We start from the raw sequence: 144179 nt of genomic DNA, 5'->3' as shown, positions 1-144179 counted from the left end.
CATTTAGACTTTGAGCAATTTCCATTCCTTCCTCCGATTGTTGCTCTTTTAACTTTAAGTCCCCGGTCTCTCCAATTTCAACTATACCCATAATTTCTTTGTTCACCTCGACGACCGTTGGCTTTAATAAAACACCCTCTACCTCATCGGTCGCCGGCTTTTCCAAACCCCGTGTCGCGATTTCTACCCCCGTCATTGTACCCGTGCTTTCCTCCGCTTCGCTCAACCAGCGCTTTTCGACCCGCTTTACCTCCTCGTGCACCCCTGGGACCCTTTCGCCCAACCTGCGGTCTCTGTCCCTCTGCTCCATTCTCTCCATATCGGCCTTCACTCCGTTCGTTATTTCTTCAATTTGGTTTCCCAATCGCTCACTGTTCCGGTTCAAAAGGGCTTCCATTTCAGCCATAAATAATTGCATGTCTTCCACCGTTGGTACAAAGGGCGCGGCAAAATTTGGTGCCGCTGTAACCACGTGCGCGAGAGCGCCATTTTGTGCACCTGATACCTCCTCAACCACACCTTCTTTACTCTCCTCCACCATTTTTCCCACTTCTTCCCTGGGGTCTTGGGTCGATTCTACCCCGTCTATCTCTCCCACCGGCATCCCGTCGCCTTGAACAGCCATGGCGCGATTTCAAAATTCGGGTTTTGCTTTAAAAAAACAAATTTCGGCAGCTCGTAATTTTGACCAAAAATTTTTTTCTAGATGTTTTAAAAATTTGGTTCGGGCCCCGAATCCCACTCCCAGACACCAATTGTTACAGATCGCGGTTTGATGTTATAGACCGAGCGGTTGGTGACCGCGACCTAACAAACTTACCCGATTCCACCCGAACTTTGGCCGTATCGCACCGTAGCTGCCCAATGAGGGGAAAAGACAAAAACGACGAATGCAAAGAGGAAAACGAAGGCAAAGAAAGGTTTGGAAATACTACTGAATTTATTGACTATTTACACACAAGCAAAAAGAAAGCAGTCACGTTTATTTACAGGCACATGAGACGCAGGTGACACAGTGAAAATTATTAGCTTACCTACAGACTTAATTTATTCCCAGGACAGAACAAACAAAAGACACTGACTCACGCGGGGAATTGCAGGAATGGCAGGAGGTGGATGGCTGGAGGTGAACGCTTGGTGGAGCCAACGCGGAGATTGGCGGAGCTTTGGTGGAGCTGAACGCTTGGTGGAGCCAACGCGGAGCTTGGTGGAGCTGAACGCTTGGTGGAGCCAACGTGGAGCTTGGTGGAGCTGAACGCTTGGTGGAGCCAATGCGGAGCTTGGGGGATTGGTGTGACGGGTTCTCTCTCCTTCCTTAGTCCCACCCAGTCCAACAACTTCCTCTCTTGCTTAGTCCCACCCAGTTCAACAACTTCCTCTCTTGCTTCAGGACTCTTTCTCTCTCTTTCTTGGTCCCTCACTCTTTACCACCGACTCCTCACCGCAACCAACGCAACCACCTGACCACCACCTCTACTGACTGACTCTTCACCACTCTGCACTTGACAACCGACTCCCAACCAACTCAGACCAACTCAAAGTGCATCTCCTTTTGGACACGCCCTGCCTTGGGTTATATAGGCCCCCGCCCCTCAACCTTTTCGAACCTCCCCGATCGCTCTTCCTCCGCCCTCTCTAGCCAAACCCCTGGCTCATGGTTGGTCGAGTGGGGCTGGCTCACTCCTCCCCTCTATGACGAGGTGGAGACACGCCTTTCTTCCCCGACTCGAGCCTCGTGGTCAATGGCGGTTATTGGAGGGGAGGTAATATGGGCAATCGAGGCTCGGCAATGATGAGAGGGGATGTAATATGAAATGGAGATTTTGGGGATGGGAAGGAAAGGGGGTCTATTCTCTTTCACTGGTGCAATGGAGTATTTCAATTAATGGAAGACACAGCCTTACGCTAATACACATAATAAGGATATAACTGTCAAAAAAGATATATCGTGTCCTGCATGTATGTTTTATGGACTAACTACGGGAACGCCCTTTGACCTTTATACAACCACAAACGGAGGGAGGAGGGGTGATATTTTTCAACAACCTTTTACAACAACATTTTACCACAACAATAAAATAAAATAAACATTAGTGGTTAACAGATGAGAAAGGATAGTAAATAAATTATTCGATGCTGGGCAAATTAAGTACGATATTACTAAGACTTATGAGAGCTATTGTTCTTCCTCACAGCAGTGGAAAATTATTGGAAAAAAAATTAGATCCAACATAATGAATCTATAAAAGAATGTGATAGGGATAATATCCTCAATTTGTACTAATTATTTGATTGTGGGTAAAGGAATTAATTTATCGTAGTGGATTGTTAACAGCAGCCTGAAAATGTCCTGAGAGTGTGCATCCATGTAATCAGAAATCCCAGATTTGTTTTTACAAACAACATTTTGGTAGAGGTCTTGTGTGGACGAGCACTTCCTTGGTAGATAAAGAACGGTACTGCATGCTGGCAGCCACTTTTGCGGCCAGTTAGGCCAAACAAATTGAGAGGAAATTGTAGTTAAATACGTAAGTTACACATGGCTATTTGTAAAAAAGGAAATTTGTTGAGATGGGAAACATTTTTCGAAGGTTTATTAAAGTGTTATAATATGACATGTGGCAAGGCAAACTATTGGATGGGAAAATTAGATCTGGTTATAGAATAAATTTATTGACCCCTTGAAGTTAATTCCTCGAATCATTGTTTCACTGGCATTTTTTGTTCACATTGGAAATAGTTTGGTAGGGCTTTGGTTAAAACCTTTGGTTGCGGTATCTTGGAACGAATTGATAAACCATAGGAGATTGATAAGAATAGAAACAAATATGGACCCAAAATAGAAACTTGGATTCATGCCTCTCATTGCAAGCAAGCACATGGGGCTAAGGTGGACGATCCCACAGAAAATGAGGCTGCACCTAGCAGCCCAGCAGAACATTCAGTGGCGGATAAATGATAGTCGTGATATACATTCATTTGAATTACATTTTAACACCCCTTGCATTGATAAACATTACAATTTCAACATTTAATATTCCTACTTGAATTAGGGAAGATAGTGACATTTATTTGCCTACATGACATACCATTATCTACTGATATTAGCGCAACATGAGGGATAATGTATCACAACTACACTCATGATTAGGGGGTTTAGTTCGACCCCGGGAGATAGGGGGATCAGGGTAAGACAAATAATCTGATTTATGTTACATATTAAGGGATTTTCTTTATTTACCTTTTAGGAAGCTTGTTAGTTTGGTATACAATGTTGAATGTCATTGACATATAATTATGTTATAGGTATGAACATATACAAGGGGTAGCTCACATGTTTTACAGATGGCTACAGGTGGGACAAGAGGGAGCAAGATACCACGATTATATAAAAGGGGGTGCCTTTGCATGGTTGGGAAACACATTTGGAGGGGTGGTAGCTAAGATACTCCAATATTTGTTTGTTGGTTTAGTAGTTATATTGGCAATTGTTTTAGTGGTGGCTTGCTTGAAAGCCTTAGTGACGGTGTGTTTGAATAAGGTAACCAACAACACGATGATAACGCATGAAGTGACAAATGAGGAAAGAAATGTGGAACCAGAAAAGGAAGACTTTTATGGTGACATAAATACTGAGATTAAAAGATTAAATCAAGTGATGTTGCAAATGAATACAGTAGAATTAAGATAATGGCATAACGACAATGTTATGAGTTGTGTCAATTACAATATCAGTGAACTCATATCACCACGAGTGACACACTGTTAGAAAAAAAAAAAAAAAAAGGGAAAAGAAAAAGTGGAGAGGAATTATGGTAATAATACATTATGCTTAATTTGTTGGTTTGGGAAAATTGTTGTTGGGAATTAGATATTCCCGTTTGTGATTGTAATCATATACAATTTATTTTCTTAGAGTAGTGCTAAAATACCTGCATGAGTTAATTTTTGAACTATATTAACCTGAAAGCAATTGTGGATGCTATTCTTAGTTTAGTAATAAAATACATACCTGATTGAATATTATTTGTGTGACGCATATAAATGAATATAACTTTTTTTGTGTTAAGGAAAAACAACAAATTGTTGAATGTGAAACTGTCGGAAGATATACATGATTATGCTGATTTCATGGTAAGATGTACCCTATCTGATTCAGTGTGTGTGGAAAGCAGATTCAGATGTGACTGAGCATAAGGATAAGACGAGATCACATTTGAAAGGGGTGCTAACGGAATTGGGAAGAAGTTCGAGAAAGAAAATTTTTGGCTAAAAAATGAAGTTAAACGTGGCATACACCCTCTTTCTCAAAGAATGATGAAGACATTCTCCCGTGTAACTTGGAGATGGATGCTTACCTTCAACAAGGAAATTTATGTGACCATTTGCCTGGATCACACTGCAACATATGAAAGAAAGGCGATCACTTACTCTTGTTCGAAGGCTTGGAACATTCATCACATCAGAAGTTGCAGGACAACGACACCTTACCTGCAACCTCTGTGAAATGCGGGGACATATGTTATTACTTCACCAACTTCCAGGGAGCCAGCATGGAGCTGCAAACCAATGGCTGTGCCTTTTCACAACAGCTGTGCACGATTCTGCGGGCCACTCCTGGTATGGACCATGGATGACCTGAACACCATGGTCCCAACATCATTGTGGATGCATCCGGCATCCCTGTTCCACATCTTGCTGGCCAATCAACGTCACACCAATACTTGCTGCCCACTCACAATGAGGGAGGAGGCAAGTCGACTACAACTGGGTGAAGGCCTTGTTCAGGAATTACTATGGTTTACAGCAAAAAGTGGCAAGAATGCTACATGGAGAGCAGGGTCAGTCTATGACTCCGCAATGTTACCACAACAGCGAAATCCTACACGAAGTAGTGCAGGTGCTATGAAGACATTAGGAGAAAATGTTTCATACCTGGATTCAAACACAAGTGATCAGCCCTTCCTTTCAAACAAAGTCAACATTTGTGTGGAGGCAAACGTTTTTTGCCAGATGGTGCAGATGCTTTACAAAACTTGAAAATGAAGTGAAATTGTTGTATCTTGGTGATGGTGAAGTGTTGTTTTGAAAAGATATTTGTGATGCAAATGCAATAGATTGAACAATATGGAAGGAGTCAATGACCAACGAAATGTTTTGTGATTCTTGCAGGATGACGGTGTATGCCTAAGGGAATTTGATTACCAAAGTTATGGTTTGAATACTTGTATTGATATTTACTTGTAGATATTGATTATTTACTTATACTTGTAATGATGTTTACTTGCAGTGATTGATTATTTACTTATACTTGTATTGATGTTTAGATTAATGGTTAATATAAACAAAAACAAAAAAGATGAGGGAATTGTGGAAATGTAACTCATTGATTGGGACTGGTAACTCATTGATTGGGACTGGTAACGAAGCAGATAGACGATTTCGTAAATGAATGTCAGGAATGTGCACGAACATGGTAATCTCTTGTCCACCTGGTCACAGCCCCAGGCTGGAGCACCCCCCTATTGTTTGGTAAATGGAACTCGCAGCAGGAGGGGAGCGAGCTGGTGCCAGTGAGGCGACCGAGTAACGTTTGCGGAGAACGGATTAGGATTAGCGGAGGAAGGATTAATACTGCGGTGCCCATAAAAGAGTGAACATCTCCTTGACTCGGGAGCACTCATCCTCAGAAGCCCTGCCCGACGGAATGAACGCGTACCACGAGTACGGCGCTGCAGAGAAGACATCAGCCACGAAAGAGGGACTATGCGGATAGAGTTACCTGGTCCATTGAGTTAAACGGTAGTTATTTGGTATTGGAATGAAGTGAACAACCAGTTAATAAAGTTGTGATCTTTTGTAAACCTGTGACATCATTGGAGTCTTGAGTCTCACAACACTTCCTCGACAGAGGCAAGGGGAGAAGAGAAGGGTTGGGAGGCATGGGGAGAAGAGAAGGGTCGGGATGCAGGGGGAGAAGACAAGGATCAGGATGCAGGGGGAGAAGAGAAGGGTTGGGAGGCAAGGGGAGAAGAGAAGGATTGGGATGCAGGGGGAGAAGAGAAGGGTCGGGATGCAGGGGAGAAGAGAACGATCGGGATGCATGGGGAGAAGAGAAGGGTCGGGATGCAGGGGGAGAAGAGAAGGATCGGGATGCAGGGGGAGAAGAGAAGGATCAGGATGCAGGGGGAGAAGAGAAGGATCGGGATGCAGGGGGAGAAGAGAAGGATCGGGATGCAGGGGGAGAAGAGAAGGATCGGGATGCAGGGGGAGAAGAGAAGGATCAGGATGCAGGGGGAGAAGAGAAGGGTTGCGAGGCAAGGGGAGAAGAGAAGGATTGGGATGCAGGGGGAGAAGAGAAGGGTTGGGAGGCAAGGGGAGAAGAGAAGGGTCGGGATGCAGGGGGAGAAGACAAGGATCAGGATGCAGGGGGAGAAGAGAAGGGTCGGGATGCAGGGGGAGAAGAGAAGGGTCGGGATGCAGGGGGAGAAGAGAAGGGTTGGGAGGCAAGGGGAGAAGAGAAGGATTGGGATGCAGGGGGAGAAGAGAAGGGTTGGGAGGCAAGGGGAGAAGAGAAGGGTCGGGATGCAGGGGGAGAAGACAAGGATCAGGATGCAGGGGGAGAAGAGAAGGGTCGGGATGCAGGGGGAGAAGAGAAGGGTCGGGATGCAGGGGGAGAAGAGAAGGGTTGGGAGGCAAGGGGAGAAGAGAAGGATTGGGATGCAGGGGGAGAAGAGAAGGGTCGGGATGCAGGGGAGAAGAGAAGGATCGGGATGCAGGGGGAGACGAGAAGGGTCGGGATGCAGGGGGAGAAGAGAAGGATCGGGATGCAGGGGGAGAAGAGAAGGATCAGGATGCAGGGGGAGAAGAGAAGGGTTGGGAGGCAAGGGGAGAAGAGAAGGATTGGGATGCAGGGGGAGAAGAGAAGGGTCGGGATGCAGGGGGAGAAGAGAAGGGTCGGGAGGCAAGGGGAGAAGAGAAGGATCGGGATGCAGGGGGAGAAGAGAAGGGTCGGGATGCAGGGGGAGAAGAGAAGGATCGGGATGCAGGGGGAGAAGAGAAGGATCAGGATGCAGGGGGAGAAGAGAAGGGTTGGGAGGCAAGGGGAGAAGAGAAGGATTGGGATGCAGGGGGAGAAGAGAAGGGTCGGGATGGTGGGGGAGAAGAGAAGGATTGGAATGCAGGGGGAGAAGAGAAGGATTGGAATGCAGGGGGAGAAGAGAAGGATTGGGATGCATGGGGAGAAGAGAAGGGTCAGGATGATGGGGGAGAAGAAGGATCGGGATGCAGGGGGAGAAGAGAAGGATCGGGATGCAGTGGGAGAAGAAGGATCGGGATGCAGTGGGAGAACAAGGATCGGGATGATGGGGGAGAAGAGAAGGATCGGGTTGATGGGGGAGAAGAGAAGGATCGGATTGATGGGGGAGAAGAGAAGGATCGGGTTGATGGGGGAGAAGAGAAGGGTCGGGATTGCAGGGGGAGAAGAGAAGGATCGGGATTGCAGGGGGAGAAGAGAAGGGTCGGGATGATGGGATGAATAGTAGGATTTCCAAACTTGAAGATGACACAAAGCTTGGAGGAAAGGTGCATCGTGGAGAGGGGGGTAATCAGATTCAGGAAAGTTTCGATACTTTCATAGATTGGAAGATGTGAGGGGATGGGGAAGAAAAATGAAAATAGGGATGACATGATTTAAGGCACAATGTGGTAATAGGTACGACAGTAACCACACAGGATAATGCCAGGTAACTACAGGTAAAGGTAACAAGGTTTTAGGTTGTATTGTTTGGGGGATCAATTATAAATGAAGAGGTAGTTTTAACATTTTGTGGGAATTTAGTGAGGGCCTCATCTTGAATATTGTGCACAGCTTTTGTCACCACATCTGAGGGAGGGCTGTGATTTTAGTAGATGTGGGTGTGATTCATTCACTGTGATTCATTCATTCATCGCAGAGTGACTAGGATTGGTTCTGGACGTGGCTAGAACAGGGTGACTAGGATTGATTCTGGGCCTAGCTAAACCAGGTGACTAGGATTGGTTCTGGACGTGGCTAGAACAGGGTGACTGGGGTTAATTCTGGGCCTAGCTAAACCAGGTGACTAGGATTGCTTCTGGACGTGGCTAGAACAGGGTGACCAGGGTGACTGGGGTTAATTCTGGGCCTAGCTAGACCAGGGTGACTAGGATTGATTCTAGGTCTTTTGGGGTCTTAGTGGTCTTTGAAGGTCTTCGTAGTCTTCAAGGTCTTGGGGGTCTAAAAGGTCTAAGAAGTCTCATCAGTCTAAAGAGTCGAAATGTACATGCTAATGGTACGTAACTAATGGACATACGTAATTAATCTACACAATGCCACCGAGTCCAAACAGTACGTAATTACTCGGCATATCGTCACACAGCAGGAGAACATAAAATTGTAAAGTTTCTTCTTTTTCAAAAACATATTCTGTCTGCCAGATCATGCGAGAGATCACGGTTTGGGGAACATGTGTGTGAAGTTTGCACTCAATCTGTCCAGCCCGTCTGGAGAAGAAGGTTTAGTCTTAAATATACTATATATGGCTGCCAGACCATGTGACCTATTAAGTTAAAATTTAACACCCTATATTCCCAAAGTCCAGTAGATCATGCACATGAACTTTCGCATCAATGTGGTCAGCCCTTCTGGAGAAGAAGATTTTAAAAATTCAATCCAATATGGCTGCCGAACCATGTGACCGATGATGTCATAGATGTAATTTCCCCATACAATTTTTGTGGAGATCGCGCACAAGCAATTTCAAAATGATCGGATAAAGCGTTGTAATGATGTCATAATGAAGGCACCGATGACGTCATAGTTAACAACACTTATTCCCCATGCGCAGTACTTCATAATGAGCCATGTTTCAATTTTTTCCATGGAGCGGTTTTTGTGATATCGAGGTCCAAAGATTTTTGTTTTTTCCCCAAGATCCCTTACCAAGTGACCTATTATGTCATAATTATCACCAAAAAAACATATATCACTAAAAAGAAAATAATGAGAAGGCGCATACCATGGTGACAATTGTGTGTGAATTGGAACAAAGGGTGCAGAAAAGATGAATTTAAAAGGGAATTAACCCACGAAAAGCATACGGGAGAATAATAAACGAGAACGGCACTCAGTAGAGAGCATACCTAAGTCAGGTGAACAGTTTCAGTTTTGTAGCCCAGAGTAGACCAGAAAATCATAATACAGAATCACATTTAATCAAAATCATCCGTCCACAACATTTTGAGATATCCTGCTATGTATCGTGTATGGCCCTAACTCCCAATGGTGAAGAATCGTTTAAAAATTCTCGGAGCCGGATCCGGATCTTCACCAAAATCTAATAATTTCGTCCTTGTCACTCACAACCTGTCCACCAACTTTCGTCCAAATCCGTCCATAACATTTTGAGATATCCAGCTATATGTTAGTTTTAGCCCAATCACTCAATTGTGAAGAATCACTTAAAAAATTTAATAATTCTCATATCCGAATCCATATTCAGATCTTCACCAAAATGGAATCTGTTTGTCCTTGTCACACACACAACCTGTCCACCAAGTTTCATCCAAATCCGTCCATAACCTTTTGAGATATCCTGCTATGTATCCTTTTGTCCCCATCTCCCAATGGTGAAGAAACACTTTAAAACTTCTCGTAGCCGGATCCGAATCCGGATCTTCACCAAAATCTAATAATTTCGTCCTTGTCACATACGTTACATCTCTGCCAAATTTTGTCCGAATACGTTCACAACGTTTTGAGATATTTTGTTCACAAACAGACAGACAGACAAGAGTGAAAATATTAGCTCCATCCACCTGTGGTGGCAGAGGTGATTATTAAATTTAGATAGAACTAGGGCATGCCCGTACTATATCTATATCTAAAATTATATCCCCCCCCCGCCCCCTCTATTTACATGAAATGATTTGGTCCAAAGCGAACGGCTTGCGAGTGGTGACAATCCCCCCCCTCTATTTACATGCAATGGTTTGGTCCAAAGCGAACGGCTTCCGGAGTTTGGTAAAGAAATCGCCATCGCGTGCACAAACGCGCAGGAAAGCGAATGAATCGCAAATTCGTTTTTATTAGTTGTAAAACATAGTTTAACGCCAACATAGTTTGCAAACGTGAAATAAATGAATACGCTCTCAAATGTGCCATCCGAGGCAGAGTGTGCCCGCCACGTTCGGCACACGCGATCGTTCGCTGCTCTCTGATTGGTTGAATCGTTTTTTGGACATAGCTCGGTAAGTAATTGTCCGATTAATATGAAACCTTGAAAAGGCACATCCTCGGGTCCCCAGCAATATACCTGGCAAGTTAAAAGTATATCGGACCCGTGGTTGTCGAGAAACAGCGGTCACAGACAAACGTACAGACAGAGATTACTGGAATTATAGATAGATGAATGATTGTTTTAGGGCCATTAAATGTAGATAGAATAAGGTTACATTTTAACGTCTCATTAAAAATTATTACATTTAGATAGAATAGGGTTAAATTTTAACATCTCGTTAAAAATTATCAAATTTAGATAAAATAAGATTAAATTTTAACGTCTCATTAAAAATTATTAAATTTAGATAGAATAGGGTTAAATTTTAACGTCCCGTTAAAAATTATTAAATTTAGATAGAATAAGGTTACATTTTAACGTCTCATTAAAAATTATTAAATTTAGATAGAATAGGGTTAAATTTTAACATCTCGTTAAAAATTATTAAATTTAGATAGAATGCATGATTGTTTTAGGGCCATTAAATTTAGATAGAATAAGGTTACATTTTAACGTCTCATTAAAAATTATTACATTTAGATAGAATAGGGTTAAATTTTAACGTCTCGTTAAAAATTATCAAATTTAGATAGAATAGGGTTAAATTTTAACATCTCGTTAAAAATTATCAAATTTAGATAGAATAAGGTTACATTTTAACGTCTCATTAAAAATTATTAAATGTAGATAGAATAGGGTAAAATTTTAACGTCTCGTTAAAAATTATCAAATTTAGATACAATAGGGTTACATTTTAACGTCTTGTTAAAAATTATCAAATTTAGATAGAATAAGGTTACATTTTAACGTCTCATTAAAAATTATTAAATTTAGATAGAATAAGGTTAAATTTTAACATCTCGTTAAAAATTATTAAATTTAGATAGAATAAGGTTACATTTTAACGTCTCATTAAAAATTATTAAATTTAGATAGAATAAGGTTAAATTTTAACATCTCGTTAAAAATTATCAAATTTAGATAGAATAAGGTTACATTTTAACGTCTCATTAAAAAATTTTTAATTTAGATAGAATAAGGTTAAATTTTAACATCTCGTTAAAAATTATTAAATTTAGATAGAATAAGGTTACATTTTAACGTCTCATTAAAAATTATTAAATTTAGATAGAATGCATGATTGTTTTAGGGCCATTAAATTTAGATAGAATAAGGTTACATTTTAACGTCTCATTAAAAATTATTAAATTTAGATAGAATGCATGATTGTTTTAGGGCCATTAAATTTAGATAGAATAAGGTTACATTTTAACGTCTCATTAAAAATTATTAAATTTAGATAGAATGCATGATTGTTTTAGGGCCATTAAATTTAGATAGAATAAGGTTACATTTTAACGTCTCATTAAAAATTATTAAATTTAGATAGAATGCATGATTGTTTTAGGGCCATTAAATTTAGATAGAATAAGGTTACATTTTAACGTCTCATTAAAAATTATTACATTTAGATAGAATATGGTTAAATTTTAACATCTCGTTAAAAATTATTAAATTTAGATAGAATAAGGTTACATTTTAACGTCTCATTAAAAATTATCAAATTTAGATAGAATAGGGTTAAATTTTAACATCTCGTTAAAAATTATTAAATTTAGATAGAATGCATGATTGTTTTAGGGCCATTAAATTTAGATAGAATAAGGTTACATTTTAACGTCTCATTAAAAATTATTACATTTAGATAGAATATGGTTAAATTTTAACGTCTCGTTAAAAATTATCAAATTTAGATAAAATAAGATTAAATTTTAACGTCTCATTAAAAATTATTACATTTAGATAGAATATGGTTAAATTTTAACGTCTCGTTAAAAATTATCAAATTTAGATAAAATAAGATTAAATTTTAACGTCTCATTAAAAATTATCAAATTTAGATAGAATAGGGTTAAATTTTAACGTCTCGTAAAAAATTATCAAATTTAGATAGAATAGGGTTAAATTTTAACATCTCGTTAAAAATTATCAAATTTAGATAGAATAAGGTTACATTTTAACGTCTCATTAAAAATTATCAAATTTAGATAGAATAAGGTTACATTTTAACGTCTCATTAAAAATTATCAAATTTAGATAGAATAGGGTTAAATTTTAACGTCTCGTTAAAAATTATCAAATTTAGATACAATAGGGTTATATTTTAACGTCTTGTTAAAAATTATCAAATTTGGATAAAATAAGATTAAATTTTTACGTCTCATTAAAAATTATTACATTTAGATAGAACAAGTCAGGACACGACGATGGTTCAGGAGCGAGCGGCATTTAATGACAAAGGACGGACTATAACCGAAACAGGCCCACACTGGGGGATCGGGGGCGCACGTGGCAGGTTTCGGCCCCCGACATGCGGTGTACATGCCGATTTACAAAGGGCCCCAATGCGCTGCGTGCGCAGGCCTTTAAGAGCCAGATGTACGTAATTGTGTGTGGTGCTGGCCTTTAAATGATCGACACACAACATTATGGTATAGAATAACTTTAATTTAATAATCGCCCTGTTCGCAACTTCAGACTTCAGTTTAACTTCTATAAATTTTAAATTCGCATTAGAATTAGCATTAGCTGCACAATACCGAAAATTCGGTTTGATTCCGAAAACTTTGAAAATTTGACCTTTGTGACCTCTTTTTTTTTTCTTTTCTTTTTTTTTTTGTATACAAGATCGAGGCTCGTGAAAGAGCGAACATTAATCACACAGAAAGACAAACAGACACATAAAACAAATAACATCGGGAGCGGTAGACAAGATGGGGAGAGAGGGGGCAGGACACAAACACAACATTTGAGAGCAGGGACCGAGAGACATGGAGACATCGAGAGATCTGTGGGAGGGAGAGGGCTTTGGGGGGGAGGCATGTGAAGGGGGGGGGGGGGGGTGGGAGAGGTATAAACATATGGACACTGCCAGGACTTCCAGGAAAGAAGTTGGAATTTCAAATAAGGTGGATCTGGGATGAATTAGTGGGGGTAGAAAAGATCAAGGTTTTGGATGGGGGAAGATAAGAGATGGTGGTGAACAGCTGTTTTAAAGACCTGGAGGGAGGAGTGGGATTGAAGGGAGTGTGGGAGTTTGTTCCAGGGGCGGGAGAAAAGAGGAATGAAAGAGTGAAGGTGAGCAGAAAGCCGAGATTTCGGCAGTTTAACCATCAGAGGGTTGCTGGCATATCTTGTGCGACCTGTAGGAATATTTGGGGGACAGAGCACAGAGAGAGAGCTGGGGGAGCAAGGCCGGAGAGGAGTCGGTAGAAGACAGAAAGACCACCTACCTGCCTGCGGTGAGTGAGTGAAAGGCCCTCAGAGGTAGCTTCATCGCGGGAGATTCCAATGATTTTGAAAGCTTTGGATTCAACAGCGTGAAGCCGAGCCAGGTGTGAGGCAGGAGCACCAGCCCATAGGGGAGAACAGTATTCCATTGAGCTGCGGATGAAAGCCTTGTATGTGGTGAGGAGCTCAGGTGTGCCGAGGAAGGACTTTGCACGACGGAGGATGCCCAGTCGGCGACTGGCTTTGGAGGCCAGCTTGGAAATGTGGTTTTCCCAGGAAAGATCATGGCAGATAGTGAGACCCAAAAGCTTGAGCGACAGAACTTCTTGGAGAGGATTGTTGAGAAAGTAGATGGGAGGGTTGTCCAGTCGATCTTTTCGGAGAGACATAGTAAGAGAGTGAGATTTGTCAGGATTGAAAGACATGTTCCACTTGTTTGACCAGTCTGTGATTTTGTCCAGGTCTTGAAATGTCAAAACGAAGGTTACTGACCTTGAAATGAGATATGAAATAATGTATACAGTAATCAGTTATGAGGTTAGTTAGCTACACAATACCGAAAATTCGGTTGGATTCCGACAACTTTGAAAATTTGACCTTTGTGACCTTCAAAGGTCAAAGGTCGAAGATTCTGAAATTTGTTGGAAAACTTGTATTTCATGATGTATGTGATAATATAAGATCATGTATGACATTTCACCCCATCAGGAAGTGAACAATGTAATAAAACCATCAAAAATCGACTTTTCTAAATTTCGTGACCTTGTGACCTTGACCTTGGGGCGAAAATGAAAAATCGAGCTCCGTGGGGCTAGACACATGACATTGGCCTAACCAAATACCGAAACCCATGTCAGATTCCACCAACTCCCTCAGAGAAAATGTAGCTTGAACTCAATTACCCCCTAAAAAGACATCTTTTTCGGGCGTGGCTCCGCCCACAATGGGCACAATACGCCCACTCGAGGCAGGACACGACTAGGTCATGATATCAACCTCCCACCCAAGTTTCATCAATAGTGTTGGAGCATTTGTTTTCCTGTGGGCATTTCGTGAACATTTTATTTTCTTGGGTGGAAATTGTAGTTTAGGATGTTAGTAAACAAATTAAATATGGCGCCAATTTTTTTCAGCGAGTTTTAGTGTGTTTTTATGCAAATGAATTATGACGTCATTTCTCACAAAGTAAACAAGTATCCGAATCGTATAGCGCTGAATAATTAACTACGTAAATAAGGGTAGCGTTGCACACGTATAAGTCTATGGGAGGAGCGCGGTGCAACTCACCACCATGCTCTGGTCATACAAATTCTTGGTTCTTGTTCATCATTTGAACAGCTGATACTTGTGCATTGTTCTGCTTATTGTAGGTCTATAAGGGTACTGTGCCTGAAAAAATACTGTGCCCTGGCATGCCCCCAAAATTTGACAATGGTATGTATTCAGTTATTTCGCTCCTAATACGAGTGAAAATGTATCAAACTTGCCTCAGATTTTTATTTTGTACTGTTATTACTATTATATAATTATAAGTGAATTGGTCTTTCGTCACAACAATTAACAAATCTGAATAGCCCTTTATTATTGTTAGATCACTACAAAAACAACTCATGTTTCTTATGTTGTAACTGTCTATGACTCAAATGCAATACCTAAAATGTGATGTCAATCTTTATGCTTTCTTTCAGGTATCTCAAGACTATTGAACAATTAAGAAATAAAAGGCACGCCCAAGCAAACCATTACTACTGTGAGATTCAACCATGGAGAGTCCTCCTGTGAAACGGCCACGGATAGAACTTTTAAACGGCTACGGTATGTGTATAATATGTCAGAAAATATCTAGTGAGCGGCTTGTGAAGGAACCTGATAAAGGAACTTTAAAGAACATTCTTCACTATGTGACAGACCTAGCAAAATATGGTGAAATTGTCTTCCATGAAGCAAGTAAACGGTTGGAAAATGCCACTGAGGATACGCGAAAACGTGACGGTGCAACTGATCATGTCAGTTGTAGAAAAGATCTTGTGAATTTACAGAAACTTTCCAGGGCCAAAAGAAGATATCAAGAAGCACTCACTTCCAAGAACGTCAACGTACTATTGCGGACATCAGGGCGGCCATCGACTTCGTCATCCCCTCAAGAATTTGAGCCTGCAGGATCTTCATATAAACAGCGCCCTTCCCATTCATTCACTGCTAGATATGACAAGATTCTATGCTTTTTTGTCAAACGCATAAAGAGAAAGAACCTGTCCATGCTATACAGAGTGCAAGCCGTGGAAAGCAGCTTCATGATTACGTGAAAAATTGTGACAAAGATATCTACAAAGTGTACGTACCTAAGTAGTGCTATTCATTCCGAAGATGCACTCTCCATAGATGTGAAATATCATCGAATTTTCTGGCAAAGTCACGTTGCTCGCGGTTCTGGATGTTCAAGTTCTGGTACCGCCTCTAAGAAACAGTCGATAAATGAGAAAGAGGTTGCTGCCAAGGTGGAATATCTTGATATCATACGAGATTTGCTTGAAAAGAGTAAGATACTGTCGATGGATGCTGCGCATACAGCTTACCTGACGATCTCAGAAGAACATAACTGCGAGATTACGCCTAGTCGTAAAAGCACGCGACGTTTGCTCACAGAAAATATTGAGCGCATTGACTTTATCCCTGCCACGCGTCGAAATGAGTCAGATCGGTTCTGTTTCAGTGCAGCTAAGATAGCCGCAATTGAAGCAGCTCTCTGTGAATCCAATATCAACGATGACATGAAAATGATCTTCAACTGTGCCAAAGTTCTGCGAAAGGACATTCTTGACGCCCCACATTGGTCTTTTGATGGCACACTAGGGTCAGATTTAAGTGCAAACATTCCTACAAGGCTTCTTACATTTCTCCAATGGATTATGAGAGGCGTGGCAACTGAGCTCCCAACTGAAAAGCGCAGAAATTACGCAAATCAGAAAGCATCAACGATAGCACATTTCTTATGTATGAAGCAAAATCTGACAGACAGGTGCGCTACCGGCCAGAATCAACAGGAGAGGAAGCTTCATTTCGCCATCGGCGGGAGTACCCTGTCCAAGTTGGAACTGGCATCTTTGTTCACCAAAGAACTAGAAGCAAAACATTAATAGACTATCTTCACCATCTCGACTTGTCTGTAGACTATGACCGTATATTGCGCATTGAAACGCAACTAGCACAGGCTGTTCTGAACCGTTCTGCTGAATATGATGTATATGTGCCACCAAGTCTTGTTAGAAATGAATTCATCTTCTTTGCTGCTGACAATTCAGACTTTTCAGAAGATACCCCAGAGGGAAAAGGCACCCTGCATGCTACAGCAATGGTGGTGTACCAACGAACTACTGAAGCTACCAGTGCTGTAACAGTTGACGTGAATGAGACTCCCACAGCCAGATCACTTCCGCTTGGTCCAGGCCTTACTACAGAGTTGTTGCCTTGTCACGTTCCTGCTAATACACATCCTCCGTGTCCCAAGTATGATCCTATAAATATAAATCCATCACTTGATGTAACAGAAGCTTCACAGAAAGATGATTTCGCATGGGCGATAGGACAGTCGTTGGTACGATTGGGCACAGGAAAGCAACACTTACCTACATGGAGTGCTTTTAATTCAGCAAAAGGTTCACCACCATTTAAACTGACAAGGGTAGCTATAATGCCACTGCTTGCTGCTCCTGCACATGAATGGAGCACAATGCTTACAATACTCAAACAAGCGCAGAAGATCACATCGATTGTCATGGGAGAAGGCCGGAAGACGGTTATTACCTTTGATCTTCAACTCTATGAGAAGGCTGTGAAATTGCAAATGCACTTGGCACCAGCACTGGATCATCTAGTTTTTCGCATTGGTGAGATGCACACTGTATTGACGTCACTGCGTGCACTTGGGTCATTCATAGAGGATAGTGGCATTGATGATGCATGGATGGAAGCGGACTTGTATGGATCAGCAACCACCCGCCAGATTCTTGAAGGCCGCCACATGAAACGTGCTTTAACGGCACACAGCATCACCTTATCAGCACTGTGTGACTTGCATCTAAGTGTTTTTCTGACAACGGAAGTGGATGAGCCAGGGACTGGTCATGCAATTCTTCGTGATGCTGCTTCATTGGCAAATACATGCTGCCAGGAACACCGATACGATGAGCTTGACGGTCACCACAAGCACCTTATGAATACAATAGTGGCTGAAGGCTTAGTTGATAAGCTTGACAGTTTTGATACTCAAATGGAATCTTGTCGCCTTACATTCAAGTTTGCAAGAGATTACATGAAATTTGTGGCTTGGATTTTCATGTTCATTCGCGCTACTCGTGAATCCAACTGGAAGTTGCATCTGGAATCACTAAAAGCCCTGTTCAAGTACTTCTTCGCACACGATAGACTGAATTATGCTCGTATGGTTCCACTTTATTTGGTGCAGATGGAAAAACTTGAGACAAGTGATCCTGACATCTACGAAGAGTTCATGGCTGGCAATTTTTGCGTCTACAAGAGCGAAATCCCGTTTTGTGCAATTGGCCCTAACCATGCTATTGAACAGGTTAACAGGCTCATGAAGGTATTTGGTGGGCTCAAAGGACTAACTCAGAAACCATCTGCCATGGCAAGATGGTTCTTAATCGCCCATGAGCTAAGTCGTCTGGCCAATGAAGCTGGGAATCTGGTTGGAGTCAGTGGACAAAGTTCAACTCACCACCGTGATTTATCAGATGCTTCGTTAGAACACTATGAGCACAACATTGAGAAGCTAAGAGAGGTAATGATGGTCAATAACCCTTTCCTGGTAGCAGAAGAGGAGCTTGTAAACATCATCACCAAAGCAATCATGCCAGATTCGCGAGTCAAAGAAGCGTTGACGCGAGCAGATATCATCGGGCAAGAGTTATTTCTGAAGTTCGTTAGAGAGCGGCTTGTTGACAGAACGATCAATATTTGGAGCCCAATGAAGAAAGTAAACCTACAGACGTGGACAGTTGCTAGAAAGGCCAAGAAGAGTAGTGCAACTGCCAGTGTCTCAGCCATGAAGGATGACAGAGCACTTTTTGCACGTTTCCTGGTGGTGATATTGTCCCGACCTGAAATTGACCTGAGTCAGAGCATAGGTGAATTTGAGTTTGCCGTGTCTCCTCGCTCACTCTTCACACTAGACGGAAACCTGCGATCATGTAATGCCAAAAGCAAGCTTATGACAATTTTGGAAGGTCTACCTCCAAACCAACAACCTGAAATCCAGGCCTACGAGCAGCACACGTCTAATCGAGTTACAATCATCGATGCCATGGCTATAGTTCAATCTATGGGAAAGCCCACTTGGGTGAGAACAGCCCTTGATCTTGCTGAACATTTTTTGCATGTCCTGGAACATAAGAGCAATGACGTTGATGAGGTTCATATTGTGTTTGACCGCTATGACGTGGAAAATTCGCTCAAGAAAGGACACGCAAGGCTCGTCAAGGAAACCGCAGAAGTATTGCTTACAACATATCCGACGACGCTGTTATTGAAAAGGTCACACTGCAGCAGCTTCTCAGCAACCAGGACAGCAAACAGAACCTGGCTCATTACTTGGCATCTCACATCCTCAAGCGTCATCAACAATCTGACATGATATATGTTACAACCCTGAAAGATGAATGCAGGTCCAATAAGCTCCAGTGGATAACCTACACAGCACTCAAGAGGAGGCAGATACGCGGATGCTGCTCCATGCACTTGATGCAACCCAGAGAGGTGCCACGTCGATTTGCATCCAAAGTCCAGACACGGACGTGTTCGTTCTAGCCTTATGGTGCTACCCAGACTTATGTGATGACACAACGATGATTGTTGGAACCGGTAGTAAGCGACGAGTCATCAATCTAGGACTAATATACAATGCTCTAGGAGAAATGCAGGCTTCAGCACTTCCGGGATTCCATGCCCTTAGTGGGTGCGATCAAACAGGAACATTCTGCGGGAGATCCAAAATATCATGGTGGAATGCACTGCAGAAGGCCGATGATAGTATAGTACAGGCACTGGGTAATCTCGGAAATGCGCAGAATCTCCAGGAAGATGACATCAGCCCACTCGAACGTTACATATGTCAACTCTATGTGGCTGGAACACCAATTTCTTAAGTGAAAGACATGCGCTGGTATCTCTGCAGCAAGAGACAGTATACTGATGAAAAACTACCCCCAACAAAGGCGGCTCTAATAGAAACGATTAACAGAGCTAACTATGTTGCATTGGTGTGGAAACAATGTCGTAACCCACGTCCAAGTCTTCCTGACCCAACCTCTCAAGGATGGTGCCTAGATGGTGATAGACTTCTACCAGTTCCAACGAAACTTTTGCCAGCGCCTAAGGCAGTGTTAAGGCCTAAGTTAGCCCAGCGGCTAAGTCGAAAAATATGGCAGTATATTTCACTTTGTGGAGAAATTATGAAACTTTGCACACAGGTCGGGGACCCCAGTAGGAACATTTTTCGATTAGGACCCAACTCAGCATAGGCCAAAGGTCAACAACTTTGTCAAATTTCTTAAATCCTCAATTTTAATCTGATTGACTTGAACTTTGAAGAGCATTTACATATCAGGTCACTGAATACAACCACCAATTATTTTTGAGGTCAACATTGGCCAAAAGGTCAACATAGGCCAAATTTCTAAAATCCTCAATTTTCATCCGATTGACTTGAAAAGGAACGATCTTGAATGACCTGGACATGGTTTATGATTTTCCACCTGTAAAAGAAAACATGCGTTAATACAATAATGATAACGAACTTTGATGTCTGCAAAGAACTTTATTGCATAAAAAAGGAAATCTTCTGTCTTAACCTAAACGAATGCAAAAAGATGGTAGCACTGAAATAATATGGGGTGCTAAGTAAAATCATATGGGGGTGCTAACAGATCACCTGTTCACCCAAATTGTCATGGGGGGGGGGGGAGGGGGGTTAGCCACTGCAATCGTATTTCTATCGGCCACCAGGGGGCGTTTCAGAGTTGGGTCCTAATCGAAAAATGTTCCTACTGGGGTCCTCCACCTGTCTGCAAAGTTTCATAATTTCTCCACAAAGTGAAATATTTTTCGACTTAGCCGCTGGGCTATGTTGGAGCTTGTGAGATGCGGATGCAAAGGAAACTGCGTCACCTTGAGTTGTTCTTGCAAGAAACACAATCTGAAATGTACAGATACCTGCATCGCTTGTGAAAAAAACTGTGAGAACAGAAACGAACTATTGAGGAATGCTGGCGATGAAGACGAGAGCAACGATGGAGATCTCCACATTTAACTTATAAACGCAGGTTTGGGTACAAACTAGTAGATTGTTCAAATGTACATTCCTATCCCAAACGTAATTTGCATAATCAAAGTATTTGTTCGATCTTCGATAGAAGCAAGATGTACTCTTTAAACCCAAAAAATTATTGAAACGTTTAAATACTCAAAGAACAATTGACGCTAATGTATGAACTTGTCCAATGGGTTTTATTACATCAAATGCAATTTGCATACAAAGGGTTAAAATTAGGCAATTTGCTTTCAATTACTATTTTTTAGTGGCTAAACGTATTCTAAATAACAACTACCAAAAGGAAACATTAAAATGTTTAAAACTATGAAGTGTTCAAGAACAATAACAGGAGCATATGGTCCTATACAATAGGTATTATGACGTAATCTTTAATTTGCATAACAATGGTCGAAAATATGCATAAAAAAATTGGCGCCCTATTGTAAATTATTCAGCTAGGTCTAAATAACAAATCCCAACAAAGAAAACAAAATGTTCACAAAATGCCCACGGGCCCCAATATAGTGACATACGCTCCAACACTACAAGGTCGGATGATATCATCGGGTAGTTATGCTGCGAACAGGCAGACACACCCACAGACAAACGCACACACATGACGAATATAGTGGTCACTTGATAACTCGTGAACCAACACTTGATAACTCGTGAACCAATAAGGTTAAATATAAACGTCTCGTAAAAAAATATTAAATTTAGATGGAACAAGTGAGGAGACGACGATGGTTCACGAGCGAGCGGTATTCAATGACAAAGGACGGACGATAACCGAAACAGGCCCGGACAGGCCAGACCTGGAAATGTCAAAACAAAGGTTGCTGACCTTGAAATGAGATAGAAAATAATGTATAATCAGTTATGAGGTTAGTTAGCGACACAATACCGAAAATTCGGTGAAAAATGAAATGAAAATAAATAAATAAATAAATAATAATTTAAAAAATGAAAGGAAAAAAAACGAAAAATCGAGCTCCATGGGGCTAGATACATGACATTGGCCTAACCAAATATCGAAACCCCTGTCAGATTCCACCAAACCCCTCGGAGAAGACGTAGCTTGAACTCGATTACCCCCTGAAAAGACATCTTTTTCGGGCGTGGCTCCGCCCACAATGGGCGCAATACGCCCACTCTAGGCAGGACACAACTAGATCATGAATCAACCTCCCACCCAAGTTTCATCAAGATCAGATGATAGTGCTGCGGTTTTGAGATTGGCACATTGAAGTCATTAAAGGTTAAAGGGTTGCCCCCCATAGTTAGTCACACGAGCAACATAAAGGCCCATTTGTAGTATAGTTATGTCTTAGTATGTGTAAGAATAGGCCATTTCCCCTCTTAGTACCTGCGTTGTGTAAAGACAGGAGAGTAGGCCCCATTCATTTTGCGTCCCGCCTCCAATTCTACCTCTATGGGCGTAATCCAGCCTGCGCCCCATTCGGCTGACCACTAGTCGAGTAACACGAGGTAGGCCTAAAAGGGTGGGGGCGTCGTTGAGGTCGTGAGCGGCGAGGCGATGACGGTAAGAGCCACCAGCCAATCAGAGCTCGAGCGGCATGGCGTGAGAGGGCGTGGTGAAGCGCGTCTGGTGAGTTCCAGAGGGTTCGCCGGGCGGGTCTATATAAGCCCATACAAAAAGCCCTCGAAAGGAGTTACCAGCAGGACGAGCGTGGGAACACTTGATTGAGAAGGACTTGTTGGGAGGGACCTGCTCGTGAAGGACTTGCAGAGGATACGCGCATTGTTTGAGGACTTGCAGAGGATACGCGCGTTGTTTGAGGACTTGCGCAGAGAGAGAGAAGAAGAGGCGTTGAACTGCACAAGTACGTGGGCGCAGCCAGACGCGCCGGTAACGCATATGGCGCATTTCCAGCCACGCGAGTAAGCGCGGCCATAGCTGCAAGTGAATAACCGCCAGCCGCGCCAAAGTCCGCTCCCTACCAATTCGTCCCGTGATAACTCGCTCCGTTCAGACGACACGCGGAGAGCTCCTGCTTTCACCGACTTCCATCTCTGAGGGACGTGCCGGGGGCCGGAGAGAGCTGCACAGGAGCCATCCCTGGACGTGCTGGTGAACATCAACCTGCCCATCAGCAATCCTCGTGTGAGTGTGTGTGTGTGAGACGGGCCCGTTTGTCCTGGGTATTAAGTAAGACTGTATAAGGCTGCTCTGTCTCCCCCTTTTTCTTCTACCATTGTATAGTGTAAATAAATTCTGTTCTTTCTTTCCTGATGAGATCGTACCTGTGATTTCTCCATTGACTAAGCGTGGTACAAATAAGAACCGCTTGAATCGGGGTCTAGTAATTAATAGTAGCGCGAATCACGTGTACGCAACCGCTCGGCGTATCACCAACACACGTGGTTCGTGCGGGGCTTATTTCCTCGCTTCCAAGGCAGCGCGAGTACTTAGGTAACAGCGAATTTGGTCCTGAAACCCTATTTCGCGCTGTCGGAAGGGACGTAATAGGTCCCGGGTCACGCCAGGTCAGTCAAAGACAAGGGGACTAATCCCCCCTTGGTAAGGGGAGAAGCCCGGCGGCAGATCCGCAACAATTTGTGTCAGGAGTTGGGATAGGACCTGAAGTGCTCTTCACGCACTCCAAATTATGAGCGACCGAAATTTAATTATTAAAATCCAAATTAAATTCGTGCCATGGCTCGTCAAGACGGTCGAATGTATGAGATTCGGAGCTCTGGAGTTTGATTGATAAAGCCGTCACAGAGGGAGAGGCTATGAAGATACCTGTTGGTTACTTCATGAAAGGGGAAATACTCATGAGAAAATGGAGACCACCGGAGGTGCCAGCAAACGATGAGTGGAAAGTTCATCACCAAATTGTGGTGCCACCGCCGTACCGGAAGGAGATATTGAGTTTGGCGCATGAGACACCTTTGGCCGGGCACCTTGGAGTGAACAAGACATGTGACAGAATATTGGCACATTTTTTCTGGCCAGGATTGCGACGTGATGTGGCGGAGTTGTCTAAATCTTGCCATTCTTGCCAGCTGGTGGGAAAACCTAATCAGAAAGTCCCATCCGCACCTTTAAAACCAATTCCAGCTTTTGAAGAGCCATTCAGCCGAGTCATTGTTGACTGTGTAGGCCCTTTACCTAAAACTAAGGCTGGACATCAGTATTTTCTGACCATCATGTGCGCTTCCACTAGGTTCCCAGAGGCAGTGCCTCTTAGAAAAATTACTGCGGCAGTTATTGCCAAGGCCTTGATTAAATTTTTCACTTTGGTTGGCCTACCTAAGGTCATCCAGTCTGATCAGGGTTCCAATTTCATGTCAACGCTTTTTCAGCAAGTGGTACACCTGTTGGGAGTGGAGCAAGTAAGATCGAGTACTTACCATCCCGAGAGCCAAGGGGCCTTGGAAAGGTTTCACCAGACATTGAAGAATATGATCAGAACGTACTGTTTTGAATGTGACAAGGATTGGGATGAAGGAAAACCCTTATTGTTGTTTGCTACGAGGGAATCTGTTCAGGAGTCATTGGGATTCAGTTCTTTTGAACTTGTGTTTGGACACGCAGTGCGAGGACCATTGAAATTGGTGAAAGAACAGTGGCTGCAGGAGGAGTCACAGTCAACAGTGCTGGAGTATGTGTCAACGGTTAGGCACAGATTGGCAAAGACTTGTGAAGTTGCAAGAAGAAACTTGAAAGTGACACAGGACAAAATGAAAGTGAGACATGACAATAAATCTCAGATAAGAAATTTCAGTCCTGAGGACCGAGTGTTCGTGTTGCTTCCTGTTCCAGGTCAGCCACTACAGGCTCGATATTTTGGTCCCTATGCAATCGAAAGGAGGGTTAATGAAACAGATTACGTGGTGACAACTCCCGACCGACGGAAAAAGCGGCAGCTGTGTCATGTCAACCGACTGAAGAAATATTATGAGAGGAGGCCTGTGGGGAAAATGGTTCCTGTCTCACCTGTCGTGCCTGTAGTCGGGGTGCAAGAGAATCCAGAGGTTGAGGCCGGTGTGAAGTTTGATAACTTTGATGACCAGGCTTGTCCCAGATTGACGAACACGGAAGTGTTGAGTCATTTAGATGAGAAATTAGGTCATTTGACGAGGGAACAAGGACAACTATCCAGCCTAATTTTTGAGTTTGCACATTTGTTCACAGATGTACCTGGTCGTACTGACTTGGTATATCATGATATTGAGGTGGGGGAGCCACTCCTGTGAAGCAACTCCCCTATCGGATGAACCCTGTGAAGATGGAGTATCTTCGGAAGGAGGTTCAGTATATGTTGGAGAATGACGTCATCGAACCAAGCAGCAGTGAATGGAGCTCACCATGTGTGTTGGTTCCAAAACCCGATGGCAGTTTTCGCTGTTGTACGGATTCAAAACGGGTTAATGCAGTGACCAAGACCGACTCATATCCCATCCCGGGGATTGATGACTGTATTGATAGAATAGGCCCAGCTAAATTTGTAACTAAATATGACTTGCTGAAAGGGTATTGGCAGATTCCTCTTACTGATAGAGCCAAGGAAATCTCGGCTTTAGTCACACCAAATGGGTTGTATCAGTACAACGTTCTTCCCTTTGGATTGAAAAACGGGCCTGCTAAATTTCAACAGCTGATTAATAAGCTTATTGCAGACCTTGAGGTGGAGGCTTATCTGGATGATGTCATCATCCACACCATGACCATGGAAGATCATATTCAACAAATTCATGCATTTTTCAAGAATCTGACCGAGGCAGGGTTGACCATCAACTTATCGAAGAGCGAGTTTGTAAAAGCACAGATGGTGTTCCTAGGCATGTAGTAGGTCAGGGTCAGGTGCAAACGGTGACAGCCAAGATGGAGCCATTGATCGCTTCCAAGTTCCAAAAGGGAAGAAGGAGCTTATGAGATTCTTGGGTATGGCTGGTTGGTACCAGCGGTTCTGCAAGAATTTTTCTGATGTGGTAGCACCTTTAACGAATTTGCTGAGGAAAGAGACCAAGTTTGCTTGGGATGACAAATGTCAAGCTGCCTTTGCCCACGTCAAAGCGATATTAATGAGCTCTCCTGTCCTAGCAGCTCCGGATTTTCAAGAACCATTCAAGTTGGCCATTGATGCAAGTGATGTGGGGGCTGGGGCAGTTCTATTACAGGAAGATGGTGATGGCGTGGATCACCCGGTGTGCTGCTATTCCAAAAAGTTTAACAAACACCAGGCAAATTATGCCACCGTTAAAAAAGAGACCCTTGCTCTCCTGCTAGCGCTTCAGCATTATGAGATGTATCTGGGAACTACTACCTTTCCTATAAAAGTCTTCACTGATCACAACCCCTTAACCTTCATTCAAAAAATGAAAAATAAAAAAAGAGGTTGATGAGATGGAGTTTGCCTTTGCAGGAGTTCAACTTGGAAATTGAGCATGTAAAGGGCAGGGACAATGTCGTTGCTGATGCTTTATCCAGAGTGAACTAACTTTGGAAATTCTTGCAGGTTGGTTGGAAGTTTTGTTGCTTTATTTTGGGGAATATTAATTATTGTTGCTCACGTGAATTGATCATTTGGGTGTGAGTTTTACTTTTGTTTGTTAAAAGGGTTTTTGCAGGAAAAGAAAGTTTTCACTATGTTCAAACTTTCTTTCTTGAGGGGGGGGAAGTGTTACGGATTCGTCACTTCTGTTGTTGTGGTTCTCATCCACTGTAAACATTTTGGTTCCATGTACTATTATTGTTATCGTTTAAGTGAAATAGAGATAACTGTTTTCAAAAGGTGAAAAAGTTAGTGTTTTAAAAGAAACCGGAAACCGGATCGGGAACCGGACGGTGAAGAAGAGGAAGAAGAGGAAAAGGAGGCGGAGCGAGTGAGGTCGAGAAGGAGCCGAGCTGCTTTGAGGTCATGAGCAAACGCTGGCGAACGGGGGTCACGAGTGAACTTTGGGTTTCCAGGGAAAGGGATTCCTGCGACAGAGTTGTTCTCGCTGTGACAGATAAACCTGCGTGTCAGGTTTTGCGGTTGATTCCGAAGAGAATCGTTGGAGTGCCGTTACGCCTCGAGTATGGGCCGGTTGGCCATTTTGCCTCGTGCCCGATTTCACATCGCTCTCGGCTCTTCACCTCACTTCATCCATTTCACCGCATCCAGACGTTAACCTGGTTTGTGTGTGTAACGTGGATTTTGAGTGGGCATTTGCGGTTCGCCGTTAGGGAGCCGTTGAACGTCCATACCCGAAGGTGTGATTTCCCAGTCGCCTCTTGAGGGTGCCTTTGCCCATCTTTGGCAGTGTGACTGTCAACCGAACGTGATTCTGGTCTCGATACAACATTGTTCTGACGAACACTGGAGCGTGGATCGACTTTGGTTTGAAGCTGGGACAGAGACATTGGGAATGTTCTTTTCGCTCACTTGTAGCACAGTGAGTTATATTGTACGAAACTGATGGTACCATCATAGGAATGATATATTGGTTGTACAATTGATTAATATTGTTATTGTACTCTTATTCTTGTGTGACCTTAATACAACACTTGTTTGTTGGTAACAATTGGTGTGGTTTCACCATTGATCTTTGACACACAGAATAACACATCTTTCTGCCGTGACTCCTCTCGGGGCTCGGAGGTACACCGTGACCGGGGTTTGGGGAGGAGCATGTAACACGTCTAAATTTAATAATTTTAAATGAGACGTTAAAATTTAACCTTATTCGTTCTAAATTTAATAATTTTTAACAAGACGTTAAAATTTAACCTTAGTCTATCTAAATTTTCGAATTTTTAATGAGACGTAAAAATGTAACCTTAGTGTATCTAAATTTTATAATTTTTAATGAAACGTTAAAATTTAGTCTTATTTTATCTAAATTTAATAATTTTTAACGAGACGTTAAAATTTAATCTTATTTTATCTAAATTTAATCATTTTTAACGAGACATTAAAATTTAACCCTATTGGTTGACGAGTTATCAAGTGACCACTATATTCGTCATGCGTGTGTGTCTGTCTGTCCGCAGCATAACTACCCGATGATATTGTTGTGGATCTGCCGCCGGCCTTCTCCCCTTACCAAGGTGGGATTAGTCCCCTTGTCTTTGACTGACCTGGCGCGACCCGGGACCTATTACATCCCTTCCGGACAGCGCGAAATAGGGTTTCAGGACCAAATTCGCTGTTACCTAAGTATTCGCGCTGCCTTGGAAGCAAGGAAATAAGCCCCGCACGAACCACGTGTGATGGTGATATGCCGAGCGGTTGCGTACACGTGATTCGCGCTATTATTAATTACTAGACCCCGATTCAAGCGGTTCTTATTCGTACTACGCTTAGTCAATGGAGAAATCACAGGTACGATCGAATCAGGAAAGAAAGAACAGAATTTATTTACACTATACAATGGTAGAAGAAAAAGGGGAGACAGAGCAGCCTTATACAGTCTTACTTAATACCCAGGACAAACGGGCCCGTCTCACACACACACACTCACACGGGGATTGCTGATGGGCAGGTTGATGTTCACCAGCGCGTCCAGGGATGGCTCCTGTGCAGCTCTCTCCGGCCCCCGGCACGTCCCTTAGAGATGGAAGTAGGTGAAAACAGGAGCTCTCCGCGTGTCGTCTGAACGGAGCAGGTTAACACGGGGCAAATTGGTAGGGAGCGGACTTTGGCGCGGCTGGCGGTTATTCACTTGCGGCTATGGCCACGCTTACTCACGTGCCTGGAAATGCGCTATATGCGTTACCGGCGTGTCTGCCTTGGCCCGCGTTCTTGTACGGTTCAACGCCTCTTCTTTTCTCTCTCTGCGCAAGTCCTCAAACAACGCGCGTATACTCTGCAAGTCCTCAAACAGCACGCGTATCCTCTGCAAGGCCTTTACGAGCAGGTCCCTCCCAACAAGTCCTTCTCAATCAAGTGTTCCCGCGCTCGTCCTGCTGGTAAGTCCTTTCGAGGGCTTTTCGTATGGGCTTATATCGACCCACCCCACGAACCCTCTGGAACTCACCAGACGCGCTTCACCATGGCCTCTCATGCCATTCCGCTCGAGCTCTGATTGGCTGGTGGCTCTTACCGTCATCGCCTCGCCGCTCCCGACCTCAACGCGGCCCCAACCTTTTTAGGCCTACCTCGTGTTACTCGACTAGTGGTCAGCCGAATGGGGCGCAGGATGGATTACGCCCATAGAGGTAGAATTGGAGGGTGGACGCAAAATGAATGGGGCCTACTCTCCTGTCTTTACACAACGCAGGTACTAAGAGGGGAAATGGCCTTTTCTTACACATACTAAGACATAACTATACTACAAATGGGCCTTGATGTTGCTCGTGTGACTAACTATGGGGGGCAACCCTTTAACCTTTAATGACTTCAATGTGCCAATCTCAAAACCGCAGCACTGCCCCCCTCCCATGCCAGACTCGTCCCCGAGTCAAACCCACACAAGTGAGAACGACCGGTTTTGAGAAAGGTTTGGGACTAGTTTTTAAATTACGTGTCACTTAGATGTGGTTCCCCTCTAACATTTAATCTAACCCCTGTATGTGACAGTTTTACAACACTAGATATATCCCACCTACTGCGTTGTGTAAATAACTCTAACCGACTCACACCCACAGCTAACCGAATTGTGGAATTGTTTTGAAACTAAACATAAAGCCGGTGGGTAGCATCTTATTTACAACACTAAACCTAATTATTTACATTTCTATAACCCAGGACCTGTTCTTTTTTTGTGGAAAGAAGTTTGGAGGGGAGAAAACACAGCAATGCACCAATGCATCAATACACATTTCACAAAAAGTTCACATTTCAAATGTCATATTTGCTGCTTGGCTGCATCTTCTTGCTTCCTGCTTCATCTTCGGTGTGCAATAAAAAAAAAATTTTTAAAGGTCTTTCCTGGCACACCAGAATACAATGAACAAACCGTGTCCGTTTTTATTGCCAGCAGGGCCAATCTCATGTGGTCCGACTGCGTGACATCGACGCCACTTAAAACCAGTGGTCCGCAGGTGCAAGGTAAGTTTGCAACAAATGACTGCTCAGCAAAAAGGCAAGGCCACAGAACGTGTGGTCCATAAGGTGTATTGTGGTGCAGCAAAATGCAGCAGGGGTGCTGCGCAGGTGTAGCAAGGTGCAGCTGCACAGTTCAGTGTTCCTGCACATGTCCCCCTCCAAAATGGGTCCATGGGTGGGGAGGAGAGACAAAGCACAGTTAGCAAAGGAAAGGGCGCAAGGGTACACCAACACAAGGTAATGCAACATGAGGGGCACGGGAGAGCGAGCAGAGCAAGCTCGTCCCTAACCGTTCGTACCCCCCCCCCCCCCCATGTCAGCCTACACTACCCTTGTCCTTCCCTGTATTTACAATTTACAAATTCGTCACTACATCTTGTCTCCCATATCCCCCTTTTAACCAAATCCGTCTTCCAATCCCTCCCAAGAAGGAAGAGATGGAATTAACACATTGTCAAATCACGTCGAGATGCGTCTCACCCACTCAAATCGTTCACAAAACCTGGTGTGGAGTTCCGTCTCCCTTGGTGAGTGGATGTGGATGGGGCGAATAGACTTCCTCATCCTAACTACACTAGTTACATTAACTCAGTTAAACTACCCGGGGTCATGCCCTGCCAATTGGCATCTTTAAACTATGTGGTTCTAAAAACCAATTCCCATTGACCCACCCTGTGGTGCCTTCCAAATTTGGGTCTCACTCCCCAATTTTTCTTACTGTGCCTTTGCACAATTTCGGGGCTGGGTCGAGTGGCTCCACTAGCAGGTCCAACTACCTGCACACCTCCGCCACTGAAGTCGCCACCCGAGCTTACCTTGCTCCTTGCGACTACCCTAAATCGGGAAAGGCCCCTCCTGGCTCTCTCACCCCTCTGATGCCCTCTCTGGCATTGGGCTACCCGGGTCCTTTCCTGGGATCCTCGGGCCCCACTGAACACTCCTCTGAACTCTAACTGACTGGCTCCCAGAGCCTACCTGCGGCCTCACCTGGCCGACAAACTACCAGTGGCGGAGTGCCCCAATAACCATACACACCAACAAAGCCCACACGCCCAGCCATTCCACAGCCTCATGCACCCATCCAAGCACTTCTTTGCCACTACCTGCACCACAGATGTCAATATCCAAACAATTTACCTGAGCCCTCTACCTGACTTTAAACTACCCTCCCCGGGTATCCGTGAAGGGGTCCATCTTCCCCCATTCACTCCTTCGCACCATGCATTCCACACCTTCTATCCCGCACCAAGCATTCCACACCACTCATTCCACACCATTTATTCCACACACCAAGCTCTCTTGCACACCTCTTGTGCTCTCATTCCTTTTTCCACTTGCACACCATGCAAGTCAATTCACTCAACACAATTCCACTTGTCCTCAATACACCACTCATACACCACCTCTGGTTATCCCCAACCAATGCCTCATTTGCTCAAGCTCATCCACACGCAGTGATTCCCATTCAATTCCTCATTTGCTCAAGCTCATCCACACACACAATTTCTCCACTCTACTACACACACACAGCATCATCTAACTAACTACTTCTCCCCCTAAAACTCGTGCTTTCCCATCTTCCCTTACACTAAGCACTCCCTCGTCATTATCATCCTTCTAACCTCTCTACGTCCCCTCTACCTGTACAAAGGTCACTACTTAAATCTTGTCCCTATACTGTCATTTACTAAATCCCGAACAATATCCTAGCCCGCCCTCGGCTAGTTTACACTGCCACCCCATTATCTATTGCTCATGTGCCCCAATGAGGGATGGTAAAACTGCCATTCCTTCACGCCGGGTACCATTCGCCAACACTATTTCTATTAGTCCACCCCACTCGAGCCTCTCGGTGCGGAAATACATTTTCACAGCTCGGCTTTGCAAAGCTGAGCAATGCATGCGGGTGGTTGGTCTCCTGTTGGTTGGGTCCGTCCGTCATTTTCGATTTAGGGGAGGAGGTTTGGCTGGGCCAAGGTTCCAGGCGCCATCCCTACGCGGAGCCTTTCGGTCCCCGGCACGATGGCCCAGCCGCCCACGGTCGGAGCACCGCACCCACCAGGGGGCACGGTTCCGAACTCTCCAACCCCCCCTTGAACTGTGCCGATCGCCTTTCCCGCCAAGGCACGGCACCGACCATACAAGGCGGGGCCTGGCACAAATCGTGCACGCCGCCGCGGCAACGATCCCCGCCGGTCCCCGCAGCACACAAAGCGCACCACGCACCGAGGGCTCGCGTCGGCTATCCGTCGCACTACGCGCTAACCCCCCAGTCTGGGTCGATGCCCGAGTCGCATTCTCACACCCACACACGACCTGTTCCACTCTCGCACATCGAGGCGCTCCAGCGCCTCCCATACATTCCCTGCACACCATTACCGCACGCTCTCGTGCATTCTCTTTTCTTGCACACTCAGGTGCACACCACACAGGCACACGCATGCCGCTCGCACACTCCCTTATCACACACTCCTCTGTTACACTCTCCGTAACAACCACGGGTGTGCACTCTCCCGGTACACACCCAATCAGCACACACTTACCCATGGGTGTGCACTCTCTTGTTGCACACCCAATCACGCGCTCTGGTGTGCACTCCCGCACACTCTCTTTGGCCATCGCACACTCTGTTTCACACTCCTCTTCAACACACTCTTCCCACATACACTCCGTCTTACACTCGCACTCTGGCGCACACTTTTTCCTCACTCGTGCGCCATTCGCTTTCACCCATCGCACCACGGACCTTCCACGAGCGCCCGGGTTGCGTCTCGATCCCAAGCGCGCCAAAAATCTTTTCTCGCCAAACATTTTCGTGCCATACACGCTCCTACTCACCCTCGGGATTCTATTCTCCGCCAACCGCACCTGCAAACCTTCATTGGGGTTAGCAAGCACGTCATCATTATGCGAACACGGACTTTGCACATAATCCATCTCAATCTCCGATTTAATTTCTGATTCTATCTCTGCCGTCTCTTCGGCCCCAATTTCAATTATAATCATTTCATTTTCTTTTTCCTCGACGACCGCCGGTGCACACAAAATTTTATTTTACAAATCGTCGGCCATCGACTTTTCCATTCCCCGAGTCGCGATCTCTATCCCCTCAGTCACTTTAGCCGCGCTCTGCTCTATCCCGCTCTCCACGCGTTCCTCACATAGCGTTACCCCGTCGCGTACCTTTGCGACCTCTTCGCTCAACATGTGATCAATGTCCTCCCCCATTTCTTTTATTCCCCGGATGTATTCGTCCCCCACTTCTTTTAATTGGTCACCTTGAGCATCCATCTTTTCCTCTTGGATGTCCATTCTCCCATGTATTTTATTTATGTCATTATTTTGGGCGTCCATTTTCGCATTCATCTCTTTCTTGTTACTGCTTGCTTCATCCCTTATTTCTTTCATCCTATCCTCTTGGTTGTTCATTTTTGCCATTAGTTGAATTAGGTAGGATTCAATGTTGCTCCCGGGTCGCACAGCAGGCTCGGCTGCCGTGGCCACGTGCGAGGCGCCGCCATTTTCTTCACCCGCTACCTCTGCTGCCGCCCCCTCTTCAGCCTCCTCCATTACCAACTGTCCCTCTCGGTCCTGGGTTATTGATTCTACCTCCTCTACCTCATCTTCTACCCCCACCGGCATTCGACCGTCTTGACTAGCCATGGCAGGAATTTAATTGGGATTTTAATAATTAAATTTCGGTCGCTCGTAATTTGGAGTGCGTTAAGCGCACTTCGGGTCCTATCCCAACTCCTGACACCAATTGTTGTGGATCTGCCGCCGGCCTTCTCCCCTTACCAAGGGGGGATTAGTCCCCTTGTCTTTGACTGACCTGGCGCGACCCGGGACCTATTACGTCCCTTCCGGACAGCGCGAAATAGGGTTTCAGGACTAAATTCGCTGTTACCTAAGTACTCGCGCTGCCCTGGAAGCGAGGAAATAAGCCCCGCACGAACCACGTGTGTTGGTGATACGCCAAGCGGTTGCGTCCACGTGATTCGCGCTATTATTAATTACTAGACCCCGATTCAAGCGGTTCTTATTTGTACCACACTTAGTCAATGGAGAAATCACAGGTACGATCGAATCAGGAAAGAAAGAACAGAATTTATTTACACAATACAAAGGTAGAAGAAAAAGGGGAGACAGAGCAGCCTTATACGGTCTAACTTAATACCCAGGACAAACGGGCCCGTCTCACACACACACACTCACACGGGGATTGCTGATGGGCAGGTTGATGTTCACCAGCGCGTCCAGGGATGGCTCCTGTGCAGCTCTCTCCGGCCCCCGGCACGTCCCTCAGAGATGGAAGTAGGTGAAAGCAGCTCTCCGCGTGTCGTCTGAACGGAGCGAGTTATCACGGGACGAATTGGTAGGGAGCGGACTTTGGCGCGGCTGGCGGTTATTCACTTGCAGCTATGGCCGAGCTTACTCGCGTGGCTGGAAATGCGCCATATGCGTTACCGGCGCGTCTGGCTGCGCCTGCGTACTTGTACAGTTCAACGCCTCTTCTTCTCTCTCTCTGCGCAAGTCCTCAAACAATGCGCGTATCCTCTGCAAGTCCTCAAACAATGCGCGTATCCTCTGCAAGTCCATTACGAGCAGGTCCCTCCCAACAAGTCCTTCTCAATCAAGTGTTCCCGCGCTCGTCCTGCTGGTAAGTCCTTTCGAGGGCTTTTCGTATGGGCTTATATAGACCCGCCTCGCGAACCCTCTGGAACTCACCAGATGCGCTTCACCACGCCCTCTCACGCCATTCCGCTCGAGCTCTGATTGGCTGGTGGCTCTTACTGTCATCGCCTCGCCGAATCCTCTTTCCAACTTCATCATCCCACCACCATGTTTCCGAGTGCCTCGGTGGTCCTTTTGTCCATCCACGTACCTCACCAAAGGCTCCCAACAGACTAGCTTTCATTGACATCCAACCACTTTCAAGCTAAACCACATCATCCTCTACCCTACTCAGCCTCTCTTTTAATGCCCCCCTTACTGTCACCTCTTTCAACCTCCACACCTTCATTCTCGGTTGGTACTTCACCCGCCCAGCTCTCCTCGCACCTTTCACCCTTATGTCGCAGACAACCAAGTAGTGCTGTGAAACAGACTCCTCCCCCGGGATCACCTTTGTGTCCCGGAGGTGCCCCCTATCTCACCTACGCACCATCAGGTAGTCAACGGTTGTCGTCGACCCACATGACGTGTATGTAACAAGCTTATTATCCTCTTATTTCCATTATAGAGTATTTGCTCACTCTCTATGAACCTCGGCGACGGCTTCGTTCTTAACGACGACTCTATGACCTTAGAGCGGCCGCGCACCAGCACCAAGTCATCTGGCGAGAAATCCTTTTCCTTTGCTGCACCTCTGCTCTGGAATGACTTGCCTTCCTCTGTTCGACATGTTGACTCTCTTCCTGCCTTTAAAACCACCCTCAAAACCTATCTGTTTCACAAGTCTTTCAAAGTCTAAGTCCTGTTTTCCCTTTGGTTTGAGGTGGGACAGAGATCGAGAGTATGTCTGCGTACATGTGCGGGGGAGGGAGGGGAGGAGGAGGGGGAGTACACATCTGTGGATTTTGAATGGGGAGGGAGAGGAATCGGGCAAGAGTGAAGGTGTGTCTGTGTGTGTGTATGTTTGTGCATGTGTGTGCGGTGTGTGTGCGTTCGCATGATAATGTAAAGCGCCATGAGGGTCGTTTACTCTGCTTGATGGGGCTATATCTCCTTTATTATTAGTCCCCTACCGGTGCACACCGGAGGGGACTATAGGTTTGCACGCCATCCCTCCGTCCGTCAGTCCGTCATGCAAAGAACAGTTTTCCGGACTTTTTTTCTAAACTCTTAATGCTAATGATTTCAAACTTGGCACATGGTTTCCTCATGATAAGTTACAGATCAAATTCGAACTTCACGACGTTTCGATCATTTTTGACAAAGTTATGGCACTTTGAACTTTGGTAATTCTGATAATTCTGATGCTCCTTAACTCAGTGCCATTTTAAGTTTTAATTTCCTTTAAAAACCATTTTCTCTGCAATAATAGGACCGATTGAGATCAAATTTTCACCGAAGGGGGGAATCGGTCTGTAGAATATTTTAATGGTAATTATGACGTCACAGGTCACGTGGTTCGGTCGCCATATTGTTTTTCGTGAAAAACGAAAACCCCTTTTTCTCTGCAACGGCTGAACAGATCGAGGCCAAACTTTGCAGGCAGAATCGCATACCCATGACGAACAAAAAAGTCAGCGCGCATGACGTCATGCATCACATGGTTTTAGAGTTATGACGTTTTTAAGCATGAACCTTTAAAACCGAGCTCCTCACTCATTTTTGATCCAATCGAGGGGAAACTTCACAGATCTGTTCAGCATGTCAGTCTACTAAAATGTCCTTTTGGAATTTGCGATAGGTCACTTGGTTTGGCACATATCGTTAATTAAACGAAAATATTTTAACAAATGGATATCTCTTGAATCGCTAGTACCTCAGACCGTGAGTTGGTAATTATATAATTCACACAGTGAAATACGTGCAGGCCGCTCCGTGGGCTTATCAACGAGGCGAGGCGTGACACACATGTGTCCTAGCATACCTCAGATCAAGTTTGAAAACCAGCATCAATCATGCATAAATTTGCATATTCGATCATTTTTGACAAAGTTATGGCACTTTGAACTTTGGTAGGGGACATGTATTGCAGCGCAATACTCAGAATGCTTGTTATTATTATTATTATTTCTGGAACTGAGTATTACAAATCAACAAATCAGCTCCATCAGCAAACTCCAAAATCCTTTCACCTTCTCCATTTCTCACACCATATCCGTAACCCCCATGAACTCCCTCAAAACCATCCATACTCCTTCCCACATGTACATTCAGGTCTCCTCCCACCACAACAACTTCCTCATCTTTCACGTTTTCCATCAGCTTCTCTATCGCACACCAGAACTTGTCCTTCTCTTCATTGCTTCGACCAACCAGCGGAGCATATCCCGAGATGACGTTCACCAAGAGCTTTCCAATCATAATTTTCACCATCATCAACCTATCACTCACTTTTGTCACACTCACCACACTGTCTACAAACTCCTGAGAAAACAGGACACCAACACCATTCACGCCCTCCGGGCACCCTTGCCACACAAACTTGTATTGCTGTCCCTGCCTACCCTTCACCATTCTCACACCACTTCCCTTCCATCTCGTCTCTTGCACACAACATATGTCCACTCTTCTTCTGACCAATACTTCACCACTTCTCCTGATCTCCCTGTCATTGTCCCTACATTCCATGTCCCAAACCTCAGAAATCGATCTCCACTTCGGGCTGCACCCTGCCAATATGTAGTTGTAATTGTCATGGTTCTCTTTTTGAGGCAATGTTTTTATGGCCGGATGCCCTTCTGACGCCAACCCTCTTAGTCGTCTCTTACGACACGCAGGGATACGGTGTACCTATTCTGACCAGGGTACACACTGGGAAACGTTTAAAACATGGAAATTCTGGGGGGGGGGAGGGGGGGGGCTGCGGTTTAAACATATTCCAACAATATCCAAATATATATATATATATATTATAATATATATATATATACACACATATATATATATAGATATACAGTCACGTGAAAAAGTAAGTACACCCCATGTAAAGTTTTGACTTTTTCAACATATTTCAACATACAGCTATTTGATCTTCATTTCAACAATATGATAGATAAAGGTGATATTAAAGCGCGGTGTTACACGCGCTGCTTGTAAGCAAGGAGGAAGCGGCCACGCGGTAAGTAGTAAGGTATTTATTCAAGAGCTCCACTGTAACACTGGAGCGTTCCGGGCTGCGCGCCCGGTGTATATCCCGCGGCCACACGCTACCCCTCGGGTGTGGCCGCCGCCCACTTGGTGCGCGGAATGATGCCCTCGCGCCAGTGAGATTTCGTGTCCGCCACACGCGCCCCCCCAGAATTCCCGCGCACCTGGAGGGCCAGTTTGCGGGGCAAACGGATGACCCGGCCGAAGCGCCCTCTGGCGACTGGCGGCGTCCGGGGTGCAGGGATGCCAGCTGGGATGCCTCCGGCTGCACCCGGGATGGGTGCAGGCTCGCGGGGGGCGGCGTGCCGGCGGTGCTGGGGGTCCGCCCGCCGCGGGGCGGCCCCGACGCGGGGGCCGAGCCACCGGCGGTGGGTGGGTCCACGTCGAGGTGGGCCGGCTTGAGGCGGTCTATGGAGACCCGGTCCAGGAGTGCCGCCCGATGTCCAAGGTGAAATGTTTCACCCCGGTCTCCAGCACGCGGAAAGGCCCGTCGTACGGGGGCCGCAGTGGTGTCCGAGTGGGCGTCGTGCCGGACGAAGACGTACTCCGCGGTGCGAAGCTCCGGGGCGACGTGCGTAGGTGGGTGCCCGTGGTGCGCCGTGGGGAACCTCTGGGTGGTCTCCTGCAGCACGGCGCGCTCCTGCGCCGCGGACCATGGTGCCGTGGAGTCGGGGAGGAACTCGCCCGGCACCCGCAGCGGTTGCCCGAAGACCAACTCCGCCGCGGATGCGTGCAGGTCGTCCTTGGGCACCGTCCGGAGGCCCAGCAGCACCCAGGGGAGCCTGTCGACCCAGCCGCCGTCGCGGAGGGTCGCCCGGAGCGCGGCCTTCAACGAGCGGTGGAACCGCTCGCACAGGCCGTTAGCCTGGGGTGGTAGGCCGTGGTGCGGTGCAGCTGGACCCCGAGCCCCCGCCCCCCAGAGCTCCGAGGTGAACTGGGGGCCGCGGTCGACGAGCTGTCCGAGGGGGCGCCGAACCGGGCGACCCAGGTGGCGATGAACGCCTGCGCGACGTCCGCCGCCGTCGTCGACGCCAAAGGCACGGCCTCCGGCCACCGGGTGGTGCGGTCCATCATGGTCAGGACGTGGGTGAAACCCCGCGAGGGGGGCAGAGGTCCCACCAGGGCAGAGGTCCCCGTGGTCAAACCGACGTTCCGGCACCGCAAACGGGGCCAATGGGGGCCTGGGTGTGTCGGTGCACGTTCGCGTGCGAGGCACGTCCTGGCCCAGCCGCGGACGGCCTTCCGGAGGCCATGCCAGACAAACTTGTCGGCGATCAACCTCTGGAGGCCCTCGTGCCCGGGTGGGACAGGCCGTGGATGGAGTTGAAAATCCGGCGCTGCCAGCCCGCGGGCACGATGGGGCGAGGCCACCCGAGGGAGACGTCGCACCAGAGGGCCGTGCCCGCGCCGTTGAACGGCACCTCGGTGACGCGGAGGCCCGTAACGGCGGTCTGCAAGGCCTGGACATCGGGGTCCGGCGGCCTGGTCCGCCACCATCCGGGCATAGTCGATGCCGAGGTGGACCGCGTGGGCAAAGGACCGGGAAAGGCAATCCGCCACCGGGTTGTCCTTCCCCGCGACGTGCCGGATGTCCGTCATGTATTCGGACACGGCCGGGAGGTGACGCTGCTGCCGGGCCGACCACGGCTCGGCGACCTTGCCCATCGCGAACACCAGTGGCTTGTGGTCGACGAACGCCGTGAACGCACGGCCCTCGAGCAGATGGCGGAAGTGCCTGACAGCCAGGTGGAGCCCGAGCAACTCACGGTCGAAGGTACTGTACCGGCGTTCGGGCGGGCAAAGCTGCCGGCTGAAGAACGCCAGCGGTTGCCAAGCTCCACGCACCCATTGCTCGTGCACCGCGCCCACCGCGTAGTCTGAGACGTCGGTGTTGAGGGACGATCGGTGCATCGGGTGCGCGAGCATGGTGGCGTTAACCAAGGCGAGCTTCGCGCCCACGAACGCCCGCGTCCATCTGCTCGGTCCAGGTGACGTCACCTTTGCCCGGCGTCCCTCGGAGGGCCTCGTGCAAGGGGCGCAGGAGCTGGGCGATGCGGGGCAGGAAACGGTGGTTAAAAGTTTACCATGCCCAGGAACTCCTGGAGCCCCCTGATCGTGCGGGGGTGCGGAAAAACCCTTCACCGCCTCCACCTTGGCCGGTAGGGGGACGGCCCCGTGCCTGGTGACGCGGGTGCCCAAAAATTCGATTTCGGCGACACCGAACCGGCACTTGGCGGGGTTCACGATCAGGCCGTGCTGGCCCAGACGTCTTCGAAGAGCGTGCGGAGATGGTGTAGGTGCTCTTCGCGGGACGCGCTTGCGACGAGGACGTCATCCAGATAGACGTAGACGAAATCCAAGTCGCGCAAGACGCTGTCCATGAGGCGCTGGAACGCCTGAGCCGCATTCTTCAAACCGAAGGGCATCCGAAGAAATTCGAAAAGACCGAACGGCGTGATGACAGCCGTCTTCGGGATGTCCTCCGGCCTGACGAGGACCTAGTGGTAAACCGCGTATGAGGTCCACCTTCGAGAAGAAGGACATATTCGCCAAGCGGGCAGAAAAGTCCTGAATATGGGGGACGGGGTAGCGGTCGGGGGTGGTGGCGTCGTTGAGACGGTGGTAGTCCCCGCACGGTCGCCATCCCCCGCCGGGCTTGAGCACGATGTGGAGCGGCGACGCCCAAGCGCTCTCGGAGCGCCGCACGATGCCGAGCCGCTCCAGCGTAGCAAACTCCGCTTTAGCAACCGCGAGCTTCGTCGGCTCGAGGCGGCGTGCTCGGGCGTAGACCGGTGGCCCGGCGGTGGGGATGTGATGTTCCACCCCATGCTTGACGGTCCCCGCCGAGAAGGTGGGCCTCGTGAGGGCCGGGAAATGGGCGAGGAGGCGGGTGAATTCGTCCCGCTGCCGGAAGCGTGCAGATGAACCTGGCCGGAACCGAACCGCTCAGCAAGCCGCTCGGCGAGCCGCTCCGTGAGCTGCTCAACGAGGCGGGCAGCGCGCAAGCTGAACGTCTCAGCCTGGACAAGCCTTCTGTGCTTGACGTCGACCAACAGGCCATTGGCACAGAGGAAGTCCGCGCCGAGCAGTGCCATAGGTACGTCGGCAGTCACGAACGACCATCGGAAAACCTGCCCTCCGAACCGCAGAGAAAGGCAGCGTTTTCCGTACGTGCGAATGGGCGTACCGTTGGCAGCAAGCAGCGCGGGGCCCTGGCCCGCGGACTGCTTGTCGGACGTACCGGCGGGAACGACACTCACCTGCGCTCCCGTGTCGCACAGGTAACGGCGCCCGGATAAGGTGTCCGTTATGTACAGGAGGCTGTTTAATCGGCCGGCGCTCAGTGCCACTACCGAGGGCCGGCCCGGGCGTTTCCCGACCTGCCGAATGAGCACGGCGGGCGACATTACCGAGCCTCGTGGCCGAACCTAGCGTGGAAATGGCACCAGGTTTGCGGCGAAGCCGGAGGCCGCGGTTTCCGCGGTGGTGGTGGGCGGGGCAGCCGCCAAGAGGCGCCCCTCGGAGCAGGGGTGGGCACCCGCAGGAGGTTCAGCGGCTACGCGGTGCGTCGCGTAGTAGGGGTGGGCACCCGCAGCAGTTTCGGGCTCGGGAGCCGCTACGGCCGCACCGAAACCCGCCTGCGTGTCCAAAGCCGCGTAGAACTTGTCGGCCTCGGCCGCGAGCCCGCGGGGTTCCGTTGTCGCGGAACCGGCCAACACGAGGCGTACTCGTGCCGGCAGCTGGCGTCGAAATAACGCCCGGAATAGAGCGTTCGGGGTTTCGTCGCCTATGAGCGACAGCATATGGTCCATTCGGACCGACGGTCGCGTATCACCGAGCTCGGGGAGGTCCAAGAGGCGATCGGCCCGTGCGTCCACCGTGAGGCCGAACGTGGCGAGGAGGAGACGCTTGATCGCCTCGTACCTGTCGTCGGCCGGTGGGTTCCTCAGGACCGACACGACGCGGGCGGCCGCGCCGGCCCCGAGGGAGGCGACCACGTGGCAGTAGCGTGTCTCGTCCGCCGTGATGTGTCGAAGCCTGAACTGGGCTTCGGCCTGCAGGAACCAGATCTCCGCCTGAGCTTCCCAGAACTCGGGGAGCTTTATCGCTACCATGGCTGTGGCGGGTTCGGGTGGTCAGTGACGGCTGACCAGAACGTCGGAGGTCACCAATAAAGCGCGGTGTTACGCGCACTGCTTGTAAGCAAGGAGGAAGCGGACAACGCGGTAAGTTGTAAGAGTCTTTATTCAAGAGCTCCACTGTAACACTGGAGCATTCCGGGCTGCGCGCCCGGTGTATATCCCGCGGCCACGCCTACCCCTCGGGCGTGGCCGCCGCCCACTTGGTGCGCGGAATGATGCCCTCGCGCCAGTGAGCTTTCGTGTCCGCCACAATATAATATAACAAATATCATGAAACATTTCCATTTTGTTTTCCATTTTGTAGTCCATTGTGTAATTTAAATAAACATAAATGCAAATTTCGCATGTGGAAAAAGTAAGTACACCCTTGGCTCTAATAAGTGGTATTGCCCCCTTTGGCAGAAACAACCTCAAGTAGGCGTTTCTTATAACTGTCTACCAGTCTCTGACATCGACTGGGAGAAATTTTTGCCAACTCCTCCATGCAGAATTCTTTCAGCTGTGCGATGTTTGAGGGGTTTCTTGCATGCACAGCTCGTTTCAAATCCCCCCACAACATCTCGATGGGATTTAGATCCGGACTTTGACTTGGCCATTCCAGAACCCTCCATTTCTTTCTTTTCAGCCATTCCTTGGTGGATTTACTGGTATGTTTAGGGTCATTGTCATGTTACAAGGTCCACCTTCGGTTGAGCTTCAACTTTCCAACAGATGGCCTCACATTATCCTCAAGCACCCTCTGGTACAATGAAGAATTCATAGTGGATTCTATGATGGTGAGCTGCCCAGGCCCTGATGCAGCAAAGCTGCCCCAAACCACAATATTTCCACCACCATGCTTTACAGTTGGTATCAGGTTCTTGTAGTTAAATGCTGTCTTTGGCTTTCGCCAAACATGTCTTCTGGTACTGTGGCCAAATAGCTCTACCTTTGACTCATCTGTCCAGAGCACATTGTTCCAGAAGTGCTGGTCTTTGCCGAGGTGTTCATTGGCAAACTTTAGTCTTGCCCTGATGTTCTTTCTGGACAGCAAAGGTTTCCTCCTGGCACACCTCCCATGTAGATCAAATTTGTGCAGCCTCTTTCTAATGGTAGACTCGTGCACTTTGACATCAACAGTGGCAAGAGCTACCTGTAGGTCCCGTGATGATATTCTGGGGTTCTTCAAGACTTCTTTCAGCATCTTGCGGTCTGCTCTTGGGCTGAACTTGCTGGGGCGGCCTGGCCTGAACAAATTGGCAGTTGTTTGGAATCTTCTCCACTTGTAGATGATCTTCCGGACAGTCGAATGATTGATTTCAAATTGTTTGGAGATCTTTTTAAATCCCTTCCGAGACCCGTAGGCATCTATAACCTTCTTTCTGAAGGCCTCAGAGAGCTCTTTTGATCTTGGCATGGTGACGCCACACACTTCAACAACAAAGAGCAAACCAAACTGAATGTATGAGGTTTAAATAAGACTGGTTCCTCCAAGATCCTCTCTAACGATGTTCTCATCATTTGCACCTGAGCTGGTGCACCTGATTCTAATTTTATGTATTTGAAGTAGTGATAAATGTTGGGGTGTACTTACTTTTTCCACATTTGAAATTTGCATTTATGTTTATTTAAATTATACAATGGACTACAAAATGTAAATGTTTCATGATATTTGTTATATTATATCACCTTTATCTATCAATATTGTTGAAATGAAGATCAAATAGCTGTATGTTGAAATATGTTGAAAAACTCAAAACTTTACATGGGGTGTACTTAATTTTTCACGTGACTATATATATATATATGTATATGCACTAGTTTCATCCCAATTCATCCATAACCTTTTGAGATATCTTGCTCACAAGCAGACAAACAGGGAGTGAAAACATAACCTCCATCCACCTTTGCTGGTGAAGGTAACTGCACCACTTCTTGTAAACAACCATTGTTTTTCTCTGTGGCTTTCTGTCTGTCTATCTTTGTTCCTTAAATGCAGGGCCACATATTTTAAGTTACAAACTCCAAACTCAGGGCTCAAATGTTGTGTTTGTGTCCTTCCCCCTCTCTCCCCATCTTGTCTACCGCTCCCCTTATTTTGTGTTTTATGTGTCGGTTTGACTTTTTGTGTGATTAATGTTAGCTCTTTCACGAGCCTCAATCTTGTATACCAAAAAAAACAAAACCGGAAACAAAACAATAAAAAATTCTGGGAAGGAATCCAAGTTATACAACATGTCATTTCTCAAAAGTGAGGAGATTAATGAGAAAAGGTTCGAGTATGGTTAATGTCGTCCCTGTCTTTTTTTTTCTTTTCTTTCGATTACATAAATGACAGAACCAAGTATTAACCAGACTAAAGAGTGGAGGTGTAATCAACCTTGGTATATAAATGGAAAACATAATGAATGTGAAAAATATCAAATAGGCATAATTGAAAAGGTAACTGGTAAAAAAGTTCACAAAACAAATAAGATAATTAATTTAAATACCGGTGAGTTGGGTGAAAAAGATGGAAATATTTTTGAGTGGACGGAAAACTTGGTTGTCAGGAAAAGATATACTTCAATTTTAAAATGGTGTGTGGCACTGGAGGCACTCAAACAAGAACATTGAGGGAGGTTTACCATTTTATCTTAGCTCAGTTAAAATATCTTGATAAAGAACCAAACTCAAACATCTTCTTTGTTAATTTATTAGATGGTGATGGGAGTTGTAGGAGAATTAAATTATTTCCTACGCATAAACAAATATTTGTAGGATCGTTGTTTAAGTTTATTAATAGTTAAATGCTGGTTGGAGTAAGGAAGGTTATTATTATCTTTATTTAAGTCAAAAGATAAAGTTTTGGTAGAGAATTTAAAAGAAGATATTTCTTTTGCTATGGCTATACGGGTAATCGGGTATGCTAAAAAAGTTTAGCCAAAAGGTTAAAAGGCCATTAAATACCAAAAGGGTAGGAATCGAGGCTCGTTGAAATTTAGGATCGGGGGGGTTTTGGAATAAGTAGCGCCCGATTCTCCATTGACTTTAATGTTAAATGTGTGGTGGTCCAGGAACAACATTTTCCTTCTACTCATGGCTCTCTTCCCAAACCGAGAGTCCACAAATCACAGCGGATCATCTGTGGAAGACAACCCCTCACAAGGTATTTCATCCCCTCTACCCTCACAAAAGTAACAATATAATAGAGATATTTATTAACCTGTATATATTTTGGATTATTTTCTACAAAACTGAAATCAACATGTTAAAAACAACAGCTTCCTTTTTCTTCTGGGCAACGCCATATAATGGTGGACACTTGCTGGTGGAATTAAAGGTATCATTCGCTCTGAGTGAGCTACACTTTTGCTGAAACCAGTACAGACATGCTGCTTCTACTCTATATTCATAAAAATAGCATTTTGAGCAATTAAAAGTCAGCATTGGGTGGACTCAATGGAAAATGATCAGGATTCCACTGTACCATGCAGTACATTGTAAATGTTGATGATTAAAAACTACTGACCTTTAAATAAATGAAAATTTACAACAGAAAAGCAGTGTCTACAATGAACTATTAGACTTTCAATTGGTCAGTCTGTCACAGAAACTTTAAGTCAAAGGTCAGAAAGAAAAATCACTGCAACAAAGAAGCAAGGGGGAAAACCCATACATTTATTTGCTTCAAGTAGATGATAAAATGTCCATCAAAAGAAAAAGAACGAGGAATAAAACAAGAGCAGAAAATACAAAAAATGTGCACGCACGCAAACACATGTGTGAAGTGTGATGATGGAATTGGATAATGAAGGAGCAGCCAGGATCACATTATCCCTGTTGCTCCAACAGTCTTTGTCGGGTTTCCAGCAATATTTCTTCTGATATCTCTGGTTTGGTAATGTCCTTGATCTGTTGTGACAAAGTGAATTGTAAGCAATGAAACCACATTTATTTATTTTCAAATTAAAAACTCAGCCAAAGTAAAAAAATATATATATTTTTAAATAGTCAAAGGTTGTGTTACTCCTGCGTCATATAAAACCAGAACATTATTGAGCAAAGCTAACTGAGTGCTGTCTCAACATAAGTGAAGTCATAATAAAAAGTCTGTAGCCAGTATCAACCATGAGTGTTATCATTATCGCCATTTAAATGTGCAGGGCTCGAAAGTGAGAGCATTCATATTGCCAACATAAGGATTTCTTGAACAAGGTGAGATGCAGTATGACGTGACTTCGTGAGCTCACCTCATGCGCCATTGATGCCTCATAGCAGTACGTTACACTGGTGTCGGAGAGGGAAAGGCGGTGATGGGCTAAAATAATCACACAGTTTCGGAGTCGTGAGATGACTTCACGTTCAGAAATAGGCACGGGCTAGGAACAAAGCAGGTTGGGCCAATATCAGAACTTCAAACAACAACAAGTACAAAAAGTTTTAATGAAAACAAAAGCCGCGTCGATGTTACACAATGCCTAGATGCAGCTGTGCCTATAACGTCGATGTTATAGACACGGGACATTCCTATTGATTCGATTACTTGATGTTATTTTTGTGCAAAGTGAAAATATATCTCGGCAATTTCCCGTGTGTGGCGACACGTGAACGAAGCTATGCTCCTCTCTCCACATTATTGTGACGACGTATAAATTAAATATTTCATCGTGACGATTGTCATCAAATGGACGAATTTTTAATATATCTCGGCATTTTCCCGTCTGTTATTTCGGGCGGTGTATGACTGACCATGCCGCGATGTAAAAAAAAAAAAATCTCGGCAATTTCCCGTATGTGGCGACACGTGAACGAAGCTATAGCCGAGGTCACACATCGGCGGATATTTTGGCGACTACTGGCGACTGCCGGCGATCAAGATTTTTCGGCGACTACTGGCGATTTCGGGTGGTCAAATATGGTCAGGCGGCAGTATGGCGACTGCAGGCGGCCACATTGCGACGACGCCCCGAGTGGGATGGCGACTGTTGAAGATCGACGACGACTGCATTGCGGATGCACGGCGGCAGCGTGGCGACAGTCTGGCGGCTAGATTACGACCGATGGCGGATCGCGGCGACTGCATTGGGGCCGGGTGGCGGTTTACTCCGACATCCGCAAGACTGCAATAAGACCGCCGGCGATTGGAGACGATTCACACAACTTTTTAAATCTTTATTTCTCTATTTTACATTTCACTTTATTCATTTCAATGATGTATGACATGAAGCATAAAGATGTTTGATGTACAATAAGAAAGTTAATAAAGATGTATCATTGTAATGTAATAATCAAACTTTTCTGCAGGGAGAGAGAATGGAAATAAAGTCCAACAAATTATTTCCACTGGTCCCAAGTCCCATAAATAAAGTTTCCAAAGGACCAAAGTCCCAAAAATAAAGTTCCCAAAAGTCCCAAGTCCAAATGATAAAGCCATATCCTTGTCGGCACCACAGGACCTCACTCCACGGAGACCCTCACACCATCCTGTCTTGCCATGGAATCGTGGTATGTCGTAATGCAGTCGCCAGGCAGTCGTATCTCTGTCGCCAATGGCCGTAACTCGGCCGCCACTAGTCCTACTGCTGTCGTCGTCAGTCTCCCATAGCCGCAGGGGAGACGTGGCAGTTCTTCTGTACTCGATATGCAGCCGCAACAGTGTCGGCCCGTAGTCGGGAAGATGCCGCAGGAAGGCCGTATGGCATTCGCATCTCTGCCGTGCTAGCTGCTGGGGCGATTGCGGAAGACTATGAGCGACTGGGTTGCGGCCGCTTTACGCTCTTATTACGGATACCAAAGACAGCATGGCGGTTCCATCACGACAGCATGGCAGATTTTTTTCGATTGCGACTGAGCGCGCCGTTTTCAAACATTCAAAAAAATATTTGGCCCCTTTGCGGCTCTTGCCGACTGCAGCCGACCTGGGGAGGATAACCACGACTACAGGCGACCGTCCATTACGGTTTCATTACGATTGTCGGCAGGTGGTGGCGATTTTTTCAGTCGCCAGTAGTCGCCGACAAATCCACCTATGTGTGACCTAGGCTTATGCTCCTCTCTCCACATTATTGTGACGACGTATAAATTAAATATTTCATCGTGACGATTGTCATCAAATGGACGAATTTTTACTATATCTCGGCATTTTCCCGTCTGTTATTTCGGGCGGTGTATGACTGACCATGCCGCGATTTAAAAAAAAAAATCTCAATGGACTTGAAGTTACAGGCCTTTGAGAATTCATTTCGTTCTATAAAGGGCAACTTTCATCGGATTTTCTTCCCGTTTTTCTTCAACCGAGTCTAAAACTGTTAGCGACTGTGAAAAATGAAATGATATATCGAATTTGATTTGAAAGAAAACTGTGTGAGAGAGGAAGACACCACGGGCCTACAAAACAGGCCTCAAAGCTATGTGAGTTAATAAAATGTTGGATATTTGTTTATATGAAGCCTCTCCCACAATGGGTGGAGCTATGGTTCCCAGAATGGGTGGAGCTTTGAGGTTTTGTCTTCTCTGCAAGAACAAGAAGAAGAAGAAGAATAAGCAGAGGAAGAAGAACAAGAACAACAGCAGAGGGCACTCTATGACCAGCGTCTTGCGACGCGGCTAAAAAAGGCTTGCAAATACAGAAAATTACAACCTCATGGAATATATTATAAATAAACTAGAACGACACTCTTCGACGTCACGTCAACCGATATGCCTCCGCTCACATTATTACATCAGGATAATACTTGCACCAAGTTTGCTATAAAATATATTCAGATGTTCTCAAGTTATAGACGAACCAGCAATGACGGGGGTTCAAAGATGTCTCACCGAAAATGAGCAATTTCCTTTGGAGTGTGTATTGGTAGAAACGGGAATTCAGTGTACATATTCATTGAGCAGATGTCGCAATGGGTGCAGCTGGTAATCTCGACAACCTCATTCCATTCTATCAGCTAAGATTTCCAATCCATGCTTGTTGTACCTCCGAAGTACTGCTCAGGAGTGAGGGTGATTATATATATATTTTTTGTATCCAAGATCGAGGCTCGTGTAAGAGGTAACATCAATCACAAAAAAAAAAACGACACACAAAACATACAATAAAGGGAACGGGACACAAGATGGGGAGAGAGAGGGAAGCACACAAGTACAACATCAGAGAATAGGGACAACGGAAGATCCGTGGGAGGGAGTGGGCTTGGGGGGAGAAGGCATGGAAAGGCAGGTTGGGGGGGGGGGGGGGGGGGGGAGGTATAAAACACATGGACACTGCTAGAACTTCCAGGAAAGAAAGAAGTCGGGATTTCAAAAAAAGAAAGTGGGTCTGAGGTGAAATAATGGGGGTAGAAGAGATCAAGGTTTTTGGATGGGGGAAGACATGAGATGGTGGTGAACAGCTGTTTTGAAGATCTGGAGGGAGAAGTGGGATTGAAGAGAGTGAGAGAGTTTGTTCCAGAAGCGGGAGTAAAAAGGAATGAAGGAGTGAAGGTGAATAGAGAGTCTTGATTTTGGCAATTTCACCAGAAGAGTGTTACTGGCAGATCTTGTGCGACCTGTAGGTATATTTGGGGGACAGAGCACAGATAGAGCTGGGGGAGCTATGCCGGATAGGAGTCGGTAGAAGACAGAAAGACCACCTACCTGCCTGCGGTGAGTGAGTGAAAGGCCCTCAGAGTTAGCTTCATCGCGCAAGATTCCAATGATTCTGAAAGCTTTGGTTTCAACAGCGTGAAGCCGAGCTAGGTGTGAGGTAGGAGCACCAGCCCAGAGGGAGGGGAGCAGTATTCCATTGAGCTGCGGATGAAAGCCTTGTATGTGGTGAGGAGCTCAGGTGTGCCAAGGAAGGACTTCGCACGATGGAGGATGCCCAGTGGGCGACTGGCTTTGGAGGCCAGCTTGGAAATGTTGTTTTCCCAGGAAAGATCATGGCAGATAGTGAGACCCAAAAGCTTGAGTGACATAACTTCTTGGAGAGGATTGTTCAGAAAGTAGATGGGAGGGTTGTCCCATCGGTCTTTTTGGAGAGACATAGTAAGAGTTTGTGTGATGGTGGTGAACCATTTGTGTGATGGTGTGATGCTCTATATATATAAAACACAGTTTGTGTGTGTGTGTGTGTGTGTGTGTGTGTGTGTGTGTGTGTGTGTGTGTGTGTGTGTAATGTTACTGGTAGACTCCTAAACGGAGAGGCTCACGTACTTGATATTTGGCACAAACATGGCCATTGAGCCTGGGAAGAACATGGTCGACCTAAAAATTAATTTCATAATATTTTTAAACCATATTTTTACCTCAGCGCATTTCAGCGAGGCATATTATGACCGGAATGGCAGAGCAGCGCGCTGATTCGCTCAGAGCGATCACGTGATGTTCCTTGCCGCCATTAACTCAGTTACGCGTTCGCACGTATTTCAGAGCGAAAAGCGATTCCGTTTTTCACATTTCAGCGAGGAATATTGCCATTCACACCACATAGGTTTTTTTCCCTTTCATCTTTAGATCCATATTTTTTGCCATAACGTAGTGCATTATGGCTCTCTCGAGCTCGAGTTAGCCAATCACCTGGGTGCATGAGGCCACGTTGGCCACGCCCACGACACGATGCAGAGTTGCAATCGATCGCTCAGAGCGATCACGTGATGTTCCTTGCCGCGCGATTGCGTTTTTTCACATTTCAGCGAGGAACAACAGACAAACCTGCTAGCTAGGTAACATCACATAGGTTTTTTTTTTCTTTCATCTCTAGATCCATATTTTTTTTCAGCGAGGAATATTATACACGGAATCTGAATCGGTGGCAGAGCAGCGCGCTGATTCAACGATTCGCGCGCCCCTCCCCCCTCCCCCCCCCCCTCTTCTCCCTCACGTTTATACACGGAATGCCAGGTACTTCCCCCCCCTCTTCTCCCCTCCCCTCCTCCCCCCCCGCCCGGCAATGCCAGGTACCTCTTCTCCCCTCCCCCCTCCCCCTCCCCCTCCTCTTCTCTCCTCTCCCCGCTCTTCTCCCCTCCCCTCCCCCCCCTCTTCTCCTCTCCCTCCCCCCCTCCTCCCTCCCCCCGTTCCCCTCCCCTCCTTTGCCCTCCCCACCCCTCCCCCGCCCGGCAATGCCGGGTACTTCTGCTGGTATATATATATATTTTATATGTATATATATATATTTATTTATTTATATATATATAGATAGATAGATAGATAGATAACAGACTTTGACCTTTGACCTCAAATTATAATCAATTAATCTTTACATCATTATACATACCTGTACCAAGTTTGCATTAGATCACTTCAGCCCTTCTGAAGTTATAGACCTATTACGGACTTTGACCATTGACCCCCAATGTCTAATGAGTTAATCTTTACATCATTATACATTCCTGTACCAAATTTGCATTAGATCACTTCAGCCCTTCTCAGGTTATAGACATTACGGACTTTGTCCATTGACCTCCAAAGTATAATGAGTTTAATGAGTCTAATGAGTTAATCTTTACATCATTGTACATATCTGTACCAACTTTGAATTAGATCATTTCAGACCTTCTCAAGTTATAGACCTATTACAGACTTTGGCCTTTGACCACTTGAACCCAAAATCGAATCAGTTCATCTTTACCTCATTATGCATATCTGCACCAAGTTTGACTAAGATCCCTTCAGCCGTTCTCAAGTTATCACGGTAACGAAAACCTATGATGGACGGATGGACGGACGGACGGAAAACCTGAACACATAATGCCTCCGGCGACTTCGTCGGCGGAGGCATAACAATTTCGCAATGAGAAAAATATGGAATATTTCAATGGTTTCCGAAATACAAATCAAAAACTTGCAATTCTTTCTGGATCACAACAGTCTGTCTATCAGACGACGTCCATGAGATCCAATACCTCAAGGTCCGTCACAAAGCCTCCAGCTTCCACAGCAGAGTTCGCTGGCTGTATCCAAACTAGACCGTTATTGCCAAGGATGATAGAAGCTCCAGAAGCGAGGTGGTGGAAATGGGTCTTGCTGCGGCGGATCAGTGAGGGAGAGACCTTCACCAATACTCCCTGCCCTAACTGAAAGGTTGGGATGAGGGGAATATAACAAGGTGAGAATTGTAAAAATGGTATTATTCACTCACCTCCAATAGTATACAATGCAAGTATCAAACACCACTTATCACCTCAAATTGCCTCATTAATAAAGTACTTTTCTCTACTTCTCACCTTGCCATAACGCAAGCTCCTTGTGTGCAATGACAGTGCCCCATCAGAGAAGATGGACTGCACCTCGGCCTATACATATTCACGATCAAGGTCACATGTAGCCATTTGTGAAAACCCAAAAGGGAAAACGATTCAACTTCGTCTGGGTGTCTCACCAAAAAGAAAAAGATGGATTTTATCCATCACAAAGAGGTGCCGAAGGATATCGTGTTGGCCTTCAAGCTGCACTCATGCGACCACATCTTCTTTTAAGTTAAACAACACACAAAAAGTCAAGTCAATATACAGTAGTCCTCCAGTTGCATTCATTCTATTGACGTTTCTTCAACTTAACGACTGACCAATTTTCTATTTCCGCATCGCCATTTTCAAATCAACTTTTGGTCACCCAGAATTTTGTTTTTCACACGCAAAGGGAACGAAGGCATCACCTACAGTGTTTTCTGTACTCGTCAGAGGTATCGTCTGAACTTCATCGACAGTATTGTGCCAAACTTCCTCATCGTGAGCGATAACCGACGCCGAAGTTCTCCAGCTGAGACTCCCACCAAGAAGGCTCGTAAAGCTATTAGTTTGGACATTAAAATGGACGTGGTGATGCGATTTGAACAGCGGGAGCATTGGTGCGTATTTCCCACGCGCTCAGCCTTCCTCATTTAACGATGAGGACCATTACTAGTCACTCACCTTTCACGCCTTCGCTGTGGACACCACCCACAACCTTTACACCGCAAACATAGACTCTACGACACCAGCGACCACTGCCAGGCGACTCCACACACAATAAAACACATCACGGAAGACCGTGCGGTCTTGGCTTCACGTAAGCAAGAGCACATCTTGGATGTGAGGAATCTCTGGGTCGCTCCTGGAAGATCGATCAGCTATCCCCGTTCCAATGGTCTGTTCATCCAGAATTGACTGGGGCAACACAACAATAACAACGACCACAACTAGTAACTCCACCAAAATAAGGTCGAGTGCACCAAGATCGAGTACATCAGTAACCACTCCACCCAACCTCCCAGGCCTAGACACTCGCTGCGTGCCACAGATTTAGGAGAGCACTGTCCACATTTACTTAAAACCGTCCATAATTTATTCATTTAAACTTTGATTTACATCCTTTATTGATTTATTGTACACTGCAACTTGTGTGAGGAAGGGTCGTCATTAAGGTGCGGGTGGTTGGACGGTGGAGGGAATTGGCTGAGGACAGAAGGGAGTGGACGAGTATTGTGGTCAAGGCAGGGCAGGAGCTTGGTGCCATCTGACCTCACCCCTTATAAAAGGAAGAGAAGGAGAAGAAGATTCTGAGTGTAACAAGTGTACACGCTGCCTTTTCATAGATCAAACCCCTCAACTGGGACTTCCTTTCAAGTAGCAACTGGTAGTTTCTTTCACTAATCTCATTTGCCAGTTGCTCTCTAAACGGGAGGTTGAATAAATTGATGTGTTTTTCTTCCTGCCTTGATGAAGAGGGCCCGGCAAAAATGCGCGCCGAAAAGGAGTACTCAGTTTTCACTCAGGATTATTTCTTGTTGTACACCGCTCCTTTCCTATGCCATCTCCAGGCGCTGAATAACGTCATTGCCGGGCACCGAAGGGGGCTCGGCAGTGACGCACGCTGAAAGGGAGTCCTCAGTTTTCACTCAGGATTATTTCTTGTTGTACACCGCTCCTTTCCTATGCCATCTCCAGGCGCTGAATAACGTCATTGCCGGGCACCGAAGGGGGCTCGGCAGTGACGCACGCTGAAAGGGAGTCCTCAGTTTTCACTCTGGTTGTTTGTTGTACACCGCTCCTTTCCTATGCCATCTCCAGGTGCTGCATAACGTCATTGCCGGGCACCGAAGGGGGCCTTGGAAATGACGCACGCTGAAATGGAGTACTCAGTTTTCACTCTGGTTTCTTTCTTGTTTTTTTTCTCTTTCTTGTTTGATCCGGATGATATTTCAACCATCCTTTGAGCTTGGAAGCGAAATAACTTTCGCTGATTTTGCGAAGCGAAATCAGATGCACGACATCTTTCTTGTTTCTTTGTTTGTGAACAGGATATCTCAAAAGGTTGTGGACGGATTCGGACAAAATTTGGTGGAGACCAAATGTGTGATAAGGCTGGGTGTGTGATACCCAGCAAGAGAGGCTGGGTGTGTGATAAGGACAAAATTATGAGATTTTATTGGTGAAGATCTGGATCTGAATCCTTCAATCATTTAAGAGATTCTTCACCATTGAGAGGTAGGGCTAAAACGATAGCAAAAACGATAGGGCCAAAGCACGATATCTCAAAAAGTAGGCGATGGATTCGGACGAAACTTGATAGACAGGTTGGGTGTATGACGAGGATTAATGAATTCGATTTTGGTGGAGATCCAAATCCGAACCTGATTATTTTTTAAGTGGTCCTTCAACATTGAGAGATGGGGCCGTACACGACTATATGGCATGATATTTCAAAAAGTTGTCGACGAGCTATGACAGAACTAGGTGGATGAGTTGGTTAGGTGACAAGAACAAGCCAATTGGCTTTTGGTTCATGTCCGGATCCAGATCTGGCCTATCAGTGGGATACAAAATGTAAACTGTTCAGCCTGGCGGTGGTACGCGCTCTACCGAGTGCCGTTCTAAACTTAAGCTTAGAATGTGTAAACTTCAGCTCGTTTGTGAATGCAGATCCCTGAAAGCATTGGCAAAGGAAAACGCACCAGGAACCGATGAAATTCCAACATAACTCATTCAGGTAGTTGGGAAGGTGGCAATCAAATGTAAACATTGCTCTATAAACAGATCTGGAGCAGGATTGTGCCTCAAATAAGGAAGCAGTCAGTCTGCATACCATTGCCAAAAAAATTGGATCCACGAGAATGTTCAACTAAGTTCTTCTTCATCAGCACAAGGGTGTGGGGTACCATCGTTGGCTGTGGAAGCAGCAATGCCGCTGATGCTATTCCCTCTGCTGGTTAGGGCAGGAATTTGCAAATTGTTCAAGGTGCTGGTGATAGCTCACCTACTCTTCACGAAGGACACCATCTTTAACGTCCACCAACGAATCCTGGCAGACGGGACGCCAGTTAACGTCCATCCGAAGGGAAGGCACACACATTGATGACTCACCCAGCCTGTGAAGCTTTTTTCATACAGCGTCGAGTCTCATCGGGAAACAGACATAAATCTGGAATAGCACACTTAGCATTGGAAGCAAAGTCCCTCTCAGAGCAAAGAAAAACTACCTCCACAGGAAACCAGCAGACAGACCGGAGGAAAATGGAAATCAAAAGCCGCAAGGCTTGTATGGTTATCAGCACACAGTAAAAACCAGAGTGCTCAAAATTGCATATTTTGACCTGCTTAACCCAACTCTCTACCCACTAAAGTTATGGGGAGTGTTACGGATTCGTCACTTCCGTCGTTGTGGTTTTCATCCACTGTAAGCACTTTTGGTTCCATGTACTATTATTGTTATCGTTTAAGTGAAATGAGGATAACTGTTTTCAAAAGGTAAAAAAATTAGTGTTTAAAAAGAAACCGGGAACCGGATCGGGAGAAAACCGGAAGAAGAAGAAGAGGAAAAAAAGCGGAGCAAGAGAGGTCGGAAAAGAAAGCCGAGCTGCTTTGAGGTCTGGAGGAGACGCTGGCGAACGGGGGTCATGAGCGAACTTTGGGTTTCCTAGGAAAGGGATTCCTGTGACAGAGTGGTTATCGCTGTGACAGATAAACCTGCGTGACAGGTTTTGCGGTTGATTCCGAAGAGAATCGTTGTTGGAGTGCAGGTACGCCTTCAGTACGGGCCCGTCGACCATTTCACCTCGCTCCAGCCATTTCACCGCATCCAGCCGTTAGCCTGGTTTGCGTGTGTAACGTGGATTTCGATTGGGAATTTGTGGTTCTCCGTTTGGGAGCCGTTGAACGTTCATACCCGAAGGTGTGATTTCCCAGTCGCTTTTTGAGGGCACCTTTGCGCCTCTTTGGCGGCGTTGGCTGTCAGTCGAACTGGATTCTGGTCTCGATACGACATTTTTCTTGCGATCACCGGAGCGTGGATCGACTTTGGCTTGGTGCCAGGACAGAGACTTTGGGAATGTTCTTTTTGCTCACTTGGAGCACAGTTTTTTTTTTCTTTTCTTTTTTTTCTTTTCTTCAATACTGAATCGAGGCTCGTGAAAGAGCTGACAAGCGCGAGGGAAAGACAGCACAGGGGGGCCACGAGGGAAAGACAAAGACAGCACATGGGGACCGCGAGGGAAAGACAGCACATGGGGACCATGAGGGAAAGACAGCACATGGGGACCGCGAGGGAAAGACAGCACATGGGGACCGTGAGGGAAAGACAGTACAGGGGGACCGTGAGGGAAAGACAGCACAGGGGGACCGCGAGGGAAAGACAGCACATGGGGACCGCGAGGGAAAGACAGCACATGGGGACCATGAGGGAAAGACAGCACATGGGGACCGCGAGGGAAAGACAGCACATGGGGACCACGAGGGAAAGACAGCACATGGGGACCACGAGGGAAAGACAGCACATGGGGACCGCGAGGGAAAGACAGCACATGGGGACCGCGAGGGAAAGACAGCACATGGGGACCACGAGGGAAAGACAGCACAGGGGGACCACGAGGGAAAGACAGCACATGGGGACCGTGAGGGAAAGACAGTACAGGGGGACCGTGAGGGAAAGACAGCACAGGAGGACCGCGAGGGAAAGACAGCACATGGGGACCGTGAGGGAAAGACAGCACATGGGGACCGTGAGGGAAAGACAGTACAGGGGGACCGTGAGGGAAAGACAGCACATGGGGACCGCGAGGGAAAGACAGCACAGGGGGACCGCGAGGGAAAGACAGCACATGGGGACCACGAGGGAAAGACAGCACATGGGGACCACGAGGGAAAGACAGCACATGGGGACCGCGAGGGAAAGACAGCACATGGGGACCACGAGGGAAAGACAGCATATGGGGACCGCGAGGGAAAGACAGCACATGGGGACCGCGAGGGAAAGACAGCACATGGGGACCGCGAGGGAAAGACAGCACATGGGGACCACGAGGGAAAGACAAAAACAGCACATGGGGACCGTGAGGGAAAGACAGTACAGGGGGACCGTGAGGGAAAGACAGCACATGGGGACCGCGAGGGAAAGACAGCACATGGGGACCACGAGGGAAAGACAGCACATGGGGACCGCGAGGGAAAGACAGCACATGGGGACCACGAGGGAAAGACAGCACATGGGGACCACGAGGGAAAGACAGCACATGGGGACCGCGAGGGAAAGACAGCACATGGGGACCGCGAGGGAAAGACAGCACATGGGGACCACGAGGGAAAGACAAAGACAGCAAATGGGGACCGCGAGGGAAAGACAGCACATGGGGACCACGAGGGAAAGACAGCACATGGGGACCACGAGGGAAAGACAAAGACAGCACATGGGGACCGTGAGGGAAAGACAGCACATGGGGACCACGAGGGAAAGACAGCACATGGGGACCATGAGGGAAAGACAGCACAGGGGGACCACGAGGGAAAGACAGTACATTGGGACCACGAGGGAAAGACAGCACATGGGGACCACGAGGGAAAGACAGCACATGGGGACCACGAGGGAAAGACAGCACATGGGGACCACGAGGGAAAGACAGCACAGGGGGACCACGAGGGAAAGACAGCACAGGGGGACCACGAGGGAAAGACAGTACAGGGGGACCGCGAGGGAAAGACAAAGACAGCACAGGGGGACCGCGAGGGAAAAAAACAGTGAGATATATTGTAAGAAACTGATGGTACCATTATATTGTAAGAAACTGATGGTACCATCATAGGAATGATATAATATTTGTTGTACAATTGATTAATATTGTTCTTGTGCTGTTATTCTTGTGTGACCTTAATACAATACTTGTGTTTTTTGGTAACAATTGGTGTGGTTTCACCATTGGTCATTGACACGCAGAATAACACATCTTTCTGCCGTGACTCCTTTCGGGGCGCGGAGGTACACCGTGACCGGGGTTTGGGGAGGAGCACGTAACAGGAGTATAAAGTTATTTGGAACTTTGGGACTCTGTTGTTAAAAAAAAACAAAGCTTTCATACAAGACACTTACAGGAATCCAAATCTGGGCAACCAATCATTCCCTGGTCAAATAATGAGGTGACAGACAAGTAAAACTTGACGTAATGAGGTGATCGGTGAAGAGAGTGTGAGTAAGCATGCAGAGAATTAGCAAGAAAACAAGGAGCTGATAATCTAGGTCCCCCACATTTTGGGTGGTACAATGACTATATCTGTGCAATATGAAAGCTAAATCTTGAACGGTTTATGAAATATCGCTTAAACAAGCCAATCCACCGAGATGGTTGACATGGCAACCTAATTCCAGCCAATCACAGCCGTGATCTAATCAGGTTGAGGTAATATCATGAAGAATCCACACTCGATATGAAAGGTAAATGTTCAATGTTTTTTTAAATATCATGTGCACGCAAAAGTACATGGACAAATGATCGGTCAGTCGGTCAGTGCTCATTACCCTGTGCTCACAAAACAAAAAGCAAGGTTAGGCATTCGGTTGCGTACTACATGGCGTCTGCATTTTTAAAATTCATTTTCTCGGAAACCGTTGGTCTGATTGACACGACATTTTACCAGAGCACGTCCACCTATATAATTTTTTAAATTCATAATTATGACGTCATATGTCACGTGGTATGGACGCAAGCTTGGAAAAACGTTACACCTCTATATTTCAGAAACCACTCAATGGGAAAAAATTTAAACAAGGCTCATTTTCAAATACTCCCCATAGGGAACTAGATGGTATTCATAGAATACTTACCCTGCGCAGTCAAATGGTGTGAGCCAATTCTTCTGTTTTTGAACGTTTTTTTTTTTGATCCAATATGGCTGCCAGACCACATGAGTGGTGATGACATAAATGTATATTCTCTAAATAATTGTTGCATAGATCATGCTCAATAAATTTCAAACTGATCAGACCAAGCGTTGTCCCTGTCGAATTATGACGTCATAATTATGGCACCACTGACGTCATCGTTAACAACACCTATTCCCCATATGGAGTTATTTACAATGAGCCACGTTTCAATTTTTTTTCCAGAGTGGTTTTGGAGATATAATAATAATAATAATAATAATAAATTTCTTTTGAATAGCGCTTTTCAAGAAACCCAAAGACGCTTTGACATAGTACGTAAAACAAAGACATAAAAGACAAAAATACATCATTAAATAACCAAACAGTTCTCCTGTTCTGTTCTCCCCTATGGGCCGGTGCTCCTGCCGCACACCTAGCTCGGCTTCACGCTGTTGAAACCAAAGCTTTCAGAATTATTGGAATCTCCCGCGATGAAGCTATCTCTGAGGGCCTTTCACTCACTCACCGCAGGCAGGTAGGTGGTCTTTCTGTCTTCTACCGACTCCTCTCCGGCCTTGCACCCCCAGCTCTCTCTGTGCTCTGTCCCCCAAATATTCCTACAGGTCGCACAAGATCTGCCAGCAACCCTCTGATGGTTAAACTGCCGAAATCTCGGCTCTCTGCTCACCTTCACTCTTTCATACCTCTTTTCTCCCGCCTCTGGAACAAACTCCCTCACTCCCTTCAATCCCACTCCTCCCTCCAGGTCTTTAAAACAGCTGTTCACCACCATCTCTTATCTTCCCCCATCCAAAACCTTGATCTTTTCTACCCCCGCTAATTCACCCCAGATCCACCTTGTTTGAAATTCCAACTTCTTTCCTGGAAGTCCTGGCAGTATCCATATGTTTTATACCTCTCCCACCGCCCCCTTCCCATGCCCCCCCCCCCCCAAAGCCCTCGCCCTCTCTCAGATCTCTCGATGTCTCCATGTCTCTCGGTCCCTGCTCTCAAATGTTGCGTTTGTGCCCTTCCCCCTCTCTCCCCATCTTGTCTACCGCTCCCGATGTTATATGTTTTATGTGTCGGTTTGTCTTTCTGTGTGATTAATGTTCGCTCTTTCACGAGCCTCGATCTTGTATACAAAAAAAAAAAAAAAAAAAAAAAAAAAAAAACAGAAAGGAAGGAGAAGGAGAAGAGACGGTCAGGGGTTGAATGCGGTGTTGAACAGGTGGGTCTTGAGTGATGATTTGAATGTGGTGAGTGAGGAGGAGTCTCTGATGGTTTGAGGTAGTGAGTTCCAGAGTGTGGGAACGGCGATGGAGAAGGCCCTGTCCCCCCAGGATCTGAGTTTGGTCCGGATGGGGGGGGACAGAAGGTTAGCAGCAGCAGCAGAGCGGAGGGTGTGGGTGGGAGTGTGTCTGGGGAGGAGGTCAGTCAGATAGGATGGGGCCAGGTTATGGAGGGCTTTGTAGGTCAGGAGGAGGATTTTGTACTGGATTCTCTGGGAGATGGGGAGCCAGTGGAGCTTGTGAAGGATGGGGGTGATGTGGTCCCGGGCCCGGGAGTGGGTGAGTAGATGGGCAGCGGAGTTCTGAATGTATTGAAGTTTATTGATGATATTTGAGGGTGAACCATAGAGGAGGCTGTTGCAGTAGTCCAGACGGGAAGTGATGAAGGCGTGGATGAGGGTTTCTGCAGCTGTGGAGGAGAGGGATGGACGGAGACGGGCAATGTTTTTCAGATGAAAGAAGGCTGTCTCGGTGATCTGTTTCGTGTTTGTCGAAGGAGAGGGTTTGGTCAAAGATGATGCCAAGATTCCGGATGTGAGGGGAGGTGGATACTGGGATACCGTCGATGTTGAGGGTGAAGTTGTGGGTGGATTTGGTGAGCGTTTTTGGTTCAATAATGATTATTTCGGATTTATCACAGTTTAGTTTGAGGAAGTTGATTTGAAGCCAGGATTTTATTTCAGTGATGCAGTTTGTCAGGATAGAGTGGGTGACGGTGGAAATTGACTTGGCGGAAATGAAAAGCTGGATGTCATCGGCAAAGCAGTGGAATTGGAGACCATGACGACGGATTAAGTGACCAAGGGGGAACAGGTACAGGATGAAGAGGATGGGACCGAGAACTGAACCTTGGGGGACACCTTGGGGGAGCGGAGCGGTGGGGGATTTGCAGTTATTGATGGAGATGAACTGGTGCCTGTCGGAGAGGTATGATTTGATCCAAGAAAGGGCAGTGCCAGTGATGTTAAAGGTGGTTTCAAGTCGGGTAAGGAGGATGATGTGATTGATGGTGTCAAAGGCAGCGCTGAGGTCGAGAAGGATGAGAATGTTGAGGTTACCGGCGTCGGAGGAGAGGAGAAGGTCGTTTGTGATTTTGAGGAGTGCAGTTTCCGCACTGTGGGGTTTTTTTTTTTTTTTGTATACAAGATCGAGGCTCGTGAAAGAGCGAAAATTAATCACACAGAAAGACAAACAGACACATAAAACAAATAACATCGGGAGCGGTAGACAAGATGGGGAGAGAGGGGGAAGGACACAAACACAACATTTGAGAGCAGGGACCGAGAGACATGGAGACATCGAGAGATCTGTGGGAGGGAGAGGGCTTTGGGGGGGAGGCATGTGAAGGGGGGAGGCATGTGAAGGGGGGGAGGCATGTGAAGGGGGGGGGGGGGTGGGAGAGGTATAAACATATGGACACTGCCAGGATTTCCAGGAAATAAGTTGGAATTTCAAACAAGGTGGATCTGGGGTGAATTAGTGGGGGTAGAAAAGATCAAGGTTATGGATGGGGGAAGATAAGAGATGGTGGTGCACAGCTGTTTTAAAGACCTGGAGGGAGGAGAGGGATTGAAGGGAGTGCGGGAGAAAAGAGGAATGAAAGAGTGAAGGTGAGCAGAGAGCCGAGATTTCGGCAGTTTAACCATCAGAGGGTTGCTGGCAGATCTTGTGCGACCTGTAGGAATATTTGGGGGACAGAGCACGGAGAGAGCTGGGGGAGCAAGGCCGGAGAGGAGTCGGTAGAAGACAGAAAGACCACCTACCTGCCTGCGGTGAGTGAGTGAAAGGCCCTCAGAGATAGCTTCATCGCGGGAGATTCCAATGATTCTGAAAGCTTTGGATTCAATAGCGTGAAGCCGAGCCAGGTGTGAGGCAGGAGCACCAGCCCATAGGGGAGAACAGTATTCCATTGAGCTGCGGATGAAAGCCTTGTATGTGGTGAGGAGCTCAGGTGTGCCGAGGAAGGACTTCGCACGACGGAGGATTGCCCAGTCGGCGACTGGCTTTGGAAGCCAGCTTGGAAATGTGGTTTTCCCAAGAAAGATCATGGCAGATAGTGAGACCCAAAAGCTTGAGTGACAGAACTTCTTGGAGAGGATTGTTGAGAAAGTAGATGGGAGGGTTGTCCAGTCGATCTTTTCGGAGAGACATAGTAAGAGAGTGAGATTTGGCAGGATTGAAAGACATGTTCCACTTGTTTGACCAGTCTGTGATTTTGTCCAGGTCTTCAGAGAGTGAGGAGGCTGCAGACTGCCTATCTGAGGGAAGAGGAATGGAGCGGCAGAGAGTGGAGTCATCAGCAAAGAGATAGAGAGGATTTTCCAGAGAGTCAGAGAGATCATTGATAAAGACCAGAAAAAGCACAGGGCCCAGCACACTTCCTTGGGGAACTCCAGCCTGAACAGGAAGGGGAGATGAGAGAAATCCATTCAGGGCCACACGTTGACTACGACCAGAGAGGAAGTCCGCAAGCCATGCATGGAGATTTCCATGGATACCATAGGAGGAGAGTTTGGTGAGCAGAGCTGGGTGCCAGACCGTATCAAAGGCCCTTGATATGTCAAGGGAGACAGCTCTGATTTCCTGTTTGGCATTCAGGACCTCCATCCATTGTTGAGACAGCAGAAACAGCATGTCCAGAGTAGAGTGACCTGGTCTGAAACCAAATTGATGATCAGAGATCAAGCCATTGGAGAAGAGGAAAGATTTCATATCCGAAGCAATGATGGATTCCATGACTTTGCTGATAATTGGGAGCAGGCTGATTGGTCTGTAGTTGCAAGGATCTGTTTTTGCACCTTTTTTGTGTAAAGCGGTAATGTTAGCTGATTTCCAGGATGCTGGCAGATGACCTTGAGCAAAAGATAGGGTGAAAAGTAGAACTTCATCCATCCGGACCAAATTCAGATCCTGGGGGGACAGGGCCTTCTCCATCGCTGCTCCCACCCTCTGGAACTCACTACCTCACACCATCAGAGACTCCTCCTCACTCACCACATTCAAAACATCACTAAAGACCCACCTGTTCAACGCTGCATTCAACATTCAACCCACAGCATTTAACCCCTGACTATCTCTTCTCCTTCTCCCTCCTTTTGCTTTAAATATTTCCCTATTGATTCTTGTCTTGTCTTTTTGATTCTTGTCTTATATATATGCCGTATATCGCTGCTGTTTGTTTTCTTGATTCTTGTCTTTTTGCAATTGTTGTTTTCATGTATTGTTATGCATTATGTTTTCCACTCTGTCAAAGCGCCTTTGGGCTTCTGGAAAAGCGCTATACAAAATAAATGAATTATTATTATTATTAAAAGAACAGAGAGAGGGTGAGATAGAGCGGCAGAGCAGGATTTTAGGACCCGTGGGCTGATGCCGTCTGGTCCAGTTGCAGAATCAGAGTCGAGGTTTGACAAAAACTCCTCCACCTTGTCAGGAGAGAAGGACACAGAGTCCAGGAGCATTTGGGTTCGACTGGGAAAGGTGGGAACAGAGAGAGATGGGTTTGGGACTAAGGATTTCGAGGCGAACACAGAGTTGAGGCATTCGGCTTTGTCACGTGCGATGTCAACTGTGTGGCCATTTGAGGTAAGGGAGGGGATGGAGGGGGAACAAACACCAGAAACGGATTTGACCAGACGCCACCAGGATTTGGAGGAAGGAGACAGGTTTGAGAGTTCATTCTTGAGTGAGGAGAGATAGTGCTTCCTGGCACTCCTGAGGGTAGACACACACTTGTTCCGAGCTTGGTGGAAGGAACTGAGATTTCCTTCAGTTGGATTAGCCTTCCAAGAGGCAAAGGCAAGTTGTTTCAGGGCAACTGCCTCACCACAAGATTCAGTGTACCATGGACGGGAGGAAGGGTAAGACAATTGAAGGCGAGATGGGATAAATCTGTGCATGAGAGAGATCAGTTTGCTTTGGAAGAATTCCCAGGAAGAATTGATGTCAGAGGCAGTGGAGATGGGAGACCAATCCAGACGATTGATGGCTGCTTGAAGACCGTCCCAGTCGGCCTGAGTGAAATGCCAGACTCGTCGACGCTGAGGAGGCTCTCTGAGAATGGCCAGAGAGATGTCCACTTTGACAAGCACATGATCAGAAGAACCGATTGGAGCAGAAGAAGAGCAGCAGACATTAGCAGGGAAGTTTGTCATAACCAAGTCTAGAAGAGAAGATACTCCATTGGCTGAGATCCGGGTCGGGAAATTGACAGATTGTGTCAATCCCAGTGAGTCACAGAAGTCCTTTGCTGAGGTGCCATGACTAGTGAGAGAGGAACCCACACCCAACCAGGTGGCATGATGACAGTTGAAGTCACCACATATGAGGAAGAGAGAGTTGGGATGAGTGGATAGAAGTTGGTCCATGTTGTCAGACATTGAAATGTAGATGGAGTCATCACTGTTTGGGGGACGGTACAGAACACATATGAACAAAAGGTGGGAGCGGAGAGGAAGCCGTAACCAGAGGTACTCCTGCGGGTGAGGAGGAAAGAGAGCAGTGCAAGGAGAGTGAGGAAGAGAGTTTTTGACAAAGATAGCCACCCCACCACCAGGCCGAGGCTCAGGTCTATCATACCGGAGGAGGGAGTAACCTGGGAGAGATACCAAGGAATCAGAGACATCTTGAAGGAGGAAAGTCTCTGTTAAGCAGATCAAGTCTGGATTGTCAGAAGCAACCTGTATGGAGAGATCAGTCAGGTTTGAGCGAAGGCCCCGGATGTTTGAGGTCCATACCGTTAATGAAGAGAGAGGGGGAGCATCGGGTACAGGACAGGGGAGGGGAGGAGTAGGGTAAGATGAAGGATGAGAGGGGGAGGTAGGGAGAGCAGTTGATAGTGTTTCAGATGTTGCAGAAGAGTTCCAAGAAAGGGAAGGATGAGGAGGATGAAAGGTTTGCTGGTGAAGGGATGCGGCACAGTGAGGGGTTGTTTGAGGGGGGGCAGAGGAAAGTAGAAGGTTTGGGGGGGTGGAGGTATGAGATAGAAGGGAGACGAAGTGGGGAGGAGGCAGCTTGGAGGAGGAGGGGGGAGGAGAGAGAATTGGAGAGGAATGGTATGGGGGGAGAATTGAATGGGAGGGATTGGGGGGGAGTTTTGAAGGGGAGGAGTGAGGGGGGAGTTTAGGAGGGGAGGGGCAAGGGGGGAGTTTTGGAGGGAAGGGGAAAGGGGGGAGATCAGGAGTGGAGGGGCAAGGGGGGGGATTAGGAGGGGAGGGGCAAAGGGGAAGTTTAGGAGGGGAAGGGCAAGGGGGGAGTTCAGGAGTGGAGGGGCAAGGGGGGAGTTTAAGAGTGGAGGGGCAAGGGGGAAGTTTCGGAGTGTAGGTGCAAGGGGGGGGATTTGGATGGGAGGGGCAAGAGGGGAGTTTAGAAAGTGGATGATTAATGAAAGACGAACATTGATAACAAATTGGGTTTGTTGTGATTTTCAAGTTAGCAATCCGGTTCAGGATGATGGAGGAGGGATGGAATGAATGTGAATTTAGACCATGTAGTGAGGGAGACGTATAAGATATTGAATTTCTTTTTTTTGAAGTGGAATGAGTTGGAGAGGAAATTGAGAAAAGCCTTTTAAATAGGAAGAAAAACAGCGTGTTGTAATATACCACTGAATAAAAAACAGAAGGGGAAAGGTTAAACATATTTAAAAATATTTAAACAGAACTATGAACAATCTTATATGCACAAAAATACCAACGGGGGGAGAGCCGAGAGGGACCACCGCGAGTCACGTGAACAGGGCAAACGGTGGATGGCAAGGAGATAATGGGGGTGGGGCGAACAGCACACCTGGACAGAAAATACAGGATGAGACAACAGTACACGTGGAGAAAAGAAAATAAATGTTTTTGTTTTTTTTTGTTTTTTTTTGGGGGGGGGGGGTGGGGAATTAGAACGTTAGACAGTATTATGTTCGGGGTAGAAGGGAAAAAACCAAGAGCCAAGCAAAACACACTTAAGTTAACAAAACACCGACGGGGGTACAACTACAAGGCCACACACAAGGGCAGAAAACGATTAATTAATTACGAGTTACAGGAAATTCAAACCAAAACTAACTATAATCAAACAATATCACATGGACGATAAAATAACGAATTGAAATTTGACAATCTATCTGGGGAAATGGGGGAGAAACACGTGGTCGAAGAACGAACGAACGAATAAGAATGAATAAACGAATGAGCACAGAGAAGGTAGTCTTTTTTTTTTTGTTTTTTTTGAGTTGAGATTTACATAAGGAAGTAGGCTTTGGGGTGGAAAGACTGCGAAAACAGAGAACGAAAGTTATTGGATCACAAACGACAGGCGCTGAGAGAAAAACAAAGCCTCAAGGTTGTACAGTGTACACTGTACAAGACCTCGAGACGACACGAATTAACGCGATTTTCAATACAGGTATGAAAGATTTGCACCGAAAATCTTTGACGGGACAATAAACGAACATACACCATAAAAGAAATACAGTTATAACGAAAATACAAATTGGAACAATGACTTAACTTCGATTTCGATGGAGAGCGTGGAGACCTGCGAAAAAACGAACCGTCGCCAGCAAGACCGGAAACGGAAGTCGTTGAGGCGGAATCCGGATTGGAATGTTTCATACAGGTTATTGGCAGAGAGGTGATGTTTGAGTTGAGTGGCTACAGCGCGTTCCAAAACTTTTGACAGAAAGGGTAGGTTGGAGATGGGTCTGAAGTTATTTGGGGTGTCAGGGTTGAGTCCAGGTTTTTTCAGAATGGGGGTGACAGCAGCGATTTTGAGGGATGGTGGGACGATGGCAGTAGACAGGGAGGAGTTTATCGTTGCAGTGATAAGTGGAGAGAGAGCAGGAAGGCAAGCCTTAACAAAGCTGGAGGGGATGGGGTCCAGAGTGCAGGTGGCAGTTTTCATTCCTGTGAGTTCAGAGAGGTCAGTAGGGGAGACTGGGGAAAACTGAGATCGGGGTTGGCAGGATAAGGCAGATGGTTTGAGGGGGAGCAGGTGAGGTGGTGGTTAAGCTGCTGTAGATGTTGTCTATCTTGCTTTGGAAGAATGAAAGAAAAGAAAGCTCTTTGCTCTTTCACGAGCCTCGATTCAGTATACAAAAAAAAAGGAAAAAAAAAAAAAAGTGCAATTGTCAACTGTGAATTACTGGGTGGTGGTATCCAGGGGGCTGAGGAGTTTGTTTATTGTGGAGAAGAGTGCTTTTGGGTTTCCGGAGCCAGAGTGGATTATTTGAGAGTAGTAGGTGGAGCGGGCGTGGGAGAGGGCATCTTTGTAGTGCTGCAGGTGGTCTTTGTAGGCTTGGGAGTGGATTGTGAGACCTGTTTTATTACGGAGTCTTTCAAGTTGGCGGGCACGGGTTTTCATCAGGCGGAGTTCAGGGGTAAACCAGGGAGCAGAATGGGTGAAGGAAACTGTTTTGGTTTTTATAGGCGCAAGCTGGTCGAGGCAGGAGGATAGAGTGTGGTTGTAGTAGTCAGTGAGGTCAGAGGGGCTGTGCAAATCAACGAAGGGAGAGGTGGACATCTTTTCGGAGAGGGAAGATGAGAATGAGGTAGGTGAAAGAGAGTTTAGCTTACGGAAGTTGATTATGCGTTTTTGCCTTGGTGCTGGGGTGGAAATGTTGATGGTCATAGTGATGGCGAAGTGATCGGAGAGGGTGAGGTCAGAGCCAGAGAGATGGTGTAGATTTAGTCCAATAGAAGTTCTTCCAAAGTTCTTCTGCTGTCTCAACAATGGATGGAGGTCCTCAATGCCAAACAGGAAATTAGAGCTGTCTCCCTCGACATATCACGTGCCTTCGATACGGTCTGGCACCCCGCTCTGCTCACCAAATCTCCTCCTTTGGTATCCATGGAAATCTCCACGCATGGCTGGCGGACTTCCTCTCTCGTCGTAGTCAACGTGTGGCCCTGAATGGGTTTCTCTCATCTCCTCTTCCTGTTCAGGCTGGAGTTCCCCAAGGCAGTGTTCTGGGCCCTGTGCTTTTTCTGGTCTTCATCAATGATCTCTCTGACTCTCTTGAAAATCCTCTCTATCTCTTTGCTGATGACTCCACTCTCTGCCGCTCCATTCCTCATCCCTCAGATCGACAGTCTGCAGCCTCCTCACTCTCTGCAGACCTGGACAAAATCACAGACTGGGCAAACAAGTGGAACATGTCTTTCAATCCTGACAAATCTCACACTCTTACGATGTCTCTCCGAAAAGACTGACTGGACAACCCTCCCATCTACTTTCTGAATAATCCTCTCCAAGAAGTTCTGTCACTCAAGCTTTTGGGTCTCACTATCTGCCATGATCTTTCCTGGGAAAACCACATTTCCAAGCTGGCCTCCAAAGCCAGTCGCCGACTGGGCATCCTCCGTCGTGTGAAGTCCTTCCTTGGTACACCTGAGCTCCTCACCACATACAAGGCTTTCATCCGCAGCTCAATGGAATACTGCTCTCCCCTCTGGGCTGGTGCTCCTGCCTCACACCTAGCTCGTCTTCACACTGTGTTTTTTTTTTGGGTTTTTTTTTGTATACAAGATCGAGGCTCGTGAAAGAGCTAACATTAATCACACAAAAAGACAAACCGACACACAAAACACAAAAAACAAGGGGAGTGGCAGACAAGATGGGGAGAGAGGGGGAAGGACACAAAAGAGAGGGGTAATAGGGGGAAGGACACAAACACAACATTTGAGAGCAGGGACATTGGGAGGACTTGGGGGGAGGTGGGAGAGGATTAAAACATATGAACACTGCAAGGACTCTGGGGTGAATTACCGGGGGTAGAAAAGATCAAGGTTTTCGATGGGGGAGGATAAGAGATGGTGGTGAACAGCTGTTTTAAAGACCTGGAGGGAGGAGTGGGATTGAAGGGAGTGGGGGAGTTTGTTCCAGAGGCGGGAGAAAAGGGGAATGAAAGAGTGAAGGTGAGCAGAGAGCCTAGACTTTGGCAGTTTAACCATAAGAGGGTTGCAGGCAGATCTTGTGCGACCTGAAGGAATATTGGGGGGACAGAGCACAGAGAGAGCTGGGGGAGCAAGGCCGGAGAGGAGTCGGTAGAAGACAGAAAGACCACCAACCTGCCTGCGGTGAGTGAGTGAAAGGCCCTCGGCGTTGACTACATCGCAGGAGATTCCAATGATTCTGAAAGCTTTGGCCTCAACAGCGTGAAGACGAGCAAGGTGTGAGGCAGGAGCACCAGCCCAGAGGGGGGAACAGTATTCCATTGAGCTGCAGATGAAAGCCTTGTATGTGGTGAGGAGCTCAGGTGTGCCAAGGAAGGACTTCACACGACGGAGGATGCCCAGTCGGCGACTGGCTTTGGAGGCCAGCTTGGAAATGTGGTTTTCCCAAGAAAGATCATGGCAGATAGTGAGACCCAAAAGCTTGAGTGACAGAACTTCTTGGAGAGGATTGTTGAGAAAGTAGATGGGAGGGTTGTCCAGTCGGTCCTTTCGGAGAGACATTGTAAGAGTGTGAGATTTGTCAGGATTGAAAGACATGTTCCACTTGTTTGACCAGTCTGTGATTTTGTCCAGGTCTGCAGAGAGTGAGGAGGCTGCAGACTGCCGATCTGAGGGATAAGGAATGGAGCGACAGAGAGTAGAGTCGTCAGCAAAGAGATAGAGAGGATTTTCAAGAGAGTCAGAGAGATCATTGATGAAGACCAGAAAAAGCACAGGGCCCAGAACACTACCTTGGGGAACTCCAGCCTGAACAGGAAGAGGAGATGAGAGAAACCCATTCAGGGCCACACGTTGACTACGACTAGAGAGGAAGTCCGCCAGCCATGCGTGGAGATTTTGAGCCTGTTGAAACCAAAGCGTTCAGAATCATTGGAATCTCCTGCGATGACGCTATCTCCGAGGGCCTTTCACTTACTCACCGCAGGCAGGTTGGTGGGCTTTCCGTCTTCTTCCGACTCCTCTCTGGCCTTGCTCCCCCAGCTCTCTCTGGGCTCTGTCCCCCAAATATTCCTGCAGGACGCACAAGATCTGCCTGCAACCCTCTTATGGTTAAACTGCCAAAATCAAGACTCTCTGCTCACCTTCACTCCTTCATTCCTCTTTTTTCCCGCCTCTGGAACAAACTCCCTCACTCTCTTCAATCCCACTCCTCCCTCCAGGTCTTTAAAACGGCTATTCACCACCATCTCTTATCTTCCCCAAACCAAAACCTTGATCTTTTCTACCCCCGCTAATTTCACCCCAAATCCACTTTTTTGAGGTGACTTTTGTCTTCTTTCCTGGAAGTCCTTGGTGTCCTTGCGTTTTATACCTATCCTGCCGCCCCCCAGGCCCTCTGCCTCCCGCACATCTCCCGATGTCCCTGCCCTCAAATGTTGTGTTTGTGTGCTTCCTCCCCTTCTCTCCCCATCTTGTCGACCGCTCCCATTTTTATATACTTTGTTTACTTGTTTGTTTGATAATTGTTAGCTCTTTCACAAGCCTCGACTCTGTATACAAAAAAAACCAAAAAAAAAACCTCAAGCATATATCTTACTCGTTATGTCGGGCCTAAGGATGGCCATCTTTGTCAAGCAAGAGATATTATTGAAGAAAAATCTGAATGTAAAGAAGTAGAGTATGGGGAAAACATTAACAGTCAGAAAGTGAATGTTATGTGTAGATGAGTGAGGATGATAGGTTGTCAGTGCAACATTGGCCAATCTTCCCCTGGAAAGCAGCCAATCAATAGGCCATATTAATGAGTAGGCCACAAAATAAGCAGTTCAAAGCTGGATGCTAGCTGAGGGTCAGCTTCCTCTCTGGCAGCCTTACCATAGTCAATAAAGGAACCCGATAAAGTCCTCTTTAATGAAAATAATTCCTTGCAGGAAGGACATCCAATTACAAAAAGCAACAAAAATATAAAAGAAACGCCAACAATTTCAAAGCCTATCAGGCACTCCCACCCTCGGGGCGAGAGTACCCATGTTGGCCCACCACACATGAATGGCTGCTTTGTGTCTGTGGAGTCAAATAAATGTGGAATTGTCAAGGATAGCACCACAATCGTGGAAAGCGTGTGATAAAGATGCTGCACCGTAATCTCCAATATTGTAATAACCGCTGCAAAGCGAGTGATAAAGACGTCATCAATGCCGTGACCAATCAACAGGTAAAGGGGAAAACAAGCACACTCAATTGGTCAGTGCCCCGTGACCAATCGACAAGTGAATATTGGCAACCTAGCTACAGCCACACCACCTCCATTTATTATCATATATGTGTCCAAAACAACTGCTCAAAACACACTTTCTTCAATCCTTTCCCCTTTCCTTTCCTCAGAGAAAATCATCCCTCAGAGGAATGCCAACGTGACTGCCCTGAGACAGAAATACAAGTGCAGCATCAGGAAAGAAAGGATACACTGATAAGGTCTCCTTCCTTCAAATAGTCCCGCATTGCAAGCTCATCCTCTGCAGAGCGACGACGCTGAAAAAGAAATGCCAGAATGTTCTTGGATCTTGCATTGAGCATGTGTTATGGTGAAATTACTAAGTTTGAATATAGGCCTTACAGTGATATTTTGGGGACTGTGCTATCCCCACACCACAAACAAAATCACAACACAAACTCTGAGCTATTTTGCATTAGTCCCAAAATACCAGACAAATAAAACTCATTGTTAACACTTTAGCCTTTAAAAATGTCATAACAAGGAAGGAAATAAACAAAATGGAAGAGTAGAAAGAAGAGGAGAGGAAAAAGTAACCTGCAAGTATGAGTGTTTGCTTTGGTAGAGTTAGTGGCAAAGGATGTCCCAATTTTTAGAATTATTTTTGTTGCGAGCAAAATACTTTTTAACAGCATATTTCAGCAAAACAATTCAATGCCCACTTATGACATATTCGTGAAAAGTGGGTCATTTGGTTGCTAAGTATAATGCAAGAATGAATGTCGCTGACCGTTCAACTTTACAAATTTCAGCTACAGAAGATGATACATGGAAAACGAGAGGCGAGACATATGCACATGTATCTGGAGGGCGCGAGTGGCATGAGCACGAGTGATGCGGTGCGGCTACGAGTGATGCACTGTGCAATATGGGTACAAGCAGCCCCGATGCATTCCAAGCGAGCAGGGGATGATGGTTTGATCGCTCCAAGAGGCGATACAGTCACCGCAACGTCAAACTGTCAGGCGAGCGTGCCTCCACGGACCAGGAGGCAGCCTAAATGTTTCCTGTTGAACTCGCGCAGCCCATCGACGAGAAGGGGTACTTGACACAGCAGGTGTTCAACACTCACGAGACCAGCCTGTTTTGAAAAAAGATGCTAACACGAACTTTTATCTTGCAGTGCGAGGAGACAGCCATCGGGGTTCAAGGCCACCAAGAACAGGGTATCACTTCTCCTATGCGCAAACGCAAAAGAGGACTGTATGACGAAGACCATGATGCTGTACTGTTCTCTGAACATGTGCTCTCAAGGGAAAGAACAAACACATGCTGCCCATGTTTTGGAAGGCCAAGGGGAAGACGTGGGTAACAGCAGTAATTTTCATGGACTGGTTCCATAACTGTTTTATCCCTCAGGTGGAGAGGTACCTGGCGGAAAAAAACATATGTTCAGGGTTCTCCTGTTCATTACTAACGCTCCTGACCACCCCGGGCATCTGAAGGTGGCTCATCTGAACGTCGAGGTGATCTTCCTGCCGCCCAACACCACCTCCGTGATCCAGCCGCTCAACAAAGGGGTAATCTCCTCTTTCCAAACATACTATGACCACAACGCCTTTCACCGCATTTTGGATGCAATGAAATCTGACCCAGAGCTCACCGTTGGGCAGTGTTGGAAAGAGTTCAACATAGCCCATTGCATCGGCCCCATCAAGGACACGCTGGGCAAGGCGAGATCCTCAATCAACAGTGCCCGCTGGCAAAACCGGTGGCCACAGGCAGTGAAGAACTTTCCAGGCTTTCCTGTCAACACGGAGGAGAGGAATGAAATTGCCGAGTTGGCACGGCACGGTGTGTTGAAAGGGAAGGCTTTGACAACATGGAACTGAAGGAGTTGGAGGATCTTATCACTTCGCATGCCAACAAGCTCACCGAGGAGTGGGGCGCCATTGCCAAGGTTTACGAGGAGGCGGCGGGCGGTGATGAGGGGGAATAGGTGTCGACGTCCAACCTCACGGTCAAGTTCCTGAGTGAGATGGAGTGGAAAAAGACCCCAAAGAGCTACGGCGGGGAAGCGTCCTTCAGAGCTCTGCACATCATCAAAGTTAAGTATTGTTACGTGTATGGGGGTGGATGATGAATCTCATAGGAAAGTTAGGAATGTGTAAGTTTAAGTGTGGACCGTGTGACGCGAAGAAGAAGCCCACCTCGATGTAACTACGTAGGGAATCTGTATAGAACTAGAACACCACTCAGTAAAGCGCATACTCCCGCCGTGGGTTTAGTTGGAATAATACGTTTTGTTTAACATCCCCTCTCCCCAAAACAATAAATGAAAAAGAAAGTATGCCCTAACTGTCAGAGAATTTATTTTGATATATCTCGGAATTAGAGGAGAAAAACATCATTTAAGAATAAGAATAAAAGCTTTAATGCAGTAAAACAGAAAAAATCTTTTCCAAAAAAATTCCCCAAAAAATTCCTGGATCCGGAATAATATCCTGAGCTTCACCAAAAACTAATCAATTCTTCCTTACCCCAAGGGCAATCATCCCACCAACTTTCATCCAAATCCGTTCAGAACTTTTCCAGATATATTGTCCACAAACACACGAACATACAAACACACACACACACACACACACACGGACGGACACGATTGAATGCATTACTCCCTGGCGGGAGTAATAAACCTGAAAATTGCAGAGCCAGAACCAGAATTATTTATTTGGTCTGGGAAGCCCATGCGAGGTTTCTTCTTCTTCAGCCTCTCACAACCCTGAGTGAATATGCGATCTTTTTTTAAAAAAAGTTGGAATTTTGCGAAATCTGTTTTATTCGTTTGTTAATATACCTCAGCCATTGACAAATCTGGAATTATAATTTCATCTGAGGTTCAAATTAACCCAGGAGATTGTGCCAAATGATGCCTGCAAGTCTGTACATGTGATAATTAATCATCCACAGTCGAAGACTTCTTCTTCTTCACGCAATAACAACTTCGAGCTTCCAGACCGTACATCCAATCACCTTCAAATTTTGCACACTTGTTACTCTTCATGACTTCTCCTACAGTATGAAGTTTCACGTCGATCAATGAAGTGGTTCAAGAGATATAAATGTTTTTATTATTTGCGTTTAATTAACGATGTCTGCCAAACCACGTGACCTATCGCAAATTCCAAAAGGACATTTTGGTAGACTGATATGCTGAACAGATCTGTGAAGTTTCCCCTCGAATGGATCACAAATGAGGGAGGAGCTAGGTTTTAAAGGTTTGTGCTTAAAAACGTCATAACTCTGAAACCATGTGATGCATGACGTCATGCTCGTTGACTTTTTTGTTCGTCATGGGTTGGCGATTCTGCCTGCAAAGTTTGGCCTCGATCTGTTCAGGCGTTTTGGGGAAAATTGGATTTTAGTGTTTTTCACTCAAAACAATATGGCGGCCAAAGCATGTGACCTGTAACGTCATAATTACCATTAAAATATTCTACAGACCGAGTCCCTCCTATGGCGAAAATTTGCTCTCAATCGGTCCAATTATTGCAGAGAAAATGGTTTTTAAAGGAAAACAGAAAAAAAAAATTCCCCAAAAAATTCCTGGATCCGGAATAATATCCTGAGCTTCACCAAAAACTAATCAATTCTTCCTTATCCCAAGGGCAATCATCCCACCAACTTTCATCCAAATCCGTTCAGAACTTTTCCAGATATCTTGTTCACAAACACACGAACACACACACACACACGGACGGACACGATCGAATGCATTACTCCCTAGCGGGAGTATTAAGATCGCCTTTGTGCCTCCATACGAGGGGTGGAGCTATGCTAATTAGGTAGGGCTCAAGGATAAACCCCAGTATGTAATTGCCGTGTGATTTTCCCTTCGTCGTTATTCCATCAAAAAGGGCCGCCATTACAACAACTGTAACAAATGGACTCAGTCTCTCACAGTGCCGCCAGGCCCAACAAACCCGGCACATTTGCCGACCGTGCCAGTCAAGCCCCGTCTCACGGCCTTCGACATCATCCGAACATTCCTGAAGAGAGATTAGACTCCGCCCCACACCCCCCGACGAATCGTAATGGGGAGGCCACGCCCCGGCCTTCGTGATTGAGCAGCGCTCGGTGATTGGACAGAGAGTGACGTCAGCGTGGGGGATTCGAGAGCTGAAGGAGAAAGGTACACGTCTCGCCATCTTGGTCTCTCGGTCGTCTGGTTCTGGCTACGTGGCGGACAGTTTGATTTGTGCTTTGGGTCGCTCGGCTGCGGCTGTTCTGGTTCGGTGCGCTGGTGCTGAGGAAAGCAGTGTTAGCCTTTGTGGCCGGTTTGACAGTGAGAAGAAGGTGGGGGCAACAGTTGGTGGGGCTTTTGGTGCTTCGGACCGAGTGGGGAGCGAAGGAGGAGTGCCACCCGGATTGTCTCACGTATGTGGCGCTGCGGAGAGTAACTGCGCGCCATTGTTGGAGCAGTTCCACCACGAGCGATTTCAGCCACCTTGAACCGCCATTTCATTCCACGACCTCGTCGAGAAAGATAAGTGCCGGCACTATACAAAAGTGCCATGATTTATTTTATTTTAGCAGTCCCTTGTCTGTATATGAATCAGAGTGGAGGATCCTCAAACTAGGAATTTTAGTTTTACCTCACATTCATTTTAATTGTTTACATTTATTTTCATTAAATTATTATTTGTCGAATTTTACTTTTCTTGTCCTGGTTCGTCTTTGTGTTTGTGGGTTCGGATTAACCCCTGCATGTGTTCCGATCAGATAAGGCCTCAAACATCCCCGCGCGCGTGAAAAGATAATATCGCCAAGTTGGGTATACACCTTGGAGTAAAGCTAGTTTTGGTCATCATTCGTTCTCTTGGAGTCTTAACCCCGGGGACACGACAGTATTTTCCCATTCGTGTCCTTGTCAAATTTCTACTGGTTATTTTACTGTGTATGTGTTACTGTGTGTTTCTAGTTAGATCCTGGTTTTGTAATTCGTGCAGACTTGTGTGTAATTCGTCGTTTTTTGTTCGCACTGCGTGCGAGGCTTGGTGACTCGATGCTTCCCTCGCCACATCAGTATTTTGTAAACTCAAGTTCTTTCCTTCGCTGTATTGCTTTTTTCTTTGATTTTCTTTTCACCCCTACCTCCCCCGAACATCTTACCCTTTGTTTAAAGTCTGAAATACAAAATAATAATAATAATAATAATAATAACAAAAAAAATACAATTATAATAATTTCCTTCTCTCCTCGCGGTCCTCTCCTCCACCCACAACCACATGTGTGTTGTCTCGCCCCGCCCTCTTTATCTCCTTTTTCTTCTACCTCTCCAACCGATACTCCTTTCTAATTCTAGTTTCCACCATACTCATTCAACCATTTCTCCTTCTTTCTCAGATCCACACCCTCACTTCAGGGAATTTCCCCAGATAGTTTTCACGGTTTTGTTCAGAATGTTAAAAACTTCCCTGCAGTGTTTTATTCAGTGATGTATTACAACATGCTGTACTTCTTCCTACTTAAAAGGCTTTCTTCAATTTCCTCATCAAATCATTCCATTTCAAAGGAAAACTAAATCTCTTACAGTTCTTCCTTTCTGCATTCTCGACACTCACGTAAATTCCGCCCCTCCTCTAATGTTTTCAAATGGATCTCTGACTTGAAAATCACAATAAACCCAGTTTGTAATAAATGTTTGCATTTCATTAATAGTCCAATACTTTCTGACCTCCCCATCACCCCTCCCAATCAAATCTCCCCCCTCACCCCTCCCCTTATAATCTCCCCCCTCACCCCTCCCCTTATAATCTCCCCCCTCACCCCTCCCCTTCAAAACTCCCCCCCAAATCCCTCCCCTTCAAATCTCGCCCCCTACCATTTTTCTTCAATTCTCCCCTCTCCCCCCTCCTCAAAGCTGCCACCTCCCTGCTTCCTCTCCCTTCCAACTCATACCTCCACCTCCACCAACATTCTTCCTCGCTCTGCCCCCCCCGCCCCCACCAACCCTCCTTCAAACAACACCTCAATGTGCCTCATCCCATCACCATTAAACTTTGTGTCCTCCTCACACTTTCCCTTCTCCTAGCACTTCTGCAATCCCCAACACACTGTCAACAGCTATCTCTTCCTCCCCCCCTCCTCTCTCATCTTACCCGACCCACCCACCTCCCCTCTGTTGTATCCGATGCTCCAACTCCCTCTTCCTTTATGGTGTGGACCTCAAACATCCGGAGCCTTCGCTGACTAATCTCTCCATATAGGTTGCTTCTGACAAACCAGACTTGATCGACTGAACATAAACTTTCCTCCTTCAAGATGTCTCTGACTCCTTAATATCTCTCCCTGGTTAATCCCTTCTCCGGTATGATAGACCTGAGCCTCATCCTAGAGGTGGGGTTGCTATCTTTATCAAAAACTCTCTTCCTCACTCTCCTTGCACTGCCCTCTCTCCACCTCACCTCCAGGAGTACCTCTGGCTACGGCTTCTCCTCTTCGCCCACCTTTTGTTCATATGCGTTTTATACCATCCACCAAACAGTGATGACTCCATTTACATCTCGCTGTCTGACAACATGGACCAACTTCTATCCACTCATCCCAACTCTCTGTTCCTCACATGTGCTGACTTCAACTGTCATCATGCCAGTTGGCTGGGTGTGGGTACCTCTCGCACCTGCCACGGCACCTCAGCAAAGGACTTCTGTAACTCATTGGGACTGACACAATCTGTCAATTTCCCGACCCGGATCTCAGTCAACGGAGCATCTTCTCTCCTAGACTTTGTTAAGACTAACTTCCTTGCAAATGTCTGCTGTTCGTCTTCTGCTCCAATCAGTTCATCTGAAAATTTGCTTGATAAAATGGACATCTCTCTGGCCATTCTTAGAGACCCTCCTCAGCATCGACGAGTCGAGCATTTCACTCAGGCCGACTGGCACAACGAGTATTCAGCGGATACAAAAACCAAAGCAGGTATCATACCAACAGAAGAACCAGCCATGTTTCATCTTGTTAATGAAAAGGTATTGATATATAATGATGAATTGAGGTTCTTGAGTTTTGCTCAACACCCTGTTAAATTAACCCCAAGATTAATGTTTCTTCGAACAAAAGATGGAAAACGAGCAACAAGTAATAGGCTTAATTCATGTTATTTTGATGAACCATTGAACACAGAAAATGAGGATGAATGAATGAATGAATGATTTTTTTTTTTTTTTTTGTATACTGAATCGAGGCTCGTGAAAGAGCTAACATTTACTTCACAAACAAATCAACCAGACAAACAAAATATATAAAAAGAGGGAGCGGAAGACAAGATGGGGAGAGAAGGGGAAGCACACAAACACAACATTTGAGAGCAGGGTGATGTGTGTAAGGGAGAGGGCTTGGGGGGAGGAGGCGTGGGAAGGGGTGGGGGGGGGGGGGGGTAGGGAGAAGTATAAAACACAAGGACACCAAGGACTTCCAGGATAGAAGTTGGTATTTCAAAAAAGTGGAATTGGGGAGCTGGTCAGTGGCATGTCCAAATATCAGCTTCCTAACTCAAAAGGTGCCTGAGTTAATGGTCAGAAGAGAAATGAAATTTAATTAATTAAATAAGTACTTAATTAATCGCTAATAATTAAATAACTCCTTAATTAATTGATTATTCAAAAAACAAAAAATATGGTTTTTGACAAAGGACTTGCTCACTACTGTGCCGAAATTTCAGCTTCCTAGCTCAAAGGATGGCTGAGATATCGTCCGGACAAACAAACAAGAAAACAAGAAAACAAGAAAGAAAACAAACAAACAGAGTGAAAACTGAGTACTCCCTTTCAGCGTGCGTCACTGCCGAGCCCCCTTCGGTGCCCAGCAATGACGATTTGCAATGCCTGGAGATGGCATAGGAAAGGTGCGGTGTACAATATGTGAGCCTAATCCTATATGAATCGCTTCTGAATGATTTTGCTTGTATGTTTCAAAATATTCAGCATCTAATTCGATTTTAATTAACGTATTTTGTGTGGTGTATTTTTCAAGGTATAAACCCTTATCATTAATGGTAAAACAAACTGTCGTCATAATATGATATAGTACTTCAAATAGAGCTTTAAATTTATTTGAATGTGTTGATCACACATAAAAAAGCATTATTTTGTTATTATCAAATTTTCTTTCAATTGAAAAAATTGAAAATTGGAAATTAAATTGAAAATAAATTTTTTTTGGAAAATGGAAAATTGAAAATTAAATTACATTTTTTGGAAAATTTGGAAAATTGAAAAATGAACCATGTTGAACCATGTTGAACCATGGTTGGGGCACTGTGAGCCAGAAACAACAAAATCATACGACTCACATTTCCAAACTGGCCTCCAAAGCCAGTCACCGTCTGGGAATTCCTCTGTCGTGTGAAGTCCTTTCTGGGCACTTCTGAGCTCCTCACCACATACAAAGCTTTCATCCACAGCTCAATGGAATACTGCTCTCCCCTCGCGACTGGTGCTCCTGCCTCACACCTCGCTCGACTTCACGCTGCAGAAACCAAAGCTTCCAGAATCATTGGAATCTCCTGCAATGAAGCTGATTGTTAGGGCCTTTCACTCACTCACCACAGGCAGGTAGGTAGGTAGGTAGGTCGGTGGTCTTTCTGTCTTCCACCGACTCCTATCCGGCCTAGCTCCCCCAGCTCTGTCTGTGCTCTGTCCCCCAAATATTCCTTCAGGTTGCCCAAGGTCTGCCAGCAACCCTCTTCTGGTGCAACTGCCAAAATCAAGACTCTCTGCTCACCTTCACTCTTTTATTCCTCTTTTCTCCACCCCTCTGGAACAAACTCCCACACTCCTCCCTCTAGGTATTTGAAACAGCTGTTCACCACCATCTTTTATCTTCCCCCATCCAAAACCTAGATCTTTTCTACCCCCGTTAAAACACCCCAAATCCACCTCTTTCAATCTCCAACTTCTTTCCTGAAATTCCTTGTCGTTTTAATTCGCTTCATCCCGTGGACCTCCCCCCCCCCCCACCGCAACTCCCCACCCTCTTCCTTCCACAGATCTCCCAATGTCACTGTTCTCTTCTGTTGTTGTGCTTATGTGCTTCCCCCTCTCTCCCCCTCTTGTCTCCCGCTCCTTCATTGTATGTTTTATGTTTCTGTGCACGTTTTCATGTTTAATGTGTTAGCTCTTACACGAGCCTCGATTCTGTATACTAAAAAAAAAAAAAGTGCTGCAAGACACCGACCCTGTCATGGAGCGTTACCTCAAGTTCAATATGGGGTTGAATGATGTGATGCTCCCATACAAGGACCTACATGAAAACCTGCAGCAATCTGCCAGGCAGCTATAGACCCCGTATACCTCTGTAGACCCCGATTTTTCTAATGCCGTGAACAAACATTGATTGGTACATCATGGGTGATGAAGGCTGTGATCAAGTGACATCAAAATGGTGTGTAGTTTTGGAGAAGGGAGCACATACCTATTTTTTGGGGGGGGGAAATAAAAGCTGGATCCACTTTGACCCCCTATAGACCCCCTTAAACCCCATATTCTTCATGTCATGAACAAACTTAGCTGCAACATACGAAATGGAGGGGAGAGGGGGAGGGGAGGATGAGGGGAGAGGGAAGGGAGAGGGGAGAGGGAAGGGAGAGGGGAGAAGGAGGGGAGCAGAGAGGGGAGGAGAAGGGGGAAGAGTAGGGGGGAAGGAAGGGGAGGAGGGAACAGGCAGGGGGAGGAGAGGGAGTAGGAAGAATAGGGGAGGGGGAGAATTTGGGGAGGGGAGAGGAGAAGGAAAGGGGGGAGGGGAGGGGCTGGGGGAGAAGAAGGGGAGCAGAATGCAAATGGGGAAGGAAGGGGAGAAAGAGGAGGAGAGGGAAAGTGGAAGGGGGAGGGGAAGGGTGAGGGAGAGGGAGGAGAGTGGAAGAGGGAGGGGAAGAGAGAGGAGGGGAGGGGGAGAGAGAGGAGGGGAGGGGATGGGGAGGGTGAGGGAGAGGGAGGAGAGTGGAAGGAGGAGGGAAGGGGAGAGGGGGAGGGAAGGGGGAGTCACAATACGCAATTTGGTGTCTGTATTTGGTGGATGCATTTGGTCTGGAGTTATCTTGCATCCAGATTTAAAAGATTCTGGCAACCAGATCTGGATATTTACCAAAATCAAAACAATTGGTATTTGGCACACTCCCAACCTGTCCACCAAGTTACATCTGAATCCGTTCATAACATTTTGATATTTCCTGCTCACAAATAGACAGACAGACAGACAGAGGTGAAAACCTCATCCCACCTTCGGTAATAAACCAGTATTGACAACAATGCACAGTTGGCACACTTACAAGCTCTCCACCAGGCAGGTTCACAGAAGATAAGAGCAAGACTGAGTCCAGCCGTGACTTTGTATCCACCTTCCATCGTTTCTGTTGTACCTAAAAGGCACACGAGACACTTATCAACATGCTAAATGCTACACCATATTATTTAAAAAAACATTTTGAAATATTGTACTTCCAACATACCTCAGTGATTCTGCCCATGACCACATCTCCAATCTCTCCATTATATCTAGTTGTGGGAAAAAGGGAAAGAAAGAAGACATGTTTAAGATGTGGCATTTACAGTGCATTCACAAAGTATTCAGACCCCTTCACTTTTTTCACATTTTGTTATGTTGCAGCCTTATGCTGAAATCGTTTAAATTCATTTTTTCCCTCATCAATCTACACTCAATACCCCATAATGACAAAGAGAAAACAGGATTTTAGAAAGTTTTGCAAATTTATCAAAAATAAAAAACTGAAATGTCACATTGACATAAGTATTCATACCCTTTGCTATGACACTTGAAATTTAGCTCAGGTGCCTCCCATTTCTATTGATCATCTATGACAGGGGCGGGCAACCCCCGGCCCGCGGGCCACATCCGGCCCGCGAAGGCTTAGCGTCCGGCCCGCCACCCTGCTAGGCTTTATTATTGCAATCCGGCCCGCGGACCTCCCAGTAAAACTCATATCATTTGTAAATGTAAGAGTTTATATTTAGCCGGTCTGAATTCAAGAAAGGGACATTTTGTCTTCAGCACCGTCCTCTTCCGGAAGACATGCGCACGGGGAACTGTCTTGCCTAGACACCGCCTGCTTGCTGATAGGCGGTCTTTTCAAATCAGCCGGCATGTGATACGGACGTCCTTCCGATTCAGTCAGCTTGCGACAAACGTTGGTGTCTGGGACAAATAACTTGCAACAAAGAGGTAAGCGACGCAGAGTTCTCTAAACCTATTTCAATTTTCACTTTCTTTCAATTTGCTTTGTTTTGTTTGTTAGAACATGTTATTATCTTTCATTTGCTGCGTTTAAATAATTTTATTCTCCCTTTTTATTTGTAAAAATAAAAATATAACGAACTTTCTATTTGTAAAGAAAAAATATATATAACGAACTTTCTGTTTGTAAAAGAAAAAAGAAATTGACGAACTTTTGTTTAAAAGGAAAACGAAATTGACGAACTTTTGTTTAAAAGGAAAACGAACTCTTTAAAAAAAAAAGTATGCAGACTGATTCATTTCCTGTATTTCAGTTTTACGGTGAAACTGTGTCATATTCAGCGTTGGCCACGTGCGCGCAAAATAAATACATTCATCTGTACAATTCGTCTTCCGAGATTTTTTGTGCCCCAGATTGCTTGCTGTTACATCATTTATTCATTGCTGATATACCTAATTTTCTTCCTTTTCAGCTCATCATGTCTGCGACCCAGCGTGTTAAGAAGAGGAAAGTGGACCTCGAGCGTCGGATCTTCAACCCTGAGTGGGAGAAGTACTTCTTCATCGAGCGCTTTGGACAGGCCCAGTGCCTCATATGCTTGAAGACTTTGGCTGTCCTAAAAGAGTACAACGTGCGCCGCCACTGGGAGACAGAGCACCGCTCGTCAAACTTCGCGTCGGTGTCTGCCACCGAAAGGAAGGACGCCATGGTTAGACTATCAGGCAACTTGGAGAAACAAACTTCACTCTTCCGCAAGCAGAATACTGAGGCCGAAAAGGTGACGCGCGCCAGTTATGAAGTCTCCCGCATCCTTGCTCGCCGAATGAAGCCATTCGCGGATGGGGACTTCATCAAGGAATGCCTCCTCGCTGTAGTGGACTCCGTCTGTCCAGAGCAGCGTTCCGCCTTTGAGAACGTGAGCCTTTCGTCCCGCACCGTTCGTCGCCGCATCGAGGATATGTCGGAAAACGTGCACGACTCACTCAAAACACGCAGCTCAAATTTCGTCGCCTTTTCCCTCGCTCTGGATGAGAGCACCGACACAAAGGACACGGCCCAGCTGTCCGTTTTCATCCGTGGCATCACCGCTGACTTTCAAGTGTGTGAGGAATTCCTCCAGCTTGTCCCGCTGCGCGACACCACCACTGGGAAAGACATCTGCGACGCCGTGCTTCTGTGTGTTGATCAGCACTCCCTGGACCTCTCCCGTCTTGTGTGTGTGACGACCGACGGTGCCCCGGCGATGGTTGGTGAGAAGAAGGGCGCCGCTTCGCTGCTAGTGCGTCACTGTGCAGCCACCGGATACACTCAGCCCATTAACAAGATGCACTGCATCATCCACCAAGAGTCCCTGTGCGCTAAGTCTGCCAACCTCGTTGGTGTCATGTCTGTCGTGGTGAAGGTCGTCAACTCCATCCTCTCCCGCAGCCTTAACCATCGTCAGTTCCAGGCACTGATGGACGAGGTGAACGTGCACTACAACGACCTGCTCTACTTCTGTGAGGTACGCTGGCTGAGTCGTGGGGCCATGCTGTCTCGGGTGTGCGACCTACAGCAGGAGATTGCCACCTTTCTACGTCAGAAGAACCTTCCCCACGCTGATCAATTCTCTGATCCGCGGTGGCTAGCTCGCCTGGCCCTGCTCACGGACATCACGGCGCACCTGAACACCCTCAACATAAAGCTGCAAGGCAAAGACATTCTCGTGACAGACATGTACGCGCACATCACTGCCTTCGAGGTTAAACTGCGCTTGTGGGAGGCTCAATTGGCTTCTGGTCAGTTTGTGCATTTTCCTCGCCTTGCTGCATGTGCCCCTGACGATGTGGACCTGGGCACTTGCGTTAGTGTCGTCAACTCTCTACGTGAGGAATTTGCTTCCCGTTTTGCAGGAGTCAGGGTGCTGGCTGCGGACTTCAAGCTTTTCACTGCTCCCTTTGACTTCCCCGTGGAAGACGCCCCTGCCTCCTTACAGATGGAGTTGGTGGAGCTGCAGTGCAACGATGAAATGAAGGCGAAGTTCCGCACCTCTTCTCCATTGTCCTTCTTCCGCGACACCGTTCTCCCTTCTAACAATTTTCAAAAATACATTGCCCATGTCCAACGCATTGTGGCCATGTTCGGCAGCACCTACTGCTGTGAACAGCTCTTCTCGAAAATGAAGTACACGAAGTCTCACCTTCGCTCCCAACTCTCGGACCGCCACCTCAATGACATTCTTCTGTTGTCTACCTCAACCATCGAGCCAGACATGGAAATACTTCTTCATGGCAAACAGCACCAGCAGTCTCATTGATTTGTAGAGTGTTCAATGCAATTTTTGTACAATCTATTCATGTAAACAAAATATAGTAATTCTGAGATTTCGTTTTTCACTCCGGCCCGCGATCTCCTTCCAAAAGTCTCATCTGGCCCTCACTCTGAAAAGGTTGCCCGCCCCTGATCTATGAGATGTTTCTACACCTTGATTGGAGTCCACCTGTGGTAAATTCAATTGATTGGACATGATTTGGAAAGGCACACACCTGTCTATATGAGGTCTCACAGCTGACAATGCATATCAGAGCAAAAACCAAGCCATGAGGTCGAAGGAACTGCCTGCAGAGCTCAGAGACAGGATTGTGTCGAGGCACAGATCTGGGGAAGCCTACAAAACAATTTCTGCTGCAATGAAGGTTCCCAAGAGCACAATGGCCTCCATAATTCTAAAATGGAATAAGTTTGGAACAACCAGGACTCTTCCTAGAGCTGACCGCCCGGCCAAACTGAGCAATCGGGGGAGAAGGGCCTTGGTAAGAGAGGGGACCAAGAACCCGATGATCACTCTGGCTGAGCTTTAGAGATCCTGTGTGGAGATGGGAGAAACTTCCAGAAGGACAACCATCACTTCAACACTCCTCCGATCTGGGCTTTATGGCAGAGTGGCCATATATGCGGTTGCTTGAGTGAGATATGCATGGAAGAAGTTTCGGGAATTGAGTGGTGTGCTGACGAGGAGGGGAGTGTCGTTGAACCTGAAGGGAAAAGTATATGCTGCATGTGTGAGAAGTGTTATGATTTATGGGGGTGAGACGGATTTTCGAAGTTCCACACGGTCTCCACGTTTTCAAAGTTAAGTCTGTTCACAATTGTATTTTGTCGAAAAAGTATTTATCTTTCGGTGTGTGAACCTATAGTGTGCCCCTTGGAAGTGTTTGTTTGCCGCATCGCGAATCAGACCTTGCAGCCTCAGGCTTCCCCGTCCAAGTTTGTTCCTTCCTTCGCTGTTTTGCTTCACCAAACAAGTGACTCGTGGTGTCACTGGTGTCACTTTGCCAAACTTCACCGAACATCTACTCTTTGTCTAATGCTGTAACCCCCACTCCCCCCCAAAAAAAACAAAAAAAAAAACATCTATTTCCATTTCTCCTCATGTGCTTTTGTTCCATCGTGCGCCTCTGTCCATGTGCGCTGTCCCGCCCCACCCCCATTATCCCCTTGCCTTCCACCGTTTGCCCTGTTCAAGTGACTCGTGGTATCCCTCTCGGCGCGCTCTCCCCGTTGGTATTTTTGTGAATATAAGATTGTTCTTCACGGTTCTGTTTAAATATGTTTAAACTTTCCCCTTCAGTGTTTTATTCAGTGGTTTATTACAACACGCTGTTTTTCTTCCTATTTAAAAGGCTCCTTTCAATTTCCTCTTCAACTCATTCCATTTCAAAAAAATATTCAATCTCTTATAATTCTTTCTCACTACATGCTCTAAATTCTCATTCATTCCACCCCTCCTCCATCGTTCTTAAACGGATCACTAACTTGAAAATCACAACAAACCCAATTTGTTATAAATGTTCATCTTTCATTAATCATCCACTTTCTAAACTCCCCCCTTGCCCGTCCCCTCCAAATCTCCCCCCCTTGCCCCTCCCCTCCAAATCTCCCCCCTTGCCCCTCCCCTCCTAAACTCCCCCCTTGCCCCTCCCCTCCTAAACTCCCCACTTGCCCCTCCCCTCGAAATCTCCCCCCTTGCCCCTCCCCTCCAAATCTCCCCCCTTGCCGCTCCCCTCCAAAACTCCCCCCTTGCCCCTCCCATCCTAAACTCCCCCCTTGCCCTTCCCCTCCTAAACTCCCCCCTTGCCCCTCCCATTCAAAACTCCCACCCAACCCCTCCCCTTCAAATCTACCCCCCAACCATCCCTCCCAAATTCTCCTTCCTCCCACCTCCTTCTCAAAGCTGCCTCCTCCCCACTTCGTCTCCCTTCTATCTATCTCATACCTCCACCTCCCCCAACCTTCGACCTTGCTCTGCCCCCCCCTCAAACAACCCCTCACTGTGCCTCATCCCATCACCATCAAACCTTTCGTCCTCCTCATCCTTCCCTTTCTTGTAACTCTTCTGTAATCTCTGCCACACTATCAACTGCTCTTCCTACCTCCCCCTCGCATCCTTCATCTGACCCTACCCCTCCCCTCTCCTGTCCTTCACCCGATGCTCCCCCACTCTCATTAACGGTATGGACCTCAAACATCCGGGGCCTTCACTCAAACCTGATTGATCTCTCCATTCAGGTTGCTTCTGACAATCCAGACTTGATCTGCTTAACAGAAACTTTCCTCCTTCAAGACGTCTCCGATTCCTTAATATCTCTTCCTGGTTCCTCCCTCATCCGGTATGATAGACCTGAGCCTCGTCCTGGTGGTGGGGAGCCTATCTTTATCAAAAACTCTCTTCCTCACTCTCCTTGCACTGCCCTCTCTCCACCCCACCCCCAGGAGTACCTCTGGCTACGGCTTCCTCTCCGCTCCCACCTTTTGTTCATATGTGTTCTGTACCATCCTCCAAACAGTAATGACTCCATTTACATTTTGCTGTCGGACAACATGGACCAACTTCTATCAACTCATCCAAACTCTCTCTTCCTCATATGTGGCGACTTCAACTGTCATCGTGCCAGCTGGCTGGGTGTGGGTTCATCTCTCACCAGCCATGGCACCTCAGCAAAGGACTTCTGCGACTCATTGGGACTGACACAATAAGTCAATTTCCCGACCCGGGTCTCAGTCAATGGAGTATCTTCTCTTCTGGACTTGGTTATGACTAACTTCCCTGCAAATGTCTGCTGCTCTTCTTCTGCTCCAATCGGTTCTTCTGATCATGTGCTTGTTAAAGTGGACATCTCTCTGGCCATTCTCAGAGAGCCTCCTCAGCGCCGACGAGTCTGGCATTTCACTCAGGCTGACTGGCATGGTCTGCAAGCAGCCATAAATTATCTGGACTGGTCTCCCATCTCTACTGCCTCTGACATAAATTCTTCCTGGGGATTCTTCCAAAGCAAACTGCTCTCTCTCATGCACAGATTTATCCCATCTCGTCTTCAGTTGTCTTACCCTTCCTCCCGTCCATGATACACTGAATCTTGTGGTGAGGCAGTTGCCCTGAAACAACTTGCCTTTGCCTCTTCGAAGGCAAATCCAACTGAAGGCAATCTCAGTTCCTTCCACCAAGCTCAGAACAAGTGTGTGTCTACCTTCAGGAGTGCCAGGAAGCTCTATCTCTCCACACTCAAGATTGAACTCTCAAACCTGTCTCTTTCCTCTAAATCCTGGTGGCATCTGGTCAAATCCGTTTCTGGTGTTTGTTCCCCCTCCATCCCCTCTTTTACCTCAAATGGCTACACAGTTGACACCGCACGTGACAAAGCCGAATGCCTCAACTCTGTGTTTGCCTCAAAATCTTGTGTCCCAAACCCATCTCTCTCTGTTCCCACCTTTCCCAGTCGAACCCAACTGCTACTGGACTCTGTGTCCTTCTATCCTGACAAGGTGGTGAAGTTTTTGTCAAACCTCGACTCTGATTCTGCAACTGGACCAGACGGCATCAGCCCACGGGTCATAAAATCCTGCTCTTCTGCTCTATCTCACCCTCTCTCTGTTCTTTTCACCCTCTCTTTTGCTCAAGGTCATCTGCCAGCATCTTGGAAATCAGCAAACATTACCGCTCTACACAAAAAGGTGCAAAAACAGATCCTTGCAACTACAGACCAATCAGCCTGCTTCCAATTATCAGCAAAGTCATGGAATCCATCATTGCTTCGGATATCAAATCCTTCCTCTTCTCCAATGGCTTGATCTCTGATCATCAATTTGGATTCAGACCAGGTCATTCTACTCTGGACATGTTGCTTCTGCTGTCTCAACAATGGATGGAGATCCTCAATGCCAAACAGGAAATCAGAGCTGTCTCACTTGACATATCCCATGCCTTCGATACGGTCTGGCACACAGCTCTGCTCACCAAACTCTCCTCCTATGGTATCCATGGAAATCTTCACTCATGGCTTGCGGACTTCCTCTCTGGTTGTAGGCAATGTGTGGCCCTGAATGGATTTCTCTCATTTCCCATTCCTGTTCTGGCTGGAGTTCCCCACGGTAGTGTTCTGGGCCCTGTGCTATTTCTGGTCTTCATCAATGCAAAACAACCCTGGCGTCAGGAAGGGCATCCGGCCATAAAAACATTGCCTCAAACAGGGAACCATGAGGTCATGGGGCCCGCAAGGCTAACCCCCGCTTTAGCGGGGAAAAATGGCCTCAAAACGATCATTCATATTCATTCATCAATGATCTCTCCGACTCTCTGGAAAATCCTCTCTATCTCTTTGCTGATGACTCCACTATCTGCCGCTCCATTCCTCATCCCTCAGATCGGCAGTCTGCAGCCTCCTCACTCTCTGCAGACCTGGACAAAATCACAGACTGGTCAAACAAGTGGAACATGTCTTTCAATCCTGACAAATCTCACACTCTTACAATGTCTCTCCGAAAGGACCGACTGGAAAACCCTCCCATCTGCTTTCTCAACAATCCTCTCCAAGAAGTTCTGTCGCTCAAGCTTTTGGGTCTCACTATCTGCCATGATCTTTCTTGGGAAAACCACATTTCCAAGATGGCCTCCAAAGATAGTCGCCGACGGGGCATCCTCCGTCATGCGAAGTCCTTCCTTGGCACACCTGAGCTCCTCACCACATACAAGGCTTTCATCCGCAGCTCAATGGAATACTGCTCCCCTCCCTCTGGGCTGGTGCTCCTACCTCACACCTAGCTCGGCTTCACGCTGTTGAAACCAAAGCTTTCAGAATCATTGGAATCTCCTGAGATGAAGTTAACTCCGAGGGCCTTTCACTCACTCACCGCAGGCAGGTTGGTGGTCTTTCTGTCTTCTACCGACTCCTCCCCTGCCTAGCTCCCCCTGCTCTGTCTGTGCTCTGTCCCCCAAATATTCCTGCAGGACGCACAAGATCTGCCAGCAACCCTCTTCTGGTGAAACCGCCAAAATCAAGAGTCTCTGCCAGGGCCTCCGCTGGGTATGTGGGTGGCCCCCTGAAAACCTCATGTGGGGGCCCCTTTCTATTGGAGGACGAATAAGTAATGATATGGTGACAGATCTTCAGGGGAAGAATCGATTTGTACCGTGGTTCTGGAGGGATTAGCGAAGTAATAGAATGACCAGCTCTGTCTGTCTCTGTGTCTGCGTCTATCTGTCTTTCCACACCATCGTGGGTAATGTATTGTCATATCTCGACTATGCATGTACCGATTGTAACCAAACTTGAGAGGATAGTAGTATGGGTCAACCAAAGTGTGATATGTGAGCAACGATGAACTGAGTCCAATGTCAATCGCTGTTCATTATTTGCCAGGATAGCTTATGTGGGCCGAATGCCGAGTATGTTGAGAATGAAGATAACGCTGACTGACGTCCTAAAGGTACTTCCGCAAGATGGAGGAATTGACGTAAAATCGAGTCAATGATTCACAGCAAATTTCATTTGATTTACTTTGAGGTCGTTTGAAAGCTATTTGACAAGTAATAGAAACATCTTTTTTTTAATGAAAAAGGATGTAGGGATGTTACTGTGAAAAAGTATGGAAACAAGAAGAAATCAAAACTGCGAGCAGTGATGCCCCGGCGACCAAGACACCCCATTCTGATTGGACAAGTGTGCAACAACGTCCTTGACAACGGCAGCCCGCACCCAATTATGCAAAGTTTGAACTGAATTGATCCGAAAAATGAAGGAGGTGAATTTTAGAAGAGTTTCATGAAATCCAATATGGCCACAATGCTACATGACCGATGCCGTCATTCAGATGATGGACATCAAGTCAATTGGCATCCTATAAGTAGTCCAAGTTTCAACTCAATCGATCAAAAAATTGAGGCGGAGATGAATTTTTAAGGTTTTCATGAAATCCAATTTAGCCGCCTGGTCACGTGACCTATGACATCATAAATTTTGATCAATTTTGTTTTATTTTTCATTGCCAGACCATGTGACCAATCCAAAAAAAAGTTTCATTTTGAAGTTCGTATTGATACGGAGATGCCACAAAATATGTTTTGTGTTAATCGGATGCCAAACCGCTTCACCATGACGTCATCTTATACAACCTTTTTGCACAATGGGAAGTCGATCATAACATGAGAAGATTAAAATCGATAGCATTTGGGGTTTCGGAGAAGAGGATTTTGAAAGTTTTTGCTTAAATCGCTAGTTGCTAGTTTTGCGAGTTGCCATGGTGATTGCAAAATCAAAATTTGGAAAAAATATGGCATCAATTCCCATTGGCTCCAACATTCCTGGAAAGTTTCAACTTGATCGTTGATCGGAGCAACAGTGCCGACGCTGCAGCTTCCACAAAATTTGGCGGAAAGAATAATAATAATAATAAGTCCAATAACAAAAGGAGACCAAGTCTGTTATAGACTTCGTCCCCTAATGATCGATTTATTATATATACGTACTTGGGAAAAAATCAATGTCTGTTGAAACATAAAGATATAGGTTTCTATTTTAAAAGTCCGTCTATCTTTCTGAATTGGATGAAGATGTTTAATGTATGGTAACAGGAACAACAAACACAACAACAGCAGGCATTTTAAGGCCATTTTCCCTGCTAGAGCGGGGGTTAGCCATGCGGGCCCCGTGACAATCTTCTCCATTTTGCCCTATTTTCTGCATCTCCCCTTGTTAACCCCCTTGTCCGCATTTCTTTTTCCACCACCTTTAGCCAAGTCTTTCTCGGTCTTCCCCGTCCTCTACTTACTTCTACATTCATTTCCATCACTCTTCTCAACCAGTCACTTTCATCCTTCCTCAACACATGACCAAACCATCTCAACCTGTTCCTCTTCACAGCATCAATCACAGGCTCTATTCCCATCATCTTTCGCAATTCATCATTTGTCTTCCTCTCTCTCTCAACGATACTCCACACATCCACCGAACCATTCGCATTTCCACTCTTTCCAGCCTTTGTTGCTGCTCTACGTTCATTACCCATGTCTTTTTTTTCTTTTTTTTTGTATACAAGATTGAGGCTCGTGAAAGAGCTAACATTAATCACACAAAAGGTCAAACCGACACATAAAACACAAAAAATAAGGGGAGCGGTGGACAAGATGGGGAGAGACGGGGAAGGACACAAACACAACATTTGAGAGCAGGGACATTGGGAGAAATGTGGGAGGGGGAGGGCTTGGGGGGAGGTGGGAGAGGTATAAAACATATGAACACTGCAAGGACTTCCAGGAAAGAAGTTGGAATTTGAAAAAAAAAAAAAAAGTGTATCTGGGGTGAATTAGCGGGGGTAGAAAAGATCAAGGTTTTGGATGGGGGAAGATAAGCGATGGTGGTGAACAGCTGTTTTAAAGACCTGGAGGGAGGAGTGGGATTGAAGGGAGTGGGGGAGTTTGTTCCAGAGGCGGGAGAAAAGGGGAATGAAAGAGTGAAGGTGAGCAGAGAGCCTAGATTTTGGCAGTTTAACCATAAGGCCTCAATCAATTGAGGGCCTCAATCCATTGGTGGTAGAATGGAAGCAGAATGCCCAAGGTAGAGTAAATTGCTCTGAATCTGAATTGGTGAACTTAGATGAGGCCATTGGTGAAAAGGATGGATTAAATCCCAACTGCAATGATGAATTCCATGTCTTTGCTGATGTTTGGAAGTAAGATAATAGGTCTGGACTTAATAGTCCGTGGGCTGAGTAGGGTTTACATGCACCCCCCCCCACAACTTAACTTCCCAGGTATGTCCATGTACCCCCCACCCTAGGGGTGAGGAAAAACCATGTTAACAAAAAAAAACTCATTCCCAAGGTACCTCCCACGCATATTTTGATGTTACCCCCTCTGTGTCAGTGATTTCCGAAAATTAGGGGTAGGCGAAATTCAAATGGCCATAACTTTTTACCTCGTCATCCTATGGTTGCATATGACCCCTCAAAATGTTTGTCCTGGGACACTCTTTACAATGATATGTGTTATATGCAAATGAGGTCACTAATGAGGTCACCAGAGGTCAAACTATAAGGGAATGAGTTTTTTTTCTGTTAACATGGTTTTTCCTAACCCCTAGGGTGGGGGGTACATGGACATACCCGGAAGGTTAAGTTGTGGGGTCGGTGCATGTAAACCCTACTCAGCCCACGGACTATAAGTGGATCCGTTTCTGCACCTTCTATGTAATGTGGTGATATTGACCAACTTCCAAAACAGAAGGAAGATTACCAAGAGCAAATTATAGGGTGAAAGGAGAAGAAAGAAGATGCACAAGATTAGCAGCGCATGTTTTCAGGACAAGTGAGCTGATGCCGTCCAGTCCAGTTGCGTAATCAGAGTCCTGGTTTGCCAGAAATTTCTCCATATTTTCAAGTGCAAAAGACACAGAGTCCAAGAGCAGTTGGGTGTGATTGGGTAGGGTGACTATAGATTGTGAGGGATTGGGGACAGGATTTGGAAGCAAACACAGAATTGAGGCATTCGACCTTCTCACGTGCGGAGTTGGCTGTGGTGCCATTTGAAGAGAGGTAAGGGATGGAAGGGGATCACACACAAGGGACTTGACAAGATTCCACCAGGTTTTCGAGTCGGGAGACAAGTTTAATAGTTCAAACTTGAGGTTAGACAGATGTTGTTTTCTGGCTCTTCTAAAAGTGGACACACTTGTTGCGGGCTTTGTGGAATGATCTGAGATTGCCTTCTTTTCCAGAAAGAAGGCAAGTCCGGTAAAAGAAGGCAAGTTGCTTCAGAGTGACTGCCTCAACATAGGAATCGGTGTACTATGGGTGGGAAGAAAGGAAAGCCAACTAAAGATGAAATTGATGGATCTGTGCATAAGAGAGCAGGTTTCTGTGGAAGAATTCCCAGGACAAGTTAAAATCAGGGGAGGTAGATATGGGATACCAATCATGAAGAGAGAGGGCTGCTTTTTTTCATACTGATCGGATCAAGCATTGTACTTGTCGAATTATGAAGTCTTAATAAAGGCACCGATGACATCATCATTAACATATCTTATCCCCATAGGGAGTACTTGACAATGAGCTGTTTCAATTATTTTTTTTCCTCCATCGAGCTGGTTTGGAGACAGAGGTGTAACAATTTTCCAAGATGGCATCCATACCACGTGACCTATAAATAACTATGAATAAACAAGTGTTACGCCTAGGTCCCCGTCGTTGAAGTGATGTGAGTTGACAAAGTGGAAGACGCAAGGCGGCGATCTTGGATTTTGACGTGGCGACCCAATTTTCAATAGCGTTCTTCCTTATGCCTGGATACACCCACACACCAGATTAGACGTTCGTAGTTCGTTTATTTTTCAAGATATTTCGCTCACAAGGTTCAGACATGTATATGGTGGCGGCCATCTTGGATTTTGACGTGGCGACCCAATTTTCAATAGCGTTCTTCCTTATGCCTAGATACACCCACACACCAGATTAGACGTTCGTAGTTCGTTTATTTTTCAAGATATTTCGCTCACAAGGTTCAGACATGTATATGGTGGCGGCCATCTTGGATTTTGACGTGGCGACCCAATTTTCAATAGCGTTCTTCCTTATGCCTAGATACACCCACACACCAGATTAGAAGTTGGTACTTCGCTTATTTTTCAAGATATTCCGCTCACAATGTTCAGACATACATGGCGGTGGCCATCTTGGATTTTTACGTGGAGACCCAATTTTCAATAGCGTTCTTCCTTATGCGTAGATACACCCACACACCAGATTAGAAGTTAGTAGATCGTTTATTTTTCAAGATATTCCGCTCACAAGGTTCAGACATACATGGCGTTGGCCATCTTGGATTTTGACATGGCGACCCAATTTTCAATAGCGTTCTTCCTTATGCCTAGATACACCCACACACCAGATTAGAAGTTGGTACTTCGCATTTTTTTCAAGATATTCCGCTCACAAGGTTCAGACATACATAGCATCAGACATACATGGCGGCGGCCATCTTGGATTTTGACGTGGGTTGCACCCACACACCAAATTAGAATTCGGTCCTTCGCTTACGCACGCACGCACAGACGCATGCACGCACGTTCGCACGCACACACAGACGGAGGGGAAAACCATAGTCCCCCTTTCGCTCCGCGGTGCGACGGGGGACAAAAAATTATACAGGCCGAGGCGCTCCTATGGTAAGATTTTGTGTCAATCAGACCAACAGTTGCCGAGTAAATGAATTTTAACTAGAACGACACTCTTCAACATCACGACGTCGACCGATATGCCTCCGCCCACATTATTACATCATTATACATACTTATGTATAATCCCTGGTGTTGGGCTAGTGGCTAGGGTGCCGTTGGGCTAGTGGCTAGGGTGCCGGCTAAGGATCCTAGGATCCTGGGTTCGAATCCCGGTCAATCGCTGAATTAACGCCAGGGGGGTTGACTCAGCCTGTCATCCTTCCGAGGTCAGCAAATTGAGTACCAGTTCACTGGTAATTCCCTGCTTGTCGTTAAAGGCGGCAAAAAGGGTTGGCGTCAGGAAGGGCATCCGGCCGTAAAACATTGCTTCAAAAAGGGGACCGAAAAACAACAACAACCACAGTTCCCGAAAAAGGCCAACCCCCGCTTGCGGGGAAAAATGGCCTCTAAAGGTGGTTTTTTTATTTATTTATACATACTTGTACCAAGTTTGATTCAAATCAATTCAGCTGTTCTGAAGTATCACATCTTTACCTGACATGACCTCTGAACTTACCAAAATCACAAAATCATCTCACTCCTCACCTTTGATGCCAAAATATAATCAGTTAATCTTTGCATCATAATATATACTTTTACCAAGATGAGACAAAATCCCATCACTGGTTCACAACTTATCACAAAAACAGGATTTAACCGAACATGATCTTTGACCTCTTAACGCAAAATGTAATCAGTTCATGTTTACATCATTATACATACTTGTAGCAGGTTTGACTTAAATCCCTTCAGCTGTTCTCAAGTTATCACATTTTTACTTAACATGACCTCTGAACTTTGACCTCTTGACGCCAAAATCTAATCAGTTCATGTTTACATCATTATACATACTTGTACCAGGTTTGACCATCTTTGCATCATAATATATACTTGTACCAACTTTGGTCAGAATCCCATCACTGGTTCACAAGTTATCACGGAAACAGGATTTTTACCTAATGACCTGTGACCTCATGATCCCAAAATCTAATCAGTTCATCTTTACCTCATTATATATGCCTGCACCAAGTTTGACTAAGATCCCTTCAGCCGTTCTCAAGTTATCGCTGCAACGAAAATCTATCATGGACGGATGGACAGACGGTCGGATGGACAACCTGAAAACGACTTGGTCAGCGGAGGCATAAAAATGCAGACACGCACGTACGCTACATGTAAGCACGCACATACGCAACAATCGCTCAACCCCATTTTCGCTTCGCGAGCGCAGGGTAATTAGACATTTCTATATTTCATTTTTTATTATTTTGTAAAAAATTCTAAAAACAAAATTCTACTTTGACATTATGAGGTATCATGTGCAGTTCAGTGTCAAAAAAAATCTTAATTTAATCCATTTTAAATTTAGGCTGCAACACAAAAAAATGTGAAAACGCTCAAGGGGTGTGAATACTTTCTGAAGGCACTGTATGCACTCCAGCTTGAGAACAGAGAACAGAGAACTAGCCGAGACCTTTGTAGAAAAACAAAGTACAGGAAAGTACAGGTGCAGCATTACCAAACGAATGTTTTTTGGCAACCCCGAAAATCCCCAAAATCAATTCAATGATAATTACCAACAATGCATTTTATTTGGTGGAAGGGTGAATGGAACAGAATAAGGACGATGGATAGATGGAGAGGCAACCAAAACCCACCACCAATGAGAAAACACTGCTGGAAGTAAAAGAAGAAGAAAAAACACCGAATATGCGGCTAATGTCTGGATCAGGTGAGAGGTGATTGTCCTCAAGCAAGGGTTTAGGTCTTTGATGGTGCAATTCTTACCGAGTGTTTAGTGGTCGAACGCAGATCAGCCGATTGACCCTTTCTACGACACCGGCGACTGAAGCGACAAGGTTACCGTCGTCTGTATATGTACCGTGACCTCTGCAAGAAAGACAAAGACCTTCAAAAATCCATGCTACAGCCAAGCTACCTTTCTGCCCAATTATTGTTATTGGGTGACCTTTTCGTTATGCATACAATTGGGTGGGTCCTACAGAATTGAACAAAGGAAGATAAGAGAGAAGGAGAGTTGGGTAAGTGAGTGAGTGTGGAATGTAAAGCAAAGGAAGGGAGTTTGAAAGGAGATATAAGTAAATGCAACCATCTGCGACAGAGAAATGGGCAACCTTCAAGCGGAGAAATTTGTAGGGTGCAGAGTAGGTACAAAGGCATAAAGAGACCAAGGCAGGAGGTAAGCAGTGTAATTAAGGATAAGCAGATGACATTCATAAATTACAAAATAACAGGACTGGAGTTTGACATATTAGTATTAGGGTAAACAGATGCTGGGCGAGAAGAAAAAAACAACCTCCAGAGAACATGAAAAAAGGATGTCGTCAAAAATATTAAACACCACAGCAAAGAGTTCCAAGGAGAACCCAAGCGCAAAACATTTTTCATGAAAACCATCGAAAATCATGAATCACCGTCCAATTGGAAGGGAAAAAAATGTTGACTTTTTGGCAATCACAAACGCCGAAGAAAGCCCTAAAGTGTCGATTATCGATTTTCGTCTGCGACGCCACATAGAACCCACCTTGATCCAAATGGCAGCTTCTTTTTTTTGTATACTGAATCGAGGCTCGCGAAAGAGCTAACATTTACTTCACAAACAAATCAACCAGACAAACAAAATATATAAAAAGAGGGAGCAGAAAACAAGATGGGGAGAGAAGGGGAAGCACACAAACACAACATTTGAGAGCAGGGAGAAGTGTGGGAGGGAGAGGGCTTCGGGGGAGGAGGCGTGGGAAGGGGGGGGGGGGGGGGGAAGGAGAAGTATAAAACACAAGGACACCAAGGACTTCCAGGACAGAAGTTGGTATTTCAAAAAAGTGGAATTGGGGTGAAATTAGCGGGGGTAGAAAAGATCAAGGTTTTGGATGGGGGAAGATAAGAGATGGTGGTGAACAGCTGTTTTAAAGACCTGGAGCTTTCGTGGAGAAACAGGGTATTTCCTGCTCGGATTCTGATATCGATTCTGAAAACTGGTGATGGAAACACTGTAGGAAGAATCAGGAACCGTATCATTCCGAGCCTTATGCGAGCGATTCGGACGAAGATGGCGACAATGGAAGTGTTCGTGAAAATTAAAACGCCCGTCGCATGTTCACTACACATTGGTTGGTTTTGTTTTTCTGTTCAATTGATGCTTTATCAGGGATTTTGCATTAATTGATAAATTAATATTTAAATTGAGATAAACAAAATATTACTCCTGCAGAAATACCCATCATTGCCCAACAGCCGACACCAACAACAAAATTTGCGACAAATGCTTTGCGCCACCATCGCAGGCTGACCAGATGTCCTGGATGTTACAGGATCACCCCGTTTCACACTTTCCCAGGACGCTACTTGTGTCTGTCGTCGTGCCGTGCAGTTCCATTTCAGTGTCCGAGTGCTAGGCTTGTGGCAGACATAACACTTTGAGTTTAGTTAAATTATTGTCTCGTCTGACATTTAACTTTTCTCCACAAGCCTGAAGTATCATGAAGATGCCTTTTTACAAACTCCATATGAGCTTTTAGATGAGTATTTTTCAGGAATGGCTTCTTTCTTTCCACCTGTCCATTGAGGCCAGCTTTGTGAAGGGAATGGGATATTTTTCATTGATGAACACCGACCCCAATTTCAGACACAGAGCCTTGTAGATATTTCAGATTCATTGTGGGATTTACAGTGACATCTCAAACCGGTTTCCTGCTTGTCCGGCTGCTGAATTTGGATGGGCGACCTGATCTGGTTCGACTCTGAGTGGTATGATTCGTGATGGATTTCACCATACTCAAAGGGATAATAACCAACTTTGAAATCTTCTTACAACCCTCTACCGAATGGTGCTTCTCCGCCACTCTCTGTCCGACTTCCTTGGAAATCTCCTTGGTCTTTATGTTTGTCTCGTTGTTTCACCAAGTGAGTTGCGCCTTAAAACTCCTTATGTAAGTGGGGAGCTTAATTTTTAAGTTAAACCACTGATTACATGCAGATGAAACCGATTACACATATTTTGTATCCTTGCAAACAAATCATTTGCTCCTGAAGTGATTTCGGACTAATTACGCAAAGGGTTTGAACACTTGTGCAACTGAGAATCATCCGATTTTCTCTGTTGATCCACCTTATTCACATTTTATCGATATTTTTTAGCTTTATCACTTTGGAGTAGTTTGTGAAGACAATATATATACACAAAGAATTAAGTTAAGCACCCCCCCCGTTTTTTTACAACCTCGCACATTACAAGTTTGTTGTCGTCAAAACAGTGTAATATACCCATGATATTGCTATATTTTCTGGAGAAGTGATATTATGGTCACATAAAAACATAACAATCATGCCGTTTTCAATATTTTATTCTGAATAATTTAAGGTGAAATTTTTTGGGAATTTTAGGCATATTTTCACCTCAATTTAAGTATGGAGCTATAGGTCCATCACGGACAGTGTGGATGACGTTTATGTTTTCTAACGTACAGTCATTGTTCTGAGAAGATCTCTAGCGATCTTTGCGTCAATAACGTGTGTAGGACCCACGTGATCGGATCACTGACTCAACCAATCACTTTTTTTCACTTTGATCACTCAATTTCATCAATGGATAATTGCTAATGTCATACCAATCATTATTTGATCTCACATACCTTAGAATATATGCCAATGTATACATATACACAAAGAATATATATTAGGGGGTGCTTACCTTAATTTGTTGTGTAGGGGTGCTTAACTTAATTCTTTGTGTATATATACTAGCAGAAGTACCCGGCATTGCCGGGCGGGGGAGGGGAGGGGAGGTGGAAGGGAGGGGATGGGGAAGGGGAGGGGAGGAGTGGAGGAGGGGGGGGAGGGGAGAAGAGGGGGGGGAGGGGAGAAGAGGGGGGGAGGGGAGAAGAGGGGGAGGGGAGAAGAGGGGGGGGGAAGGGAGAAGAGGGGGGGGGGAGGGAGAAGAGGGGGGAGGGAGAGAAGAGGGGGGAGGGGGAGGGAGGAGGGGAGGAAGTTGGGGAGGGGAGGAGAAGGGGGGGGAGGAGAGGCGGGAGGGGGAAGGGGAGGGGAGGGGAAGGGGGGTAGGGGGAGGTGGGAGGGGAGAAGAGGGGGGAGGAGAAAAGAGGTGGAGGGGGAGGGGAGGGAGAGGGGGGAGGGGAGGAGAGGGGGAGGGGAGAATGATGGGGGAGGGGAGGGGGAGGGGGAGGGGGGGTAGAGGGAGGGGGAGGGGTAGATGGAGGGGGAGGGGGGAGGGAGGAGGGGGAGGGAGGAGGGGGAGGGGGTAGGGGGAGGGGGTAGGGGGAGGGGGAGGGGGGAGGGGAGGGGGTGGGGGGAAGGGGAGGGGGAGGGGGCAGGGGCAGGGGGAGGGGGGAGGGGAGGGGGAGGGGGAGGGGGGGGAGGGGAGGGGTGGAAGTACCCGGCATTGCCGGGCGGGGAAGAGGAGGGGAACGGGGCGGAGGGGAGGAGAGGGGGGGAGGGGAGAAGAGGGGGGGGAAGTACCCGGCATTCCGTGTATAAACGTGAGGGAGAAGAGGGGGGAGGGGAAGGGGAGGGGGAGGGGGGAGGGGAGGAGAGGGGGGGAGGGGAGGAGAGGGGGGAGGGGGAGGGGGGAGGGGAGGAGAGGGGGAGGGGGGAGGGCGCACGAATCGTCGAATCAGCGCGCTGCTCTGCCACCGATTCAGATTCCGTGTATAATATTCCTCGCTGAAAAAAAAAATGGATCTAAAGATGAAAGAAAAAAAAACCTATGTGGTGTGAATAGCAATGTTCCTCGCTGAAATGTGAAAAAACGCAATCGCGCGGCAAGGAACATCACGTGATCGCTCTGAGCGATCGATTGCAACTCTGCATCGTGTCGTGGGCATGGCCAACGTGGCCTCATGTTCCCAGGTGATTGGCTAACTCGAGCTCAAGAGAGCCATAATGCACTACGTAATGGCAAAAAATATGGATCTAAAGATGAAAGGGGAAAAAACCTATGTGGTGTGAATGGCAATATTCCTCGCTGAAATGTGAAAAAACGGAATCGTTTTTCGCTCTGAAATACGTGCGAACGCGTAACTGAGTTAATGGCGGCAAGGAACATCACGTGATCGCTCTGAGCGAATCAGCGCGCTGCTCTGCCATTCCGGTCATAATATGCCTCGCTGAAATGCGCTGAGGTAAAAATATGGTTTAAAAATATTATGAAATAAATTTTTAGGTCGACCATGTTCTTCCCAGGCTCAATGGCCATGTTTGTGCCAAATATCAAGTACGTGAGCCTCTCCGTTTAGGAGTCTACCGGTAACATTACACACACACACACACACACACACACACACACACACACACACACACACACACACACACACACACACACACACACACACACAAACTGTGTTTTATATAACCAAAAACTAATCAATTCTTCCTTATCCCAAGGGCAATCATCCCACCAACTTTCATCCAAAATCCGTTCAGAACTTTTCCAGATATCTTGTTCACAAACACACGAACATACGCACACATGAACATACGCAAACACACACACACACACACACTCGAATGCATTACTCCCTGGCAGGAGTAACTAGAACGGCACTCGGTAGAGAGCATACTTCCACCAGGCTGAGGATTTTACTTTTTGTATCCCACTAACAGGTCGGATCTGGATCCGGACCAGAACCAAAATCTAATCGGCTTGTTCTTGTCACTAACCCAACTCATCCACCAAGTTTTTTAACAACTCATCCACAACTTTTTGAGATATTGTGCTATATGTATATGGTTCTTGCCACTACCACTCAATGACGAATGACATAAAAATTCCCGTAGCCAGATCTGGATTCTGACCAAAATTGAAACAATTCTTCCTTGTCACACACCCAACTTGTCCAGCAAGTTTCGTCCGAATCCGTCCACAACTTTTTGAGATATCCTGTTCACAGCCCAACCGTCAAACACACAGAAACAGACAGGAGTGAAAACATAACCTCCATCCACCTTCGGTGGCCCAGGTGGCATCAAAATGTGAAAAATTTGGAGTGGGGTGAATACGTTTGCAGGCCACTGTATAAGGGAAAATAACAGGTTAAAATAAGTGGGGACCCTAATCTAGGTAAAGTGGGCCTTTAAAAATCGAAATAAAAAAAACAAAGGAAAAAGGAAGTTAGGTTCAATCAACTGTTTTTCATGTTTTTTTAACCTGTAAAATATAGGCATCTGCAGTGCCTAGAGAAAGTCTACAACCCCTTTCAAAATTTCACCTTTTGTTGCCTCACAGCCTGGAATTAAATTGCATTACATCAGACTTTTCCCACCTTTATTTACACTAGGGCATTGCCCGTACGTGGGTGCCCGTTCCTTGCCAAAAAAAAAAAAAACGCTACCCGTACGCTCTACCCCGCCCGTACGCCCGTAAACAAAAAAAACAACGCTCTTCGCTTCCGCCCTTCGCTCTGACTGAATTGGGAGAAATAATGCGCATATGAAATCGAGAAATTATTATTTTCTCCGGAAGAAATCGAATTACGAACCGTAACGTAATGGCGGTCAGCTCGTAACGCGCTCAGCTCCGCTCGTTCTCACATCGGCCACGCCTACGCAACAAAGCGTTCTGTGATTGGCTGCCGGACCGGAAGTTCGCAAATCGTCGCAGTTATGATGAATCGTTTTAATTTAATCGCAGTTTGAATTCGTTTTAAAACATAGTTTAACGGCAACATAGTTTTCCAACGTGAAATAAATGAATACGCTCTCAAATGTGCCGTCCGAGGTAGAGTCTGATCGCCACGTTCGGCACACGTGATAGCTCGCTGCTCTCTGATTGGTTGAAGCGTTTTTTGGACATAGCTCGGTAAGTACTTGTCCGATTAATTTAAAACCTTGAAAAGGCACATCCTCGGGTCCCCAGCAATATACCTGGCAAGTTTAAAGTATATCGGACCCGTGGTTGTCGAGAAACAGCGGTCACAGATAAACACACAGACACACAGACACACAGACACACAGACACACAGAGATTACTGGAATTATAGATAGATACTAGCAAAAATATCCAGATCCAGCGTTGCCGGGTAACAATGTGTCGCTTCCTGATGTGAATATGAAGAGAGGAGAGGAAGCGAGAAAGGAGGCAGACGAGGGAGGAGAGGAGGGAGGGAGAGAGGGGAGAGGGGGGAGGAGAGGAGGGAGGAGAGGAGGGAGAGGGGAAGGGAAGGGAAAAGGGGAAGAGAGGAGGGATGGGGGCAAGGAGGAGTGAGGGAGAGAGGAGAGGGAGGAGCAGAAAGGAAAGAGAGAAGGGCAGGGGGGTGGAACAAGGAAGCGAGGAGGGGTAGTGACGCCTCACCACACGTCGCTACACTATAAACCCCGGAATGGAGGGGGCGGTGTGTGGAAGGAGTGCGCGGCACTTTATTAGGAGGGAAGAGTGATGAGGGGACAGAGAGAGAGAGAGAGAGAGAGAGAGAGAGAGAGAGAGAGAGAAGGGGGGGGTGGGAGGGGGTATAAAAGGTGAGGGGAGAGGGGGAGTTACCAAAGAGATTGATATGCAATGATAAGTATGATGGCGGGAGACTCTTAACCTGGACCAGATAAAAAAAATTAAGCTGCGGAATTGAGCTTAGCAGCAGTTCTGACTGCTCAAAAGCATGAATTTGTTCTCCGGGTGTCAACGGACGTCTACGGGTGGACAGCACAGATTAAGTATACCAAACACAAAAACAGCAACCACAAAGATTTACCTTTGAATAGTCTTCTATAAATGTGAAAATCAAGCAGAAAATCAGCGAAATGTGGTAACCATTGAGAGCAGACAAAATGTCGACTTTACAATTGAAACAAAATATTTCGACAAGGCGGACGTTTGATTTGAGTTCCAGACACGATGTTTGATGTATTTTTTTAAATAAGTATATTTTTGTTTTTGGCCTATGTTGAAGGTTTTAGAAATTTCGAAATTGTTGTTGACCTTTGGCCTATGTTGACCTTTTGGCCGATGCTGATCTCAAAAATAGTTGGTGGTTGAATTAAGTTCGCCGAGATGGAAACCCTCTTCAAATTTCAAGTCAATCAGATGAAATTGAGGATTTTAGAAATTTGAAATTGTTGTTGACCTTTGGCCTATGTTGACCTTGTGACCTATGTTGGTCTAAAAAATACTTGTTGGTTGAATTCAGTTAACTGATATGGAAATCCCATTCAATTTACAAGTCAATCAGATGAAAACTGAGAATTATAGAAATTCGAAAAAAGTTGTTGACCTTTGGCCTATGTTAATTTGTAATATATTTGTAATATATTTCGCTGATTGAAATTTGGCCTATGTTGACCTTTTGGCCTATGTTGACCTCAAAAATAGTTGGTGGTTGGATTCAGTAAATTGATATGCAAATCATATTCAGATTAAGTCATTCGGATGAAAATTGAGGATTTTAGATATTTGAAAAAAAGTGGTTGACCTTTGGCCTATGTTGACCTTTTGACCTCAAAAATATATAGGATTTTGGCGGACCACAAACTCTACCATTTGGTGACGTTTCGTGAAGATCAGTTTAAAATTGTGACCTGTAGGCAAGTATAAGTGAGCGGACACATACACGCGGACACACACACACATGCGGACACACACACACATGGACACACACACACACGCGGACACACACACGCGGACACACACACGCGGACACACACACACACACACACACACACACACACACGCGGACGGACACACACACGCGGACACACACACGCGGACGGACACACACACGCGGACGGAGACACACACGCGGACGGAGACACACACACACACACACACACACACACACACACACACACACACACACACACACACACACACAGGAATGATCAACATCCTTGCAAAAAAAAAAAAAAAAATTACCAAGTAAAAACACACACAAACCGGAGTAATCAACATACTTCCCAAAATTTTCTTTTTATTTTTTTTTTCCCAGGTAGCAAACTAACACAAACCCGTGTGATCAACATACTTGCAAAAAATATTATTCTTTTTTGCCAAGTAATAAACGCAACCGACCAATATACTTGAAAAATCTTCAATTTTGCAAGTAACAAACAGACAGACAAACAGACAGCCAAAATGTTGGCTGATGGTACCAAACAGCATGTCCCCTGGCGATTCGAGGAAATAACTTGGGAGTAAAAACACAACCGTTGTGAGCAAGTCGGAACATTCAAGGACCGTCGGTCATTTCTTCTTGTACTTCTTCTGCACCTGAATATCAACCCGGGTTTGTGCAGACCAGTACAATGCAGATATGTTCAAGATATTGAGCCGAGGTCGGAGTACGTTACATCTACAGTCACGTGAAAAAGTAAGTACACCCTATGTAGTTTTGACTTGAAATTTGAATAGGATTTACATATCGGTTAACTGAATTCAACCAACAACTATTTTTGAGATCAGCATAGGCCAAAAGGTCAACATAGGCCAAAGGTCAACAACAATTTCAAATTACTAAAATGCTCAATTTTCATCTGATTCACTTGAAATTTGAATGGGATTTACATATCAGCAAACTGAATTCAACCACCAACTATTTTTGAGATCACCATGGGCCAAAAGATCAACATAGGCCAATAGTCAACAACAATTTCAAATTTCTAAAATCCTCAATTTTCATCCGATTCACTTGAAATTTGAATGGGATTTACATATCAGTTAACTGAATTCAACCAAAAACTATTTTTGAGATCAACATAGATCATAGGTTCAACATAGGTGAAAGGTCAACCACTGTTTTCAAATTTCTCAAATCCACAATTTTCATCCGATTGACTTGAAATTTCAAAAGGAGTCATATCAGCTAACTGAATACATCCACCAACCATTTTTGAGATCAACATAGGTCATAAGTTCAACATAGGCCAAAGGTCAACCACTTTTTTGAAATTTCTAAAATCCTCAATTTTCATCCGATTGACTTGAAATTTGAATAGGATTTTCATATCAGCGAACTGAATTCAACCACCAACCATTTTTGAGATCAACATAGGTCATAAGGTCAACATAGGCCGAGGTCAACCACTGTTCGAATTTCTCAAATCCACAATTTTCATCCGATTGACTTGAAATTTCAAAAGGAGTCATATCAGCTAACTGAATACATCCACCAACCATTTTTGAGATCAACATAGGTCATAAGGTCAACATAGGCCAAAGGTCAACCACTTTTTCCAAATTTCTAAAATCCTCAATTTTCATCCGATTGAGTTGAAATTTGAATATAACTTTCATATGAGCTAAATGATTCAACCAACAACTATTTTTGAGATCAGCATCGGTCAAAAGTTAAACATAGGCCAAAGGTCAACAACAATTTCAAATTTCTAAAATCCTCAATTTTCATCCGATTTACTTGAAATTTGAATAGGACTTTCATATCAGCGAAGTGAATTCAACCACCAACCATTTTTGAGATCAACATAGGTCACAAGGTCAACATAGGCCAAAGGTCAACCACTTTTTTGAAATTTCTAAAATCCTCAATTTTCATCCGATTGACTTGAAATTTGAATAGGATTTTCATATCAGCGAACTGAATTCAACCACCAACCATTTTTGAGATCAACATAGGTCATAAGGTCAACATAGGCCGAGGTCAACCACTGTTCGAATTTCTCAAATCCACAATTTTCATCCGATTGACTTGAAATTTCAAAAGGAGTCATATCAGCTAACTGAATACATCCACCAACCATTTTTGAGATCAACATAGGTCATAAGGTCAACATAGGCCAAAGGTCAACCACTTTTTCCAAATTTCTAAAATCCTCAATTCTCATACGATTGAGTTGAAATTTGAATATAACTTTCATATCAGCTAAATGATTCAACCAACAACTATTTTTGAGATCAGCATCGGTCAAAAGTTAAACATAGGCCAAAGGTCAACAACAATTTCAAATTTCTAAAATACTCAATTTTCATCCGATTTACTTGAAATTTGAATAGGACTTTCATATCAGCGAAGTGAATTCAACCACCAACCATTTTTGAGATCAACATAGGTCACAAGGTCAACATAGGCCAAAGGTCAACCACTTATTTCTAAAATCCTCAATTTTCATCCGAATAACTTAAAATTTGAAGACGATTTGCATATCAAGTCACTGAATTCAACCACTTATGATTTTTGAGATCAAAATGATGCTCTCCTGAGTACCAATCTACTTTGTTCTGTTTTGCCAAGTGTCACTATGAATGATTTTTCATTTGTCTGTTTGTCTGTCTGCCTATCTGTCTGTTTGTCTGTATGCATGTCAGTCGCCTACAGGTCACAATTTTCAACCGACCTTCACAAAACTTCACCAGATGGTCGAGTTGGTCATAAGCAAGAAGCCTATTGTTTTTGGGGTCAACATAGGCCAAAAGGTCAACATAGGCCAAATTTCTAAAATCCGCAATTTTCATCCGATTAACTTGACATTTGAAGAGGATTTGCATATCTCGTCACTGAATTCAACCACAAATTATTTTTCAGGTCAACAAAGGCCAAAAACTTATTTTAGGGATTTACTATATTCGACATATTTCTTGTTTATTTATTTGGCATGGGGGCGGTGTATTTTGAATGTAGTTCTGCTTTTTTGTTTTTATTTTCTCTCAACTTTGGAACATACTTCCCCAGTTTATTCAAACACATTCTTCTCGCCAGGGCTTCAAGACAGTTGATCGCCACGACGTCAGGTCATTGCCTTGAATAATTGTGATCTCTTCTACCCCCAAATGACACCATTCCCAAGCACACGCTTTTTCCAGGTTATTGTAATTTCCCCCCTCGCCCCCCCCTTCCGTCACCTCTTTTGGTTTGTAAATTGACGGTTGGTTTGTTGTTTTTCTGTTTCATTCCTACTTTCCCCTTCCTCATCTTGCGGTGTTCCATTCAGCTTGTGAACAGTTTGTTCAACCCCATGTGGGCTTCTGCATCTCTCCTTGATCTCACTCTCACTTAAACCCTGCTCTTGGTGCTTCCCCCTTTAGTTCCCTTCTATTCTGCTCGAGGTCATCCACCACCTTCAATCACGTACGGACCTCATGAACCCCCGTAAGTTGAAGGAAGGTAGTTGTAAAAAATACGAATCGCATGAAGCCACTGCAGGATAATGGAAGGTAGCTGTAAAAACTACAGACCACATGAATCCATGTAACAGTGTAAGGTGAAGGAAGGTAGCTGGAAAAACTACGAACCCCATGAATCCTGTAAAGTGAAGGAAAGTAGCTGGGAAAACTACGAACCACATGAATCCCTGTAACAGTGCAAGGTGAAGGAAGGTAGCTGGGAAAACTACGAATGCAATGAATCTTGTAAAGTGAAGGAAGGTAACTGTGAAAACTACGAACCACATGAATCCCTGAAAGGTGAAGGAAGGTAGCTGTGAAAACTATGAACCACATTAATCCCTGTAACAGTGCAAGGTGAAGGAAGGTAGCTGTGAAAACTACAAACATGAATCCCTGTAACAGTGTAAGGTGAAGGAAGGTAGCTGTGAAAACTACAAACTGCATGAATTCCTGTAACAGTGCAAGGTGAAGGAAGGTAGCTGGGAAAACTACGAATGCAATGAATCTTGTAAAGTGAAGGAAGGTAGCTGTGAAAACTACGAACCACATGAATCCCTGAAAGGTGAAGGAAGGTAGCTGTGAAAACTATGAACCACATTAATCCCTGTAACAGTGTAAGGTGAAGGAAGGTAGCTGTGAAAACTATGAACCACATTAATCCCTGTAACAGTGTAAGGTGAAGGAAGGTAGCTGTGAAAACTACAAACTGCATGAATCCCTGAAAGGTGAAGGAAGGTAGCTGTGAAAACTATGAACCACATTAATCCCTGTAACAGTGCAAGGTGAAGGAAGGTAGCTGTGAAAACTACAAACTGCATGAATCCCTGAAAGGTGAAGGAAGGTAGCTGTGAAAACTACGAACCACATGAATCCCTGAAAGGTGAAGGAAGGTAGCTGTGAAAACTATGAACCACATTAATCCCTGTAACAGTGCAAGGTGAAGGAAGGTAGCTGTGAAAACTACAAACTGCATGAATCCCTGAAAGGTGAAGGAAGGTAGCAGTGAAAACTACAAACTGCATGAATCCCTGTAACAGTGCAAGGTGAAGGAAGGTAGCTGTGAAAACTACAAACTGCATGAATCCCTGAAAGGTGAAGGAAGGTATCAGTGAAAACTACAAACTGCATGAATCCCTGTAACAGTGTACTAGGTGAAGGAAGGTAGCTGTGAAAACTACAAACAACATGAATCCCTGTAACAGTGTACTAGGTGAAGGAAGGGAGCTGGGAAAACTACAAACAACATGAATCCCTGTAACAGTGTACTAGGTGAAGGAAGGGAGCGGAGAAAACTACAAACTGCATGAATCCCTGTAACAGTGTACTCGGTGAAGGAAGGTAGCTGTGAAAACTACAAACTGCATGAATCCCTGTAACAGTGTACTAGGTGAAGGAAGGTAGCTGTGAAAACTACAAACTGCATGAATCCCTGTAACAGTGTACTCGGTGAAGGAAGGGAGCGGAGAAAACTACAAACTGCATGAATCCCTGTAACAGTGTACTCGGTGAAGGAAGGGAGCTGTGAAAACTACAAACTGCATGAATCCCTGTAACAGTGCAAGGTGAAGGAAGGTAGCTGTGAAAACTACAAACAACATGAATCCCTGTAACAGTGTACTAGGTGAAGGAAGGGAGCTGGGAAAACTACAAACAACATGAATGACTGTAACAGTGTACTAGGTGAAGGAAGGGAGCTGGGAAAACTACAAACTGCATGAATCCCTGTAACAGTGTACTAGGTGAAGGAAGGTAGCTGTGAAAACTACAAACAACATGAATCCCTGTAACAGTGTACTAGGTGAAGGAAGGGAGCTGGGAAAACTACAAACAACATGAATCCCTGTAACAGTGTACTAGGTGAAGGAAGGGAGCTGGGAAAACTACAAACTGCATGAATCCCTGTAACAGTGTACTAGGTGAAGGAAGGGAGCGGAGAAAACTACAAACTGCATGAATCCCTGTAACAGTGTACTAGGTGAAGGAAGGTAGCTGTGAAAACTACAAACAACATGAATCCCTGTAACAGTGTACTAGGTGAAGGAAGGGAGCTGGGAAAACTACAAACAACATGAATCCCTGTAACAGTGTACTAGGTGAAGGAAGGGAGCTGGGAAAACTACAAACTGCATGAATCCCTGTAACAGTGTAAGGTGAAGGAAGGTAGCTGTGAAAACTACAAACTGCATGAATCCCTGTAACAGTGCAAGGTGAAGGAAGGTAGCTGTGAAAACTACAAACTGCATGAATCCCTGAAAGGTGAAGGAAGGTAGCAGTGAAAACTACAAACTGCATGAATCCCTGTAACAGTGTACTAGGTGAAGGAAGGGAGCGGAGAAAACTACAAACTGCATGAATCCCTGTAACAGTGTACTAGGTGAAGGAAGGTAGCTGTGAAAACTACAAACAACATGAATCCCTGTAACAGTGTACTAGGTGAAGGAAGGTAGCTGAGAAAACTACAAACAACATGAATCCCTGTAACAGTGTACTAGGTGAAGGAAGGGAGCGGAGAAAACTACAAACTGCATGAATCCCTGTAACAGTGTACTAGGTGAAGGAAGGTAGCTGTGAAAACTACAAACAACATGAATCCCTGTAACAGTGTACTAGGTGAAGGAAGGTAGCTGAGAAAACTACAAACAACATGAATCCCTGTAACAGTGTACTAGGTGAAGGAAGGGAGCGGAGAAAACTACAAACTGCATGAATCCCTGTAACAGTGTACTAGGTGAAGGAAGGTAGCTGTGAAAACTACAAACAACATGAATCCCTGTAACAGTGTACTAGGTGAAGGAAGGGAGCTGGGAAAACTACAAACAACATGAATCCCTGTAACAGTGTACTAGGTGAAGGAAGGGAGCTGGGAAAACTACAAACTGCATGAATCCCTGTAACAGTGTAAGGTGAAGGAAGGTAGCTGTGAAAACTACAAACTGCATGAATCCCTGAAAGGTGAAGGAAGGTAGCAGTGAAAACTACAAACTGCATGAATCCCTGTAACAGTGTAAGGTGAAGGAAGGTAGCTGTGAAAACTACAAACTGCATGAATCCCTGTAACAGTGCAAGGTGAAGGAAGGGAGCTGGGAAAACTACAAACAACATGAATCCCTGTAACAGTGTACTAGGTGAAGGAAGGGAGCTGGGAAAACTACAAACAACATGAATCCCTGTAACAGTGTACTAGGTGAAGGAAAGTAGCTGTGAAAACTACAAACAACATGAATCCCTGAAAGGTGAAGGAAGGTAGCAGTGAAAACTACAAACTGCATGAATCCCTGAAAGGTGAAGGAAGGTAGCAGTGAAAACTACAAACTGCATGAATCCCTGTAACAGTGTAAGGTGAAGGAAGGTAGCTGTGAAAACTACAAACTGCATGAATCCCTGAAAGGTGAAGGAAGGTAGCAGTGAAAACTACAAACTGCATGAATCCCTGTAACAGTGCAAGGTGAAGGAAGGTAGCTGTGAAAACTACAAACAACATGAATCCCTGAAAGGTGAAGGAAGGTAGCAGTGAAAACTACAAACTGCATGAATCCCTGTAACAGTGCAAGGTGAAGGAAAGTAGCTGTGAAAACTACAAACAACATGAATCCCTGAAAGGTGAAGGAAGGTAGCAGTGAAAACTACAAACTGCATGAATCCCTGAAAGGTGAAGGAAGGTAGCAGTGAAAACTACAAACTGCATGAATCCCTGAAAGGTGAAGGAAGGTAGCAGTGAAAACTACAAACTGCATGAATCCCTGTAACAGTGCAAGGTGAAGGAAGGTAGCGGAGAAAACTACAAACTGCATGAATCCCTGTAACAGTGTACTAGGTGAAGGAAGGGAGCTGGGAAAACTACAAACTGCATGAATCCCTGTAACAGTGTAAGGTGAAGGAAGGTAGCTGTGAAAAATACGAACCACATGAATCCCTGTAACAGTGCAAGGTGAAGGAAGGGAGCTGTGAAAACTACAAACAACATGAATCCCTGTAACAGTGTAAGGTGAAGGAAGGTAGCTGTGAAAAATACGAACCACATGAATCCCTGTAACAGTGCAAGGTGAAGGAAGGGAGCTGTGAAAACTACAAACAACATGAATCCCTGAAAGGTGAAGGAAGGTAGCTGAGAAAACTACAAACAACATAAATCCCTGTAACAGTGCAAGGTGAAGGAAGGGAGCGGAGAAAACTATGAACCACATGAATCCCTGAAAGGTGAAGGAAGGTAGCAGTGAAAACTACAAACTGCATGAATCCCTGTAACAGTGTAAGGTGAAGGAAGGTAGCTGTGAAAACTACAAACTGCATGAATCCCTGAAAGGTGAAGGAAGGTAGCTGTGAAAAATACGAACCACATGAATCCCTGTAACAGTGCAAGGTGAAGGAAGGGAGCTGTGAAAAATACAAACAACATGAATCCCTGTAACAGTGCAAGGTGAAGGAAGGTAGCTGTGAAAACTACAAACAACATGAATCCCTGTAACAGTGCAAGGTGAAGGAAGGTAGCTGTGAAAACTACAAACTGCATGAATCCCTGAAAGGTGAAGGAAGGGAGCGGAGAAAACTACAAACAACATGAATCCCTGTAACAGTGCAAGGTGAAGGAAGGGAGCTGTGAAAACTACAAACTGCATGAATCCCTGAAAGGTGAAGGAAGGGAGCGGAGAAAACTACAAACAACATGAATCCCTGTAACAGTGCAAGGTGAAGGAAGGTAGCTGTGAAAAATATGAACCACATGAATCCCTGTAACAGTGCAAGGTGAAGGAAGGTATCTGTGAAAACTACGAACCACATGAATTTCTGTAACAGTGTGAGGTGAAGGAAGGTAGCTGTGAAAACTACAAACTGCATGAATCCCTGTAACAGTGCAAGGTGAAGGAAGGTATCTGTGAAAACTACGAACCACATGAATTTCTGTAACAGTGTGAGGTGAAGGAAGGTAGCTGTGAAAACTACAAACCATATGAATACCTGTAAGGTGAAGCAAGGTAGCTGTGAAAACTACAAACTGCATGAATCCCTGCAAGGTGAAGGAAAGTAGCTGTGAAAACTACGAACCATATGAATCCCTGTAAGGTGAAGGAAGGTAGCTGTGAAAACTACGAACCACATGAATCCCTGCAAGGTGAAGGAAAGTAGCTGTGAAAACTACAAACTGCATGAATCCCTGTAACAGTGCAAGGTGAAGGAAGGTAGCTGTGAAAACTACAAACTGCATGAATCCCTGAAAGGTGAAGGAAGGTAGCTGTGAAAACTATGAACCACATTAATCCCTGTAACAGTGCAAGGTGAAGGAAGGTAGCTGTGAAAACTACGAACCACATGAATCCCTGAAAGGTGAAGGAAGGTAGCTGTGAAAACTATGAACCACATTAATCCCTGTAACAGTGCAAGGTGAAGGAAGGTAGCTGTGAAAACTACAAACTGCATGAATCCCTGAAAGGTGAAGGAAGGTAGCAGTGAAAACTACAAACTGCATGAATCCCTGTAACAGTGCAAGGTGAAGGAAGGTAGCTGTGAAAACTACAAACTGCATGAATCCCTGTAACAGTGCAAGGTGAAGGAAGGTAGCTGTGAAAACTACAAACTGCATGAATCCCTGAAAGGTGATGGAAGGTAGCAGTGAAAACTACAAACTGCATGAATCCCTGTAACAGTGTACTAGGTGAAGGAAGGTAGCTGAGAAAACTACAAACAACATGAATCCCTGTAACAGTGTACTAGGTGAAGGAAGGGAGCTGGGAAAACTACAAACTGCATGAATCCCTGTAACAGTGCAAGGTGAAGGAAGGGAGCGGAGAAAACTACAAACTGCATGAATCCCTGAAAGGTGAAGGAAGGTAGCAGTGAAAACTACAAACTGCATGAATCCCTGTAACAGTGTAAGGTGAAGGAAGGTAGCTGTGAAAACTACAAACTGCATGAATCCCTGAAAGGTGAAGGAAGGTAGCTGTGAAAAATACGAACCACATGAATCCCTGTAACAGTGCAAGGTGAAGGAAGGGAGCTGTGAAAAATACAAACAACATGAATCCCTGTAACAGTGCAAGGTGAAGGAAGGTAGCTGTGAAAACTACAAACAACATGAATCCCTGTAACAGTGCAAGGTGAAGGAAGGGAGCTGTGAAAACTACAAACTGCATGAATCCCTGAAAGGTGAAGGAAGGGAGCGGAGAAAACTACAAACAACATGAATCCCTGTAACAGTGCAAGGTGAAGGAAGGTAGCTGTGAAAAATATGAACCACATGAATCCCTGTAACAGTGCAAGGTGAAGGAAGGTATCTGTGAAAACTACGAACCACATGAATTTCTGTAACAGTGTGAGGTGAAGGAAGGTAGCTGTGAAAACTACAAACTGCATGAATCCCTGTAACAGTGCAAGGTGAAGGAAGGTATCTGTGAAAACTACGAACCACATGAATTTCTGTAACAGTGTGAGGTGAAGGAAGGTAGCTGTGAAAACTACAAACCATATGAATACCTGTAAGGTGAAGGAAGGTAGCTGTGAAAACTACAAACTGCATGAATCCCTGCAAGGTGAAGGAAAGTAGCTGTGAAAACTACGAACCATATGAATCCCTGTAAGGTGAAGGAAGGTAGCTGTGAAAACTACGAACCACATGAATCCCTGCAAGGTGAAGGAAAGTAGCTGTGAAAACTACAAACTGCATGAATCCCTGTAACAGTGCAAGGTGAAGGAAGGTAGCTGTGAAAACTACAAACTGCATGAATCCCTGAAAGGTGAAGGAAGGTAGCTGTGAAAACTATGAACCACATTAATCCCTGTAACAGTGCAAGGTGAAGGAAGGTAGCTGTGAAAACTACAAACTGCATGAATCCCTGAAAGGTGAAGGAAGGTAGCAGTGAAAACTACAAACTGCATGAATCCCTGTAACAGTGCAAGGTGAAGGAAGGTAGCTGTGAAAACTACAAACTGCATGAATCCCTGTAACAGTGCAAGGTGAAGGAAGGTAGCTGTGAAAACTACAAACTGCATGAATCCCTGTAACAGTGCAAGGTGAAGGAAGGTAGCTGTGAAAACTACAAACAACATGAATCCCTGAAAGGTGAAGGAAGGTAGCTGAGAAAACTACAAACTGCATGAATCCCTGTAACAGTGCAAGGTGAAGGAAGGTAGCTGTGAAAACTACAAACTGCATGAATCCCTGTAACAGTGCAAGGTGAAGGAAGGTAGCTGTGAAAACTACAAACTGCATGAATCCCTGTAACAGTGCAAGGTGAAGGAAGGTAGCTGTGAAAACTACAAACTGCATGAATCCCTGAAAGGTGAAGGAAGGTAGCAGTGAAAACTACAAACTGCATGAATCCCTGTAACAGTGTACTAGGTGAAGGAAGGTAGCTGAGAAAACTACAAACAACATGAATCCCTGTAACAGTGTACTAGGTGAAGGAAGGGAGCTGGGAAAACTACAAACTGCATGAATCCCTGTAACAGTGCAAGGTGAAGGAAGGGAGCGGAGAAAACTACAAACTGCATGAATCCCTGTAACAGTGTACTCGGTGAAGGAAGGTAGCTGTGAAAACTACAAACTGCATGAATCCCTGTAACAGTGTACTAGGTGAAGGAAGGGAGCTGGGAAAACTACAAACTGCATGAATCCCTGTAACAGTGTAAGGTGAAGGAAGGTAGCTGTGAAAACTACAAACTGCATGAATCCCTGAAAGGTGAAGGAAGGTAGCAGTGAAAACTACAAACTGCATGAATCCCTGTAACAGTGCAAGGTGAAGGAAGGTATCTGTGAAAACTACAAACTGCATGAATCCCTGAAAGGTGAAGGAAGGTAGCTGTGAAAACTACAAACTGCATGAATCCCTGTAACAGTGCAAGGTGAAGGAAGGTATCTGTGAAAACTACGAACCACATTAATTTCTGTAACAGTGTGAGGTGAAAGAAGGTAGCTGTGAAAACTACAAACCATATGAATACCTGTAAGGTGAAGGAAGGTAGCTGTGAAAACTACAAACTGCATGAATCCCTGCAAGGTGAAGGAAAGTAGCTGTGAAAACTACGAACCATATGAATCCCTGTAAGGTGAAGGAAGGTAGCTGTGAAAACTACGAACCACATGAATTTCTGTAACAGTGTGAGGTGAAGGAAGGTAGCTGTGAAAACGACGAACCACATGAATCCCTGTAACAGTGTGAGGTGAAGGAAGGTAGCTGTGAAAACTACGAACCACATGAATCCCTGCAACAGTGTAAGGTGAAGGAAGGGAGCTGTGAAAACTACGAACCACATGAATCCCTGCAACAGTGTAAGGTGAAGGAAGGTAGCTGTGAAAACTACGAACCACATGAATCCCTGCAACAGTGCAAGGTGAAGGAAGGTAGCTGTGAAAACTACGAACCATATGAATCCCTGCAACAGTGTTAGGTGAAGGAAGGTAGCTGTGAAAACTATGAACCACATGAATCCCTGAAAGGTGAAGGAAGGTAGCTGTGAAAACTATGAACAACATGAATCCCTGTAACAGTGAAAGGTGAAGGAAGGTAGCTGTGAAAACTACGAACCACATGAATCCCTGCAAGGTGAAGGAAGGTAGTTGTGAAAACTACGAACCACATGAATCCCTGAACGGCGAAGGAAGGTAGCTGTGAAAAGAACAAACCACATGAATCCCTGAACGGTGAAGGAAGGTAGCTGTGAAAACTACAAACCACATGAATCCCTGAACGGTGAAGGAAAGTAGCTGTGAAAAGAACAAACCACATGAATCCCTGCAAGGTGAAGGAAAGTAGCTGTGAAAACTACAAACCGCATGAATCCCTGCAAGGTGAAGGAAAGTAGCTGTGAAAACTACAAACCACATGAATCCCTGCAAGGTGAAGGAAGGTAGCTGTGAAAACTACGAACCACATGAATCCCTGAACGGTGAAGGAAGGTAGCTGTGAAAAGAACAAACCATATGAATCCCTGCAAGGTGAAGGAAAGTAGCTGTGAAAACTACAAACCATATGAATCCCTGCAAGGTGAAGGAAAGTAGCTGTGAAAACTACAAACCATATGAATCCCTGCAAGGTGAAGGAAAGTAGCTGTGAAAACTACAAACCGCATGAATCCCTGTAATGTGAAGGAAGGTAGCTGTGAAAACTACAAACCACATGAATCCCTGTAAGGTGAAGGAAAGTAGCTGTGAAAACTACAAACCGCATGAATCCCTGCAAGGTGAAGGAAAGTAGCTGTGAAAACTACAAACCACATGAATCCCTGTAATGTGAAGGAAGGTAGCTGTGAAAACTACAAACCACATGAATCCCTGCAAGGTGAAGGAAAGTAGCTGTGAAAACTACAAACCACATGAATCCCTGCAAGGTGAAGGAAAGTAGCTGTGAAAACTACAAACCGCATGAATCCCTGCAAGGTGAAGGAAAGTAGCTGTGAAAACTACAAACTGCATGAATCCCTGCAAGGTGAAGGAAAGTAGCTGTGAAAACTACAAACCATATGAATACCTGTAAGGTGAAGGAAGGTAGCTGTGAAAACTACAAACTGCATGAATCCCTGCAAGGTGAAGGAAAGTAGCTGTGAAAACTACAAACTGCATGAATCCCTGCAAGGTGAAGGAAAGTAGCTGTGAAAACTACAAACCATATGAATCCCTGCAAGGTGAAGGAAAGTAGCTGTGAAAACTACAAACCACATGAATCCCTGCAAGGTGAAGGAAAGTAGCTGTGAAAACTACGAACCACATGAATCCCTGTAACAGTGCAAGGTGAAGGAAGGGAGCGGAGAAAACTATGAACCACATGAATCCCTGAAAGGTGAAGGAAGGTAGCAGTGAAAACTACAAACTGCATGAATCCCTGTAACAGTGTAAGGTGAAGGAAGGTAGCTGTGAAAACTACAAACTGCATGAATCCCTGAAAGGTGAAGGAAGGTAGCTGTGAAAAATACGAACCACATGAATCCCTGTAACAGTGCAAGGTGAAGGAAGGTAGCTGTGAAAACTACAAACAACATGTATCCCTGTAACAGTGCAAGGTGAAGGAAGGGAGCTGTGAAAACTACAAACTGCATGAATCCCTGAAAGGTGAAGGAAGGGAGCGGAGAAAACTACAAACAACATGAATCCCTGTAACAGTGCAAGGTGAAGGAAGGTAGCTGTGAAAACTACAAACTGCATGAATCCCTGAAAGGTGAAGGAAGGTAGCTGTGAAAACGACGAACCACATGAATCCCTGTAACAGTGCAAGGTGAAGGAAGGTAGCTGTGAAAAATACGAACCACATGAATCCCTGTAACAGTGCAAGGTGAAGGAAGGTATCTGTGAAAACTACGAACCACATGAATTTCTGTAACAGTGTGAGGTGAAGGAAGGTAGCTGTGAAAACTACAAACTGCATGAATCCCTGTAACAGTAGAAGGTGAAGGAAGGTATCTGTGAAAACTACGAACCACATGAATTTCTGTAACAGTGTGAGGTGAAGGAAGGTAGCTGTGAAAACGACGAACCACATGAATCCCTGTAACAGTGTGAGGTGAAGGAAGGTAGCTGTGAAAACTACAAACTGCATGAATCCCTGTAACAGTGTGAGGTGAAGGAAGGTAGCTGTGAAAACGACGAACCACATGAATCCCTGTAACAGTGTGAGGTGAAAGAAGGTAGCTGTGAAAACTACGAACCACATGAATCCCTGCAACAGTGTAAGGTGAAGGAAGGGAGCTGTGAAAACTACGAACCACATGAATCCCTGCAACAGTGTAAGGTGAAGGAAGGTAGCTGTGAAAACTACGAACCACATGAATCCCTGCAACAGTGCAAGGTGAAGGAAGGTAGCTGTGAAAACTACGAACCATATGAATCCCTGCAACAGTGTTAGGTGAAGGAAGGTAGCTGTGAAAACTATGAACCACATGAATCCCTGAAAGGTGAAGGAAGGTAGCTGTGAAAACTATGAACAACATGAATCCCTGTAACAGTGAAAGGTGAAGGAAGGTAGCTGTGAAAACTACGAACCACATGAATCCCTGCAAGGTGAAGGAAGGTAGTTGTGAAAACTACGAACCACATGAATCCCTGAACGGTGAAGGAAGGTAGCTGTGAAAAGAACAAACCACATGAATCCCTGAACGGTGAAGGAAGGTAGCTGTGAAAACTACAAACCACATGAATCCCTGAACGGTGAAGGAAAGTAGCTGTGAAAAGAACAAACCACATGAATCCCTGCAAGGTGAAGGAAAGTAGCTGTGAAAACTACAAACCGCATGAATCCCTGCAAGGTGAAGGAAAGTAGCTGTGAAAACTACAAACCACATGAATCCCTGCAAGGTGAAGGAAGGTAGCTGTGAAAACTACGAACCACATGAATCCCTGAACGGTGAAGGAAGGTAGCTGTGAAAAGAACAAACCATATGAATCCCTGCAAGGTGAAGGAAAGTAGCTGTGAAAACTACAAACCACATGAATCCCTGCAAGGTGAAGGAAAGTAGCTGTGAAAACTACAAACCACATGAATCCCTGTAATGTGAAGGAAGGTAGCTGTGAAAACTACAAACCACATGAATCCCTGCAAGGTGAAGGAAAGTAGCTGTGAAAACTACAAACCACTTGAATCCCTGCAAGGTGAAGGAAAGTAGCTGTGAAAACTACAAACCGCATGAATCCCTGCAAGGTGAAGGAAAGTAGCTGTGAAAACTACAAACTGCATGAATCCCTGCAAGGTGAAGGAAAGTAGCTGTGAAAACTACAAACCATATGAATACCTGTAAGGTGAAGGAAGGTAGCTGTGAAAACTACAAACTGCATGAATCCCTGCAAGGTGAAGGAAAGTAGCTGTGAAAACTACAAACTGCATGAATCCCTGCAAGGTGAAGGAAAGTAGCTGTGAAAACTACAAACTGCATGAATCCCTGCAAGGTGAAGGAAGGTAGCTGTGAAAACTACAAACCATATGAATCCCTGCAAGGTGAAGGAAAGTGGCTGTGAAAACTACAAACCACATGAATCCCTGCAAGGTGAAGGAAAGTAGCTGTGAAAACTACAAACTGGATGAATCCCTGCAAGGTGAAGGAAAGTAGCTGTGAAAACTACAAACTGCATGAATCCCTGCAAGGTGAAGGAAAGTAGCTGTGAAAACTACAAACTGCATGAATCCCTGCAAGGTGAAGGAAAGTAGCTGTGAAAACTACAAACCATATGAATACCTGTAAGGTGAAGGAAGGTAGCTGTGAAAACTACAAACTGCATGAATCCCTGCAAGGTGAAGGAAAGTAGCTGTGAAAACTACAAACTGCATGAATCCCTGCAAGGTGAAGGAAAGTAGCTGTGAAAACTACAAACCATATGAATCCCTGCAAGGTGAAGGAAAGTAGCTGTGAAAACTACAAACCACATGAATCCCTGCAAGGTGAAGGAAAGTAGCTGTGAAAACTACGAACCACATGAATCCCTGTAACAGTGCAAGGTGAAGGAAGGGAGCGGAGAAAACTATGAACCACATGAATCCCTGAAAGGTGAAGGAAGGTAGCAGTGAAAACTACAAACTGCATGAATCCCTGTAACAGTGTAAGGTGAAGGAAGGTAGCTGTGAAAACTACAAACTGCATGAATCCCTGAAAGGTGAAGGAAGGTAGCTGTGAAAAATACGAACCACATGAATCCCTGTAACAGTGCAAGGTGAAGGAAGGTAGCTGTGAAAACTACAAACAACATGTATCCCTGTAACAGTGCAAGGTGAAGGAAGGGAGCTGTGAAAACTACAAACTGCATGAATCCCTGAAAGGTGAAGGAAGGGAGCGGAGAAAACTACAAACAACATGAATCCCTGTAACAGTGCAAGGTGAAGGAAGGTAGCTGTGAAAACTACAAACTGCATGAATCCCTGAAAGGTGAAGGAAGGTAGCTGTGAAAACGACGAACCACATGAATCCCTGTAACAGTGCAAGGTGAAGGAAGGTAGCTGTGAAAAATACGAACCACATGAATCCCTGTAACAGTGCAAGGTGAAGGAAGGTATCTGTGAAAACTACGAACCACATGAATTTCTGTAACAGTGTGAGGTGAAGGAAGGTAGCTGTGAAAACTACAAACTGCATGAATCCCTGTAACAGTGCAAGGTGAAGGAAGGTATCTGTGAAAACTACGAACCACATGAATTTCTGTAACAGTGTGAGGTGAAGGAAGGTAGCTGTGAAAACGACGAACCACATGAATCCCTGTAACAGTGTGAGGTGAAGGAAGGTAGCTGTGAAAACTACAAACTGCATGAATCCCTGTAACAGTGTGAGGTGAAGGAAGGTAGCTGTGAAAACGACGAACCACATGAATTTCTGTAACAGTGTGAGGTGAAGGAAGGTAGCTGTGAAAACGACGAACCACATGAATCCCTGTAACAGTGTGAGGTGAAGGAAGGTAGCTGTGAAAACTACGAACCACATGAATCCCTGCAACAGTGTAAGGTGAAGGAAGGGAGCTGTGAAAACTACGAACCACATGAATCCCTGCAACAGTGTAAGGTGAAGGAAGGTAGCTGTGAAAACTACGAACCACATGAATCCCTGCAACAGTGCAAGGTGAAGGAAGGTAGCTGTGAAAACTACGAACCATATGAATCCCTGCAACAGTGTTAGGTGAAGGAAGGTAGCTGTGAAAACTATGAACCACATGAATCCCTGAAAGGTGAAGGAAGGTAGCTGTGAAAACTATGAACAACATGAATCCCTGTAACAGTGAAAGGTGAAGGAAGGTAGCTGTGAAAACTACGAACCACATGAATCCCTGCAAGGTGAAGGAAGGTAGTTGTGAAAACTACGAACCACATGAATCCCTGAACGGTGAAGGAAGGTAGCTGTGAAAAGAACAAACCACATGAATCCCTGAACGGTGAAGGAAGGTAGCTGTGAAAACTACAAACCACATGAATCCCTGAACGGTGAAGGAAAGTAGCTGTGAAAAGAACAAACCACATGAATCCCTGCAAGGTGAAGGAAAGTAGCTGTGAAAACTACAAACCGCATGAATCCCTGCAAGGTGAAGGAAAGTAGCTGTGAAAACTACAAACCACATGAATCCCTGCAAGGTGAAGGAAGGTAGCTGTGAAAACTACGAACCACATGAATCCCTGAACGGTGAAGGAAGGTAGCTGTGAAAAGAACAAACCATATGAATCCCTGCAAGGTGAAGGAAAGTAGCTGTGAAAACTACAAACCACATGAATCCCTGCAAGGTGAAGGAAAGTAGCTGTGAAAACTACAAACCACATGAATCCCTGTAATGTGAAGGAAGGTAGCTGTGAAAACTACAAACCACATGAATCCCTGCAAGGTGAAGGAAAGTAGCTGTGAAAACTACAAACCACATGAATCCCTGCAAGGTGAAGGAAAGTAGCTGTGAAAACTACAAACCGCATGAATCCCTGCAAGGTGAAGGAAAGTAGCTGTGAAAACTACAAACTGCATGAATCCCTGCAAGGTGAAGGAAAGTAGCTGTGAAAACTACAAACCATATGAATACCTGTAAGGTGAAGGAAGGTAGCTGTGAAAACTACAAACTGCATGAATCCCTGCAAGGTGAAGGAAAGTAGCTGTGAAAACTACAAACTGCATGAATCCCTGCAAGGTGAAGGAAAGTAGCTGTGAAAACTACAAACTGCATGAATCCCTGCAAGGTGAAGGAAGGTAGCTGTGAAAACTACAAACCATATGAATCCCTGTAAGGTGAAGGAAAGTAGCTGTGAAAACTACAAACTGCATGAATCCCTGCAAGGTGAAGGAAAGTAGCTGTGAAAACTACAAACCACATGAATCCCTGCAAGGTGAAGGAAAGTAGCTGTGAAAACTACAAACCATATGAATCCCTGCAAGGTGAAGGAAAGTAGCTGTGAAAACTACAAACTGCATGAATCCCTGCAAGGTGAAGGAAAGTAGCTGTGAAAACTACAAACCACATGAATCCCTGCAAGGTGAAGGAAAGTAGCTGTGAAAACTACAAACTGCATGAATCCCTGCAAGGTGAAGGAAAGTAGCTGTGAAAACTACAAACTGCATGAATCCCTGCAAGGTGAAGGAAAGTAGCTGTGAAAACTACAAACCATATGAATCCCTGTAAGGTGAAGGAAAGTAGCTGTGAAAACTACAAACTGCATGAATCCCTGCAAGGTGAAGGAAAGTAGCTGTGAAAACTACAAACCACATGAATCCCTGCAAGGTGAAGGAAAGTAGCTGTGAAAACTACAAACCACATGAATCCCTGCAAGGTGAAGGAAAGTAGCTGTGAAAACTACAAACCATATGAATCCCTGCAAGGTGAAGGAAAGTAGCTGTGAAAACTACAAACTGCATGAATCCCTGCAAGGTGAAGGAAAGTAGCTGTGAAAACTACAAACTGCATGAATCCCTGCAAGGTGAAGGAAAGTAGCTGTGAAAACTACAAACTGCATGAATCCCTGCAAGGTGAAGGAAAGTAGCTGTGAAAACTACAAACCGCATGAATCCCTGCAAGGTGAAGGAAGGTAGCTGTGAAAACTACAAACCGCATGAATCCCTGCAAGGTGAAGGAAAGTAGCTGTGAAAACTACAAACCATATGAATCCCTGCAAGGTGAAGGAAAGTAGCTGTGAAAACTACAAACCACATGAATCCCTGTAAGGTGAAGGAAAGTAGCTGTGAAAACTACAAACCGCATGAATCCCTGTAAGGTGAAGGAAAGTAGCTGTGAAAACTACAAACCGCATGAATCCCTGTAAGGTGAAGGAAAGTAGCTGTGAAAACTACAAACCGCATGAATCCCTGCAAGGTGAAGGAAGGTAGCTGTGAAAACTACAAACCGCATGAATCCCTGCAAGGTGAAGGAAAGTAGCTGTGAAAACTACAAACCGCATGAATCCCTGTAAGGTGAAGGAAAGTAGCTGTGAAAACTACAAACCGCATGGATCCCTGTAAGGTGAAGGAAAGTAGCTGTGAAAACTACAAACTGCATGGATCCCTGTAAGGTGAAGGAAAGTAGCTGTGAAAACTACAAACCGCATGAATCCCTGTAAGGTGAAGGAAAGTAGCTGTGAAAACTACAAACTGCATGAATCCCTGTAAGGTGAAGGAAGGTAGCTGTGAAAACTACAAACTGCATGGATCCCTGTAAGGTGAAGGAAAGTAGCTGTGAAAACTACAAACTGCATGAATCCCTGTAAGGTGAAGGAAAGTAGCTGTGAAAACTACAAACCGCATGGATCCCTGTAAGGTGAAGGAAAGTAGCTGTGAAAACTACAAACTGCATGAATCCCTGTAAGGTGAAGGAAAGTAGCTGTGAAAACTACAAACCATATGAATCCCTGTAAGGTGAAGGAAAGTAGCTGTGAAAACTACAAACCGCATGAATCCCTGTAAGGTGAAGGAAAGTAGCTGTGAAAACTACAAACTGCATGAATCCCTGTAACAGTGCAAGGTGAAGGAAGGTAGCTGTGAAAACTACGAACCACATGAATCCCTGCAAGGTGAAGGAAGGTAGTTGTGAAAACTACGAACCACATGAATCCCTGAACGGCGAAGGAAGGTAGCTGTGAAAAGAACAAACCACATGAATCCCTGAACGGTGAAGGAAGGTAGCTGTGAAAACTACAAACCACATGAATCCCTGAACGGTGAAGGAAAGTAGCTGTGAAAAGAACAAACCACATGAATCCCTGCAAGGTGAAGGAAAGTAGCTGTGAAAACTACAAACCGCATGAATCCCTGCAAGGTGAAGGAAAGTAGCTGTGAAAACTACAAACCACATGAATCCCTGCAAGGTGAAGGAAGGTAGCTGTGAAAACTACGAACCACATGAATCCCTGAACGGTGAAGGAAGGTAGCTGTGAAAAGAACAAACCATATGAATCCCTGCAAGGTGAAGGAAAGTAGCTGTGAAAACTACAAACCATATGAATCCCTGCAAGGTGAAGGAAAGTAGCTGTGAAAACTACAAACCATATGAATCCCTGCAAGGTGAAGGAAAGTAGCTGTGAAAACTACAAACCGCATGAATCCCTGTAATGTGAAGGAAGGTAGCTGTGAAAACTACAAACCACATGAATCCCTGTAAGGTGAAGGAAAGTAGCTGTGAAAACTACAAACCACATGAATCCCTGCAAGGTGAAGGAAAGTAGCTGTGAAAACTACAAACCGCATGAATCCCTGCAAGGTGAAGGAAAGTAGCTGTGAAAACTACAAACCACATGAATCCCTGTAATGTGAAGGAAGGTAGCTGTGAAAACTACAAACCACATGAATCCCTGCAAGGTGAAGGAAAGTAGCTGTGAAAACTACAAACCGCATGAATCCCTGCAAGGTGAAGGGACGTAGCTGTGAAAACTACAAACCACATGAATCCCTGTAATGTGAAGGAAGGTAGCTGTGAAAACTACAAACCACATGAATCCCTGCAAGGTGAAGGAAAGTAGCTGTGAAAACTACAAACCACATGAATCCCTGCAAGGTGAAGGAAAGTAGCTGTGAAAACTACAAACCGCATGAATCCCTGCAAGGTGAAGGAAAGTAGCTGTGAAAACTACAAACTGCATGAATCCCTGCAAGGTGAAGGAAAGTAGCTGTGAAAACTACAAACCATATGAATACCTGTAAGGTGAAGGAAGGTAGCTGTGAAAACTACAAACTGCATGAATCCCTGCAAGGTGAAGGAAAGTAGCTGTGAAAACTACAAACTGCATGAATCCCTGCAAGGTGAAGGAAAGTAGCTGTGAAAACTACAAACCATATGAATCCCTGCAAGGTGAAGGAAAGTAGCTGTGAAAACTACAAACCACATGAATCCCTGCAAGGTGAAGGAAAGTAGCTGTGAAAACTACGAACCACATGAATCCCTGTAACAGTGCAAGGTGAAGGAAGGGAGCGGAGAAAACTATGAACCACATGAATCCCTGAAAGGTGAAGGAAGGTAGCAGTGAAAACTACAAACTGCATGAATCCCTGTAACAGTGTAAGGTGAAGGAAGGTAGCTGTGAAAACTACAAACTGCATGAATCCCTGAAAGGTGAAGGAAGGTAGCTGTGAAAAATACGAACCACATGAATCCCTGTAACAGTGCAAGGTGAAGGAAGGTAGCTGTGAAAACTACAAACAACATGTATCCCTGTAACAGTGCAAGGTGAAGGAAGGGAGCTGTGAAAACTACAAACTGCATGAATCCCTGAAAGGTGAAGGAAGGGAGCGGTGAAAACTACAAACAACATGAATCCCTGTAACAGTGCAAGGTGAAGGAAGGTAGCTGTGAAAACTACAAACTGCATGAATCCCTGAAAGGTGAAGGAAGGTAGCTGTGAAAACGACGAACCACATGAATCCCTGTAACAGTGCAAGGTGAAGGAAGGTAGCTGTGAAAAATACGAACCACATGAATCCCTGTAACAGTGCAAGGTGAAGGAAGGTATCTGTGAAAACTACGAACCACATTAATTTCTGTAACAGTGTGAGGTGAAGGAAGGTAGCTGTGAAAACTACAAACTGCATGAATCCCTGTAACAGTGCAAGGTGAAGGAAGGTATCTGTGAAAACTACGAACCACATGAATTTCTGTAACAGTGTGAGGTGAAGGAAGGTAGCTGTGAAAACGACGAACCACATGAATCCCTGTAACAGTGTGAGGTGAAGGAAGGTAGCTGTGAAAACTACAAACTGCATGAATCCCTGTAACAGTGTGAGGTGAAGGAAGGTAGCTGTGAAAACGACGAACCACATGAATTTCTGTAACAGTGTGAGGTGAAGGAAGGTAGCTGTGAAAACGACGAACCACATGAATCCCTGTAACAGTGTGAGGTGAAGGAAGGTAGCTGTGAAAACTACGAACCACATGAATCCCTGCAACAGTGTAAGGTGAAGGAAGGGAGCTGTGAAAACTACGAACCACATGAATCCCTGCAACAGTGTAAGGTGAAGGAAGGTAGCTGTGAAAACTACGAACCACATGAATCCCTGCAACAGTGCAAGGTGAAGGAAGGTAGCTGTGAAAACTACGAACCATATGAATCCCTGCAACAGTGTTAGGTGAAGGAAGGTAGCTGTGAAAACTATGAACCACATGAATCCCTGAAAGGTGAAGGAAGGTAGCTGTGAAAACTATGAACAACATGAATCCCTGTAACAGTGAAAGGTGAAGGAAGGTAGCTGTGAAAACTACGAACCACATGAATCCCTGCAAGGTGAAGGAAGGTAGTTGTGAAAACTACGAACCACATGAATCCCTGAACGGTGAAGGAAGGTAGCTGTGAAAAGAACAAACCACATGAATCCCTGAACGGTGAAGGAAGGTAGCTGTGAAAACTACAAACCACATGAATCCCTGAACGGTGAAGGAAAGTAGCTGTGAAAAGAACAAACCACATGAATCCCTGCAAGGTGAAGGAAAGTAGCTGTGAAAACTACAAACCGCATGAATCCCTGCAAGGTGAAGGAAAGTAGCTGTGAAAACTACAAACCACATGAATCCCTGCAAGGTGAAGGAAGGTAGCTGTGAAAACTACGAACCACATGAATCCCTGAACGGTGAAGGAAGGTAGCTGTGAAAAGAACAAACCATATGAATCCCTGCAAGGTGAAGGAAAGTAGCTGTGAAAACTACAAACCACATGAATCCCTGCAAGGTGAAGGAAAGTAGCTGTGAAAACTACAAACCACATGAATCCCTGTAATGTGAAGGAAGGTAGCTGTGAAAACTACAAACCACATGAATCCCTGCAAGGTGAAGGAAAGTAGCTGTGAAAACTACAAACCACATGAATCCCTGCAAGGTGAAGGAAAGTAGCTGTGAAAACTACAAACCGCATGAATCCCTGCAAGGTGAAGGAAAGTAGCTGTGAAAACTACAAACTGCATGAATCCCTGCAAGGTGAAGGAAAGTAGCTGTGAAAACTACAAACCATATGAATACCTGTAAGGTGAAGGAAGGTAGCTGTGAAAACTACAAACTGCATGAATCCCTGCAAGGTGAAGGAAAGTAGCTGTGAAAACTACAAACTGCATGAATCCCTGCAAGGTGAAGGAAAGTAGCTGTGAAAACTACAAACTGCATGAATCCCTGCAAGGTGAAGGAAGGTAGCTGTGAAAACTACAAACCATATGAATCCCTGTAAGGTGAAGGAAAGTAGCTGTGAAAACTACAAACTGCATGAATCCCTGCAAGGTGAAGGAAAGTAGCTGTGAAAACTACAAACCACATGAATCCCTGCAAGGTGAAGGAAAGTAGCTGTGAAAACTACAAACCATATGAATCCCTGCAAGGTGAAGGAAAGTAGCTGTGAAAACTACAAACTGCATGAATCCCTGCAAGGTGAAGGAAAGTAGCTGTGAAAACTACAAACCACATGAATCCCTGCAAGGTGAAGGAAAGTAGCTGTGAAAACTACAAACTGCATGAATCCCTGCAAGGTGAAGGAAAGTAGCTGTGAAAACTACAAACTGCATGAATCCCTGCAAGGTGAAGGAAAGTAGCTGTGAAAACTACAAACCATATGAATCCCTGTAAGGTGAAGGAAAGTAGCTGTGAAAATTACAAACTGCATGAATCCCTGCAAGGTGAAGGAAAGTAGCTGTGAAAACTACAAACCACATGAATCCCTGCAAGGTGAAGGAAAGTAGCTGTGAAAACTACAAACCACATGAATCCCTGCAAGGTGAAGGAAAGTAGCTGTGAAAACTACAAACCATATGAATCCCTGCAAGGTGAAGGAAAGTAGCTGTGAAAACTACAAACTGCATGAATCCCTGCAAGGTGAAGGAAAGTAGCTGTGAAAACTACAAACTGCATGAATCCCTGCAAGGTGAAGGAAAGTAGCTGTGAAAACTACAAACTGCATGAATCCCTGCAAGGTGAAGGAAAGTAGCTGTGAAAACTACAAACCGCATGAATCCCTGCAAGGTGAAGGAAGGTAGCTGTGAAAACTACAAACCGCATGAATCCCTGCAAGGTGAAGGAAAGTAGCTGTGAAAACTACAAACCATATGAATCCCTGCAAGGTGAAGGAAAGTAGCTGTGAAAACTACAAACCACATGAATCCCTGTAAGGTGAAGGAAAGTAGCTGTGAAAACTACAAACCGCATGAATCCCTGTAAGGTGAAGGAAAGTAGCTGTGAAAACTACAAACCGCATGAATCCCTGTAAGGTGAAGGAAAGTAGCTGTGAAAACTACAAACCGCATGAATCCCTGCAAGGTGAAGGAAGGTAGCTGTGAAAACTACAAACCGCATGAATCCCTGCAAGGTGAAGGAAAGTAGCTGTGAAAACTACAAACCGCATGAATCCCTGTAAGGTGAAGGAAAGTAGCTGTGAAAACTACAAACCGCATGGATCCCTGTAAGGTGAAGGAAAGTAGCTGTGAAAACTACAAACTGCATGGATCCCTGTAAGGTGAAGGAAAGTAGCTGTGAAAACTACAAACCGCATGAATCCCTGTAAGGTGAAGGAAAGTAGCTGTGAAAACTACAAACTGCATGAATCCCTGTAAGGTGAAGGAAGGTAGCTGTGAAAACTACAAACTGCATGGATCCCTGTAAGGTGAAGGAAAGTAGCTGTGAAAACTACAAACTGCATGAATCCCTGTAAGGTGAAGGAAAGTAGCTGTGAAAACTACAAACCGCATGGATCCCTGTAAGGTGAAGGAAAGTAGCTGTGAAAACTACAAACTGCATGAATCCCTGTAAGGTGAAGGAAAGTAGCTGTGAAAACTACAAACCATATGAATCCCTGTAAGGTGAAGGAAAGTAGCTGTGAAAACTACAAACCGCATGGATCCCTGTAAGGTGAAGGAAAGTAGCTGTGAAAACTACAAACTGCATGGATCCCTGTAAGGTGAAGGAAAGTAGCTGTGAAAACTACAAACCGCATGAATCCCTGTAAGGTGAAGGAAAGTAGCTGTGAAAACTACAAACTGCATGAATCCCTGTAAGGTGAAGGAAGGTAGCTGTGAAAACTACAAACTGCATGGATCCCTGTAAGGTGAAGGAAAGTAGCTGTGAAAACTACAAACTGCATGAATCCCTGTAAGGTGAAGGAAGGTAGCTGTGAAAACTACAAACCACATGAATCCCTGCAAGGTGAAGGAAAGTAGCTGTGAAAACTACAAACTGCATGGATCCCTGTAAGGTGAAGGAAAGTAGCTGTGAAAACTTCAAACCACATGAATCCCTGCAAGGTGAAGGAAAGTAGCTGTGAAAACTACAAACTGCATGAATCCCTGTAAGGTGAAGGAAAGTAGCTGTGAAAACTACAAACTGCATGAATCCCTGTAAGGTGAAGGAAAGTAGCTGTGAAAACTACAAACTGCATGAATCCCTGCAAGGTGAAGGAAAGTAGCTGTGAAAACTACAAACTGCATGAATCCCTGCAAGGTGAAGGAAAGTAGCTGTGAAAACTACAAACCACATGAATCCCTGCAAGGTGAAGGAAAGTAGCTGTGAAAACTACAAACTGCATGAATCCCTGCAAGGTGAAGGAAAGTAGCTGTGAAAACTACAAACCGCATGAATCCCTGCAAGGTGAAGGAAAGTAGCTGTGAAAACTACAAACCGCATGAATCCCTGCAAGGTGAAGGAAGGTAGCTGTGAAAACTACAAACCGCATGAATCCCTGCAAGGTGAAGGAAAGTAGCTGTGAAAACTACAAACCGCATGAATCCCTGTAAGGTGAAGGAAAGTAGCTGTGAAAACTACAAACCGCATGAATCCCTGCAAGGTGAAGGAAAGTAGCTGTGAAAACTACAAACCGCATGAATCCCTGCAAGGTGAAGGAAAGTAGCTGTGAAAACTACAAACCGCATGAATCCCTGTAAGGTGAAGGAAAGTAGCTGTGAAAACTACAAACTGCATGGATCCCTGTAAGGTGAAGGAAAGTAGCTGTGAAAACTACAAACTGCATGGATCCCTGTAAGGTGAAGGAAAGTAGCTGTGAAAACTACAAACCGCATGGATCCCTGTAAGGTGAAGGAAAGTAGCTGTGAAAACTACAAACCGCATGGATCCCTGTAAGGTGAAGGAAAGTAGCTGTGAAAACTACAAACTGCATGAATCCCTGCAAGGTGAAGGAAAGTAGCTGTGAAAACTACAAACCGCATGAATCCCTGTAAGGTGAAGGAAAGTAGCTGTGAAAACTACAAACTGCATGGATCCCTGTAAGGTGAAGGAAAGTAGCTGTGAAAACTACAAACCGCATGAATCCCTGTAAGGTGAAGGAAAGTAGCTGTGAAAACTACAAACCGCATGAATCCCTGTAAGGTGAAGGAAAGTAGCTGTGAAAACTACAAACCGCATGAATCCCTGTAAGGTGAAGGAAAGTAGCTGTGAAAACTACAAACCGCATGAATCCCTGCAAGGTGAAGGAAAGTAGCTGTGAAAACTACAAACCGCATGAATCCCTGCAAGGTGAAGGAAAGTAGCTGTGAAAACTACAAACCGCATGAATCCCTGTAAGGTGAAGGAAAGTAGCTGTGAAAACTACAAACTGCATGGATCCCTGTAAGGTGAAGGAAAGTAGCTGTGAAAACTACAAACTGCATGGATCCCTGTAAGGTGAAGGAAAGTAGCTGTGAAAACTACAAACCACATGAATCCCTGTAAGGTGAAGGAAAGTAGCTGTGAAAACTACAAACCACATGAATCCCTGTAAGGTGAAGGAAAGTAGCTGTGAAAACTACAAACCGCATGAATCCCTGTAAGGTGAAGGAAGGTAGCTGTGAAAACTACAAACCGCATGAATCCCTGTAAGGTGAAGGAAAGTAGCTGTGAAAACTACAAACCGCATGAATCCCTGTAAGGTGAAGGAAGGTAGCTGTGAAAACTACAAACCGCATGAATCCCGCGTCTGCAGTGATGACGTCTCCGGGGGTGACCAGGTGAGCCCTTCCGTCCCCTTTCGCCACTTTCTGGGTCCCGGGAGCTCTGAGCGCCCGTGCAGGACGGATGTCAATGGAGGGTTTGATCGGAGCATCCGCCATGATTCCAGAACGAGGAACTGAGGCAAGGAAAGAGCGCGAAACCACCAGCACCAGGAAAGGCCACGACACAGCGAAATGGCGGAAGTGACGTATCAGTGGTTGACGGGAAGCAGACACAGGAAGGAAGGTCGTTTAAGGAAAGAAAAGAAAAAACGATGAATTATCCGATATTTCAACAAATGTCAATGGAAACACCTTCACACGTGGCTCGTGTTGGTGTTGTCGTTATTTTTGTCATTCTTATTATTGTTTTTGTCATTGTTGTTGCTTTTATTGTTGTTGTTGTTGTCACTGTTGTTGATTTCCGTTGTGTTCCAGCTTCCCCCTCTTTCAGGGATCCACACATGTGGCTCTTTAAGGAATTCCGTTCGGCTCCAGACCCAAATCCAGCGAATCCCCTTTTTTGTTCATGGCCATTTAAAAATATATATTTGTGAATGTTGTGAAAGAATAAAAGAAAACGAACTTTGGCAAATCGCACTTCGCACACCACTGAAGCAACAGGAGCGTCCTTGGAAAAATGGTTATTGTAGGTTCTGGAATAGAAGACCCGTCGCTTTGCTCTCTGGGGGAAGAAAAACAAACAGGATTCCTCGGAGATGCTGCTCTCCATGCAGGGATAACCAACTCCCTCAGTGTTGGCATTTGCAGTTTGGACACGCATGTCCCATGTCGCCATAAAAAAAAATGGGATCACAAACACGGCCGGGAGTTACCCGAATCCGTCGTCGTTTGATTTATTGAAATCCGTTAATCCATTCTCAAGTCATAACACAACAAACAGACAGACAGACACGGCTCGTTTTTGTACTAGTGGGGGTATCCGTGGGAATCCCACCGGCATGGACGTGTGTGACATTTGGACATCTGTGGTGCTGCGCACACACGACTCGATTGCCAGAAAGGTAGGCCACAACGCGTTGGTATATCAAAACGTCTTTATTCAAAGCTCGCACTTCAGCACTGGGCGGGCTCGAGGCTCGAGCTTAGAGCCCGCATATATGTGCCGAGGCCACGCCTAGTCCCCGGGCGTGGCCGATCGGTCGAAAGGCGGGACATGTGCTTACGCTCCCCGCCTGGACGCTCGCGCCACCCACTGGTGCGCGGAATTATTGCCCCTTGTGCCCGCCACACGCGCCCCCCCAGAATTCCCGCGCACCTGAAGGGTGAGTTTGCGGGGAAGCCGGATGACCAGGCCGAAACGCCCCCTGGCGATGGGTGCAGGGCTGGGGGGTAGCGGGACGGCGGGGCTGGGGGGTGCCGGGGGTCCAACCGCCGGGGGGGCGGCCTCGACGCGGAGGCAGAGCTGCTTGCGGGGGGTGGTCCGGATCGAGGTGGGCCGGCTTGAGGCGATCCGCGGACATGCGATCCGGGGCACCGCCGATGTCGATGGTGAAGAATTTGTCCCCGGTCTCCAGCACGCGGAAGGGCCCGTCGTACGGGGGTCGTATTGGTGCCCGGTGGGCGTCGTGCCGGATGAAGACGTACTTTGCCGTGCGAAGCTCCGGGGCGACGTGGGAAGGCGGGCAACCGTGGTGTGCCGTCGGCACCGGGGCGAACCTCCGGGCGGTCTCCTGAAGGGTGGAGCGCTGTTGCACCGTGGACCAAGGAGCCGTGGAGTCGGGGATAAATTCACCCGGTACCCGCAGTGGTTGTCCGAAGACCAGCTCCGCCGAGGACGCGGGCAGGTCGTCCTTGGGCACCGTCCTGAGGCCCAGCAGGACCCAGGGGAGTCTGTCGACCCAGCCGCCGTCGCGGAGGCTGGCCCGGAGCGCGGCCTTCATTGAGCGATGAAAGCGCTCGCACAGGCCATTGGCCTGGGGGTGGTAGGCCGTGGTGTGGTGTAGTTTCACCCCGAGCCCTTGCACCACCACGGCCGAGAGCTCCGAGGTGAACTGGGGGCCGCGGTCGGACGAGATGTCCGAGGGGGCACCGAACCGGGCAACCCAAGTGGCGATGAAGGCTTGCGCCACATCAGCCGCAGACGTCGCTGCCAATGGGACGGCCTCCGGCCACCGTGTGGTGCGGTCCACCATGGTGAGGAGGTGGGTGAACCCCCGCAAGGGGGCAGAGGTCCCACCAAGTCGATGTGCACGTGGTCTAACCGACACTCGGGCACCGCAAACGGGGCCAACAGGGCCTGGGTGTGGCGGTGGACCTTTGCACGCTGACACGCGAGGCACGTCCTGGCCCAGTCGCGGACGTCCTTCCGGAGGCCATGCCAGACGAACTTCGCCGCGACGAGCTTCTGGGATGCCTTCGTGCCCGGGTGGGACAGACCTTGGATGGCGTCGAAAACTGGGCGCCGCCAGCCAGCGGGCACGATGGGGCGAGGCCGGCCGAGGGAGACGTCGCATAGGAGGGCCACACCCGCGGCGTCGAACGGCACCTCGGTGATGCAGAGGCCCGTGACGGCAGTCCGCAAGGCCTGGACGCTGGGGTCGGCGGTCTGGTCCTCCGCCATCCGGGCATAGTCGACCCCGAGGTGGACCGTGAGCACGACGGACCGTGAAAGGCAATCCGCCACCGGGTTGTCTTTACCCGCCACGTGACGGATGTCCGTCGTGTACTCGGACACGGCAGAGAGGTGACGCTGCTGCCGTGCCGACCATGGCTCGGCGACCTTGGCCATCGCGAACACAAGGGTCTTGTGGTCGACGAAAGCCGTGAACGGGCGGCCCTCCAGCAGATGGTGGAAGTGTCGGACCGCCAGGTGGAGCCCGAGCAGCTCGCGGTCGAAGGTGCTATAGCTGCGTTCGTGCGGGCGAATCTGCCGGCTAAAAAACGCCAGCGGTTGCCAAGCACCACGCACCCACTGCTCGTGCACCGCGCCCACCGCGTAGTCCGACACGTCGGTGGTGAGGGCGATCGGTGCATCGGGCGCTGGCTGCGCCAGCATGGTGGCGTCGGCCAGGGCCAGCTTTGGGCCCGCAAAGGCCGCGGTCATCGGCGCCGATCAGGCGATGTCACCTTTGCCCGGCTTGCCCCGGAGGGCCTCGTGCAAGGGGCGGAGGAGCTGGGCGACGTGGGGCACGAAGCAGTGGTAAAAATTTACCATGCCCAGGAACTCCTGGAGCCCCTTGATCGTGCGGGGCCGCGGGAAATCCCTGACCGCCTCCACCTTGGCCGGTAAAGGGACGGCCCCGTGCCTGGTGATGCGGTGCCCCAAGAAGTCGATGGTGGCGACGCCGAAACGGCACTTGGCGGGGTTGATGATTAGGCCATGCTGGCCCAGGCGTTCGAAGAGCGTGCGAAGGTGGAGCAGGTGCTCCTCCCGGGACGCGCTCGCTACTAGGATGTCGTCCAGGTAGACAACCAGGAAAGGTAAGTCGCGCAAGACGCTGTCCATAAGTCGTTGGAACGCATGGGCCGCATTCTTCAACCCGAAAGGCAACCTCAGGAACTCGAAGAGGCCGAAACGGGTAATGATGGCCGTCTTCGGGACGTCGTCCGGTTGGACGGGGACCTGGTGGTAGCCCCAGATGAGGTCCACCTTGGAAAACACGGTCGTGTTTGCCCACCGGGCGGAAAAGTCCTGGATATGCGGGACCGGGTAGCGGTCGGGGGTGGTGGCATCATTGAGCCGATGGTAGTCCCCGCACGGCCGCCATCCTCCGCCGGGCTTCGGCACAATGTGCAGAGGAGAAGCCCAAGCGCTGTTGGAGCGCCGTACGATCCCCAGCCGCTCCAGCGTGGCGAACTCCGCTTTCGCCACCGCGAGCTTCATGGGCTCGAGTCGGCGTGCCCGGGCATAGACCGGCGGCCCGACCGTGGGGATATGGTGCTCCATCCCGTGTTTAACGGCCACCGCTGAGAAGGTGGGCCGCGTGAGGGCCGGGAAACTGGCGAGGAGGTGGGTAAAGTCATCCGCTGCCAGAAGCGTGCAAACTAAACTCGCAGGGACGGAACCCTCCAGCAGCTTTGCGCCCGCAAACGCCGCGGTCATCGGCGCCGACCAGGCGATGTCACCTTTGCCTGGCTTGCCCCGGAGGGCCTTGTGCAAGGGGCGGAGGAGCTGGGCGATGTGGGGCACGAATCGGTGGTAAAAATTTACAATGCCCAGGAACTCCTGGAGCCCCTTGATCGTGCGGGGCCGTGGGAAATCCCTGACCGCCTCCACCTTGGCCGGTAAAGGGACGGCCCCGTGCCTGGTGATGCGGTGCCCCAAGAAGTCGATGGTAGCGACGCCGAAACGGCACTTGGCGGGGTTGATGATTCGGCCATGCTGGCCCAGGTGTTCGAAGAGCGTGCGGAGGTGGAGCAGGTGCTCCTCCCGGGACGCGCTCGCGACCAGGATGTCGTCCAGGTAGACAAACAGGAAAGGTAAGTCGCGCCAGACGCTGTCCATAAGTCGTTGGAACGCCTGGGCCGCATTCTTCAACCCGAAAGGCATTCTCAGGAACTCGAAGAGGCCGAAAGGGGTAATGACGGCCGTCTTCGGGACGTTGTCCGGTTGGACGGGGACCTGGTGGTAGCCCCGGATGAGGTCCACCTTGGAAAACACGGTCATGTTTGCCAACCGGGTGGAAAAGTCCTGGATATGCGGGACCGGGTAGCGGTCGGGGGTGGTGGCATCATTGAGCCGGCGGTAGTCCCCGCACGGCCGCCATCCTCCGCCGGGCTTCGACACAATGTGCAGAGGAGAAGCCCAAGCGCTGTCGGAGCGCCGTAATATCCCCAGCCGCTCCAGCGTGGCGAACTCCGCTTTCGCCACCGCGAGCTTCGTGGGCTCGAGTCGGCGTGCCCGGGCATAGACCGGCGGCCCGACCATGGGGATATGGTGCTCCACCCCGTGTTTAACGGCCACCGCTGAGAAGGTGGGCCGCGTGAGGGCCGGGAAACTGGCGAGGAGGCGGGTAAAGTCATCCGCTGCCGGAAGCGTGCAAACTAAACTCGCCGGTACGGAACCCTCCAGCAAGCCGCTTGGCAAGCCGCTCGGTGAGCCGCTCAGCGAACAAGCGAGCGAGCTGAAGGTTTCAGCCTGGACGAGCCGTCTGCACTTCACATCGACCAACAGCCCATTCGCACATAGGAAGTCCGCACCGAGCAGTGCCATTGGCACACTGGCGGTCACGAACGACCATTGAAAGCGCTGCCCTCCGAACCGCAGGGAGAGGCAACGCTTCCCGAATGTGCGGATGGGTGTACCGTTGGCAGCAAGCAAAGCGGGGCCCCGGCCCGCGGTTTGCTTGTCGGACATGGAGGCGGGGAGGACGCTTACCTGCGCTCCTGTGTCGCAAAGAAAACGGCGCCCGGACAAGGTGTCCATGATGAAAAGGAGGCTGCCGGAATGGCCGACGCTCATGGCCGCAAGTGAGCGCCGGTCATTTCCCGACCCGTCAAAAGAGCACGGCGGGCGACACGTTTTAGCCTGGCGGCCGAACCTGGAATGGTAGTAGCACCAGGTTTGCGGCGGTAACGGCCGCCGTGCCGGCGGCGGTGGTGGTGGCGGTGGCGGTAGTGGACGGGGCGTAGCAGCGGCCACGAGGGAAGTTGGGAGTGCTGGAGCCTCCACGCCGGGATCCACTACGGCAGCACCGTACACCGACGGCGTGTCGCAGGCCGCAAAATACTTGTCGGCCTCTCTAGCCAGGGCGCGGGGTTCCTTTATTTTGGAACCGGCCAGCGCGAGGCGTACCTGTGCAGGTAGCTGGCGTAGGAAAAGCACCCGGAATAAGAAATCCGGGGGCTGGTCTCCAAGCAGGGACAGCATGGAATCCATCCGGACGGATGGTCGTGTGTCGCCGAGGGCGGGAAGGTCCAGGAGGCCGTCGGCCCGTTCGATCGCCGTGAGCCCGAACGTGGTGAGGAGGAGATGTTTGAGCGCCTCGTACTTGTTGTCGCACGGCGGGCGCCGAAGGATGGACACGACTCGGGCGGCAGTGCCGGGCCCGAGGGCGGCGACCACGTGGTAGTACCGGGTCTCGTCCGCCGTTATGCCTCGGAGTTGGAATTGAGCTTTGGCTTGCAAAAACCAAACGTCGGCTTGCGCTTCCCAAAACTCCGGGAGTTTGACTGCGACGGCGTTGGTAGCCATGGCGCGTTCGGTGGTCAGCAACGGCTGAACCAATCAGGGTCACCAGTGTGGTGCTGCGCACACACGACTCGATTGCCTAAGAGGTAGGCCACAACACATTGGTATATCAAAACGTCTTTATTCAAAGCTCGCACTTCAGCACTGGGCGGGCTCGAGCTTAGAGACCGCATATATGTGCCGAGGCCACTCCTAGTCCCCGGGCGTGGCCGATCGGTCGAAAGGCGGGGCATGTGCTTTCGCTCCCCGCCTGGACGCTCGCGCCACCCACTGGTGCGCGGAATTATTGCCCCTTGTGCCCGCCACACATCTTCATTTCGATGCTGCACATTCAGTTTTACAAAGTGATGTAATCTACACAATTTACTTACTTCTGATAACATGTGAATGCATGTGCGTGCACACGGGAAATTCAGTTTGAAATGTGTCATTACACCTAATGTAAAATGTGAATTTAAGAGCTCAAAACTTCTTCCTCCCTGCCCCCATCCCTCCCACATCATGCACACTACACCGGAGAGTGGGTCACACACATGGGAGTGGATCACACACAGGGGAGTGGGCCACACACAGGAGAGAGTGCTTCACACACGGGGGAGAATGGGTCACACACGGGGGAGAGTGGGTCACACACGGGGGAGAGTGGGTCACACACGGGGCAGAGTGGGTCACACACACGGGGCAGAGTGGGGTCACACACACGGGGAAGAGTGGGTCACACACACAGGGGAGAGTGGGTCACACACACTGGGAAGACTGGGTCACACCAACGGGGGAGAGTGGATCACACACATGGGGGAGAGTGGGTCACACACACGGGGTAGAGTGGGTCACACACACAGGGGAGAGGGAGTAACATATGGGGGAGAGTTAGGGTCGCTTTACTCCTCCCTCCTCATTCCTTTCCAACTCCTCCACACTCCTATCCCCCTCCCCCAGATCCTCTCCCCCTCCCCCAGTCTCCTCTCCCCTCCCCCAGGTCTCCTCCCCCCTCCCCCTAATGTCCTGTCCCCCCTCCCCCTCCCAGTCTCCCCCCACCCAGTCTCCTCTCTCTCACCTCCCCACAGTCTCCCCTCCCCCCCCCCAGTCTTCTATCCCCCCCCCCTGTCTCCTCTCCCCTCCCCAGTCTCCTCTCCCCCCCTCCCCCGTCTCCTCTTCCCCACTCTCCAGTCTCCGCTCCCACCCCCGAGTCTCCTCTCCCCCCCCCCCCCCAGTCTCCTCTCCCCCCCCCCCCCAGTCTCCTCTCCCCCCACAGTCTCCTCTCACCCTCCCTCCTCCCCCCCCTCTCCAGTCACACACACGGGAGTGTGGGAGGGAGTCACACACACGGGGGAGGGAGTTGGTCACACACAGAGGAGATTGGGTCACACACGGGGGAGAGTGAGTAACATACGGGGGAGAGTGGTGATCGCTTTACTCCTCTCTCCTCATTGCTTTCCAACTCCTCCACACTCCTCTCCCCCTCCCCTCAGTCTCCTCTCCCCCAGTCCCCCCTCCCTCAGTCTCCTCTCCACTCCCCCCAGCCACCTCTCCACCATCCCCCAATCTTCTCTCCCCCCCCCCTCACCCACCCCCCAGTCTCTTCTCTCCCTACCCCAGTCTCCTCTCCCCCCCCCCTAGTCTCCTCTGACCCCCGTCTCCTCTACCCTCCCCCATCTCGTCTCACCCCCCCAGTCTCCTCCCCCATCTCCGAGTCTCCCCCCTCCCCACAGTCTCCTCTCCGCCCTCCCCTCAGTCTCCTCTCCCTCCCTCCCCTCCCTCGGTCTTCTCTCCCCCTCACACCGGCAGTTGTTCGAATCGAGCAGGCACTGCAAATATTAGAGGCAATTGAACTTTTCTCTTGCAGCAACACAGTGTAAATCCGCCCCCTTGTGCTTTTCATTAATTTGAGAAATGTTTCGCAGAACAATACATGCATGGTAACGTCATCAGACTCACACCGCAATGAAGATCTTCAACAATATTATCCGATACTTCTTCCGGATTCATTACAGCTGCTCTTGTATATTGTTATGTCAGTGAGGTAGAGTGATATATAGATTCAGGTAGATCTGCATAGATAGGTGCTCTGATGATCGTGGGTAGAAATAATCACTTTGATGTACATAAGTCAGGGACCTGTGCAGACCGTGTGTTCGGAGTAAGCTTGTATATTTGTCACTGTTACGAGGAATGGGGCATGTTAACTAGTCTAGGGATTGTGTTAATTCCCCTGTGCGTGAGACCATGTGATCTATCCTTTGTCCCTTATGGCACTGCACACAGACACGAGTCAGGCCCCATTAGTACACCAATTAAATCCCCCCCCTACCCCCCACAATAAAACCCACCGGAAGCCAGTTCGGAGCACTGCCGATGGAACCGCGGCCAGCTACATCACCAGCTTGTACGGCAACATCGAAACAGGCAGGCCGAGAGCCACGCCCAGAAGGACCCCATTGGGCGGGAGTTGACCAATAGGAAGACACGAGGCAGGACGAAGCCCGCCGATTGGTAGAGGGAGAAGCGAAGCGCTGATTGGCCACGGACCGATGGCATGAGGGAGAAGCAATGCGGCCATTGGTGGAGAGCTAAGCCTGTGGTGTTGGCGGGCAGAGATTGGAGGAGAGGCACCGAGGACGGCAGGACCCGACGTAAAAACCACGGCTGGCCGGAATTTTGCCCCTCTCGTTTTTGGATCCCTTCGTGCCCAGACTTCTACTGCCCTCGCGATTCCTCTACCTCGACCTCTTGCCCTCACGCCTTCCTTCACCCTCGACCCTCTCTCCTTCCTGTTACAGACGTTGGGTGCATCGCAGTTTCCATGCCAAATTCGTGAGGACATTGCACGGCTGAAGAAGCGGGTTACACACCCACTCGTTCGCCTCACGTGGGAGGCCTTATTGAGGCCTAGTGAACAAGGCCGCATCGAGGCCTTCTTCCCATCAACACCAGAGCCACGTCCGAAGTGCGCACTCGGGGCTGGACGACCGCTGCCAAGGCACCAATTGAGTTGAGTGCCATAATTAAACCACACACCATTATTTCCCAGTTTATTTTCTTCCTGTGTCTGTGTTTAAGTCTGGTGCAGGAGCGCTCCATTTAGGTTTTAGTTTTATAGTCGGGTTTTTCTTGTTATCGGCATCCGTGGCAATAAAGCCTTTCATTATTTTTGTACATTCTAAATCCGGTTTTCGTTTGTTATTTTCACAGGGTGGTTAGACATCAGCAAGGCCGTCCAGGTAAGTCAGTATGCTTCTTTCTCCTCGCGTATCATCCGCCCTCAATTTGAGTTGCACACCTCCATTAACGCTCGTTTCCATCCGTGGCTCACTCTCGGTCTTAACTGAGAGATGTCACATGACATTTGGTGTCAGGCAGTAGGGATTTGGACTCGGCCGACAATTATTATTTTTTGTCCGCGGGTTGAGATCGACACAGCCGAGCGTAGATTGCGCTCAGCATTGGTAAGAATTTTTTTTTAGTCAGAGGCGATAAAATTGTAATCGTTGATTGGGGTGCACGAGGCGCAACATGGCGTTTTCGTAAAAATTAAATCGTTTCTTTTTGCCTGAGGTAAATACGCGAGCAGGAACTGCATTAACGAAAAGCGTAATGGCGGACGCTGAAATGGCTGCGCAGATTGGGGATGCCGAGGAAGCTGGAATTGGGCCGAAAATAGAGGGGTATGAGATTAGGAGTGGAACCTCCCCCGTCCCGAGCATTCTTCCCCTGTAATATCGGGGACTGAGATGCCTGGATCAGCCGCGATATCGGGCCAGGTCTGGTTACAATTAATATGGAAGGAAATGAGGGTCCAGGGTGAACAAATGAGGGTCCAGGGTGAACAAATGAGGGTCCAGGGTGAACAAATGAGGGTCCAGGGTGAACAAATGAGGGTCCAGGGTGAACAAATGAGGGTCCAGGGTGAACAAATGAGGGTCATCATGAAGAAATGAGAAGGATAATATGGGGAGGTACTGAGCGATTGGGGAACATAATAGAAGCAACAGTTGCTAAAAGGGAGGCCCAGTTTTGGCTCTGAGCTGGACTTTGACATGGAAGAGTCGGGAAATAGAGCCTAAGAAGATCTGGTCCCCGTAGGAAATTTGGAACAGCTGTGGGGAGGGGCAAAACAACCTGAGGAAGGGGTTGTTTCCTGCAGCTGCGGTGGTTGGACACACAAGGCCAAAATCTTTAAAAACAAATTAAAAATTAAATGTAAATGGGGATTTGATTTGGAACAACCTTGGAGGGAGTTGGTGCCCGGGCTACGGAATTTGGACCGGAAAAGGTCATTGGGGATGGCCTCAGGGAAAAGTTGCCCCTTTGAAAATCTGGGTATGCCAGCCAGCTGGGGGGCTGTGCTGGCGAGATTTGCACGTGGGGTCTGACAATGGGTGTCATGGTACGACCTGGGCCCCATGGGGGCCTGGTGGAGTGTGGCGTCCCTTGTCCATCGGGGCCCCACCCAAGCGGGTGTCCCGGGCCGGCAGGGTCACAGGACCCTGGTGGGGGTTAAGACCTCCCGGGGGGTCCGAGGTGGTTTCTCACAGGCCCAGGATGGTTTATAATGAGGACCACAAGGGGGAGGTGATGTAGGCCGCGCTTTGGTGGCGGCATCGCGGACGGCCAACATGGGCCTGTTGTGATGACCACCCAGGCAAGCAACCTGACAGCCTATCCCTGAGACTCTGGGGCAACCATCATGTCGTGACCTGCCAAGCTGTGCTGGTCTATGGACGTGGGTCGAACCGCATGGACAGGAATGTGATAGCCCACCGGACAACCATTGGGGCATCTGCGGAGCATGATGGTGTGAGAGTGAACTTCCACAGATATTCCGCTTGTGATTTGTGGACTCTCGACTTGGAAAGAGAGCCATGGGATTGAGGAATGGGAATTGGTAACAAGCCGAGCATATGGGCCATACTCGGCTGGCATGTGTATGGAAAAGCACCCTTCTTTGGTGAGATTAGTGAGTTGTGAAAAATATTTGCCACTGGTAATCTGAGTTGGATGCAAATTTAAGGGTGAATTTTGTAAAGAGGTAAGGTGGACACTGACAGCAGTGACACCATTATTGATCCAGGTGTGTTGGACCAAAGTGTTGGAGACTGGGTTAAAATTGATAGGGCAGAAGGACACAGCCTTCAACTGGTTACGGGGGGAACTGCGCCAATATTTGCGGCGCTGGTTTGTGGTGATGTAGTTGGGTAGTCTGGAGGTCAATGTGGTGTTGTGCCTGTCCGAGGTGTGTGGACCATGTCTTCTGGAGGAGTCTCCTGGGGGAGCATGGCAGTCAACTAGACCTTGGGCATGGTCAGGTGTTGGTGGGCATTGGGGGCTGCAGTTGTGTGGACTGGGGGATGTGGGCGGTGCAGGTGACGTGATGTGGATGCCACACACTGCGACCGTTCCCCCCAGGGCCGAGTTTGTGGGAGTGATTGTGTTGGCAGCAGGTGCTCACCACATTGGTCAGCTGGGGCTGGTGCAGCCGTGTTCCTCGCAGGGGGGCCGAAGGATGGATGGTGGGTCGCACCCTTATGGACACTCATGGGCCATGTTGGCGTTTCGGATGCTCAGCTTGTCCCGATGGCCCTTGCACAGTAGAGGTGCGGGGCTGTCGTAGCCAAATGTAGTAGTTTAGTACAGATCACCATTGGAGGCGGATCCACATACCTGCCAGTACAGTGGGACAAAAGGAAATTTGGTGAAATTTGATAGGCCCAATGGGATAAATTTGGGGATTCTGTAGGGTGGATGGCACTTTTGGACCTGACCAACTGGCAAATACCTGCACATCAAGGTGGAGGTAAGGCCTTGATGTTTACTGTCCCAGGCTTCAGGACTTGCTTTTTAAATTGGGACATGTAATTTGGAGTAGGGGGTGGGTGAGAGTGATGGCATGGCCGGTGAGGGGATGGAATGTGTGCCACACAGTGTCTTGTGGGTGGCGTTTATTTATGTGTAGAGGTTATGTGTTTTTATGTGGTTGTGGAGAATGGAAATTGAGTTATGAGTGGTATGGTGTTTTTGAAATGTGTTTTGGAAATTGATTAAAATGTGAATTGG

At 46.6% G+C, this 144179-nt stretch overlaps 1 protein-coding gene across 2 annotated transcripts; it reads right to left on the bottom strand.

Annotated features, from left to right (window-relative positions):
* Positions 1 to 45499: 45499 nt before the first annotated feature.
* Positions 45500 to 132186, bottom strand: EXOSC2 (exosome component 2). 2 transcript variants are annotated; one of them, XM_078766935.1, is made up of 9 exons: positions 131943 to 132186; positions 96880 to 96981; positions 81824 to 81869; positions 81644 to 81733; positions 71568 to 71633; positions 52042 to 52110; positions 51721 to 51891; positions 46093 to 46221; positions 45500 to 45754 (listed from the first exon to the last, which is right to left on the bottom strand). In XM_078766935.1, exons 1-9 carry the CDS (start codon positions 132089 to 132091, stop codon positions 45674 to 45676), a joined length of 903 nt encoding a protein of 300 aa, XP_078623061.1. In that variant the 5' UTR covers positions 132092 to 132186; the 3' UTR covers positions 45500 to 45673. The 2 variants fall into 2 exon arrangements, with proteins under 2 accessions (XP_078623061.1, XP_078623062.1); XM_078766936.1 differs by lacking the exons at positions 52042 to 52110; positions 71568 to 71633 and having other exon boundaries at positions 131943 to 132183.
* Between the last annotated feature and the right edge of the window lie 11993 nt (positions 132187 to 144179).

The sequence above is a fragment of the Myxine glutinosa genome, chromosome 13 (genome assembly GCF_964187855.1).
Source record: "Myxine glutinosa chromosome 13, kmMyxGlut1.1, whole genome shotgun sequence".
Classification (NCBI taxonomy): domain Eukaryota; kingdom Metazoa; phylum Chordata; class Myxini; order Myxiniformes; family Myxinidae; genus Myxine; species Myxine glutinosa.
This window is presented reverse-complemented; position numbering and strand designations above follow the sequence as displayed.

Excerpts from the sequence above, each read along its gene's own strand:
- EXOSC2 (XM_078766935.1), bottom strand. The coding sequence starts at position 132,091 with ATGGCGGATGCTCCGATCAAACCCTCCATTGACATCCGTCCTGCACGG. Across the intron at positions 51,892-52,041 it reads GGAGCTTGCGTTATGGCAAG|TTAGGGCAGGGAGTATTGGT; the intron begins GTGAGAAGTAGA and ends CCAACCTTTCAG. Across the intron at positions 46,222-51,720 it reads GCTTTGTGACGGACCTTGAG|CCCGTGCCTATTTCTGAACG; the intron begins GTATTGGATCTC and ends CTTTGTTCCTAG.